Raw genomic sequence first — 128,612 nt, forward strand, 5'->3', positions numbered from 1 at the left:
TGTGTGTGAGAATTCCAGATGTGGCTTCTATTTCAGTTATTCCTTGTGTAACTGCTTCTGTTATTTTCTTCCTCCTCCTCCTTCTTTCTCCCCCTCCTTCTCCTCCCCCGTCTCCCTCCTCCCCCTCTTCCTCTCCCTTCCCCTCTTTACTCCCCTTCCTCCTCCTCCCAAGTGCTAGGATTAAAGATGTGCACTATCACCTGGCTGTGATTGTTTCTTTTTATATGATTGCTTCCTCTCCTGTTTTAAAATGTTAGGTATATTTAAAAACTTTAAAAAATGAGAGATAAATAATCAAGCAGAATGTTATTGCTATGTGATTAAAAACTTATTTGAAACAGGGTCTCTGGGCAGTGGTGGCACACACTTTTAATCCCGGCACTCTGGAGGCAGAGGCAGGCAAATCTCTGTGAGTTCAAGGCCAGCCTGGTCTACAGAGTTTGTTCCAGGACAGGCTCTAAAGCAGTACAGAGAAACTCTGTCTCATAAAACAAAACAAAAAAAGGTTTTTTTAGTTGCAATTAGTAACTATAAATGTTTGCTTATTGATTGTGAATGTGTTAAGATACATGTTCTTTGTTTTCTCATATTCTACTTTGACTGGGATCAGCTGAATATTTTATGTCTATAGGAGTTGATGATCAGTTTACTTTTGCATGAATAAAGAGCCTCCTTGTGGGGAGACAGAAGCAGGCAGATCTCTGTGAAGCTAAGGATAGCCTGGTTTACAGAGTCAAGGATGTTATACAGAGAAACAAAATATGAGAAAAGAATCTTCTTGACCTGAACAAGGAGGACACCAATGGACATGCTAATATAGAAGAGGGAAAGGCAATGAGGGTTCAACCCCCGACAAAGAACTACAGGCAAATAAAGAATACTGAATACAGCTGGCTGTGGTGATGCACACCTTTAGTCCCAGCACCCAGGAGGCAGAGGCAGGTGAATGTCTGAATTCAGAGCCAGATCAAGTTTCAGGACAGGCTCCAAAGCTACAGAGAGACAAAAACAAAAAAGAATACTGAATGCAGAGGAGTGTACCAAGTGGTTATCCAATACCAAATGGTCAGCCCTGAAAGTGTACATGCGAGTAACATTATGTGGGCTGAACATGTAGTGTTTATATTTAATATGTGTGTTATGTGTACATACACACACACGTGTAACAATTAAAAGGAAGCCATAAATTTGAGGGGAGGCAATAAATCACATGCTTTCAAAATCAATCTAAACTGTGGCAAGACTGGTAGTAAAAAGTAGCCTACCAGTTACTACCTGTTGTTGGTTACCCTGGTAGTTTCCAGAGCGTTTTTGCTTCACTTTCTATAGCTTTAGACTGGTAACTGTTTGGATTGGAAAAGGGAATCAAAGAAATTTTGTAAGATCAAAAATAGGAGTTCAGAGAGGTAGTAGTAGCTCTCCCATTGGTAAAGGGACCTATGTGCTATACAGAGAACCAACCCCCAGAAGTTGTCGTCTTAACCCCCCATGAAAGAATAAATCAATGAATGAAAACAAAAGGTAAGCCAAGTGTGCTGGTGCCTGCTTGTAGTCCCAGCACTAAAAAGGCTAAATTGAGAGAATCTGAGCTGGAGAGATGGCTCAGAGGTTAAGAGCACTGCCTGCTCTTCCAGAGGATCTGAGTTCAATTCCCAGCAATCACAAGGTAGCTCACAACCATATGTAATGAGATCTGGTGCTCTCTTCTGGCCTTTAGGCATAGATGTAGGCAGAACACTGTATACATAATAAATAAATCTTTTTTTTTTTTTAAGAGAAAAGAATTTTTTTTAATGAGAATCTGATTTTGAGGCCAGTATGGTTCAATATTCAGGCCCTTTCTCAACAGAAAAAAGAAAAGAAAAGAAAAAAACAGTGTTACTGGGATTTAGCTTGATGGTAGAAGACATGTTTAGCATGTATAAAATTTCACTTCACCTCCAGAAGTAGGTATTATATTAGCATACAATGTATGTTTTGTCAGATTGTATTTTATAAAAATGACATGTAACTAGTAGGTGTTATACATTTCTTACTGGTTTTCAATTAGGTTTACATCATTTTGATAGTTTTATTTGGTAGTTTGCACATGAGACTGTTTTTGCACTTTCTCACTGGAATGCATTTCAACTTTAATCCAGCAGTCTCACCAGAAACCCAGCATTCTACCTTCTGTGGACAATGATGAAGAAGGGGAGACTTGCACAATATGTTTGGAACAGTGGACCAGTGCTGGGGACCACCGTCTCTCAGCCTTGCGCTGTGGGCACCTCTTTGGATATAGATGCATTTCTAAGTGGCTGAAAGGACAAACACGAAAATGTCCTCAGGTAAGGACCATAAACAAGGGCTGTGTATTAAGTCAGAATCCCTAGAACAATACTGATTGTATCTCATTGGACTCTTTAGTGCAACAAGAAAGCCAAGCACAGTGACATCGTTGTCCTTTATGCCCGATCCCTCAGAGCTTTGGACACTAGTGAACAGGAACGCATAAAAAGGTAGGTAACTAGGACTGGTAAGATAGTTTAGTTGATAAAGGCACTTGCTCCCAAATTGAGTAACCAGGACCTGTATGATGGAAGGAGAGAACTGACTCCTGAATTTTGTTCCCTGACCTCCGCACACATGTATATACAACACAGTAAATAAATGTGATAAAAGGGAGAAAAAGTTTTAAATCTGCCTAGGTAGAGGGGTGGGTTTTTGTTTTTTGTTTTTTTCTTTCTGTTTCTTGGGTTTTTGTTTTGTTTTGTGTTTTTTTAATCCCCCAAGGCAGTTTCTTTGTATAGCTCTGGTTATCCTCTGTAGAGCAGACTAGGTTTGAACTCACAGAGATCCACCTGCCTCTGCCTCCTGAAGATTGGAATTAAAGGTGTGCATCACCACTGCCCCCCAGCTAGACTTCTCCAGTTTGTGGTGCCCATTTAACCCATCTGCTACCTGTACAAACCTTTGACTGCTCCCAGGACTAGGAGGATACACTTTATCCAGAGGCACTCTTAGCTTCTTTTTAAGTATATCTGATAAGGAAATTATCCATCTACTTTTGTTATGATTCTGGAGTTTTACTTAATTCTGACTTGGGATTTCTGAGGATCTTTGAAGTTATAATCTCAGGCACTGTTACTTACATAATCACATTCTGCAAGATTTGTTGTTTATACAGAATTTAAAATGTGAGGCTGGAAGCCAAATGTGGTGGTACGCGCTTTTATTCCCAGTACTCAGGAGGCAGAGGCAGGCAGATTTCTGTGAGTTTGAAGCCAGCCTGGTCTATATAGATAGAGTTCTAGGATAGTCATGGCTACATAGAAAGACCCTGTCTCCAAAACCTAAAATAAAATGTGAGGTTAGGAAGTTTAACTTGGTGGTAGAGCACTTGCTTAACATTGCAAGGCCCTGGATTTCATCTTAGCACTGGAGGCAGAGGCCGGTTGATGATGCCAGCCTGGTCTACAAAGTGAGTCTCAACCTGTCCCCCAAAAAACAAACAAACAAACTACTTTTTAAGTATTGTGGAGGAATCTATTGTTGTTTGAGATGGTCTCTATGTTGTTCAGGCTGGCCTTGAACTCTGTAGACAAACAAGCTGAGAATTTGTGAGCCTGGTGTTTCAGCCCCCTGAATAGTAATTACAGGCCTGCACCACCAGCTCAGCCTGTGAGTTTTGTTTCTATGTAGATAGATCAATCCCTTGTTTGTGCTTGTTTCCAAGATGTAGTAGCTCTAATGATCTTTGAACATTTTTTCAAATTGGCTCTTAACTCTAAATCATGGATTACCAACTGCTGTAGTATAATTTGTTAAATACTGTGTTCTTTTTGCACAAACTTCATTGCTACCTATGTCTTAAATCGAGGATGTTGTTCATCACCTGTACTTGTTTTGTTTTGAGACAAGGTGTTGTGTAGTCCAACTGCCCTTGCTCTTGGTATACAAGGATAACTTTGAACTCCCCTTCCCACCACCATTTGTCTTTTAAAGATTATTTCTTTAATGTTCATGGGATGGGTATTTGACCTGCATGAATATATTTGCACCATATGTATGCCTGGTGTTCTCGAAGAACAGAAGAGGGCATCAGATTCCCCCTGGAACTTGAGTGCCAGGCAAGTGTGAACTGTCATGTGGGTCCTAGAAACTGAACCCTGGTCCTATGCAAGAGTAGTAAATATTCAACTGCTGAGCCATCTCTCCAACCCTCTTATAGAGTGTTTTTGTTTTCTTTGTTTTCAGTTGTCTCACTCTGACTCTCAACTTTTAAGTTTATGTGATCCACCTGCCTCAGTCTCTCCTTAGTTGCTGGCATTACAGGAATGAGCTACCATATTTGGGCTAATTTGATTTTCTTTGTCTTAATGCATCAGTCTAGTTGAACTGTAATAGTTTGGGAGTCTTTAATTTCTTGTGAAATAAATAAGGGCAGCATTGTTATTCTAGTTTTCATATCTTTTTCTCTTTGCTATTTCAATTATGTGAAATTTTGATCTTGTTTTTGTGTTTCATATTTTGAAATTATGTTTAAGTACATGTAAATTTATGGTTATATATTATTTATTTGCCTATGCATATTGCCTTCATTCTAATTGGCCTTTTTTTAGAATTTGCTTAGTGTAAGCTTCCTTATCTTTTTAAGCTTTAGCCTTTTTAGTTCTGTTAGTTTATTTAGTTTACATACGTTGTGACAATCAGCAATTTATTTTCTTTTATAGCAATAGATAATCTTTTCACATTTAAGTTTATCTTTTATGAGTTGCTTTAGTTTTTTGGTTTTTTTTTTTTTTTTTTTAGCTCATTTTCCTATGCTTCTCTAGTCTTCAATAGTAGAAGTCAAATTTCTGGCTCCCATTGCTTCCGTTTGACACCAAACCCCAGTGGGCTGGCTGTTTAGTTCCACATTCTACTAGAGAGTTCATTTTGTACTTTATTATATTGTCAAGACATACTTAAAGAATGTTTATCACAATACAATGTGAACTTAACTATGCCAGCTTGTGAGTGTTATGGGGTCTACTTGGATCCAACACAATTCAAACACCAAGTCTGCAAAAAACAAAAATTGATTGTAATCAAGCCACTACTAATGAATTGGGCTACAGCACAGACTGGGGAGCTGAAGCACAACCCAAGCCCCAGAATGCTTTAAGCACAAGAACTATGAGCATTTGTGCCAAGTTACAATTACATTTTTCACCAATAAGGGTTCAGGGATTAGGGACTTTCCTAGGAACATATCTCTGTGGTACAGCTATCGTCTTCTCATTGGTTGGTTTACTTGAGTATGGCTGGGCGGCTTGCCCACCATTCATGTCTCAAACATGCCAACCAGGGTGTCAGTGCCAGTTATCTAGGGAGGTCTTGGGCATTTAAGTTCATTTGACCCTTATTTAGAATGGAAGTTCTATCCAGAATGGCTTCAGTTTGGTTCCTTCTTACACTGGGACGTCTTCTGTAGCTTTCCTAATACCCATCTTCCCCTGGCTTTTCCCTTCTAGTGACTTACTGAATGAACAAATGCTCAGGAAGCAGGCTGAGTTAGAATCTGCACAGTGCCGGCTCCAACTTCAAGTCCTCATTGATAAATGCACGAAACTCAATAGCCGTGTCCAGGTGAGCTTGTACTTATTTTTTTTTGGTAGGTTTTATTTAGTGTGCTGTCTGCATGTTTGCCTGCCAGAAGAGGACATCAGTTCTCATTATAGATGGTAGATGGTTGTGAGCCACCATGTGGTTGCTTGGAATTGAACTTAGGACCTCTGTAAGAGCAGTCAGTGTTCTTAACCTCTGAGCCATCTCTTCAGCCTTTACTCAGAAAAATTTTAGAATTAAAGAGAAAGACAATTTAAGAAGAATCTAAATATTACTTGGGTTTTTCTCACTAATTGGACATTTGCCCAGAACTCACATACTTCTATGACTAACATGAGGGCTTCAGACACAGTACAATCACTAAGGACTACCAATATTTGATAAGTCTCTGCATTCTTTATTTCAGTGACTTGGTGAAATAATCTGAAATTCAGTTCTTTAAGATTCATGGTAACATTTTCATGATTGGCAAGAAATCTTTTATCCATTCAAGAAATCTGTTACTGGGGGCTGGAGAGATGACTGAGTGTTTAAGGGCACTGGTTGGAGAGAACCTAGGTTAGATTCCTTGCACCTACATGTCAGCTCACAACTATCTGTAACTCTAGTTCCAGAGTACCTGACACCCTTATACAGGCATACATGCAGGCAAAACATCAATGCATATAAATAAAAAATTTAAAAAAGAGAAATCATTCTTCAGGGAGAAATAAAAGAAAATCTTTATTTACAGTCTTTTTCCTTATAGGACTTAGAAACCCTTATTATGCGGCATCAGAATCAAATTCTACAGAAACACAGTGGCTCCCAAGCACTCTGTGTGAACTGCTTACCCTCCAGCCAGAACCAGCATAAATACCACTTCCAAAAGACCTTCTCAATATCTCAGACAGGGAACTGCCGAATCATGGCATATTGTGATGGTTTGAGCTGCCTAGTGGTATCACAGCCTTCTCCTCAATCTTCCTTCCTCCCAGGTAACCAATTCAGAACCTCATCTTTTGTATTCATTATTAGATACTCCTTGCTTCTCTTCCCTTTTTTGAAGATTCTTGGGCTCAGTAGTGATTGAACACTGGCTATCAGCTCACTTTTTTCTGACAGTTCCCTGTTATTGAATGCAAATGCTTCTGGGGGTGCTGCAAAAGCACCTTTCATCCAGTACCTGAGAGACACAGACAAATCTCTATGAGTTCCAGACCAGGCCAGGCTGTTCTACATAGCAAGTTCCAGAAACACCAGAACTACATAAAAATAACAAACAAATAGCTGGTTCTGTTGGCATATGCACACCTATAGTCTCAGAATTCAGGGGGTTGAGGCAGAAGTTTGAGATCACTGTGGTCTATGTAGTGAGACCTTCCTTCAAACAAACAGAAAATGTCTCTTTCGTCTACAAATAGTACTTTTATCACTGCATAGGCTATTGCCTTCCTTTAAAAAAATTCTTTCATGTGTGTTGCTTTTATTTTATAAATCATTTATCAAGAATGTAGAAATAGCCAGTAATGTTACCATGAGAAAGGAGGTACATGGAAGGAAGTCTAGGTCACTGGTATAGTCCAAGGAGAATATTCCCTGTGTATGCTATTTACTATGAATACAAAACTATTCTAGCTGGGCGGTGGGGGCACATGCCTTTGATCCCAGCGCTCGGGAGGCAGAGGCAGGCAGATTTCTTTGAGTTTAAGACCAGCCTGGTCTACAAGAACTAGTTCCAGGATAGCCTATTCTAGAGACTAATTCAAATATAAATAAAATTTAATATTTTGAATTGCAAATAAGAGAATTTCAGGAATATAATAGTCATTTTATTAATATACATCAATGGGTAGCTGAACAGAGAACTCAGTGGTTAAGAGCACTTTGTGCACTTTCAGACAAGAAAGAGGTACACTTTTGGAATTCCATAGTTAAAGCTTAGCATCCATGTTAGTGGCTTACAGCCATCTATGACTCCGGTTCCAGCTCCTCTTTAATGTTCATATACCCACACAGGCAAACACACATAGATAATAAAACTGGGGCTGGAGAGATGGTTAATAGCACTAAAGTTCATTAACTTCTCTCCCAGAGGACCTGTGTTCAGTTTCCACAACCACTATAACCTGTAACTCCAGTTCCAAGGCATCTGGCACCTTTTTTCTGGCCTCTGAGCGCATCAGGCATGCATATGGTACACATCGTACATGTGGGCAAAGCATAAATATAAAATAAATATTAAAAGTAAAACCTGCCAGGACTGGAGAGATGGCTCAATTGCTAAGAATACTGGCTACTCAGTTCAGATCTTAGTACCCACATGGTGGCTCACAACCATCCCTAACTCCTGTTCTAGGGGATCCAGTGCCCTCTTCTAACCTCTGTGGGCATGTGATACACATGCATACAAGCAGGCAGGGCACCCATACTCACAGAGATCCCCCTGCCTCTCCCTCTGGAGTGCTGGGATTAAAGGTGTGTGCCACCATCTCCAAGGTGCTTTTTTTTCCTTTTTTCTTTCTTTCTTTTTTTTTTTTTCATTTATAATTTATTTTTATTTTATGTGCATTGGTGTTTTGCCTACATGTAAGTCTGTGTGAGGTTGTCAGAAGCCCTGGAACTGGAGTTACAGACAGGAGGTAGCTGCCATGTCGATGCTGGGAATTGAACCCTGTTGCTGAGCTCTCTCTCCAGCACTCCAATAGTGCTTTTTATATCTCCCACATGTTAGGATTGTAGTGATATCTTACCATGCCCAACTGTCCCAATACTTACTGAAGTATAACTTATTAAATTGTACATATTTAAAGTAGCTTTGACTAGTTTTGTAATCTTTTTTGACTAGTTTTGTAATCTTTTCCTTATCCTTAATCCCTTCTCACTCATACTGATGTGCCTTTTGTCACTGTCACTAATTATATATAAATGGCATCATATAGATGTATGCCTTTTTTTTGTTTGTTGGGTTTTTTTGTTTTGTTTGTTTGTTTTGGTTTTTCAAGACAGGGTTTCTCCGTAGCCTCGCCTGTCCTGGAATGCTAACCACTGCCCAGCTTTTTTGTTTTGTTTTTTTTAAGATCCTTATTTTTATATAAATTAATAGTTTATTTCTGGGTGGTATTTCATTGTATGTGTACATGATAGATTTATTTACTCATCCATCTATTGATGGATACTTGAAATGGATGTTGGTGCTATGCATGGTGGCACTTGAGGTCAGCATTTGAGGCAGAGACAGGCAGATCTCTGAATTCAGTGCCATCCTGGTCTACAGATCAAGTTTTAGGACAGCCAGGGTACACAGAGAAACCCTGTCTCAAATAAGTGGATAATAAACCTAGGAAATACTCATTTTCATTATTTGATTGTTTTCTAGGGACTTGGATTTCCAAGAAAGGTAGACAGGGGTGCTAATTATTTTAAAAGATAGTTCGATTCTTGCCATAATTTACCTTTATATGCCTTTTTCCAACTCTCTTCTTTGGTAGGCTTTGGTGTTAAGATGTTGAGTACTGCCAACATGAAAAGCAGTCAGTACATTCCTATGCATAGCAAGCAGATACGTGGATTAGCTTTCAGCAGTCGATCCAAAGGCTTACTGCTCTCTGCTTCCTTTGACAACACTATTAAACTGACCAGGTAAGTAAGTCAAGGGTAAGATTGGGTCTGGGCCACTGCATCAAATTAGTCTTAGTTCTCTTACTGATCTGAGGCATTGTCTCCTTTTAAAAGTATATAAGCAACAGTCACATGTCTTTTATCCCAGTACCCAAGAGGCAAAGGCAGGCAGATCTGTGTTTTAGACATAATGAGTTCCAGGACAGCAAGGGCTATATGAAGAGACTGTCTCAAAACAAATGAATAAAATAAAAGTATGTAAACTCTGTATGGTGATTGACACCTGTAATCCTAGCATTTGGGATCCTGAGAGGCATGATGATTACCATGTGTTGGAGGCCAGTCTTGGACTATATAGAAAATTCCAGGACAACTTGAACTACAGAGGTAGAACCTGTCTAAAAACAACAACAGAAAAGTAGGTATTAAATGGGGTGTGAAAGCAGATGCCACTAATCCCAGCCCCTGAAAGGTTGAGACAGGAGGATTGGTCAGCCTAAGATGAGTGAGACAGAAAAAAAAAAAAGAAAGAAAGAAAGGAAATAATAGTGACATAGAAGATCATTAAGTTAATGTGTAATCAGTTACAATGTGACTTGCATGCATCCACATTCTCACACACATATATACTATATAAAGTGTGTGGGGGGGGGTTATTTTTTTTAAATAATGAGGGTGGGAATGTGTAGTGAGATAGTTCTGTGGCGCTGACCACGCCCATTGGGGTGGAGCCATGGGCGGAGTGACCTGTGGAAGGAGGTCGGAGGGGGCCAGGAAAGGCGCTCTCTTTCTGGCGTGACTTGGACAGGAGAGGATCGGGTTGAATTTCCTGGTGTTCATCTGTCTAGGTTGTAAGTTATTTCTCCCTGAATAAACATCTATTCGGCCTATTTGTTTATCCTGATCCTTATTTACCGCGATAGGAATGGGTACTGAAGAGATGGCTCTGCGCATCAGGATAGTTCTGTTCATAGCATGCGACGTTGAATGGGTCAAAGATGGTTTCAGGGACCCAATAGGAGGACACTTGTGTGTGGATATACACAATAAAAATCTTTTGTTTTTGGATGTTTATTTCATGTACATTGGTGTTTTGCTGACATGTATGTCTGGATGAGGATGTCGGATTCTCTGGAACTGGAGTTATAGACAGTTGGTTCTGGGACTTGAACCTGGGTCCGCTGGAAGAACAGCCAGTGTTCTTAACTGCTGAACTAACTGCCTAGCCCCCAAATAAAATCTTTTAAAAATGGATGAGAGTGCGCTAGAGAGATGACTTGGTAGTTATGAGCACTACTGCCCTTTCAGAGAACCTAGTTTCAGTTCCCAGCACCCTCATGGCAGCTCATAACTGTCTTACCTCCAGTTGTAGGGAATCTGAAACCCTTTCTGGCCTCCTCAGGAAGGGTTCTCACGTAGTTCACAGACTTGCATGTGGACAAAACACCCATACATACTAAAAAATAATTTATGAGTTAAAAAACAAATAATTAAAAGGGGGACAGACATGGTGGCACACAACTTTGACCCAGGCACTTGGAGTGCAAAAATGGGATCATGGTCCAAGGCCAGTCTGGTCTACTCAGCAGTTCTAGGCCAGCCAGGGCTACATAGTGAGACCCTGTCTCCAAACATTAGTAAAGGCAGGGATAAACTGGAGATGTAGTGCAGTGATAGAATGCTTGCCTACCATGCATTAACCCCTCTGTTCATTAATCCTAGGTTTGTCTGTCAACACAGAGAGAGAGAGAGAGAGAGAGGGAGAGGGAGGGAGAGAGAGGGAGAGAGAATGTTTGTGTATTGGGGGAGGTGCTGTTACAGTGTTGTTCATGGCTACTTCTGGGTGGTTGGATTATAACTTTTGATTTTCCATGTATTTTCTACTTTGTTGTGTTGCTTACTGATTGCGTGACAGTTAGCTATAGAGAAAATAATTCAGTAGAGAAGGGAATGTATCATTTGTGTATTCCTTTAACCTTCCCTTTTACTTCATTGTAATTCAAGAATTAAGTTTGCAGACCAGAAAGCACAAGTGTTCTGGAATTGAGAACGATGCAGTTCCCAGAGAAAATATGAAATCCATGTAGTTCTGTAGTTCATGTTGCAGATATGTTCTCAATAAGTTTTTACTTAGTTAAATGTTTTATTATTAAATATTATCATGATTGTATACATGATTTACTGGTAAAACTCTCTTATAACTTCACAGCCTTGAAACAAATACTGTGGTGCAGACTTATAATACTGGACGTCCTGTTTGGAGCTGTTGCTGGTGTCTTGATGAAAACAATTACATCTATGCCGGACTGGCTAATGGTTCAGTTCTGATGTATGACCTACGAAACACAAATGCCTATATACAGGAGTTAGTGCCTCAGAAAGCCAGGTAGGAAAAACTCATTCTTATGTGTGTTGACCATAGCATTCTTTTAGATTGTTACTATATTAGTTCATTCCTCAGAGTGTCTCAACAGTTGACCAGAAATCTAAGATCTGATACTTTTATCTCTTCAGAATCAATAGATTTGAGACCTTTAGTCCCAGCACTTGGGAGGCAGGCAGATCTCTGTGATTTGGAGGCCAGCCTGATGTACAGAGCGAATTTTATTACAGTTGGGGCTACACAGAGAAACCCTGTCTTGAAATACCAAAATAAAGTGTTTAGTATGGTAACTTCTACATAATTAAATTCATAGTTACATGGCCTATAGAGTGGTGTTTGTGATAGTATCTTCGTAAACTTGCAGAAGGAAATTTAGAAAATCTAACCAAAGCCAGGCATGGGGATCAGGGGCACACCATTAATTCCACCTAGCACTTACGCAGAAGTAGGCGGATCTCTGAGTTGGAGGCTAACAAGTTCCAGAAAAAGTTCCAAGATAGCCAGAGGTATAAAAATAAACTCTTTCTCAAAAAAAAAAAAAAAAAAAAATATATATATATATATATATGTATATGTGTGTGTGTGTGTGTGTGTGTGTGTGTGTGTGTGTATATATATATATATATATATATATATATATATAGAGAGAGAGAGAGAGAGAGAGAGGGAGGGAGAGAGGTAGGTCTAACTAGTGCTGGTGGCTTATATTTACAATCCCAGAACTTGGGGGGCTGATGCAGAAGGGTTATTATGAGGTTATGGTAAGAAGGTTACACAAAAATCATCTTTTTTCTGAGTTACAATGTGGTTGCTTTAGGCTGTTTTTGTTAACAGGGCTTTCCTTTGGAGCATCTGATGTATGCTGTTGAAAGTAGATACAGAATGTCATGGTGTATTTCCTTTTTCTCCTATAGAGATAGCTAATTGTGTTTAGAGGATGCTGGAGGATATTCAGCCTTCTGTTTGACTTCTATTGAGATGGGAATATGACACGAGTCTCCTGGTCATGAGGTCTGGAGCAGCTAAAGTGTTGGATTTAGAATGTGTGTCATAGTTTTCTTTTTTGCCTTCAGATGTCCTTTGGTATCCCTGTCATACTTACCCAGAGCTGCTGTTGCTGCATTTCCTTATGGTGGGGTGCTGGCTGGAACCTTGGAGAATGCCTCCTTCTGGGAGCTAAAAACAGACTGTTCTCATAAGCCTCATGTGCTATCCTTGGAGCCAGGGGGCTTTGTAGACTTTCAGACAGAGAGCAATACCCGACACTGTCTTGTGACTTACAGGCCTGGTGAGTTCTGAAGTTCTTAGGGACCTGCTATTTTGGTGGTTGGGGGGAGATTTGTACAGAAAAGAAGACATTCCCTTTGAGTGGCTCTGATAAACCTCTCTAAGGCTGACAGGCTGGTTGTGTTGGAACTGTTAGTACTACAGTGAAGATGATGGCTCCCATTTCTTTCTGCCATGTGCTTCTGGAGTCCATTGTGTTCATCCTCCAAATCTAGGGATAGATCTCTGAACAGCTATTAAATTTGTAGGTTTGTTTTGTTCTCCTTTAAAAAAAAAAATCTGTATTCCTGATGAACCATGGTGATAGTCAGTTTGGTGAGGGTTTGCCTTTTTAACTTGGTCTTGAGGTCTCAAGAGAATGGCTATGAATTCTAGCCATCCTAATATGATTCTGGATCTTTAGTAACAGTTGATTATGGTGTACTTTTCACAAGCCATGTCTTTGTCCTGACAAGCACCTAATAATCTTTTCGTTGTTGTTGTTGTTGTTTTTGAAACAGGGTTTCTCTGTGGCTTTGGAGCCTGTCCTGGAGCTAGCTCTTGTAGACCAGGCTGGTCTCAAACTCACATAGCTCCACCTGCCTCTGCCTCCCGAGTGCTGGGATCAAAGGGATGCGCCACCACTACCCAGCAAAGCACCTAATATCTTAAATTCTGACCTGTAATTAGGTGTCTCTCTCAGGGGAAGACTGTTTATACTGGCAGACACCTTTGTCGTGATTCTTACCTGGTCTGAGGACAGTTTATTCTATTACTACCAAAATAGTTATTATCTGAAAGAGCCTCAACCAGATCAGAAGATAGGTTCAGGTGAGACACAGAGACAGCACAACAAAACTCATGAAATAACAAAAGGAAATTTACTACTTAAAGCTCCAGGGAAAAGAGACATGCTTTGTAGGGCCCTTGGGAACAAGGAATAACCATCTGAGGTATGTATATTCAGTCATTTGGAACAGAGGAAAAAACAGAGGACTGTCTCTATTAAGGCTTATGGATACTGTCCCTTAAATGTTCTGGGGAGAGGAGGGAATTGGCTAGTTTAAAGAAAACATGAATGGGAAAACTTATTTCTATGACTGATGTCAACCATTGAACTGTATTTGGAATGTGTTGTGTTTTGACTTAGTGAGATAAAGGATAAGTGGATTATATAGCAAACAAACACTCACAGAGGGCATTTTATTTCACTTCATTTATTTTATTTTTTGAGACAGTCTTGCTGCATACTTCTGTAGCAGTTCTTTAGCCTCAGCCTCTGAAGTGCTGGAATTACTGGGTGTTTAATTCATCATGCCTGGCTGACAGAGAAGCCTCTGTGTACACTGATTTTAAGTTGGGCCTAAAAATGGGTTCCAAGATAGAGTTGTTAAGTTGACCATCAAAGAGCCCATTTGTAGGTGGATCTCATCATTGAATATTTATCTGGGAAACTGTTTCAATTGCTGCTTCTGAACTTTTGGCTCTTACAAATCATGTTATAACTTGCATAGAAAGCTTGAGTCTGGAGAGATGGTCCAGTGGTTAAGAACACTGCTCTTCCAGAGGACCTGAGTTCCCAGGACCCGCATGATGGCTTACAACTGTCTGTAACTCCAGTTCTGGGGGACCCAACACCCTCCCATGGACATACATTCAGCCAAAACACCAATGAATATAAAATAAAAATAAAAAAGCAAGCTTGGGGTTTCATTTTGTTTCCTAGCCCTTGTTTACCTCTCAAAATACCTTAGCTGTAACTCTACTTGTTATAATTAATGGAGTCCTCAATGGAAAAAGGAAAATACCATTAGAATACTTGAAAAACAAATTCCCCAGGAAATCTCAGAAGATATATTGATTATACAAAACCAGTGCATTTTGAGAGTTGTTTCTCAACTAGGAAAAATCTATTCCAGATAACTTCCTTTAATCCTAGGCCAGGCTCCTGAATTTCATTGGTACTATGTTGTTGTATGTGCTTTGTAGGTCTTGTGGGTTTAATGTATTTACCTTTTCTACTCAGCTAGGTTGTAAGTATTTGAGGTTCAGGGACTCAAATTTTTTTGTATCATTTCTATGAGGTAACACCAATTTTTCTATCTCATAGATAAAAGCCATAACACCATACGAACTGTGCTGTTGGAGATGTCCTACAAACTAGATGATGCTGGAGAGCCAGTCTGTTCCTGTCTTCCTGTGCAAACATTCCTTGGGGGACCCACTTGTAAACTATTGACCAAAAATGCCATCTTCCAAAGCCCAGAGAATGATGGCAAAGTCCTAGTATGTACTGGGGATGAAGCATCAAAGTCTGCCCTGGTGAGCCTGTTTTTAATTTTATATTTAAAAATAGTTTAGGGTTTGAGGGTCTTGGAACTTGCCTAGTGTGTGTGAGGGAGTTAGTCCCAACCACCACCACACCAGTCTAAAGGTAATGGGCAATACCAGAAGAACCCTGCCTTCCATACTCTCCTGTGGTTTCCAAATGCACAAGTAGGGCCATACATATAAATATGTACACACAAAACTATCACTGGTATATAGTGATTACATCATAGGTGTTAAACAATGTGAAGTAATAGCACAATAAAGGGAAGAGAGCAGGATTGCTAAAACATCAAAGTTTACTTAAAATGTTTATTGGAAAATTGGCTCATTTGGTAAAATGTGAAGTGCTTGCCATGAAACATGACCTGAATTCAGATCCCCAACATTTATGTAAAAAGCCAAGCAGAGCAGTATTTACTGTAATCCCAGAGCTCGAGAGGTAGAGAATCCCTGAATTCAAAGCCAGCCAGGTCCACATAATGAATTTCAGGCTAGCCAGGGCTACACAGTGAGACCCCATCTCAAGATAGTCTGGTGGTGATTTACTGTACCATTTTTGTTAGTTCAGTATATGAGTGAGGGTCTCATTGTATACTCACTATATATGCTGGCCTGAAAGTCAGATCTGCTTGTCTTTGCCTTCTGAAAGCTAGAGGTAAAGGCATGCCTGGCACATTTCAACTTGTAAAACCTTTAGTATGTGATGTTGGGGGCAATGAGTGTGTGCCAGAGTACACAGGTCGAGGTCAGAGAAGGACTTTGTGGACTTGGTTCTCCTTCCGCCTTTACCTAGGAGCTGGACTTCTAACTCATTGGACTTGCATGGCAAGTGTCTTCCAATGAGCCACCTTACTGGGCCCTATTTTAGATACTTTACAAGTGTGTTGTAGTAAATATTCTAGAAAAAGAAAACACTAGAATGTGTGTTCCATGGCTGGAGAGATTGCTCAGCACCTAGGAGCATGTTAGGGTCCTCTTCCAGAGGATCCAAGTTTGGTTACCAACACCTAAATTGGAAGGCTCACGGCCAACTGTTATTCCAGCTCCAGGAGACCCACATTCTTCCACAAGTACCCCACATGGACACACATAATCACATAATTAAAATAAATAGTGGGGTTTTTTGTTTGTTTGTTTTTGTTTTTTTAATATAAGTTCTATGAGGATAGAGATAGTGGTCTTACTTCATTGACTTTTCTGTCTCTGGAACATAGATGAAAAAAATGAGTCCGTAACTTGCTTTTTAAACCAACTTAGGGTATGTTAGTTTTATACAGTGTTAAGTAAGGTTGCGACAGTTATTCCCCATCTGGGCTGACTAACTACTGACCTCTATTTCTGCTTGTTTTTTAAGTTGTGGAATGCTGGCAGTGGCTTGTTGCTGCAGGACCTGAAGACTGACCAACCTGTCTTGGACATCTGCCCATTTGAAGCAAATCAGAACAGCTATTTGGCCACCTTAACTGAGAAGGCTGTCCATTTTTATAAATGGGAGTGAGCATGGTCTTGAGGCCTTCCAGATATGCTGCTGGTTAATGTTAGATATTGTTTTTAGCACCTAGTAGCCCTGAACAAGATACCTGTTTATATGCTGTAACTAGAACTTTTGGATCATGGCTTCATTTGGACTAGTGTGATTCTAGGTCATGGAGACACTAAGATTGTGTATTCTATTTGCACCAAAAGGGGTACCTTTATGAATCTTGCCTGGAAATTCTTTATTTAAATTCTGCACTCTTATAGTCCTCTCAACTATTATTTAGGATATGAGTATGCACAGCACTTTGAGGCTGTGATACCCAACCAGCCTGAATTGTCTTGGGTAGAATTTGACTTATTTCCAAGTTTGAATGCTCATAACTTTTAGTGACTTGATCTCACCCACACCCCTGGGCTGTCTGCCCCCAGTGTCTGGTACAACATGTGGTGAGTGTTGTGGCAACAAGAGTTACATTCCAAGTATATATGGTTACTAGATTGTTGACAAGTCCAGTGATGGAGGTGGTTGATGAGCTAGCTATATGTAGAGCCATAGCTAAAGCTTATGTACATTAATGTCATTGTATTATGAGAGGTAAAGAAAAGGATCAGTTGTTTGAGCAATTGTGAAAGGCCTAGAATTTTCTAGTTAGTGTAAAATCCTCAGGGGTTTTTATTCTCTACCAAGCCAGTGCTTGAACATGTACAATTCCCAGATAAAGACTCCCTTCCCCATGTGAAATGTTTGATTCTAAAGTTTCTTTAATTTGCCTCTCAATTTTTTCTAAAAGTGTGGTTATTCTCAGGAAGGCAGTAGTGGTTAGACCTGTGGATGACAGAAAGGAAGACACTTAGAAACTTCTATTCTGGTGGTCCTGAACTGTCCAGCAGTTAGAATTATGTTCAGGTTTCATTTGTCTACTTTGCCTTAGGCTGCCCTTGTCTTAACGTATAGACAACATGATTGCCTCAAAAATTTATTGGTGAGGCACTATCCTTTTTAGTAAAAGTACTGTTCTATCTATCAAACTCCTGATCTGTTTGGGGAGTCTTTATTACCAGCAAGGAATTAAGGTTAATTTTCCCAGGGTTCTAAGTTGTAGCTGTACATGTTTAATGAAACCTATTTGAAGATACTTTTTTTGTTTGTTTGTTTGGTTGGTTGGTTTGTTTTTAAATTTAAAACTTTAAAAACATCAGGTTCCACATCTTGGAGAAAAAGCTCCCTTCCCTCCCCCACTTTTAAAAGTATCTGCCTAGGCCTGGAGCTTCAAGACAGACTAGGATTTAAATTAAATAGAATTCAAGTAACTTGAGCAGATGGCCACAGAGAGAAAGCTCTGGGTGTCAGGTTGGTCTGGGGTAGGGTTAGGATTTGATTGGCATTGAAGAATGTTTAACTAAGGCCTACTGGGGAGATTTACTCCTGAAGAAGCTAAGTTAAATAAATACCAAGCCTTGCCACTTCTTGCATTTCCACAGTAAATTTGGATTGGGATAGGAGGGTGCTCAGGACCTCACACTTGTTTTGTTGCTTGACCACTGAGCTCTATCAGAAACCCAAATCGTGTTTTGGAAGCAGATTCACATGATGAACTGATTCTCTAAAGAAAGCTTTACCCTACCCCCACCCTTACTTGCAAGAAACATCATCTCTAGACCCAGACTCTAATCTTATCACCAAGATATTTGTTTTAAAATCTTGTCATAATGCATTGGGATTTTTGAATATTTGCTGTGTTTCAGTGTTTGTTGTAATGTTAGCAAAATAAAGGGTTTGTCATGTATAACACCAACCCCAGTGTTCTCTCTGTTAGTGTCTACTAGAGGGTTCTGAGAGGATCTGGGTTCATAGTCTATAACTCCACAACTATTGGGAACTACAGTTCCAGGAATCCAATACCTTCTGATCTCCAAGTGTACCAGGCAAGCCTGCAATGCACATACATAACATTCAGGCAAAACACAAGTACAAATCTTTCTAAAATTTGAAATGTTGAAAACGTAAAAGCTCATTTTGACTCTCTAGGTTTCTATCTCCAGGACAATGTAGGTAGATAACCTTTGTGCTGAAAAATAAAACAGTTGTCTTCATTGTTGTACAGTAATGGACACTAGGCAGAAAGACTCCTAGAGGCGCATCCTGGACCACAACTAACATCTGAATTTAAAAGAAATGATGAACATAGAAGGGAAAATAGGATTTCAAGATAGTGGCCTTGTTTCCAAAAGAAAAAAAAAAAAAAAAAAATCAGTTAAAAAGACCTAGAGCTTTATCCAAGCAAAGCTCTTGAGTTGCCAACAATTGGATAAGCTTACAATTAAAGTTAAAATTAGAACCTTTGGGCATCCTGGCTACATGGATTATATAGTAAGGACTTATCTCCAAAAATGTAAAACTCTTCTTATGGACCCTGCTGTCTGACGTAAGTGCTGTTGGTAAGAAGATGGCTTCTCAGCTGTGTTGTAGAGGTGATATGATGGCATGATTCCAGTCTTTTTCTTAAATGTGCTCTAAAATTGGCTGTTCAAAACCTAGTGTGTTAAATGCCCACCTGCAATCCCAATACTTGGGAGGTAGAAGCAAGAGAATTAAGGAGTTCAGGGCCTCCTTTACTAGTGAGTTGGAGGCCAGTCTGGGCTACGTGAGACCGTGTCTCAAAAAAAAACAACACCCAACCCAAGCTCAAGAATTTGTTGTACCCAGGAACAGATGGGAAGAAATGACAATGGTCCGGAAAGAACTAGAGTCAGAATCTATACTTGGTGAAGTTCTGACTGGTGAAGACCATGACTCTATTTCCTCTCATGAAGGGGATATCCTAACTGTTAAGATAATGTGAATGTACTTAGTATCACTAGACAAACATGCCCCTTCCTCAATTTTCAGTGCCTGGGAAAACATCAGATACTAATATTTGTTTACCTGATAAGAGGAACTACAGCTAGGTGTGGTGGTGGCTCATACCTATGATTCCAACTGAAGGTGGAGGCGGAATGATCAGTTCAAAGTCATCCTTAAGAACAACCTGGGCTGCTGGTCAGTGGTGGCACACACTTAACCCCAGCATTTAGTAGGCAGAGCTCTGTAAGTTCAAGACCAGCCTGGTCTATAGAGTAAGCTTTAGGACAGCCAGGGCTATTACACAGAGACATTCTCTCGAAAAACCAAAAATAAGAAAAGAAAGCCAGCCTGGGTTGTGACCAGCTTTTAATCCTAGTACTTGGGAGTCAGGCAGGAGCATCTCTGTGAGTTTGAGAGCTACCTGATCTGTGTATTGACTTCCAGGTTGGCCAGGGCTATCCAGTGAGACACTCAAAAATAACCCCTACATAAACAACCCCCACAATAAGGCACAAGAATAACGCACACAAAAATATTTTCTAGGAAATGTTTTCTTCATGTGTGCAGAATGCAAAGTAGATGGATAACCTTCATCTCATTAAGGGCTATTTTAAGATTTATAATGGCTGATCTATTGTAGTTTTGCCCTTTAATCTAGGGCAAGGTCCTTCCTCCTAAGGTGTTTCCTACGGGCTGTGGCTTTCACTTCTAGGGTGTTGCCTTTCTGAAGCCTCAGCTGAAGTGTTGTAATGTTTACCTAAAGCTACTTGTATCTCAGCATGGTTTTAAACCCGAAAGCTTCATTCAGTTTATTTCTCTCCCAGCTATTGTTTTCTGGGGCATTTGGAGCCTTGCTATATGCCTGCCCCTCTTAAAAGTTAGCCCATGGCTTAGGAGGAATTTGTTCACAGGTTTTAAATTCTTTTTCTGTGGTTTTCCTTCACTGAGATTTATTTGGGGGAAGGGCCTGTTTTTTTTTTTTTTGGTGGTGGTTTTTTTGTTTTTTTTTTTTTTTTTTTTTTTTTTTGGTGGGGGGCAGGAGTAGAGTTACTCTAAAGAGACATACGTCTCTTCCTTAGACCATCAGATCTTTCAAACAATGAACCCTAAGAAATTGCAATTTTTCCAAGAATCTCAGGCTGGGAGAATGAAAGGGTAAAGCCTGGTGCCATCTATAGGGAGAGGGGGAATTTGGGGAGTACTTGGTAGGGAGGGCACTTTCACACAGTTCTGACAACTTATCAGACCATCTTGAGATAGTGAAGTCAAGAAAACAATGGGTAGGTGATGGCCAGGGCCACACATTAACCCCTTCACTACATTTCTTAGCTGTGCATAACTCTTATACATTATGTAAATCTAAACCTCATGTTACCCCTAAAGGAAGATGAACTTGGAGGATCACCTCATTATTCCTCTTCCCAAGGTGGCCACATTGAATACATCCCATTTTTCTTTATCACTTGTCTGTTTAATTGGTATCCTAAGGATAGGTGGCCATGCCTAGCTTGTCTTTTGTGGTTTTATTTTTTGAAATTGGGTCTTGCTAAGTAATTTAGGCTTGTGTCAGACCCATTCTCATCCTCCTGAAGGTGAGATTAGAGACAGATTACCCTGTGGCAGTTTTCAGTGAGGCTCTGGACTACTTCCTGTGTGTTTTTAGCCCAATAAAAAGACTATTCTGCCGCTGGTGTTGCCTGCCTTTAGTTCCAGCCCTTGGGAGGAAGAAGCAGGCAGATCTCTGTGAGCGCAAGGCCAGCCTGGTCTACAGAGTGAGCTCCAGGACATCAAAGGCTGCTTAGAGACTTCCTGTCTTGAAAAACAAAACAAAATACTATTTCCTATATGTACTATCTGTTGATGAGCTGTCACAATGTGGAGAATCCATTCAAAATGTACTCCCTTTTCAGTAAGATTTGTAGTCCTTCACTCCCTGACTCTGTTCATTGCTTCCAGGTCTCAGACTTTCCCATCTCTTAACTCTCATTGCAGCCACCAAAGCCTAGCATGGCCTTGAATCTGCAATCACCTGGCCTTAGCTGGGATTACAGACCTGTGTCTTCATACCTAACCCTAGTCCTTCCTTATAAATGCCATTCCAGTCTCCTCAGGGTCTTGAATTTAGGTTTGTTTGTTTGTTTTGTTTTTTGAGTTTTGTTTGTCCAGGAATTTATTCTAGAACAGCCTAGCTTCAAACTCAACAGAGATCTGCCTGCTGTTTCCTGAGTGCTGGTATTGAAACTGTGCTTCTTTCCCTCCACCCCCCCCCCACTGAGTTTGGTTCTTAACTTCTTAATTTAGAACATTTTAGACCCAGTTCTTTACCATCTTTATGGTGGGGTGGGAGGTCGCTTAGTTATCCCCCAGACAGCCTTTCCCCCATCCTCTGCCTAGTCACACTACAGTTTTTATGATTCTTCATAGCACTTGTACTATTTGAAATTCTTACATAGTTATTATTATTACTATTTTTATTTTAGGTTTTGTGACAAGATTTCTTTGTGTAGCCCTGGCTGTCCTAGAACTTTCTCTGTAGACCAGACTGGCCTTAGATTCAGAAATTTGCTTGCTTCTGACTCCTGGAGTGCTGGAATTCAAGGCTTAATGGTGTGCACCAACCACTACACTCCACTGCTTTAAACAATTTTTAGCTGCCCTATTGTTTATCCCTCACATATGATAGCTCTTTAGCAATGCCTGGCATATTTAGAAAATGTTTTCGTTAGCAGGTGTAATGGCTTAGTTTGTAATCCCAACCCTTGAGAGGCCAAGGCAAGAGTATCTAGAGGCCAAGGCCAGTTTGGGCTTCATAGTGAGACCTAGGCCAGCCTGGTCTCTGGTTCAAGGCCCTTGTTCCAAAAACCAAGACAAAGATGGTCAACAGTACCTACTGAATAAATAAATTAGTCAAACAGGTATCTTAAAACAGTATAATGAGTAAAAACTCCTAGTTCAGCTAGAGGTATTTTATTAAGTCTAGGGGCTGAAGCTAGGGCCTTCCATGCTAAGCACATGCTAAACCATTGAGCTATGTGAACAGGTGGTTGGTGTGCGTGCACGCGTGCGTGTTGACAGGAGGAACTGACAGTGTTTCTCTTGCCTTGCTCCTCCTAAGTGCTGGAATTACAGCCATCAGCTACCATGCCTGGCCTGATGTAGTGTATTTTATACTGAAAAGTTAATGAGGCCAGAAGACCTTAGTGAAAACCATCTCTCTACTGGTTGGAGTCTGTGCCTTCTGTAAGGTCTAGATTTGTGGGACACAGCCTGAGTTGGCCAGGTTCCCAGATTTCTAAGTGTCTTGTTTCTTGGTCACTGAGACTTTAAGATAAATTTATCTTCTTCCCTATCACTAGACAAAATCTGTGGCTTGGTGTATGATTTGTTAATGCAAGATGAAAGATAGGCAACTGCTGCCTTCTCTGAGAAGACTGTCAATCTCTAGCCTTAGATTGGCTTAAAATTATCTCCCACTTACTATCTGAGTTTTGCAGACCCAGAATTGAAACTTAATGGCCCTTAATGACTTCAAGGACTTCTGGTGATGTAGCTATTTGAGACATATGTCATGTGACTACTATGAATTATATTTATATTATATTTATCTAGTCCATCCTGAGCTACTTTAGTTCATGGTAAAGTTTAGGGAATCCTACAGATAAATTTGTGGTGGTAACAAGAGCAAGTGCTGTGAAAACCCACATATTTCCATTCCTAGAGATAGAGACCAGGGCCAGCCACAGTGGGCAGTTTCAAACCACTGACTTATCAGGGTTTCCTTTTCTGGTGCTTAAGCCCTTATCCAACTCTTCTGATTCTAGTCTAGACTGTCCAATTATGGTTTCAGAACAGCAGAAGCTGTAGTTTTATGTTTGTTTTGTTTTCATTTTGAGACAGGTTCTCACTATGTATCCTGGCTGTCCTGACACTTGCTGTGTATATCTGGCTGGCATCAAACTCACAGAGATCCATCTACTTCAGCCTCCTGAGTGCTGGGATTAAAGTCATGCTTCACCACATCTATTTAGTTTGTTTTTACTTAAATATTTTTGTTTTTGTTTGTTTTTCCAGACAGGGTTTCTCTGTATTGCTTTGAAGCCTGTCCTGGAACTAGCTCTATAGACCAGGCTGGCCTTGAATGGAGAGGTCTGCCTGCCTCTGCCTCCTGAGTGCTGGGATCAAAGGTGTGTGCCACCAACACCTGGATTGATTTAAATGTTTTTATTATTTATTTTTGTCTATAGGTGTTTTTGCATGCATGAGTATTTTTGTACACCATATACATGCAGTGCCCACAGAAGCCTCAAGAGGGCATTGGAGCCCCTGGGATTGAAGTTACAGATGGTTTTATAACTCTCATGTGGATGCTGGGGATCTAATTCCAGTTTTGTGGAAGAGCTGCCTATACTCAAAACCTCTTAGTTATCTTCCCAGCTCTCCACCATCTTGATAAGCTGTATTTTTAAATGTGCTGATCAGTAGAGGTTTCATGTCTCAAATTGTCTTCATTTACCACTAACATTCTGAATTGCTAGAATGGGATAAGAGTGTACCAGGGTGGTGGGAAGGCTTAGTTGGAAACGGTCTGCAGACTGGCAGAGTTCATTCTGGGCAGTTCATCTAATCTCTCTGCACAGAACCATTAATACCTTCCCTCAATACAAAGTTTTTCTTAGTTGGATTAGAACCTAACCTTTGTGATGCTGGCTTAGATGATACACTGGCTGTGGAGAGGGTTCCTGAAACGTGAAGCTCTCAACCTAAAAAGGATTGGACACTAGTGTGTAGTGAATTGATGTTGGAGATGTTTCATAGAGGTCAGCAAAAATATTTACTGACACAGGCTTAAACTGTGTCCTCAAAGGCATGTTTTTGCTAATTTTTTTTTCATCCTTTAAATATGAGTCTGGTTGGGCTTAGTAGCTTACAGAAGGCAGAGGCAGAGGAGGCAGAGGTAGGTGGATCTCTGTGAGTTGGAGACCAGCCAGGTCTACATAGTGAGTTTCAAGTCAGCCAAGGCAATGTAACAGATCTTTTCAAGAAAAAAAAAAAAAAGGGGGGGGTTGGTTCTGGTTCTTAACTAAGATTTCCAGGCAAAGTCCCTTGAAGTTTAATAATATTGACTATAGCTTTTGGAACTTCATGTTACAGGCCAAGTATTTTCCTTATCTTTTTATCTTTCATTTATTTACTTTTTTAAAAAGTCTCATACTTGGCCTCAAACTCCAGCCTTCACCTTCTGAGTGTTAGATCACAGGCATATGCCACCACACCCAGTTTATGCCTTGCAGAGGATCAAATCCATGACTGTTGTGCATGCTAGGCAAACATTCTCTACCAACTGGCCTACATTTGCAGCCTCTCCTTATTTCTATCCCTAGTGTTCACACTTTGCCTTTACATTTGCGCGATCACCTAGAAAGTCCAAGAGCAAGGACTATGATTTACGTGCACATAACCTTCATTCAATCACCGTCTGGTTCTCTAGTTAAGAAATACAAGTTAGGAAGGTCAGACACAAAATGAGGCTCTCAGATATCGTTATACATTTGGTAATTTGGAATTTTGAAGTTCATCTTTATACACACAAAGTTTTTTTTAATCCCTCATCCTCTTGAGTCTCTGAACCAGGGAAACATTCCACCAGCCATCTTGGTTGTAGCAGCCTAAATTAATTTCTTTTTTTTTCCCCATGACGACAATCAAGAGAATTAGACCATGGTGCCCAGGTTTTCTAAGCAGCCTCAGCAGGAAGGAAAGACACTTTCCCGCCAGCCGGGTCCAGGGTGTGGGCCCTTCGCAGCGCACCCTTAGCCCTCTCCGTGTCGTGGGCTCTGCCGCCCGCTGGGGAGGAGCCACGCCAGCCCACGCCCGCGGCCCCGCCCCCTCATTTAAATACACGTCGCCGGCGGGTGCGTCGAGCTCGCCGCGAACCCAAGATGGCGGTGTGTGGACGTGTACCGAGGATGTTTCGCTTGTCGGCGGCGTTGCAGCTACTGCTGCTGGCGGCAGCCGGGGCCCAGAATAGCCACGGTCAGGTCCAGGGTCTGGGGCCCAACATTGTATCTTTCCTAGGGCAAGCGGAAGGCGGCAGCCCGGCGGGGCAGCAGCTGCCTCAGTTATCGCAGCAGCAGAAGCAGCCGCCTCAGCAGCAGCAGCAGCCTCCTTTCCCGGCGGGCGGGCCCCCAGCCCGGCGGGGCGGAGCGGGGCCCGGTGGGACTGGCGGAGGCTGGAAGCTGGCAGAGGAAGAGTCCTGCCGGGAAGACGTGACCCGTGTGTGCCCCAAACACACCTGGAGCAACAACCTGGCTGTGCTCGAGTGCTTGCAGGACGTGAGGGAGGTGAGAAGGTGGGACGGGCCTGGTGTGGGCCGGAGGGTGTCGCCGGCCTGGAAGCCGCGGATGCCGGGCTGCAGCTCCCCTCGCTCTCTTCCTACAGGGCTGTGCTCGTGCCTCTCTCTTTTCTGTCCCTCACTCCCGGGTACATTCGGCCAAGTGGATCCTACCCCTGCTTTTTCCTTCCTCGATCCCTTATTTCGCTTCCTGTCGCGGTGTTCTGGGATCGAGACCTCGGCTCACGGCCTCAGTAGGCGAAGGCCTAGGAGCGTGTTTCTAGGAGCGCTCCTGTCTTTTGTGTGATGCTCTATGGCAGAGTGGCTCCTCGCCGAAAACCAGTTGAGGATTTTTACTATCAGTTTCGACCTCGACAGTTTTGTAGCAGTGCATTCCAGCGTGAAAAATGATCGGCGTATTTAAACTGTTAAAGATAAATCTGCTGTTTATTTAGCAGTAGATACTTGGTTCGCTTCTAGTGTGTATGTTCTAGTCAAGAGCCGAATTTACTGTTTTTACCACTTTCCTTTGTAATTGGTAAATCTTTATGCTTTTTTTTTTTTTTTTTTTTTTTTTTTGGTCCTTACTTCCTGTGGTCAGTTTGTAAAGGACCTCATTTTTAGGCTATCCCTTCATGTCGCTTGAAACCTTAAAGCTTGAGATAGTTGCAGGCAGCATTTGAAGCTATAATAATGGTGTTTGTGTTTGTGTTGCGAGGCCTTTTTGAAGTCTGAATGTAGTTGTTTATTTTGGGGACATCTGCTGTGTAGCCCAGGCTGGCCGGTCGCCTACTGGAGGCATCTTCCTCTGACTGGATAGCTTCACCTAGTTTGAAATAATTTTAACGGTACCTATTAGTGAACTCTAGATTTGGTATTGCTTGGTGTGGTTCAGTAAAAGACATTGATAACTTTTCTGGCTATGGTGCTGCAGACATGAGTGCATATTGGTAGAAATACTTTTTTCAAAGGTTTAGATAAATAGGATTAGTCCCAAAGGTTGGCAAGTAGAAGCTGCTGTTTGGGCATTTCCTTTGGAATAGTGTATCTTTGAGATTGTTCAAGGCCTTGAGTCGACCACTGGTTTGTAGACATTTGCTAGTGTTGCTTTATTTAGTATTATATCCCTACTTGATGGTGTACCAGTTCATTTAATCCTGGCACTTGAGAGGCAGAGGCTGACAGATCTTTCTTTGAGTTTGAGGCTAGTCTGGTGTAAGTAGAGAGTTCCAGGCCAGCCAGGGCAACATTAAGACTTTAAGTCAGAAGAGGAAAAGACATATAAAATCAAGAGCCAACGAGTTTTCAGAGCCACCAGAAATGTGGACTTGTATGTGCTTCTCATGTATAACTTGAAGACTAGAAAGAAGGTAGAGGTAGTAAAAAAAAAAAAGTTATTATTATTTTGTTGTTGTTGTTGAGACAGGGTCTCTCTGTGTAGCTTTGGCTGCCCTGGAACTCATAGAGATCTGCCTGCTGGAGTTAAAGGCCTTTGTCGCAACTGCTTGGCTATAGCCAAAATTTTTAATTCTGTCAAGCTTTTGGGAATTTCCTATTTGATTTTTGAGGATACTTACTAGATGTTCCCTTAAACTATAAACTAAGATCCTAATATCAGTCACTAGATACATTATTACTGGGTTGTTGTAGAAATAGGATATTATGAGGGGAAAGGGGCAAAAAAAAAAAAAAAGCTCAGTTTAAAGGAGTGCCTAAAGCTGTGTACATTATGGAGATCTATAAACCTCCCTTTACTGAATGGTATTCTATCATGCATGTAAAAGTATGTAGCGGTATAATCCATCTATAAAGAACAGACTTGTCTAATTCTGGAGTCTAACTTTGTGGTACTATTTTTTTTTCTTAGTTTTCATAAAGAAAGTTACACTGTTAAGACCGAATTATACTCCCTTAATATAGGTGACAATGGTGTGTCTGGGACAATATATAAGGTCACTGGCACAGGTCCAAGATCTAACTCTAATGCACAAACTGACTTAGTAGAGCCCATTCTATATGCCCAGCCTAGACACAGGGGTGTGGGGGTGAAGAGGTGCCTTTGTCCTGCCTCAGTGAGATGGTGGGACAGACTTAGTAGACTTCCTAGGGAAGGCCTTATCCTCTCTGTAGAGCAGATGGGAGGAGAGGGGTGAGGGAGTGGGAGGACTGGTTTTGGAATGTAAAAAATAAATTAATTTAAAAAAATAGAAGCCAGGTGTTGGTGGTGCATGCCTTTGATCCCAGCACTCGAGAGGCAGAGGCAGGTGGATCTCTGTGAGGCCAGCCTGGTCTACAGAGCTAGTTCCAGGACAGGCTCCAAAGCAATACAGAGAAACCTTGTCTCAAAAAACAAAGAGAAAAAGAAAGAAAGGAAGGAAGGAAGGAAAGAAAGAAAGAAAGTCACACTGGTCTGAAAATGTAGTCATTGGTCTACCATTGATTTTAAGATTCTCATTTCCCAGTAAGGATATTTCAGTAAACTCATCTTTTGTCAGGATCATATATAAACTCTGATGGTTGTTAACTACATTTCATGTTTTCTTTGTGATGTTCCAGAGAACATTCTTAAGTGCTGGAACTCAGAAAATTTGGTAGAAGATGAGTGAATTGATGGATATGATTTTATGTTCTAGAGGAAGGGAGTGTTATTTGGGAGAAAGGAGCCAATTTTTGTTTGTTTACTGACAGGGTTTCTCTGTAGCTTTGGAGCCTGTCCTGGCACTCACTCTGTATACCAGACTGGCCTTGAATCAGAGAGATTCTTCTGCCTCTGTCTCCTGAGTGCTGGGACTAAAGGTGTTCATCACCACCGCCTGGCCAAAAGCCAAATTTTTAATATGATGGGTTTCACTTCTTGAGCTGAGCACTCTACTGTTGTATGTCTACTATAATATCCCTTATCTTTCAAGGCAAGGTTTGTCTGTGTAATCGTGGCTGTCTTGGAATTCACTGTTTATAGTCCTGGATGCCCTCAAACTCAGGTATCTATCTGTCTGCCTCTGCTTCCTGAGTGCTGGGATAAAAGGCATGCCACTTGACTTTTTGTTGTTTTCGAGACAAGGTTTCTCAGTGTTGTTACCCTGCCTGTCTTGGAACTCATTCTGTAGACCAGGCTGACCTCGATCTCACAGAGATCTCGATGCCTCTGCTTCCCAAGTGTTGAGATTAAAGGTGTGCACTACTGTGCCCAGCTGGGAGACTGATATATTTTAAAGCCTATCCCAGATGTCATTTTATTTACAAGTACTTCAGTGTGTGTCTGTAATACTTAAAATATTTCTTAGTATTGTCTATAAGTATGTTAATCTGATAAAAGATGAGCCACTATCTAAACCTTTGTATAGTGTAAATACTTTGTATTCATTTAAGATGGGCTCTTTTATATAATAGACAGTAAAATCTTGGTATTACAAACTTTTTTCTTTTCGAGACAAGGTCTTGTTGTGTGGATCAGGTTAGCCTAGAACTCAGAAATCTACCTCCTGAGTGCTAGTGTAGTAAGATATTCACCCTGCCCGCACCTGTTGCACTAGCCACTCCCATTGTGGCGTGGGCACAGGTGAGGATGTGTTGGGGGAAGCTAGGTCTGGGGTTCCAGACCCCAGCTTGCTCTCTTCCTGGTCTGATTGTGGAGAGCATCCAGGTGGGATCCTTGGAGCAGGACCTGCAGTAGTCACTGTTTCAGGTGTAAGTGATTTCTCCCTGAATAAACACTCAGCCTATACTGTGCCCCAGTAAATCTTGTTTCCCACTCGACATCTGGTGTCAGGAATGGGATTAAATAGTCACCATCCCTGACTATTAAACCCACTTTCAAACTCAATAGGCAAACATTTTTGTTGTTTGTTTGTTGCAGAACTAAGGATTGAACCCAGAGCCTTTTATATGCCAGGCTCAAATACTACTGTGCTACTTTTCTGGCCCTCCTTTTACTTTCTATTTCCAGTTTTGAGACAGAGTCTCAATACATTGCCAAGGCTGTCCTAAAACTCACTTTATAGCACTAGTTGGCCCTGAATTTACTTTATAGGTCTTGAGACACCAGACCCAGCTGTTAAATTGTTCTTAATCATTCACTTGACTGTATACCTAGACTACACTATCTTTATCTGATTAATACTCTTGTGAGGTGGGTAGTGTTATTTTATTGTCTTAATTGAAAAATAGGCTGCAATAGGTAGTCTTACTGTCAGTGGTGAAGTTGATGTTTATCAAGTCCTCTGACTGAGAGACCAAATAGTATACAATTCATGTTAGTGTTTGCAGCTAGGGAAATTAGTATATAGCTGTTGAAGATGCTGCATATGTATAAGTAGAAACAAAGTAGGAAGGGTCATCTAATACAAGAATCTCTTTTCTTCGATATCAAAAACAGTTGAGTAGCAGCAGCTTCTATGCACTGAAATAGTGTTGATTTGTCAGGCAGACAAACCAGCAATATCAGATAATTCTAAGTTAGTGGTCTGGGTCTGTCATGAACAGAATTTCTTTGTAATGAATCTAAAATCCTGGCTCACCTGAACCATATTTTTATTGTTGTAGTAAAAAATTGATTATATTTCCCTGTTATTTGAATTGGCTTCATAAACAGAAAGCAAATTGGGCCTTTGATCAGTATTGCCATTAACTCAATCTGTCTGTCTGTCTGTCTGTCTATCTATCATGTTTGATGTATGTGTTTGTATTCCTGCAACATTGGGTGTCTTTTTCTAGCACTTTGCCACCTTTGTCAAAAATTTTTTTCTTTTAGACTTATTTTTATTTTATGTAGATGAGTGTTTTTCATGTATGTATGTATGTATGTATGTATACCATATTGGTGCCTGGTGCCCACAGAGTTCAGAAGAGGGAATTTGGTCCCTTGGAACTAGAGATTTGGATAATTGTTAGCCATCAAGGCCCCTCTTAAGAGCAATAAGTGATCATAGCCTCTGAAGCATCTCTCTAGCCCTATTTATTTATTTATTTATTTATTTATTTATTTATTTTAAAAAGAATTTAGCTGGGGTGAGGGTGATATATGCCTTTAATCCCAGTACTTGGGAGGCAGAGGCAGGCAGTTCTTTGTGAGTTTGAGGTCAGCCTGGTCTACAGAATGAGTTCCAGGATAGCCAGGGCTACATAGAGAAGCCCTGTTTCGAACCCCATCCCACAAAAAATAATTTTATTTTTCCTTTAATTCCAGAACTTGGGAAGTAGAGGCAGGTGGATATCTGTATGTTCAAGGCCAGACTGGTCTACATATTGAGCTCCATACCAACCAAGGTTACATAGTAAGACCCTGGCTCAAACCCCCTACACCCAAAATTTTATTTTTAATTATGTGTGTCTGTATTTGGATATTTGCTCATGAGTGTATGTCTGAGAAAATCAGAGGCATTGAATGAATCCCCAGATATGGAATTACAGACAATCTGTGAGTCACTGGAAGTGGATGCTGGGAACTGAACTGGGACCCTCTGGAAGAGCAGTAAGTACTTTTAACCACTGAGCCACTTCTCCAGCATTGCCCCTTTTTTGTTTTGTTTTGAGACAGGGTCTTATTATGAAAACTTGGCTGGCCTAGAACTTCCTAAGTAGACTAAGCTAGCCTAGAAAATGTATAGATACATCTGCCTCTGCTGGAATTAAAGGTTCACTACCATGCCTATCCTACTCCATCTCATTTTTTGAGAGAGGTCTTTTACTGAAGCTGGAGCTCATGGACTGGCTAGACTGGCTAGCCATTAAGCCACCCATCCCTAATCACCTACTCTCCATTATCTAGCTGCCACCTTAAAATTTTTCCAGGCTCCTACACTTGGCTTATTATAGGGATACTGGGAATGCAAACTCAGGTCCTGTTGGCCAATAGGAAGGCAAGATAGGCAGGACTAGAAGACTAGGAGGAGAGAGGAAGTAGTAGGGAAGAGATTCAAGATGTAAGGACCGAGAGAGAATGCCAGGCCCTCTCTCGGGTAAGATAAGACCACGTAGAAATACTTAGATTAATAGAAATGGATTCTATTTAAGACTGAGCTAGCCAATAAGAAAAGCTAGTAACAGACTAACAGCTTTATATCTAATACAGCGACTCTGTGTTATTTGGGGCTGGCGAGGCGGTGGGACCAGACAAGGTCCTAAAGTTTATGTTATCTCCCCAGTCCTGTTTCTTGTTTTTCCTTTTTATAAATAAAGATGAAATCTCACTCTATAGTCAGGCTGGGCTAGAACTCACAGTGTAACTTACAGTGACCTGAAACTCCTTGCAACCTGCCCTCAGCCTACCAAGTGCTACAGGTAGGAGTCATCATGCATCATTTGACTGTAGGCAAGACATTTATCACTTAGTTTCTTTATGTGTTAAGTAAGTAAGATTAGAAGTGGGCTTGGATCCCTAGAACTAGAGCTACAGGTGGTTGTAAGTAGTAAGTGGTGGTTCGTTTTATTTTTCAAGACAGAGTTGTTCTCTGTATTGTTTTGGAGCCTGTCCTGGAACTCGCTCTGTAGACCAGGCTGGCCTCAAACTCACAGAGATCCACCTGTCTCTGCCTCTGCCTCCCCAATGCTGAAGATTTTTCTGTTTAACTAATATAATTGTTTACCTTATTCTGGGTAGTCATGTATAGTTTCTAGAGTTTACATATGTAATTGTCTCATGATTTCTTGTTCATTCAGAGGAAAATAGTGGTATGAATAACGAAAACAGCAATCAATCCAAGCATTGTTTGACTTTAGGATGTAGTAGTTTTATTTAAGATCATGTGGAATTTTTTTCTCATAAAATTCAGTGATTGGAAGCAATTTAACCATGTAATCAAATCATTATTAACCTCCTATTATGTACCTATCATTGTGGAAAAGTATTAGAACTTTGAGATACTACCATTGCTTATAGTTAGTTTGACAAATGAGATTGTTAACAAGAAGCGGTTATATTAAGAGTGTTAACTTGATGTCATAAAGATACCAGGTTCTTTTATGGTAGTGAAATGAACACAAAACTAAGGTAAAGATTTGGATGGAACCCAGCCCTGGTATTCTTAGTTTAAAAATCCTAGTACCTAGCCAAGTGCAGTGGTTCAGGTCTTTAATTTCTATATTTAGGAGGTAGAGGCAGTTGGATCTCTGAATTCAAGGCCAGCCTGGTCTATATAGCAAGTTCCAAGGATAGCCAGGGCTAAAAAAGGGGGGGGCAAAATAAAAAAGATTACTTGCCTAGTATGGACTCAATCTCTACTAAGGGTTGTGTATTTAGCTCTGCTTTGAAGATATATGTGAATTCAAGAGTTTGTGTGCTGTCTATATTATGCTAAATAGGTACAATATAGTAAAATATACAATATTACTTTGCTATCAGAAATTGTTTATATACACCAGCAGCTTAAGGGGTTCTTCCACCACCAGCTGCATTTCTTTATGCTATGTCTGCTAACTGGTTTTCTAAATAAAGTCCAGAAATGGAATGATTTTAAGATAGTTTTTCTATATACCCAGACTAATCTAAAAAACTTGAAATCTTCTTGCCTTAGCTTCTTAAGTGTAGGCACTGAGATAAAGATACTCCTCTAGATAATTGAGAGTTACCTCTAAAACAGCATTGATATTTCAAGTACTGAAAAGTCTCTTGATGAGAGTGCTTTATAGCTTATAGTTGTTAATAATTCATTGTACTGTAGAAGGAAATAACATATTTGAATAGTTTAAAAGAAGAAATTCTACATTTATATTTTGTTCAAGACAAATGTAATTAGCAATAATAATAACAAAAAGCTTAAACTCTTAAGATTATGTTTCTTTAAAAGAAGCTATTAAAATGGCTTATAGGTAATTAATTTTTTATCTGTCAGCTAATATTTACTGAATCCTGTGTGCAAGATACTGCTCAGTGTTAGAAATATAGATATTGATAATACCACTTATTGAGTGTTTCTCTTTTTGTTTTTTTGAGACAGGATTTCTCTGTGTAGCTCTGGTTGTTCTGGAACTAGCTCTGTAGACCAGACTGGCCTCAAACTCAGATCCATCTTTCTCTGCCTCCTGAATTGTGAGATTAAAGGAATGCACCACTGGCTACCTGGTAGTGGGGGGTGGGGAGGATTGTGAATCTCATTTTGTATCATAGGCTGGCCTTGAACTCAAGGCCATGTCTCAGCCTTCTGAGTTCCTTTATGCTAGGATTATAAGGAGCTTCCATGCTCAACCTTTTTTTTTTTTTTTTTTAAGCCCAGGTTGCCCTAGAACTTTCTTTTCAGCAAGAGTATGACCTCAAATTCCCTATTTTCCTGCCATCACCCACATTTATTGGGACTAAAGCTGTGTGTCACAATGCCCAGCTTTACTATTTAAATGAAGGAAACAAGATCAGTAACTTGTCAGATAACTTACATTTCCTGTTCCTAGAGTATTTACATTCAGGACTGTATTATTTGGTATGGTAATCACAAGCCAGCTATAGCTGTTAAATGTTAAACAGTTGAACTGTATCTACTCTGAACTGAGGTAAGGCACACACTTGATGTAGAAGATACTGCAAATTTTTTTCAGTTTTTATCTTGATTATCTGTTTAGTGATAATTTGTATGTATTGAGTTAATTTAAAATCCAGGTATTGGTGGTGCAAACCTTTAATACCAGCACTCCAGAGGCAGAGGCACTGTGAGTTGAAGGCCAGCCTGGTCTACAGAGTGAGTTCCAGGGCTGACTCCATACCTACTGAAAACCCCTGTGTAGAAAACCGTATGTATGTATGTATGTATTTATGTATTATTAAAACCAGCTACTTTTTTCCAGGCGTGGTGGTGTACACCTGTAATCTGAGTACTCAGGCTGCTGAGGAGGGATTGTTGTAGGTTCTAGGCCAACCTGCACTACAGTATATCCCTGTTTCACATCCCCTCCTTCAGTGAAAGAAAGAAAATGCCTCTTAATCTTGTTAATGGAAAAATCAGATCTTCAACTTGCTTCATTCCTTGACTATAAGGGATGCTTTAACTTCATCCGGAGGAATAACACTCCAATAAAACTGAAATCAGTCTGTGACTCATCTCTATTAGGGTGAGTTAAATAAATTTGAAACTAAGAAAGACTCTCAAGCCAGCCTGGTCTACAAAGAGATTGAGTTCCAGGACAGCCAGGGCTGTTACACAGAGAAACCCTGACTCAAAAACCAAAAAAAAAAAAAAAAAGAAAAGAAAGAAAGAATCTCAAAGTAATTTCCCTCAGAGCTGGTTTAGTAATAACTTTTGTATCTGCATTAAAATAGAGTGTGGAGGAACGAGAAGTGTGGACTGGAATCTACAAACAATAAATAAAGGAAGAGTGTCAGACATCTATTTTCATTCTGCATTAATTTGCTGAAATCAAATAACATTAGATTAAGTCTAGGGATATAGCTAGTTAATAGAGTGATTGCCTAGCATCTATGAAGCCCTGGGTTTGATTCCCTAGCACCAAATAAATCCAGCATGGTAGAACAGGCTTGTGAGGTAGAAGCAAAAAGGATTGGAAATCCTATATTTTGGGGCTGGGAATATAGCTCAGCTAGTAAAGTACTTGCTTAACAAAAAGCCTTGCGTTTGACCCTATTATTACATAGTAAACTAGGCACACACTAGCTTTTGGAAGAGGGAAGCAAGAGGGTCAGAAGTTCAAGGTTAGCTGGGTCAAGTGGTACATGCCTTTAAACCAGCACTTGTAAAGCAAAGGCAGGAGGTTCTAAGGTCAAGGACAGCCACGGCTACAGAGATAGACCCTGTCTCAAAAAAATCAAAATAAAATAAAAGCCGTTTAAGGTTATCAAACCATTAGATTAAATTGTGGCATTTGCAGTGCTTGCGACATACCTGAACAAGATAGTTTGTTTTTATTTATTTATTTTTTTCGAGACAGGGTTTGTCTGTGAAACAGCTGTGCCTGTTTTGGAATTTGATTTGTAAACCAGGCTGCCCTTGAAATCACAGAGATCCACCTGCTTCTGCCTTCTGAGTGCAGAGATTAAAAGGCATGTACCACCACACCCACACCCAGCCTTGTTGTTTATTTTTATTTTATTATTATTCTTTTAAAGATAATTCTTTTTATTTTGTGTACATTGGTGTTTTGGCATCGGTGTCTGGTCTCGTGGAACTGGAATTACAGACAGTGATAAGTTGCCATGTGGGTGCTGGGAATTGAACCCAGGTCCTCTGGAAGATCAGTCAGTGCTCTTAACTACTGAGCCATCTTTCCAGACCTATTTTTTATTTTATTTTATTTCTTAAGATGGGAACTTGTAGTTTAAATTGCCTTCAATTCACGACTTTGTCGCTCAGGCTGGCCTTTGATCTCTCTGTGCTTCTCAATCTCCCAGTTGCTAGGGTTAAGGTAGAACCTGGCTTTTGAATAAACTCTTAAGATGATTTTTAAAGTCCTTTAAAAAATAATAAATTTGGAGGCTAGACATTTGCTAAGCAGTGAAGAGCATGTACTGCTCTTGCAGAGGACCTGGGTTCTGTGTTGTCTATACCAGGTTAGCTGGCCATTCTTTTGTCTCTCTCTCTCTCTCTCCCCTCTCAGACCAGACTGATAATGAATTTAGAGGTCTGCCTGCCTCTATCTCAAGTGCTGGGATTGCAGGTAGAGACTACCATGCCTGGCATTTTTGTTTTTCGAGGCAGATTATCACTGCACATAGCCCATGCTGACTTCAAAGTTCCAGTTTTTGAAGTTTTCCTGCTTTAAACTGACTATTGCTGAATTTATTGCCATGCATTACTATGTTGGTTGGGCTTCCCCACCTGTTTTTTTTTTTTTTTTTTTAAAGATTTATTTATTGATTATATATTATGTTCTACCTGCATGCCAGAAGAGGGCACCAGATTTCCTTATAGATGGTTGTGAGATAGATGTGGTTGCTCGAAATTGAACTCAGGACCTCTGGAAGAGCAAGCAGCCTGTGCTCTTAACCTCTGAGCCATCTCTCCAGCCCCCTCCCCACCTTTTTTTATAATCCTTCCAAGTATCCATCAAGAACATATAGTCCTGCACTTGGGATGGGTTTCTATGTGTATCCTTCTATATCTAGGCATAGCAAGATCTAAGATCTTGTTTTCAAGGAAAAAAATAAAGTTAGGGCTAGGGATATGCTTTAGTGGTAGTGTTTTGCTTAGCATGCTTGGAGTCTTTGGAGTCTTGAGTTTGATTCTTAGCACCATTAAAAAAGTGATGAGTGAGGTGAAAAATTTTTGTTGTTGTTTTGTTTTGTTTTTCTTTCCTTTATTCCCTGACACCCACAACTACAGGGTCTCAGCTATGTAGTACTAGCTGTTCTGGAACTCAGAGAGATCCTTATTCTTGGCTTCTGCCCTGTGCCTGAGTGCTAAAGATTAAAGTGTGTACCGCTGTGCTTGCCACCTGCCTCTATTTTCTTTTTTTCTACAGTCTTCTGGGAGCCAGACTAGGGTTTCTCTTTGTAGTCCTGGCTGTCCTGGAACTCACTCTGTAGACCAGGCTGGCCTCAAATTCAGAGATCCACCTGTCTCTGCTTCCCAAATGCTGGGATTAAAGGCATGCACCATTGACTGAACTGGAATTCTTTCTCCCTCAGTTTTCCAAGTACTGGGGTTACAAGAATATGTTACTACCATGCCAAACTTTACCACACATTTAAATTTACCACCATTAAATTCACATTTTGAGATTATGACTTCATAATTCTCTGGGTAGCAGAAAATGTTCTGCTAAATAAATGTTCTTTACTTCTTTAGGCCTAGAGACTTCTTAAATTTGGAGTAGATAGCCTTATTACAGAAAAACTCCCTTTTTTTTTTTTAATTTGTTTGTTTTTGAAGAAGGGTGGGGGTGGATCCCTCTATGTAGCCCTGGCTATCCTGGAACTCAGTCTAGACTAGGCTGCCTACAATTCAGAGATTATCTGCCTCTGCCTCCCGAGTGCTGAATTAAAGGTGTGTGCCACCACTGTCTGGCTTGAAAACTCCATTCTTCTAAGAGGGAAAAAATAGTTGTGTTCAGAGATGGCACTACTTACTCAGATCTGACCTTTGTAGAATGGAATCAGAAAGCATTGACTGTATTTTTTACTTGTATAAATCCAGATAATTATAAATGTTATTGAAGTTTTCCTGAAAGTTAGTGATTTTCAGAGGGAAAGTAATATGTAAAAACCTGGGCTCTTGTATTGCTAAGGTTGAAACATTTCTTTGGCTCACAAAATACTCAATAATTGCTGGTTCAAGTGGCTCATGCCTTTAGTAGTCCCATCAGAGGCAGGTGGGTCCTGTGAGTTTGAGGCCAGCCTGGTCTACATTGTGAGACCCTGTCTCAAAAAAACAAAAACAAAACAACCAAAACACAAAAAAGTTGAAGTACTCAATATTAAGGCTTTGATAAGGAGCTAGAGAAGTGTTCAACAATTGAGCACTGGCCTCTCTTCCAGATGGACCTTGGTTTAATTCTTAGGAACAACAAGGCAGCTCATAACTGTCTGTCCCAGTGATCTGACACTTCTGGCCTCTGTGGGTAGCAGTCATGTATGTAGTGTACTGTACAGACATGCATGCAGGCAAAACTCTAATACACGTAAAAGTTTGATGAGACTGAGGATGTACTCTACTATTGAACTGTATCATCTAGCCCTATGTAGGTTTACTTTGAAATGGGGTCTCACTTAGTTTTGGAGGCTGACCTTGAACTTGTAATCCTCTGGTCTGAACCTCCCAAATTCTAGGCCTCTAGGCCTAGCTTTGTTCTTTTTTTTTTTTTTTTTTTTTTTTTTTTTTTGGTACTAGCATTCAACTGTTGAGCAATACCATACTTAAGTAAAAAATTTTGAAAAATTGTTATTTTGTGTGGGTTTTTTGTTTTGTTTTTGAGACAGGGTCTTACTCTAGCCCAGGCTGACCTTGAACTCTGTGTGATCCTAGTACCTCATCTTTGAGTGTTGATATTGTTGGCATGAGCCATCACATCATCTTGGCTTTTTAAAATCACTAAGGAGCTGCAAGGACTTATAGTGTTTTTATTTCTTACTTGAAAGTACTCTAAAATAGAAATTAGGACAGAGAATACTGAAGTCAGAAGAAATGTTGGTGTGATTCCCTTTCTCTTAAGTGTAGGGGGGGGGCAGAATTCACATTCATTAGCCTTATTTCTCAGCCAACTTTCCTGCCTTATTGTCATTGTTCCATGCACATCTTACTATCCACATCTAAAAATACATGGAGTAATATGGATTTCTGGAGAGTACAGAACGACAATTTTGAGTTTCCAGGGTTTATATGATTTTCTGGTGCATGCTAAACAGACATCATACTGTAGTAGTTGTTGGAAAAGGTTTTGCTATTTATATACATATTTCAGGTTTTTGTTTCCTTTTCTGTGTTCTTGTTTTGTTTAAGACTCATGCAGCCCTGGAGGACTTGGTACTCTTATATAAAACAATATTCACCAAAATCCACCTGCCTCTGTTTCTCAAGTAGGGATTAAAGGTGTATACCACTGTTGTTTCAGTGTTTTTGAGATAATTTCAACATGTAGCCCAGGCTGACCTCAAATTATTCTGCCTCAACCTCCTAAGTCTGGTAAGTGCCATGTTATTGATTTATTTAAAACTTAGTATTTAACTACCTCTTCCCCAAATATTTATTTATTCTGGCCAGGCATTAATACTTAGTTTGTGAAACCTTTTTTTATCTTGTTTGTCACAGTTAATAACCACAATTGATAGATATGAGAGGTAACAGCCTTATTTAACCATTAACAAAACAAGATAGGTATGGCGTACCCCTTACACCCCAGTTATATGGGAGGATTACTTGATTCTAGGAGCTTGAGGTCAACCTGGGTAACACAGGACTACTTCATCTGAAAATAGTCAAAAGTAATAAGTCTGGCAAGCCCCTCCATCAATCCGACTGTGATTTGCCCAAGTCCCATAGTATTATGAAAGCTTAGATGGCAGCACAAAGTCAAAGAACCTGTCTTTCCATGTTACTGTGGCACTTCTCAGGCTTCACAGTTATACAAATATTGTAATGTATTTGTCTTTTGATAATCCTTTCCAATTTTTTATTTATATCAAAATATGAATATATACTGGGAGTCAATATTTTTACAGTTTTTCTGTTCCTCCATTCCTGAACTCTGGTATTAATATAAATTAGATTGAATGTTGATGTCTTATAGGTGACAGGCCCTGTCCTATTCATATATACCCCATTATGTTTTATTTTCTTGATATATTTATTTCATGGGTTATTACTGTGCTATGTTTTCAAGTTCATTGACCTTTTCTTTTATATGTTTCAGTCTACTACTAATATTACCCAATAATTTTGTTTATGTCAAGATCTTTTATAAAGCTTGGTTTGCCTTGAACTTACTATGTAGACCAGGCTGGTCTTCAACTTTCAATCTTCCTGCCTCAGCTTCCTTAGTGATGGAATTACAAGTATGTGCCACCATACCTGGTGCACTCACTGTATTATTTTATTTATTTATATTAGTTTTGTTTTGTTTGTATTTTAAAGAGAGCACCAGCTCTCATTACAGATGGTAAGCCATCATGTGGTTGTTGGGAATTGAACTCAGGACCTCTGGAAGACCATCTAGTGTTCTTAACCACTGAGCCATTTCTCTGGCCCCTTGTTTTGTTTTTTGAGACAAAGTCTCCCTATATAGGTTTGGCTGGCCTGGAACTCAATATGTAGACCAGGTTAGCTTTGAACTCAGAGATCCACAAGCCTCTGTCTCCCAAATGCTGGGATTAAAGATGGTCACCATCATGCCTTGATTATATATGTGTACTTTAGATGCTCTGTTTCTTATATAGAAGTTTCATTTGATCTCTTAAAAATTGATTTCATTTCTTTGTTATGTTTTAAAGGGTTTTTTTTTTGTATGTCCTTCAATATGCTAATAGATTTCATTTCTATCTTATGTCCTTCAGTGTGCTTAATTTTCTTCTTCCCCTCCTCCTTCTCCTTCTTCTTCTCCTCCTCCTCCTTCTTTTGGTTTTCGAGACAGGGTTTCTCTGTGACTTTGAAGGCTGGCCTGGAACTCACAGAGATCCGCCTGACTCTGACTCCTGAATGCTGGGATTAAAGGTGTGCACTGCCTGGCCTCCTCCTTTATTTTAGTTTATTATTTTATTTTCTTCTTTGAGACAGGGTCTTATCACATGGTCCTGGCTGGGGACCTTCCAGGCCCAGCTTCCTTCCATCTACTCCTATCTACTATTTTGGGGTTCTCATTTCTTTTATTTTATTTTGAAACAGAGTCTCTACATAATTTCTCTGTGTGACATCCCTGGCTGTCCTGGAGCTCACTGTGTATACCAGGCTTTCCTAAACTTAAAAACTCACAGGGTCTCACCTGCTTCTACATCCTGAGTGCTGCACCACTGTGCCCAGCTTGGGGTTCTCAGTTTCTTGGTCATTTCCTGTTGGGCTATTTTTCTTGTAGACTTGTTTCTTTCCTTAACAAGTCTGCTAAGTTTTTATTATACAAGGAAGGCCCCGTGCAAATCTATTGTGGTTTGGTTTGGTTTGGTTTGGTTTTTAACCATTTCTCTGTTCTTTCACTATTGACTACTCTTGCAAGTTCTGTCTTCTGAGTGGTGATTTCCCGTCACTACTGAGAAAGAATATAAGAATCTGCATTTCTGCCCAGGAATCAGAGTTCCAAAGATTGAACTGTATGTTTGTATTTTGTCTGATTGATAGTATGTATAAGGAGAGCAATTGCTATGGCAGCTAATCCTTGGTGAAAGTGCATTGAAAGAGCAAAAATTTAAAGTCAGCCTTGGCTACATAGCAAGTTTGAGGCCATCCTAGGCTATATGAGGTTTCATTCTGAAAATAACAACAAAGAATTATTAAATGTTCATATGTATCTTTTGACTCACTAATCCTTTTTCTGAAAATTTATTCAGATTTTGAATAACCAGCAGTGTAGTAAACATAGAGGAGATATATATAATTTTTTTTAATTTTCCCCCTCCCTCCCGAGGACTTTTTCTTTTAATAACAATTAGAAGCAACCTAAGGAAGTGATTAAGTAGTAGTGGAGAAAAGATGGATTAGTGGGTACAGGCATTTGCTGCCAAGCTGAAGACCTGAGTTTGATCTCTAGGACCCATATGATATAGAGAACCAATCTCTACAAGTTGTCTTCTTGACTTCCATATGTATGCCATGGCATGATATGTGTACTAGAGATTGAATCTAGCACCTCACATATGCTGGTTAAACACTCCTTCATTGAGTTTCTCTACCATCCCCTATTTTATTCTCCTTTATAGTATACACTCTAGTGAGCCTGTAATTTTACTTTTTTCTTTAATGATGGGTCCTACGTCTATGACATCAGAGTTCTCCCTCCCCAGAAATTGTGTAGCCTTGGCTGTCCTAAAACTAGCTCTGTAGACCTGTTGGCCGTAAACTCAGAGATTCGACTTCCTCAGCCTCCCAAGTGATAAGAATAAGGGTTTGTGCCACCACTGCCCAGCAATCTTTTTTAAAAGATATTTTTTGAGCTGAGAGTTAGTGGCCCATACCTTTAATACCAGCACTCGGGAGGCAGAGGCAGGTGGATTTCTGTGAGTTTGAGGCCAGCCTGGTCTACAGATCAAGTTCCAGGACAGGCTTCAAAGCTACAGAGAAACCTTGTCTCAAAAAAAAAAAAAAAAAAAAAAAATGCTTGAATGCTTGTAAGTGTGCTAGCATGCTCTGGAAGAAATAGCAAGACTACTAGAGGGTGCATGGGAAACTTCCCATTGTGTTCGTCTTTTTATTATTGTTACATGTGTGTGTGTATACACACACGAACACACAATACTCTTCCCCCCCCTTTTTTTTTTTTTTTTTTTTTTTTTTTTTGGCTTTTCAAGACAGGGTTTCTCTGTGTAACAGCCCAAGCTGCCCTGGAACTTCTCTTTGTAGAGCAGGCTGGCCTCAAATTTACAGAGATCCACCTTCTACCTCCTGAGCTCTGGGATTAAAGGTGTGTGCCACTGCCTTGCCTGTCTACACAATACTTTTAAGATTTATTTATTTATTATATATACAGTGTACTGCCTGCTTGTATACCTGCATGACAGAAGAGGGCACCAGATCTCATGGATGGCTGTGAGCCACCATGTAGTTGCTGGGAATTGAACTCAGGACCTCTGGGAGAGCAGGCAGTGCTCTTCTGAGCCAGAGGTCCAGCCCCACACAATACTTTGAAGGTAAACCAGGAGTGTTGACATGGCCTGTAATTCTAGCACTTGAGAAGCTGGAGTAGGAGGATCATATTTCAAGACTCAAAAAATAAATACTTCATTTTATGTACTATTTAGGGTAAAACATTGCCATGCAACACCAAAAATATCATCTGCCTAACACAGAGGACATGGGAAATGGTTAGCCACCACCCATCAATCTGGAAACTTAAAAAAAAATTGTGTGTATTTATTTATGGTTTATGTGTATGTGTGTGCACATGAGAACTTGTGGAAATCGGTTCTCTTCTATCTTGTAGGTTTGAGAGACTGCATTTATGTCAATCTTTTATCCATTGAGCTATCTGTCTTGCTGCCCCAACTTTCCCCACCCTTGTGTTTAAGACAGCTTATAAGTAGGTGATTTTTAAGTTTTTAGGCAAAAGAACTGTATCTTTAGTTGACTTCAGATTTGTTGGCAAATTTGGATTTGTTTTAATAAAATGTTTTCATTTACTGTCAAATTTTGGAAAATAATATTCATTTATTGTGTTCCAGAAACATAATGGTAGATACAGGGAATGTGGTCACTATCATCCCCCAATTAGCTGTACCCAAAGATCTGATCACTACTTTCATGGGGCATATCATCTAGTAGAGGAGATAGGAGGTAGTTAAGAAATTAAAAATAAAGGCTGATGATATTGATGATGTGCCAGAACACTTGCTTAATATATTCAAGCCCTAACAATAATTCCCAGTACCAGAAAATCAAAATAAAACAAAACAAAAATATATCTTTGGGTATGGGATATAACTCAGTGATAGTGCTCACCTTGCATGTGTGAGGCTCCGGGTTAAATCCAACACCAGACACACTCATACTCAGTCACTCACAAAATATTTGGAAAATTACAGCTTTGATTAGTGCTGTGAAAGAGAGGTATGTGGACAGGTTTTTAGCTTGTGTTGGGTTTCAGATGACAGCCAGGCACTAAAAGCAGTTTCCAGTAAGAAGATGTAAATTTAGAACAAAATGTTAACTGAATCTAAGTTTTACAGCCATTTTAGCTTTAAAAAGGTATAGTTGGAGTTTGAAAAATGTCTAAGCCCTCTTAAAGAATGTGTAAATACAGAGTAGGATTCCAGGAACTGAACCTTGGGGAATGCTTACAATTAAGGGTTGTAAGAGGCTGGTTGAGGGAATTATAGGGACTAGAACAAGTGGTAGAAAGTTAAAAGATTTGCAAGAATTTATTTGTGGAAACCAAGGAAAGTTTCAAGTTTTGAAAGTCAGGGACAGGGCAGTTTTTTGAAAAGGTAGTAGAAATCAGGAGGGTAAACATCATCATCATCATCATAATAATAATAATAAATACAACTAAGATTATTGACTGAGGAGGCTGGAGAGATGGCTCGGAGGTTAAGAGCACTGGCTGCTCTTCCAGAGGACCTGGATTCAATTCCCCAAAACCAAATGACAGTAATAAGATCTGGTGCCCTCTTCTGGCCTTCAGGAATACATGCAAGCAGAACATCATATACATAATAAATGAATCTTTAAAAAAAAAAAAAAAAAAGATTATTGTCTGGGGAAAGGGCATGTTGTAATCAAATGCTCTTAAAACTGAGCTGTACCACCCCCACCCTCCGAACATTATTTTTCTGAGATAGGGTTTCTCGGTATATAGCCTTGACTGTCCTGGAACTTATTCAATAAAACAGGCTGGCCTCAAACTCACAGAGATTCCCCCTGTCTCTGCATCCAAATGCTGGGATCAAGAGTGTGTGTAGGGTGTGTGCCACCACTGTCCAGTGTTAAAGATCTGCTTGTTTTTGTGTTCAATTCCCAGCACTACAGACACACACACACACACACACACACACACACACACACACACACACAATTAAAGTTACCTATTTTAGTTTAAGAGCAGAGAAAGGAAGAATCTTAAGAGTATCTACATCAAGGAGGGGAGGAGGTGACTTGGAGAAGTAGCTAAAGGTGTTAGGAGAATTTGTTGCTCTTTCAGAGGAGTTGGGTTATAAATGTAGTTCCAGGGAATAAATTGATGCTGCCTTGGAGGTAGAGGCAGATAGAATCTGATTTCAGACCAGCCTGGTCTATATAATGAATTCCAGGCCAGCCAAGGCTACGCACTGAAAACCTAGTCTAAAAACAACAACAAAAAGCATTCCCCAAACCAAAAAAGCTGGCACCTGTGTGCCATCATGCAAAAAGGTGTGCATCTGAAGCTAAAGTGTCAGGAAATAAAAAGGTGGTTCCCTGGAACTCATTAGCTAGCCAATCTAGTGAAATCAGTGAGCTCCAGATTCAATAATGTTACAGATATTGGAAGCTGCCATGTGAATACTGGAAATTGAACCTGGGTCTTATGGAAGAGCAACCAGTGAGCTTAAAAACCGAAACATCTCTAGCCCTGACTCTTCCAAAAAATAGAATGGAGAAACTAGAGAGATGACTCAGAGCCCCTGGTTACCCTTACAGGGAAAGTTAGTGATTCACGGCATCCCCATGGTAGCTCAAGAATCTGGCGCCTTTTTCTGGCCTCCGGGGACATCAAGTATAAATGTGGAACATAGATATACACACTATTTTAAACTGTAATTGGCACATGCCTTTAATTCTAGCCATCAGAGGCAGGCAGATTTCAGTGAATTCAAGGCCATCCTGGTCTACAAAGAGAGTTCCAGGACAGCCAGGGTACTACATAAATAGACTCTGTCTTAAAAAAAAAAAAAAAAGTATTTCAATTAATTATTTTTTTTTTTTTTTTTTTTTAGACAAGGTCTCACTGTATAGCATGGAATGGCCTCAAACCCAGAGTTCTGCTTCTGTTTCCCAAGGGCTGGGCTAAAGGCATGTATCCCACTTCTGGCAAGAGTAGTATTCTGAATCTGGTTCTTTGTCATGGGATCTTTAATACTTGATTAGTGATTTTTATGACCTAGATCTTTGTTTTGAAAATAATGGGGCTGCAGATGTCCTTTAGTTAGTAGAGTGCTTGCCTAGAATAAATGAAAACCTGAGTTTGAACCCAGCACCCCATAAACTGGATGTGACGGCACATGCTTGTATTCCAGCATTCTGGAGTTGGAGGTTAGGAGACTCATAAGTTTAATGTCATCCTAGGGTGCAGACCGTGTGTGTGTGTGTGTGTGTGTGTGTGTGCGCGCACACGCACGCGCGCGCGCATCTTGCGCGCGCATACGTGCGTGTGTTGCACACAGAGGTGCAACAGAGTAAGATATCAAAGGAAAGTCAGGAGATACTCATAGCTATACTATATACATACATACTATATTACTGGCAGGCACTTGGGTTTAGCCTCTTCCCTCTTTTTTTTTTAAGTCAAGTGATGTGTATATATAGTTTTAAAAGTCAGAGTGCTGCCAGCTTTATTTGAAAACTGCAGTTTCCCTATTTAGCTTGCTCTCCACTTTCTTTTAATTTTAGAGACAGGGTTTCTTTGTGTAGACCAGGCTGGCCTCACAGAGACCCACCTGCCTCTGCCTCTCAAGTGCTGTGGAATTAAAAGTGTGAACCTACCACTGCCCAGCTTAATTTTTTTCTTCCTCTTTCTTTCTTCTTGTTACTTTCTTTTTGTTTGGTTGGTTAGGTTTTGTCTCAGAACCTGCTATGTAGACCATGCTGCTATGTAGATCTGCTTGCTTCCGTCCCTAGCTTTGACTTTGAACTCTTAACTCTTTATTTTTATATTTACTTCATGTTTTAGTAGACTACTTAAGGTCCCTCCTCCCTTTCTCCTTTTCTGTCTTGCTGACGATAGAACCTGAGGCTTACTACATGCTAAATGAACATTCAATCATTGTACTACACACCCACCCACCCTTCCATTGATTTCTTAGAATTTACTTTATTTTCACAATACATACACATTTTCTTGGTATATTCTGAAAATAAAATCCGTAGAACAAGAAATCCTGCAAAGCTGAAGAATAAAGTGGGTAATGTATTACAAACAGTATTCAGGCTATAGAACAAGGATTATTTGGCTGAGTTCTATGGAAAGCTTTTACCTACTTTAATGAGATTGATTTTAGTCCATTTCCTTGTCTCATTCTCATTTGTCAGTCATGAGTCATCCACATACTCATACAGTAAACAGGGCTTTTTGTTTTGTTTTGTTTTTCTTAAAGGAGATCACACTCATTGTTACATTGGTCTGGTTATTAAAAAAAACAAAAAACAAAAAACAAAAAAAAAAAAAAAAAAAAAAAAAACCCTAAACCAAATGGTGCGTGTTTTAATACCAGCATTTAGGGTTATGAAAGGGGGGATATGATATCTCTGAGTTTGAGGTCAGCCTGATCTACAGGCTGATCTACAAATTCCAGGACAGCCAGAGCTATACAAAGAAACCCTGTTCCCAAAACAAGCAAACAAACACAACCCACAAACATCATCTTAACATCTTTAAAATTAGAGTGTACTTAACATTTTATGACAATTATTACTGGCAGAGGTCCCCTCCAGTGTATAAGATAATGGTACATCTTAATTCAATTAAGTGCACATGTGTACTTGGGTACACACACACACACACACACACACACACACACACAATTTGTTTTTTTGAGACAGGGTTTTTCTGTGTAACACTGGCTGTCCTGGAACTCACTCTGTAAACCAAGCTGGCCTCAGAGATCTCTGCCTGCCTGTCATGCTGGGGCTAAAGGTTTTGCCTCCACTCCTGTTTCTATAAAATATATTTGTAAAAGTATGATTTAAATAGTTATTCAGTTTAAAGTTTGTTGTGCTAGAGAGTGAGAGAGATTATGAAGCATATAAAGACCATGTTGCACATGAGAAGATCAGAGGGCAATTTTTTGGTTTTTTTGAGGCAGGGTTTCTCTGTAGCTTTGGAGCCTGTCCTGGAACTAGCTCTTGTAGACCAGGCTGGTCTCGAACTCACAGAGATCCACCTACCTCTGTCTCCTGAGTGCTGGGACTAAAGTTGTGCACCACCAACGCCCTGCCTAGAGAACAACTTTGAGAAGTCACTTTTCCTATGTATGTATGTATGTATGAATGTATGTATGTATGTATGTATGTATGTATGTATGTATTTATTTATGGTTTTTCGGGACAGGGTTTCTCTGTAGCTTTGGAGCCTGTCCTGGAACTCACTTTATAGACCAGGCTGGCCTTGAACTCACAAAGATCTGCCTGCCTCTGCCTCCTGAGTGCTGGAACTAAAGGTGTGTGCCACCACTGCCCAGCCACTTCTTTTTATTTTTATGCCTCAATCATTTGGGGCTTTTTTCACCATTTAAAGGTTTTAGGGTATGATTTAATTAAGGTTTGCATATTGTATTTACGTTTAAGCATCGTCTTTCATGTTACGAGAACATTTTAGGAAAATGTAAAATTAACCAGATGATCCCCACCTGATGTTTTATATTAATTACTATTTTACTGAATATATTGTAGAAGAACATTAACCAGGCAACCTGATTAGCTTAAGTCTGAGATTTCCTGGATGTTTGTAAGTTTTAAGTATCCTGTGAATTTAAATAATATATCACCGATTGTGAGAAACTGCGCCATAGTAGTTTTTAGACCTTTCCAAAGCTGAATCTGTGGCTCCTCTCTAGCTCATTGGTTAGTAACTTAAGAAGAGGCAAGACAAGTGAAGGGAAAGTTAAGAATTAATATAAATTTTAGCTAGATAGGCACCAGGTTTTTGTTTTTTCTTTTTGTTTTGTTAATGTACGTAGAGAGTCTTGTTTTTCCTATTTATTTTGAGACAGGGTTTCTCTGTGTAGCCCTGGCTGTCCTGGAACTCACTCTGTAGACCAGGGTGGCCTTGAACTCACAGAGATCTGCCTGCCTCTGCCTCTCGAGTACTGGGAGAGTCTTAACCTGAGTTACATCTTTACTTGTCTTGAGACAATATTATTGCACAATCCTGGGTAGACTGAAACTCAATGTATAGACCAGACTACCCTCAAACTCACAGAAATCTACTGGTTTCTGCCTCTGCCTCCCAAGTGCTGGGGTTAAAGGCCTATGCTTGGCATAGGGTGATTTTTGATTTTTTACATCAGTGCTCACATTTTCTGACAAATTAAATTGACTTATCTATTTTATAAATATTTATTATGTATATAACATTCTGCCTCCATGTATGCCTGCACACCAGAAGATAGTACCAGATTTCATTATAGATGGTTGTGAGCCACCATGTAGTTGCTGGAAATTGAACTCTGAACAGCCAGTGCTCTTAACCTCTGAGTCATCTCTCCAGCCCATAAAGGGAACATTTGATTGTGGTGGCTCACTGAGTTCACAAGTTCAGTCCGTCATGGTTGGGAGCATAGAGGTGTGCGTGCAGACATGGTACTGGGGCTGAGAGTCCTTATATCTTCATAGGCAGGTAACAGGTAGTTGACTGTCACACCGAGTAAAACTTGAGAAAAAGTCCCCCCATGGTGACACACTTCCTCCAACAAGGCCATACCTCCTAATAGTGTCATTCCCCAGTAAGAAACCCTATCCATGGGCCAACAGTTTAATAATTAATATAAGTCTTTATATGTTCATTTGGGGCTGAACCTGTGGGACTTGGCGAACAAATAACTCCAGCAACATCGAGTAATGCTTAGACAGGTAGATCTATCTGTTCATTGGCCAGCTAGTTTAGCCTGTCTAGTGATGTTCCAAGACAGAAGAGGTATTTGATCCACTGGAGACTGGAGTGACAGATTGTGAGCTGGCATGTGGGCATTGGAAATGGAACCCGAGTCCTCTGGAAGAGCAGCCAGGGCTCCTAACTGCTGAGTCATCTCTCCACCCCCCCCCAAAATGTATTAATTTCTGCTGACTTATTTCTATAGGCTTCTACCCCACCCTACCTTTCATGGGGGGTGGTGGTGAGACAGGGTTTTTCTGTGTAGCCCTGACTGTCCTGTAGATCAAGCTGGTCTCAAACTTAGATACAACAAACAAATAGAAAAACTATATAATCATGTGTCTGATAAACCCAATAACAAGTATATACGTGTGTGTGCATGCGCACGCGTGTGCACATACGCAGTGGTAATGGTAAGGGTAGCAATCAAGGCCCAGTGCATGCGCTATGCATGAGTGCTGCAGAAAGCTACCCTGTGAGACAGTTTTGAGACTGTTGCCCATTGTAGAACTTAAGACAGTTCTCCAGCCATAGCCTCCTAGAATCTGCATGACAAGCAAGTTGCATGCCCATCTTTGCTTGTTTCAGTGCTGGGGATTTAATTTAGGTCTTGCCCATGCTAGGCAAGCACCCTATTAATTGAACAATATCTTTACCAAGGTTTTCCCTATGCTGACCTCAGACTTATGATCTTCCTTTTAAGCAGGTTGCTTACTGGTTTGAGAAAGGCTTTAGGCTTAATTCCTAGTCACACAGCCCTTAAAAAGAGGGGGTGGGGGACTGATCTACTTGGATAAATTTAGCAAATTCCTTCCAGGCAAAAGTAAGTTTTTGTACTCTCCTATGCTTCTGGATAAGCAACCCCCCTTTTTGTATGAACTCCAGTTTAGTGTTATGTAACAGTATTGCTAGGTAGCTTTTCTTGTTGTGTTTTATTTTGTTTTTTTTGAAACAGGGTTTCTTTGTGCAATAGCCCTGACTGTCCTGGAACTCACTCTGTAGACCAGGCTGACCTCTGCATTCAGATATACCTGCCTCTGCCCCCAAGTACTGGATTTAAAGGTGTGTGCCACCACCTCCCAGCACAGGTAGCTTTTTTTTTTTTTTTTTTTTTTTTTTTTTTAACTTCCTTACAGTTTTAGTTATTTGTAGTTTCAGACTTGCTCCAAGTGGTAGGTCTAACCTACCACTGCCAAAAGCTGACAGCTACGTAAGTCTCTCTCTCCCCCCCCCCCCATTAATCTGACATGTGCACTAGATTTAGGATACTTATTAGTTAAACATTTTGCAAATAGAAGGTTATGTAGACGTGAAATAGGTAGGGGGTGTACAGAATGTTTATATTCTCTCATGCCTACCAGATAAAAGGTTGGTTTATATTTGTTGTTTTGTTTTTTTTCCAAGACAGAGTGGAGTTCCAGGACAGGCTCCAAAACTATACAGAGAAACCCTGTCTCAAAAAACCAAACCAAACAAACAAACAAGCAAATGAATAAAATAGTGAGAAGCTGGGCCAGGTATGGTAGGTAGTGCATGCCTTTGATCCAGCAGGAACAGGTAGATTTCTGTGGGTTCTAGGTCAGCCTGGTCTATAGATTGAATTTCAGGATAGCCAGGGCTGTTACACAGAGAAACCCTGTTTCACAAAACAAACAAACAAACAAAACCCACTGATTGCTTGACCCTAACTCTAGTTTTTTGTTCAGTAGGTATAGGGTGGGGAGTGCCAGAATTTATATTTCTGACAAGTGTTATGAATATTGATGCAGTTTGAAATCCACACAGGAGCAAGGACTGGTAAGATGGCTCAGCCCATAAAGCTGAGCCAGCCTAGCAACCTCATAACCCATGTAAAGATAAAAGGAGACAACCAACTACACACTGGCTGTGGCACCAGAGCATAGTGCATGCAAACTCACATTCAAATGAACTGAAAACCACTGCTTCTTGTGTGAATGTTTTTAAGTATTTGGCCAGGCCAAAGGCTTTTGAGATGAAAGTTATAACATTTTATGGTTTACTTTCCTTTAGGTAATTTGTGTTTGTTATTATATGGAGTGTTTAGGGGGAAAAAAATAGGAGTTTTCACTAGCTAGTTTTAAGTTCAACTTGATCTTACCTTAAAAATTCCCTGCCTTATATAAAGTAATTCATAAAACTCATATTACTAGTTCAGGGTAAAAGAAATGCTATTTTTACTGTCTATAATTAACTTAATTCAGGGAAAAAAGGAGCAAGCTTATAGGAAAGCTTATAGGGCTGGAGAGATGGCTCAGCCGTTAAAGGCTAGGCTCACAACCAAAAACATAGGAAAGCTTATAGACTCTCTGAAAGAGCAGCCAGTATTCTTAAACATTTAGCCATTTCTCCAACTCCAATTTCTTTTTAAAATAGTACTGGGAGTTCAATCTATGGCCTCACCTGTGCTAAGCAAGCACTTTAGTATTCCGAGCTCAGCATGAATTTTACAAGATTCAGTAACTTCGAACATTAGGTTAGCTTGAGAGGCTGACTGTTGTGTTTTTGTGTGGAACATGGAGGCAGATTCATCCCTTCTCAACTCTGTTGTCTTTGTTTGGCATTATTAATATGTATTGTTTCAGGCCAGGTGTGGTGGTACATACATTTAATCCTAGAGCTTGGGGTGGGGTTGGGGGAAGCTGAGGCAGGGGATCTCTGTTAGTTCAGTGCTAGCCAAGGCTACATAATGAGACCCTGTTGCAAAAAAAAAAAAAAACACACAAAAAGATTTCCCAAACTGTACATGCACCTTTATATTTATAGAGTAGCTAAAATTAGGTTTCATTTAAATCCTTAAGCATTTTTTTTTTCAGAAAATTTCCAAGCTTATCTCTTATCTCCTGACTTTGAGTCTGTCTTATTTCAAAGATCAAGAGCTGTTACTTAGTTTAGCTTTAAATGGTAAGACTGTTTTTACTGAAAAAGACCCTTTTTCATATAAAAATGCTTATATTTTAAATTTGTGTTTATCACATTTAGTGTCCCAGAATGGCACATTGAGGTTTTGGCATCTTTTATTCGGACAGTGCCAACACAAGCTGCAGCAGATGGTAGGACTGCTGTTACGAGAAGAAACCCACGCACTGTAGAGACATTGCCTGACGTGAAGCAGAGCTGTTGTTCCCATATGCTTGTCTCATTAAAGCCAGCATGTTGACCAGGATGGATGAGGAATGTATGAGGATTACCGCAGCATCATGTTAATTCAGCCTTTTAGTCCACCCAAGCTTCAACATCTGACCACATGAAAAACATCTTTATCATTCCATGGAATCTCAGACGCTTTGATTGGCTATATTGTAGGGAAGAAGATTATATATTTTTTAGAATCCATAATCCAATCAATATATTTTAGTATTCCATAAGTGCTTGCAAACTTGTGCTTTCTTGTTTCTGCAGAAGTGTGCCTAGCTACACTTATTTTTTTTTATTTAAATTTATTTATTTTGTATACAGTTTTCTAGAGGGCACCAGATCTTATTATAGATGGTTGTGAGCCACCATGTGGTTGCTGGGAATAGAACTCAGGACCTCTGGAAGAACAGCTAGTGCTCTTAACCTCTGAGCCATCTCTCCAGCCCAAACTTGTGCTTTCTTGATTTAAAAAAAAAATAAAAGGTTTCCCACCCTAACCAAATATCCAGAAGGAAGAGAGGTTGCAAACACTATACTTAGATGTTAATATAAATGTGTGGAATGAGGGGTTAGAAGAAAAAATACATGTACAAAGAGAAAAGGGAACCAAACTCCCAACCTAATCTCTTTTGAGCAAGGATGGTATTCCACCCATTTGTGAGGGCTCTGTTATACCTTCCGCTAGGCCTCACTTCCCATCATTTTTACCTTTCAAAAATAAGACTTCCAACACAAGTACTTTGAAGGACATACTCAAGCCATAGCATTTACCTTAGACTATTAAGAAGTGACTGATCAGTGAAATTTTTGAACCCCCTCCGTAGTACAATTGGGGCATATAGCTCAGTCTGACCTCTAAATCTTATAATCAATTCTTCTGCCTCAGTCTCCTGAGTCTTGTATGCTGCTTTAGGCTTTTTTTTTTTTTTTTTTTTTTTTTTTTTTGAGGTTTTTTTGGTGTGTATGTGTGTGTGGTGGTGGAGGGGTGTTGTTGCTTGCATGTGTGTATGTGCACCACTTGTATGCCTGGTGCCTGTGGAGGTCAGAAGAGAGTATTGGATCCCCTGGAACTGAGTTAGAGACAGTTGTGAGCTGCTATATGGGTGCTGGAAACTTGAGTCCTCTGGAAGAGCAGCCAGTGCTCTTAACCACTCACCCATCTCTCCAACCTCTGGCTCTTGGAATTTTTAAAGGAACATGTTTATGGAGAAAGATTTAGTTATTTATTTATTTACTTATATGTGTGGATTTATGTATCTGTCATGTGTATTTGGATATCTACAGAGGCTGGAAGAAGGCAGCTCCCCTGGAGCTGGAGTTACAGGTGGTTGGTTTTAAGCTACTAGTTTGGGTGCTAGAAACTGAACTCAGTTTCTCTATAAAAGCATCAATAGCTTAAAGTATTCGACTAGCTTTCCATCACTCTGGGTTTTTATTTCTGAATTATTTATTTTTTGTCCTGACTCTGAAAGTTTAAACCAACAACAATGCTTAAAATAAATATATCACAGGGTATGGCTTTTGACAGCAGACAATTGAAATGATCTCTGTATTACAAGTTTAGATTTTTGACTACTGTAAGATGTTTGATGTGGTAATTACTTTGTAATAGCTGTCAGATATTTTCAGAAAGATATGACTCTAATATTAATGGAAGAGAAGTTTGAAAAATGTCTTTTTTTCCCCACTACTTTAAATTGAAAGCATTTTATAGTTTAGTGTGGAATTAATGATTGCCTTCTCCCAAATCATAGCACAAATCTTTCTTTGTTATCCATGAAAAGGAAAGAATTGAATTTTGTCATGAATGTAAACTGTGGCCTTACGCTAATAAGGCCATGCAAGACCTGTGTCTGACATGTTTTGGTGGTCTATGTAAACTAGATCTTCTTAATCTTAAATTCTAAAGCAAATGGAATTAGTTACCTTTAGGGACAGACTTGTTGTTGTGTTTGGGTTTCAGAGTTCAGAGTGTATAAAGTGAGGACATGACCACTCCAAGATATGGTTGAGGGGAAAAGTTTTTATTGTAGATATGAGGGAAGGTACAGGCAGCAGCATCTGGAAGAGCAGGGAAAGTAGTAGGTTGAATATGGCCAGCAGAATGGACCAGGCCATGGGGGTGGGAGCATAAGGAGGTCCAAGAGAGGAAGACAAAAAGAGGACCAGGAAAGGAGAACAAAACAGATTGCAGAGAGTGCAGGACTAAGAGAATGGATGACCAAAATGGTAGGGTTGTATGGGAATGAGAAGCTGGGGAAGGGAAGCCCATGAGCCGGAGAAGTTTAGGGTAGGGAGCCAGCTGAGAAGAGAGCTATGGGTACTGAGTACACTTGGAGATCAGAATGTGTTTTGGTATGCCAATAGACACCACAGAAAGCCATTTGTCATTTCTGACAGTGTTGAGGAATGGTTCTTTGGTAGAAGGAAACAGGCATCAGGATTTGGGGGAGTAGAGTTTCTTTTGGACTTGACATAGTTTTTAAGAGAGAATACATAATTATGTTAAATAGGGTATTAGTAAATGAGAAAAAGATTTAAAGGGTGATCTGTATATATAGGTATTACTTTTGTTGCTTTTTTAAAATTGAGATACTATCTCCTACTCACTCTTGTGGAGGCAATATAGAGGCAAGTGTGGAGGCAAGTACAGGAAAAATATAAAAACATAACCAGGAATTCTTAATGGCCCTGAAATGAACTAAAAGGAGATTGATTTATGTTATTTTTTTTTTTTTTTTTTTTTTTTTTTTTTTTTTTTGGAGACAGGGAATCACTTGCTCCTTAGTCCCACAGAGACCAGAAGAGGACAATAGATCTCCTGGAGCTGGAGATGTAGACATTTGGAAGCCACTTTATGGGGGGTCCTGGAAACTGAACCCAGATCTACTATATAAGCAGCTAGCGATTCTTATCTGCTGAGTTGTCTCTATGGGCTTCCTCCTATACTTTTGTCTTACTTCTTATGGTGTAGACTAAAGTTTCAGAGGCCTTAAATTAAAGTCACCTGATTTAGATAGACATTGTAGTTCTCAAAACTCTTAGAAAGAATAGTAACTGTAATGATGAAAAGTTTGAGGGTGTGGTTATGATTGAATAATGTATAGTAGCTTAGCTGTGTTCCTCCTATACATTTTGTACTACCTCTCACAGGTAATTGTCAGGTAGTTGAGGTAACAAACCCAAACAGAGTTATGGCATTCAAACTAGATTATCAAAGTCATTAATCTTATTACCAGTTGGTGACAAGCAACTTTATTTTCATAAAATGAATTGTAGGTGGACTTTTCTGTGTCCCAGCAGTCTGCTCTGTCCCGCCAGCTGGCTCCCAACCATGCAGAGACTTAATATTAATTATAAATGCTCAGCCAATAGCTCAGGCTTGTTGCTAGCTAACTTACATTTTAAATTAACCAATGCTTCTTGTCTACCCTCTGCCACCTGGCAGTACCTTCTTTCTGCACCATGTTCATCTCCTGTTTCATCTGTGTCTGGCTCAAAACTCCTCAGATTCTGCCCTTCTTCTTCCCAGCATCCTCCTATTCTGGCTCTCCTGCTCAGTCTCTTCCTGCCCAGCTATAGGTCAGTCAGCCCGTTATTAACCAATGAGAGTAATACATATTTATAGTGTGCAAAGATTGTTCCATAACAATAAATACTCTTGAATTTGATGTGGTAAAATATATATAGACTGCCTATAGTGGGCTTAGAAACATTTTTCAAGTAAATTTTAGAGCAGGTCTAGTCTAGTTTTAGTATGTGGGAGGCCATAGTTCAGTTCCCCAGTAAGTCAAAAAAGATCCAAAGTCGATGTTTAATTTGTTTGGGTATTTAAAGATACCTAAATCTGAATATTTGAACTTAATATAAAGGCTTTTGAGAGCCTTAAAACATGTATGAACAAAACCAAAGTATTTAAATCTTCTAATTGATTTTTAATAAGAAACAATATCCTTAAAGAAATTAAAAATAAATAACTGAACCTAGATTTACACATGGATAGTAGATTAAGAGATTAGAGTTGAACAGACTGTAATTACACACACTATGTTTGTATAAGAAAACTTGGTTATGATTAAGATTTTTTAATGAGAATTTCATGAACTGATTTATTCTTTTTTTAAAACTGATTTATCCTAATATAACTGAACTATTTTAAGTTATAGTTATCTTTGTGTATATAGCTGAGTGTAGATGTTTTATCTACCTTACCCTCCCTCCTCTCTTCCTTTGTGGTGCTGGAATTGAGACCAGAGCCTTGTTGGGCATGGTACTAAACACCTCTAATTCCAGCACTTGAGAGGCAGAGGCAGGCTGATAAGGAGTTACATCCAGGCCAGCCAAAGTTAAATTTGTTTTTTGTGAGACTTTGTCTCAAAAACAATGCAGAAACAAGAACATCACTTGTGTTATATAAATATTCTTCTATTAAGTTCTATCTCCAGAGCTACATAGCTTAGAAACTTAATTCCTGCGTAATAAGGAAATTTATTTTAACTGGATTTTTTTTTAGAGAGAGAGTGTGTATGTATGTGTCTGTGTGTTTTGCCTGTATGTGTGTATGTCTATGTGGTTGCTTGGTACCTGTGAAGGTTAGAAGAGGGTTTCAATCAGATCCTCTGAAATCGGATTTATAGATGATTATAAACTACCATGTGGGTGCTGAGAACTCAACTCAGGGTTCTGTAAGAACAGCAAGTGCTTTAAACTGCTAAGCCATCTGTCTAGCTCCTATTTTATTCTGTTTTTTTTTTTTTTTTTTTTTTTTTTTTTATCAAAGTCTATGTAGTTCTGGCTGTCTGTTCACTTGCTTTGTAGACCAGGCTAGCCTTGAACTCACAGAGATCCTCCTGCCTCTGCCTTCTGAGTTCTAAGAATAAAGGAGTATGCCACTATGCCTGGCCTATACTTGAATTTTTGAGATTGATTCATTTTGGAGTTGGGGCATAGCAAAATTAATACTCTTCTAAAAGTGTAGAATATTACTTTTGTAACTATATATGATTTATTATTTGCTTACATCAAGGGTTATATTGTTGTCCTACATATGCCTACATGCGAATTAAATACCTCCCCCCCCCCCCGCCCAAGACAGGGTTTCTTTGCCTATCCTTGGCTGTCTTATGAACTCTCTCTGTAGACCAGGCTAGCCTCCAACTCACAGAGATCGGCCTGCCTTTGCCTCCCCCAAGTGCCTTGATTAAAGGCATGTGCCACTACCACTTGGCTGAATATTATTTTCATTTATAAGTGAGGAAATTTGGACCTACAAAAGTTACATCATTTATTCAAAATGACAGTCTTTGTTAGGTTTCTACTGTTGTGATAAAACATCACATACATCTCAATCAAAAGCAACTTGGAAAGGACATTTTGCCTTACATCCCAGTCCATCTTTGAAGGAAGTCAGGGCAGAAACTCAAGGCAATAACTGATAAAGAGGCTGTGGAGGAGTGCCACTTGCTGACTCCTCTCCATGGCTTGTTTTGTCTGCTTTCTAATTGCGCCAGGACCACCAGCACAAAGACAGCACTGCCCACAGTGAGCCGAGCCCTTAGAAGTGTCAGTAATTTGAACTAGGTTCTATAAAAAGATTGGCATATCCTAGAGCCTTGGCCTATTTGTTCTTGAATTCCTGAATCTTTTGAAAAAGGAAGGAAGGAAGGAAGGAAGGAAGGAAGGAAGGAAGGAAGGAAGGAAGGAAACATGACTGGTTCTAGATTTTGGCACCAGATGAATGAAAAAAAGGAATAAAAAGGAAAGGGACATGACTGCCTCTAAGTGTGGTGGAAGAGAAAGTTTATTATTTATGTGGGGCAGAACATACTCAGAGGCAGGGACATCTGGGAGAGTCCGGAGTGGACATGACCCTGAGCCATATGAGGAGAGGGGAACAGGAAGGAAGAGGGGAAGGAGGTGTGCAGCATCCGGGTGCAGTAGCCAGGAGTCATGAAAGAGAAGGGGTAACCAAAGTGTTTGGGTTATATAGGGAAGGGTAGTTGTGGGGAGAGCATGCCAGCCTGGAGGGCCCTGTAACAGGTAAGAACTGAGGGAGGCAGGGAGGACCTGGTAGGGTCAGCATCTGCTTTGATGTGTTGAATAGACACTTCAGCCATCAGTCCCAGATTACCTTACCTGTCTTTACTGACTGTCCCCTTCCTTTTTAAAAGTCAAACATGTTCCTATAGACATGAATAACTATAATATCCAAGTAATGGAGCTAACCCCCCAACTCTGGGCTTAGTGTAACATGCTAATTTGTACTATGGGAAAACAAAATTGGATGTACCTTGATGTTTTTAAAATCAAAACCTTATAATTATCCCACACATGTCAGAAGATATCAAATAAATAAGCTTACAAATAGCATAAGGTCCCTCACTTTCTCAGGTTATCTAGCTGCATAGAAGATGCCTTTCCAATGCACATGTATGTATGTATGTATGTATGTATGTATGTATGTATGTATGTATATATGTTTTATATTTATTTTTTAGAAAAAAAATTTAAGTTTCAATTTGCATTCCAACCTTGAACACCCACTCCCCCACCCCCCACCCCCATCCACTTCACCTCACCAGTAAGGGCTCCCATGAGGAATCAACAAAGTCTGGCACATTAAGTTGGGGTAGGACCAAGCCCCTCTCTCATGCATTAAAGCTGAGTTTGCCATCTCACCAAAGGGAATGGGCTCCAACAAGCTAGATCATGTACCATGGTTAGATCCTGGTCCTGCTGCCAGGGGCCCCTCAAGATAGTCCAAGCTTCACTACTGTCTCCCCACATATGGAGGCCTAGTTCAGTCCCATAGAGCCTCTATTGCTGTCAGTCTAGAGTGCATGAGTTTCCTCGAGCTTGGTTCAGCTGTCTCTGTAGAGGAGCTTGACTCCCTTGATCATATATTCTCTCCTCTCTCTCTTTGACTGGATTCCCAGAGCTCAGCCTGGTACTTGGTTGTGGATCTCTGCATCTGATTCCATCAATTATTGGATGAGGGCTCTATGATGATAGTTGGAGTATTCACCAATCTGATTACAGAGGTAGGTCAGTTCTGGTATCCTCTCCACTATTCTGTTGTTAGGAATCTTAGCTGGGGTCATTCTAGTGGATTCTTGGGAATTACCCTAGCACAAGGTTTCTCCCTAACCCCATAGTCTGTTAAGATATCTCTTTCATTGCCCTTCCACTCCACCCCCACAACATCCCATTCTCTCCCCCCTCCCCAACACACACTCACCAGTTTACTCAGGAGATCTCATCTAATTTCCCTTCCCAGGGCAATTCATGCATCTCTCTGAAGGTTCTCCTTGTTACCTAGCTTCTCTGGAGCTGTGAATTATAGTCTGGTTATCCTTTGCTTTACATCTAATATATACTTATGAGTGAATACATACATTTTTTGTCTTTTTGAGTCTGGGTTACCTAACTCAGAGTGGCTTTTTTTTTTTTTTTTTTGTTCCATCCTTTTGCCTGCAAATTTAATGGTGTCACTGTCGACGTATCTCCCCCCCCCCCCAGAGTAATACTTCATGTGTAAATATATCACATTTTCTTTATCCATTCTTTCAGGTTATCTAGATTGTTTCCAGGTTCTGGCTATTATGAATAGTGCTGCTATGAGAGCAGATGTTCTTATGGTATAATTGAGCATCTCTTGGGTCTATGCTCAGTTGGTATCGATTGGTCTTGAGGTAGAATGAATCCCAATTTTCTGAGAAACCGGCCATACAATTTGCTTTGAGGAGCAGGCTTTAGACTGAGCTAGTAAATGGATTGTGTCTGTGACTGGGAGTTCACTAAATAAACTCCTGGAAAAATTGTACTACCACAGAATGTACCTAATCAGGAGAAGATACCCATTTGTGCTGCCTTCCAAGGATATTTTTTATTGGTAAGCAAATCTGTTGTGAATTTAGTTCTGGATACTTAGGAAAAGTAACATTCTTTTGTATTCCTCTAATAGTTGATAAAACTTTCGAATACTTAGTGTTCTAGTCATAATCCAGTTCTCAGTTTCTATCTTACAAACTGGTATATTTTCTAGGTTATGTCTACACAAAAACCACAGCTCTCTTCTTAAAGGGATAGTTTATTCTGGAGCTATTTTGTGTGACCATAAACCCAGGAACACAGATACAAGTTATGCCAAAGTCCATGTTCCAATGTAATAGCAGTTTTGTGAAGATTTTATAGCTTTATAGAAGAGAAAAAGTCATAAATCAAGGCAAGTTTATAAAACCCTGATGGGGACATAGGCAGGTACAGTGAGATGGGTGACTTCCTATAGGCTGAAGATGCTATCTTGTGGCATTTTCAGCTTTGGGGTTTGCTAAGTCAATAGATTCTAAAAGACTTTTTATCTATTGTCACAAGATGCTAGTTCAGAAGGGGCAAGGAATGGCTGTTCTGGAGGGCCAGAACTTAGCCCAAAATAATTAGCCTCTGAACCTGCAACATTTCAATCTCTCCATAGTACTGAAATTCTAATCAGCCAGTCTCTCCTGAAAGACTCCTTTCAGATATTTTTGTTAAGGTAATTTTAGGAATCTGTTCATTTCTCTGGCAAGATTCAGGAACTCAGCCAGTTTACCTTAAGGAGCACATATTTTTGTATTGATGCTTTCTGTATAAACCATGCTTCACTGGGCGGTGGTAGTGCATACCTTTAATTTCAGTGCTCAGGAGGCAGAGGCAGGCGAATCTCTGTGAATTTCAGGACAGCCAAGACTGTTTCACAGAGAAACCCTGGCAGTGGAAAAACAAAACAAAACCAAAAAAAAATCCTTCTAAGTCAGTTTAATTGAGAACATTCATACCTTAGTAATTTGTTCTGAAACCTCTTTGTTATGACTTGGACCAGTGAGGATGATTGAAATAAATCAGTCTTGGTCGTGATAATATGCAAATTTACTGTATTAAAAGGCTTGAAATTCAACATACTTCTATATTTAAATTCCATATCACAGATTTTAAAGACCCTTAAAAGAACCTCAACTAATGCTTAATCAGTGTTTCTTTTTAAAATTATTAAATATTTACTTAATTTTCTAAAACTTAAATATATCTGTGTGTTTGCTGTGTATGTATACAAGTGCCCTAGGGAGCTAACTGGAGTTACAGGCAGCTGTGGCTGGCATGGGTGCTGGAACTCTGTGTCCTCTGAAGAGAAGAAGATTCTCTTAAGCCATCTGTCCAGCCCTAAACAACGTTTTTCATAATTTTCCTTTGCCTAATAAATCTTTAAGAAGTTTACATTGGATTTCAAGATGATCTCAGACTCCAAAAGCATATTGAATCTTTATGAATCCCAAGCCCTAGGGAAAGAAGTCTCAGTTCTAGTCTAAAACCTGCCATCAGCAGTCTAAAGTTAAGTCACATACAGTCATGAACTTCTGTGATGAGTTCTGTTGTTAGTCAGGTGCCTCTCCCTGCCCCCTCCTTCTCTTTGGTTTTTTGAGACAGGGTTTTTCTGTGTATCCTTGACTGTTCTGGAATGCACTGGGTAGAACAGGTTGGCCTCAGACTCAGATATCTGTCTGCCTCTACCTCCCAAGTGCTTAGATTAAAGGTGTGCACCACCATCACTTGGGCAGTTAGGTACCTAAGTGTTTTTCTATTACTTTCCTTATACCCAGTTCTGAAATTATGGAGCTTAGAGGAAGGGCTAGGAATTTTAAGTCTTAAAATCAACTATTTCAGTTTTGCTTTTCTTGAGGAGAGGGTAAAGTACAAGAATAGCCATAACTTCTGAGTCACTGATGTAGAAAAGCTAAGCAAGGTGAACAAAGTTCTCATAATTCAGGGCGACTCTTAGGACTAATCCAGGTCCCTAGTTTATCTAATTATGTTATCTGTCTGTGTCTGAATTTATCATGTAACTGTCAAGCCAAATCTTTTTAGATCTTTAAAGAGTCTTAGTGGGTAAAATTGCTTGTCATGCAAGTCTCACAGCTTTATATCCCTCAAACTCACTGGAAAGAGAACCAGCTCCTGAAAGTTGTCCTCTGACCTCCACACTCACACTGTGGTGTTCATGTGCCTGCACTCATGCAAAAAATATACTCACCCTCTGTGCTGGCTTGTTTTAATATCAACTTGACACACAAACTGGAGTTATCTTAAAGGAAGGAACCTCAATTCAGAAAATGCCTCCATAAGACCTGGCTGTAAGGCATTTTCTTAGTTAGTGCTTGATGGGGAAGGGCCAATCCATTGAGGGTGGTGCCATCCATGATGATGGTCCTGGGTTTTTTTTTTTTTTTTTTTTTTTTTTTTAATACAGGTGCAGTGAATTTTATTGATGGTACTCAAGAGAGCAGGGCTCCCTAAGCCCCTTCATTCTGGGGGTCTGGGATGGAAACTGTGAGGGAGATTAGTGTCGGGGGTTGTTGGACAGGGACTGCTCAGCAGCCAGGGCCTCTCTCTTGCTCATGTCCTTGCTGGGGATGGATGGTCCAGGATGGGCTCTTACTCCTTGGAGGCCATGTAGGCCACGAGGTCCACCACCCTGTTGCTGTAGCCGAATTCATTGTCATACCAGGAAATGAGCTTTACAAAGTTGTCATTGAGAGCGATGCCAGCCCCAGCATCAAAGGTGGAAGAGTGGGAGTCACTGTTGAAGTCGCAGGAGACAACCTGGTCCTCGGTGTAGCCCAGGATGCCCTTCAGTGGGCCCTTGGATGCCTGTTTCAACTCCTTCTTGATTTCGTCATACTTGGCAGCTTTCTCCAGGCGGCATGTCAGATCCACGACGGACACATTGGGGATAGGAAAGCGGAAGGCCATGCTAGTGAGCTTCCTGTTCAGCTCTGGGATGACCTTGCCCACAGCTTTGGCAGCACCAGTGGATGCAGGGATGATGTTCTGGGCAGCCCCACGTCAATCACGCCACAGCTTCCCAGAGGGACCATCCACAGTCTTCTGGGTGGAAGTGATGGCATGGACTGTGGTCATGAGTCCTTCCACAATGCCAAAGTTGTCATGGATGACCTTGGCCAAGGGGGCTAAGCAATTGGTAGTGCAGGAAGCATTGCTGACAATCTTGAGGGAGTTGTCATATTTCTCATGGTTCACACCCATCACAAACATGGGGGCATCAGCAGAAGGGGCGGAGATGATGACTCTCTTGGCCCCACCCTTCAAGTGGGCCCCAGCCTTCTCCATGGTGGTGAAGACGCCAGTAGACTCCACAACATACTCTGCACCAGCATCACCCCATTTGATGTTGGCGGGGTCTCGCTTCTGGAAGATGGTGATAGCCTTCCCATTGATGACAAGCTTCCCATTCTCAGCCTTGACTGTGCCCTTGAACTTGCGTGGGTGGAGTCATACTGGAACATATAGACCATGTAGTTGAGGTCAATGAAGGGGTCATTGATGGCAACAATGTCCACTTTGCCAGAATTGATGGCAGCCCTGGTAACCAGGCGTCCAATACGACCAAATCCGTTCACTCCGACCTTCACCATTGTGTCTCAGAAACGAGGCTGGCAATGCACGAAAAGATGTGGCTGTCTCTAGAACAGGGAGGAGCAGAGAGCCGGTCCTGGGTTCTTATAAAGAAGTCACCTGAGCAAGTCATGGGAAGCAAGCCAGTAATCAGTACCACTTTGTGGCCTCTGTATCCACCCCTGTTTCCAGATTCCTGCCCTGTTTGAGTTCCTGTCCTCACTTCCTTTGGTGATGAATAGCAATATGGAAGATGAACAGCAATATGAGATTGTTCTGTTGAGAATTCTCTATTTAGCTATGTGCCCCATTTTTAATTGTGCTGAGCTCCTGGAGTACAGTCAAAATGAGGGAGGAGCAATAAAATGAACAAAAGAGTATAGATCCTTTCCTCCCCAGCTTGCTTTTTGGTCATGGTGTTTAGTTGCAGCAATAGAAACCCTAACTGAGAAACTCCCACAATAATAATAATAGTTAAAATTTTAAAATTAAGATCCTAGAATACCAGGAGTTTGGTCCATTGGTTAGTTGTGGATTTCTGCATCTGCTTCCATCTGTTTCTGGAAGAGGGTTCTAGCTTCTCTAGGGTTGTGGATTGTAGGCTGGGTATCCTTTGCTTTATGTCTGGTATCCACTTGTGAGTGAATACATATTATATTTGTCTTTTTTGGATCTTGGTTACCTCAGTCAGAATGGTTTTTTCTAGTTCTATCCATTTGCCTGTGAATTTTAGGATGTCATTGTTTTCTTACATTGTAAATGCACTACATTTTTTTTTTTTTAATCTATTCTTCGGTTGAGGTGCACCTAGGTTGTTTCCAAGTTCTGGGTATTACGGATAATGTTGCTATGAACATATTTGAGCAGATGTCCTTTTGTGTAAGTGCCTCCTTTGGTTATATGCACAAAAATGGTATTGCAGGGTCTTAAAGTAGGTCGATTCCTAATTTTCTGAGAAACCACCATTCTGATTTCCAGAGTGGCTGTACAAGTTTTCACTCCCACCACTAATGGAGGAATGTTCCCCTTTCCCTTATCCTCTCCAGCATAAGCTGTCCTCAGTATATTTTTATCTTAGCCATTTTGATTTGTATTTCCCTGATGCCTAATGATGTTGAGCATTTACTTCAGTGTCTTCCCACAATTTGAGATTGTTCTGTTGAGATTCTCTGTTTAGCTCTGTACCCCATTTTTTAATTGGTCAGAACTCCTGGAGTACAGTTCTAAGTCGGGGAGGAACAACAATATGAACAAAGGAGTGAAGACCATGATGGGGAAACCCACAGAATCAGCTGACTCAAGCTAGTGAGAGATCACTGACTGTGGTCTGACAAATGGGGAACCTGCATGAAACCAAACTAGACTCTCTGAATACAGGTGACAACGGTGCAGCTGGTACAATATATGAGGCCTGGCAGTGGGTCCACGATCTATCTCTAATGCACAAACTGACTTAGTGGAGCCCATTCCATATGGAGAGATATCTTGCTCAGCCTAGACACAGAGTGTGGTGGTGGTGGTGGTGGTGGGGTGTGCCTTGGTCCTTCCTCAACGAAATGATAGGACAGACTACTATAGTAGACTTCCTAGGGGAGCCTTAACCTCTCTGAGGAGTAGGGAAATGGAGGAGGAGTAGGGGGAGAGGGAGACTGGGATTGGAATGTAAAAAATAAATTTAAAAAAATGTTAAAAAAAAAAAAAAAAGATCCTACAATGCGTTTGCATATATTACCTGATCACCCTACCAACTCATCTTTTGAGAAAAAGGCATCAAGCTGAAAATATATAATTAAGCCTTTCGTTACTATTTAGTTTTCATTCCTTAAAAACCTAGGTTTGCTACCTAGCAAGAGTATATTTAGTCATGTTAGTTTCTCTGTAAAAGTGGATACAGTCAGCTGGGCGTTGGTGGTATACACCTTTTATCCCAGCACTCGGGAGGCAAAGGCAGGCAGATCTCCTGGTCTACAGAGCTAGTTCCAGGACAGGCTCCAAAACAATACAGAGAAACCCTGTCTCAAAAAACAAATCAAAACAAAACAAAACAAACAAACACACACACACAAAATGGATACAGTCCCATTTATCTTGAGTCTGTTATGCTGTAAGAAATGTAGTATCAGTTGACAGTTTATGCCAGGATATGACACATGGGATGTTTGTTTTTGGAGTCAGGCAAGTACCTCCAAGTGCTCATCCCCTCCCCTCTCTTACTGCCTTTGTTCACTGCTGTTACTTATACACGCTCCAAGTTCTTTTTACATTTAATTTACCACTATATTGGGATGAGTATGTGTGCTAGGTTCTCTCTTTCCTATTATTAATAACTTCTTTTTTAAAAGACCTTTAAATTTTTAATCTTATATGTATGAATGTTTTGATCACATATGTTGGTGCCTGGTGCCCTCAGAGATAAGAAGAGGGCATTGAAACTGGAGTTACAGGTGGTTATGAGTGACCATGTGGGTCCTGGGAACTGAACCTAGGTGCTCTAGAACAGTAAGGGCTGTTAACCATTCAACTATTTCTCTAGCCCCAAGTTTCAGCTCTTAATCTTCTATTATTATCTTGTTAACATTTGAAAAATTAGGCATGTCTATATAAGTCAGGATCCCTGGAGGAACAGAACTGATAGAATGCATATATATTATATATACATATACATATCACAAAAATATGTAATGAATCATGTATATGTGGTTTATTAGAGGGGTTTACAAGCTGTGGTCCAACTAGTGTAACAATGGCTGTCTACCAGTGAAAAGTTCCAAGAATTCAGTAGTTATTCATTCCATGAAGCTGGGTGTCTCAGCTAGTCTTCAGTGTGTGCCAGAACCCTGCCTGAAGAAGTAGTTTGTAGCCAGTGAAGGAATGGACTTGCCAGTGAGAGCAAACAGGCAAAGAAAATACAAGCTTCCTTTTTCCTTGCCCTTTATTTAGGCTGTAGCCCAAAAGAAAGGTGGATCTTTTCCATTGCAAATGATTTAAGAAAAAAATCCTTCACAGGTATACCCAGTCACTTGGATTTTAGTTAATAACTCTAGATATAGTCAAGTAAAAAACCAAGCCATTGTAAATATATTTATTGATGAAATATTCCATTATTATATATATTTTAAAATACCTTAAAACATATAAGGTTGGGAAGATACTTGAGAAAGTGTTTGCCTTGCAAGCATGAGAACCTGCTCTAAAATCCACGTAAAAAGCTGTATGTGGTTGTGCATGCTTGTAATTCTACCCGTAGGAAATGGAGACATGTAGTTCTCTGGACTTTGCTGGCCAGCCAGCATAGTTTATTCAGCGAGCCTTGAGTCCCATGAGAGACCCTGTCTTAAAAAACAAGATGAGTGGACACTGAAGAATGATACCCAAGGTTGGCCTTCATATGTGTACACATGCACGCACACACACACACACACACACACACACACACAGAGTCTTTTTCATAGTTTCTCAGTTATTTTGTTGGCTTTATTCTATAGCTCAGGTTGCCCACTCCTAGGTTTCTCTGCTTCAGCCTCCCAAAGTACTCACCCCCTTTCCTTGTATAGAACTCATTCTCAGTGGTTCTCAACTTTCCTGATGCTTTGCCCCTTGAATAAGGTTTCTCATGTTGTGGTGACACACACTCATGAAGTTACTTTGTTGCTACTTCATAACTAATGTTGCTGCTGTTTCAAATTATAATGTAAATATCTGATATGCAGTGTAACCCACAAGTAATTCTTTAGACCTACTTCAATCCTACATTTGTTTGATGTAGCAGTTTTTCTATATTGCTGTATTCTGAACTACCTGAGATTAGAAACTGAAGTCTTTTAATTTGTTATGTTTTACAACAATGCGTAGCAAAATTTGGAGGCATAATTATTGAGTATATATTTGTAAATACGTTTATCTTGATCATTTCACTGCTGGCTAAAAAATGGAAGAACATTCTCAATCATAGCAATCTGGATTTGTGTCCCGTGCTGTTCTTTTGAGATTAAAGATAGTCTAGTGTGTCACATTCACAGTTTGGGGGAAAGAGGTATGCTCTATCTGATGCAATGATTTGATTGGGTTGTGGAATTAGTACTTTTGGAGAAATTAACCAGAGTCAGCATCCACATCTGTTTTTTGTTTGAAATTTCTGATTTGTAGTTCCTTATCACCTTTTTTTTTTTTTTTATAAAGACAAGAGTTTCCCTGGCTGTCTTGGAATGTACCCTGTAAAACAGACTGGCCTTGAAACCAGAGAGCTGCCTGCCTCTGCTTCCCAAATACTGGGATTAAAGGCATGAACTACCATGCCCTTTAGTTCCTTATCAAATGACTGAACCATAAACTTCCTTTTATGCTTTTTTTAATTTCCATTGGCAGTGATGTGCCTGTTTACAAAGTTGTCAAAATGCTGTTTTATACCTTGTATTTTGCCTGACACTGTTGTGTTTCCTCTTAGCTGCTCCTCTGTTCTTTGATTCTAAAGACATTTCTAAATTCCCAATATTAACCATCTATGATTATTTATAAATTTATAAATCCTTTATAGTATGATGTCCCATGAATCCTAAAAGCTTTATATCATAACCTAGAGAAACAAAATTTAGGGAGAAAAAAAAGACATGTTTTTGTTTAGTTGCAAATCAAGATAGCAGGGGATAAGGGGGTGGTGAGATGGATTAGCAGACAAGGGCACTTGCTGCCAAGCCTAAGAACCTGAATTTGATTCCCAGAATCCACAAGATAGAAAAGAGAACCAGCTCCCACAGGTTGTGCTCTAAAGTGTGTGTGTGTGTGTGTGTGTGTGTGTGTGTAAGAGTAAAAATTCAATCACACAAAGATGAAAATCAAGCACTGGCTTCTAAAGTTGCAGTTTTGTGTCTGATTATGTCATGTCTTCATGAAAATACACCAGTCTGGTTGCCAGTAGATTGGCTTGTACCAGTTAAAGGTTTAAGGATTTTGATTATCATTTCCTTGATAAGGATATTTGTTTTCTTGGGTCTGGTCATACAAACTATTAGGTTAGGCTTTGCTCTAGCCAGTAGGTAGATTCAGAGCTTCTTCTTGTGTCTTCTCCATGCTACCAGCAGCATGGACACACTTTTCCAGGGGAGACTAGAACATGATGTTAATCCCAGAGATGTGAAGAGAAAGACCACCCACCCAAATCATGGCCAAATTACTTAAAGCAGGCTTTTTATTTGTGTACCCATGCTGTCTCTCCCTAAAGGTGGGGAAGGTAAGGATTTTTGTAGTTCATGAGGAGGAGGGGGTTCTAGATTGGGGATTTGGCAGGCAAGTAGGCAGGGTTATAGAAGCAGAACATAAGCATGGCAAGTTGGTTAGAACAACCTTCTGAAACAAAGACATATTTGCAAGGTGAGCATAACAACCTCCTAAAACAAAGGCAAGAAACAGGCAATACAGAACTTTTGTAGTTAAGGTTACAGGTGGGGCATAGCCTTGAAAAACAGAGGTTTAGTCTTAAATAGAAATGAACCTAGTTTGTCTTTACTATAGGATGGTTTTTAAGCCTAAATTGGAGTTTATCAACAAGCCAAACCGTCCAAGCACATTACAGCTTTTGTTCATACTGTTGACACAGGATTTCAATATGTAATCCTGCCTGGCCTACAATTAAAATCAGACTGGCCTCAAACTCAGAAAGATCCTCTTGCCTCTGTTAAACTCAAAAGCATGTGCCACAATACTTAGTGTCTTTAATTTTTTTGAATTATGTTTTATTTTGTGAGCCTTTGGAAAGGATGAGTGGGTGTTTGCCACCTTACTCCTATGGAGGTCAGAGGGCAATTGGTAGGGAGTCTGTTCTCTCCACCATATGTCCTAGGTATCAAACCAGGGTTGTCAGACTTGACATCTTTTCCCTCTGAACCATCTTACCAGCCCCACAGATACTCTTTTAATCCAAAATTGTTTAATAGAAATGTATTTGAATGGGAAGATTGATAAACTAGATTAACTCATAATGTGGAGGCTGATTTCAGGTATTCAAAGGCATTAAAGTATTTGTTCTTATTGAAATAGTAAAGAGTTCAACAACAGTGTGTTATAATCTAAGCATTACTGAATGGCATAATTAAGTCCATTTTAAATATACTTTGTAAATAAATATGAGTGTTAATTTACAATGTCAGTCTTCTGTGTTTTAAAAATAAAGAATAATCTCAGTGTAGGGAGCCTGGAACAAAGTGAAGCATTTCAACAACAGGTCAATCGCTTTTTGCAAAAAGGGTGTACCACTATTCAAAACAGGCTAGCAAACACACAGTGGGCAGGAAGTTCACTTAGTTTCTGTTCTAATTCGGGTGGTGGTTTTATCTTCCCCACTAGCTGAGGTCCAACTTCACAGACTTTCTCTCTCTCTTTTTCCTCCCTAGGCAGGTTTTTCTGTGTAGCCCTGACTGTCCAGGCTGGCCTCAAATTTCACAGAGATCTACCTGCCTCTGCCTCTGACTCCTGAGTGCTGGGATTAAAAGCAGCTCAATTGGCTACTTTTAAAAGGAGGATACAGTCAGAGTGCTTTCTGTAAACAAGTTTTACTAGGTTGGAAAGCTTTAAAGATTTTTGTAAAAAGTTTTAAAAGGTGAGGAAATTCTCACAGGAACTAGAGATTCATTCTGCTGAGCCATCTTGCCACTGCAACATTCTGGTTTTTTTCCAGAATAGACACAGAAATTTGAAAAATAGGGGCTATAGAGGACCACCATTCAATTCCCAGCACCCACATCTGGCAGTTTACAACCACTGTTTCATTTTGTTACATACATTTATTTTTACATAATTTACAATTGTACTGTTTAACATCAAATTTTACTCCACTCTATCTAGAAATGTGCCCCTGAAGACATTAACATCAGATAAACCGACCTTCCTTTAGTGGCTCAGCTTCTAATGAGTTCTTACTCTCTTAAGACTTTCACAAGAGTTTTACTTCCCACACCCCAAGCACATATAGAGGTTAAGCTAATCCCCTGGACTTCATACCTAAAACATAAAGATGCAAATCCTAGCTCTTATCACTCTAGGCTTCCTAACCTCACCATTGCTTGTTCTCCTTCAGTTAACAAAAACCAAAACAAATAAACAACAGAAAAACCAAACCTCAGAGAGTGGTGAGACATGCCTTTAAAATCCTGTCACTCTGGAAATAGGCAGGCAGATCTGGCAGGCAGTTCCTGATTAGCCAAAGCTAAAAAGAGAGAAAAAATAGCCTTAGCATTCAAGTGGGCAGCAGTCAAATTCATGTCAACAAACACTAGCACAAATTTAGTGATTCATAATAATAAATAGCAAAAATAGAAATGAAAGTTACTTTAATTAAAAAGAAATTAGGATGGGTTGTGGTGGTGCATGCCTTTAATTCCAGCACTCTGGAGGCAGAGGCAGGTGGATCTCTGTGAGTTCAAGGCCAGCCTGGTCTACAGGAATGCCTTGCTTTCAATTCTTAGTTCCTGGGTCTTGATATTGGAAGTATACATAAGGATATTCCTCTATTTTTCCCCTTTGTCACCAGTTTTTTGGATTTTTCAAGACAGGGCTTCTCTGTGTAGCTTTGGAGCCTGTCCTGGAACTCACTCTGTAGATCAGGCTGGCCTCGAACTCAGAGATCCACCTGCCTCTGTCACCACCACTGTCTGGCTTAGTTTACTTTTTTAATGTTTTTACTTTTATATTATTGTGATTTGCCTCCATGTGTGTCTGTGTACCACATATGTACAGTACTCGTTGAATCCAAAAAAGGGCCTTAGATCCCCTGGAACTGGAGTTATAGATGGTTGTGGGCTACCATGTAAGTGCTGGAAATTGAAACTTGGTTCTTGAGAGGAGCAGCCAATACTCTTAACTACTGAGCCATCTCTCAAGCCCATCCTCCTTAGCATTCAAAACTAGAAAATGCCATTATTTAAAAAAAAAAAAAAAAAAAAAAAGAGTCCTTATGTTGCTGTTGTATTATTGCATTAGCACGCTTCCCCATTTCCACATTGTACACAGATAGAGAAGGGATTGTTTCTTGTGTACCTTTGTGGTACGTTTGTCCTCAGGAATCTGGAAGGAGTGTCAGCTCCAGTGTACTCTTTGTACTAAGTATTCAAATTCTGGTTTTGACTTTTATTTTGTGATGTTTGAGAACTTGAGGGTTGGAATTTTTGGTGTTTGTTTGTTTGTTTGTTTGTTTGTTTTAAACATCTTTCTCTCTTTTTTTTCCTTCTAGCCTGAGAATGAAATTTCTTCAGACTGCAATCATGTAAGTATGGATTTAAAAAAAAAGATTTATTTATTTATTGTGTATACAGTATTCTGCCTACATGTATGCCTGCAGGCCAGAAGAGTGCACCAGATCTCAGTATATGTGGTTGCTGAGAATTGAACTCAGGACCTCTGGAAGAACAGCCAGTGCTCTTAACCTGTGAGCCATCCCTCCAGTCCAATAAGTATGAATTTTCAGTAACTCACCATATGTGCTTTATAAATATGATGACAGATTTTGGGAAGCTTTTTCATCTTTTTCTGGAAGCTTTATATTTTATCTGATTCTGTGAATTTTAAAAGGATGTGTTAAGTCTTGTTTAAGGAGCCTTATAAATAATATCTTGTTGTAGAAACCCTAAGGTATAGTAGTAACACCTTCAAAGATGACAGATATGTCAGGGTGGTGGTTAAACTCAGCAGGCAAGACTCTTGTACACGTTAAAGAAATAAATCAAAAAGCAAAACCAAACACAACTCTGAAGTAAACCATATAACAAAGGGGCAATCAAGTGTTTTCAGGGAATAAAGATAGATATTCCTGGAAACTAGAATCTGAGCAACTCTCTTTAAGGTTGATCTGTGAAAAGCACTGTTCTGTGAATTCTCAGACAAACTCCACCACATCTGAGCATTTGAGGCAAGGCTTTTTAGAAGCAGATGTTTTCTTCAAAACTTTATGAGGGACTTTAATATTTAGGATTTTTGTTTATTGGTTGGTTGGTTTTGGTTTTTGAAACAGGGTCTCTCTATGTAGCTAGCCCTCACTGTCCTGGAACTTGCTCTGTAGAATAGGCTGTCCTTGAACTCACAGAGATCCATCTGCCTCTGCCTCCCAAGTGCTGGGACTAAAGACCTATGCTACTACTGCCAAGCTACTTTTTTTTTTTTCTTGATACCACATCATTTAGAATTTTTTAGTTAAGTGTGTCTACATGTGAGTTTGTGCAGGTGGGTACAGTGTCCATGGAGGTCAGAAAAGAATGTCTGACGTCTTGGAGCTGGAGTTATGCATAGGAGCCTCAGAACCTGGGTTCTGAGAACCAAACTCTAGTCTTCTGCATGAGCAGTACATGTTCTTAACCCTGAGCCATTTCCCTAGCCCATGTACCACATAATTTTAATTCATAGTTTTAAAAACATGTCATTTAGGAGGAAAGAAAAAAGAATATCTGGATGTGGGTGCTCATTTAATTGTATATATTTTTTGCTTTTTATCTGTGAATGTGTTACTGAAAATGTAAATGTGCTTTATATGGTTATATAACTAGTTTTTGTCATTTATAATCACTGACGACAAATTTAATGTTGTTCTAACCAGAGGGTCTTTGTTTTGTTTTCTTCTTCTCTTGAACCCAGTTGTTGTGGAATTACAAGCTGAACCTCACTACTGATCCCAAATTTGAATCCGTGGCTAGAGAGGTTTGCAAGTCAACTATATCAGAGGTAGAGTGTGAAATAATTTTGTGGATATTGTGAGAATTATAATGTAAATACCTGCTTTCAGATAGGTCTTATCTGTGAAAGGGTCTTTTGACACCCACCCCAAGGAGTCACAGCCCACAGGTTTAGGTACACTGGTAGATGAAGAGATACATAAGTCAAGGTTTAGGAGAAAAACCTCAACTCTGCCCCTTTCCTAGTGCTCTACCCTCTAGGAATTTGCATGTCTAGCTGTCTAGAAACTCTTAAACCATGTTCTTCTGATTTTTTATGGAGACTTCATTGTATATCTAATATTAAAATGGATGGGGAAATCCAGCCAGACCTGTCAGCATTCTTCTTGGCTTCTGGAGCATTCCCCTGGCATGACCCCATAGAATAAGAAGATTCTCATGACCTACTACCAGGGAAGGATAGTTCAGGAGTTCAAAGAATATAATAGCCACTTTCCAGTATTGAAAGACAGGAAGTGTTAGGGCTTCTAAGACTTGAATCAGGAAAGAGAAATCCTAGTTTCTATGGCCTTGCTTGGGCAAGGGAGTTATGAGTTATAAAAGCCAAAGTCTCTATCTTTACCTTATTATGAAATAACACTATTTCTCCTTAAAACCAATGTGTTTCTAAACATCCTCCTTTTTGTCTCCTATGTAAAGAGCTTTAAATGTCTGAACTCAGGAGGCAGAAGCAGGTTGATCTCTGAGTTGAGGCTAGCCTGCTATTCAGAGAGTTCCAGACTAGCTCGGGCTGCATAGTGAGATACATCTCCAGCAACAATATCTTGGCTTGAATGTAGTTCCTTGATTTTATATGTATAAAGTAGCTACTTTTTTCCCCCCTCAACAGATTAAAGAATGTGCTGAAGAACCAGTTGGTAAAGGTTACATGGTTTCCTGCTTAGTGGATCACCGAGGCAACATAACTGAATATCAGTGTCACCAATACATTACCAAAATGACAGCTATCATTTTCAGTGATTACCGTTTGATTTGTGGCTTCATGGATGACTGCAAAAATGACATCAACATTTTGAAATGTGGCAGTATTCGCCTTGGTGAAAAGGTATCTACTACATTTACTTCTCCAATGAATCTATGAAATTGGTAAATGAAAACTATTGTGTAACTCATATGGGAGAAACTAGGACTTGAGAGGTGGTCTTAAAGTTTAGATTAAAAGAAACTTGTACAGATACTTTCCATGATCCAAGACTGATTGAATTAGGACATTTTGTAGGTTTGTAACAAAGTATTTCAGTATTTATACTAGCTATTTCTCATGTTGCTGTAACAAAATAGCTAACAGAAGCAACTTAAGGAAGGAAAGATGGATGGATTTGTTTGGGTTCCTGAGCAAGTACAGTACAGACATGCTTCTCTCTCTCTCTCTCTCTCTCTCTCTCTCTCTCTCTCTCTCTCTCTCTCTTCCTCCCTCCCTCTCTCTCTCTCCCTCTCTCTCCCTCCCTCCCTCCCTCCCTCCCTCCACCCCCCTTTCTAGTTCAGGACTTTTGCACCCTTTTTCAAAATAGTCTTCTTTGCCTACTTTGAGTTGAGCTGATCTGGAAACACCTTCATAGACTTGCCCAAAGGTTTATCCCCTAAGTGTGTCTGAATCACATCAAGTTACCATTTAAGACTGACTCATCATCACTTATCCTGCTGTGGTGCTGTGGTAGTCAAACCTTAAATCCCAGTACTCAGGAAGCAGAGACAGGTAGATAGAACTCTCTTGAGTTCGAGACCATCCTGGTCTACAGAGTGAGTTCTAGGACAGCCAGGGCTACACAGAGAAACCCTGTCTTGAAAAAACAAAAACCCAAAGTTTCACCATCACTGTATTATTTTCTGAAGTAGAGAAATTAAAACAGAAGAAGCTACTTTTTCTTAGTTAATGAACTTTTCTTAGTTAATAAACAATTAACCAAACTGATTATAATAAAGACAGAAAAGAAGTAACTACCCAATTAGTTTCATCTTCCTTAGTACAACTGATCTTATGTTTGAAATTATTAGTCCAGTGGTTCTTAACCTTCCTAATGCTATGACCCCCACCATAAAGTTATTTTCATTGCTACTTCATAACTGTAATTTTGCTACTATTAATCATAATGGAAATGTCTGTGTTTCCATAGGTTGAAAACCACTGTATTAGTCTGTTAAACAGGATGTCACAATGGACATTTGGTTCTGGATTTGTTTGTTCAGCAGAAATGAAAGGCATTCATGAAAAATAATGCAATGGGAGAGGTACTCAAAGACATGGCATCAGGTTTTAATTGCTGCTGCTCAAAAATCTTGATTAGGACCTAAGATGGAGGAGAACCCGTTGTTTCTTTGTCCTCTCTTCGTTTATGATTTGCAGATAACTTTAACAAGTGAACCATTTGTGTTAGGACCTGTAGCTGAAATGAAGGATTTAGTGTTTAGTATTGTCTGCCTGTCAGCAAACCCCGATGTTTCTTCACATCAGCACAGGTTCCTGTCCCCTCTAGTCAATGTCTCTAAGTCAGCCTTAAAAGCTCTGTAATCTTGACAAGAAGCTTTCAGGCAACTAAGAAAAGGCTGGTTTTAGGAAAGAATGCATTTGTCTTTGTTAACTAACTAAAAATGGCACAAAAACATTTGGTCACCCTGATAAATTTAGGAAGTTCCTCTGACTTTGTTTAGGGTACTGGAGATTACATCTGATTCAAAACATGAGTCATTATAAAATCTCCAGACTAGTGTTGCTGACATACTTTTCAGGAATCTGGATGATACTTTTTAACATGTGTCCAGTGATCATACAGTATAGTTCCCTTTTGTGCTAGTTTTACCTATTGCCTGTTCGTTCAAGAGCTGATGATCTCCCTTGCCTATCTGAATTACCAGTATAAAACCTGCTTTCATGCTGGTTGTTGGTGGTGCACACCTTTAATCCTAGAAGTTAGGGGAGGCAGAGGCAGAGGCAGAGGGAATCTGTGACTTTAAGGCCAGCCTGGTTTACAGACCAAGTTCCAGAATAGCCAGAGCTACACAGAGAAACCCATGTTTTTCTAAGACTGTAGTGGCTGGAGTTGAAGGGCAAGACAAATTGTTATTCAGATCTAATAACATAACAAAGACCACTTCCTTGAACCTCCAGGTGTAGTACACTTTTATCATTTTTATCTTTTTGTCGTTATTTTTACTTGATTGTTTTGAGACAAACAAATATGTATGTATATAGCCTGGGCTAGTTTCCCAAATTCTAGGATTATAGGTGTATGACAACATACCCAATTCTTTTTCATCTTTTGATATTACTACCAGGTTAAGTGAAATTTCTGTTCATACTAGATCCATCTTCATGTGCCAGGTTTTCTTTGGCCTAAGTGCAGAGATACAGGCTCAGCCTACCTCATAGAAAAAAAACACGATCCTTCCTATGTAAATTCCTCTAGGGCCACAGGCATGTTTAATCCTCTAGGGCCAAAGTTCAAATTTGCTGCCACTGAAAGTGACCTGCATCCTTCCTCTGTATAAGTATGTAAAATAATATCATTATATTTGACTTTAGTGATTTTTTTTCCCCAAAATGAATTTTAGAACAAAGAAGATACGTTATCAAAACCTTTCATATTTTCTAAGTAAATGTCAGGATGAAAGGGCAGGTTTCCAGAAGTAGAAGTATAAATGATTCACTCACAAAGAAAAATTGGGTGGGGCTAAGGAAGCCATCGGTTGTGGACCTTTGCTTCAGTATCGCTGCTGCACTTTTGTTACTTGTTCCATTTTAGGACCTCCTGTCTTTAATCAACTACCTCGAATAGTTAAACAGTTTTCCTTCAGTTCACTAAGTTCACAGGAAACATCAGGAACTGCAAACTAGAGAATTGTTTATACAAAGGAAAAGTGTAGCTCTTCCTTACTATCTGAGGTTAGTGTTGGTGGTGGTGGTTGAAGGACAAGGAATAAGGAGAACAAAAAAATGTTCTAAATGTTTATCAAGACAGTATTTTTCAGATATGTATATATATGTATGTATATATATATATATATTATTATATATTTTATTTTTGAAAAAAATATATATAATAAAAATGTATTGGGATTTAAGAGCATTTGGTGCTCTTACAGAGAACCTGGATTTTAGCATCCATGTCAGTCAGCTCGCAACTCGTTTCTGCTCCCCTGGATTTAATGCCTCCGGCCTCTGAAAGCACTAGCACTGGCATGTATACCCCCCCCCAACACACACACATTCTCTCTCTCTCTCTCTCTCTCTCTCTCTCTCTCTCTCTCTCTCTCTCACACACACACACACACACACACACACACACACACACACACACACACAATTTAAAGTAGAAGTTCTTTTTTAAAAAATTGGGCAGATGGCGGAGGCTGGTAGAATGGCTCAGAAGGTAAATGCATTTGCACCCTAATGACCCAGAGTTCAATTTCCTAGATCCACATGGAGGAAGGAAAGAACTGACTACCATAACTTGTCCTCTGACCTTCGCATATATGTAATGGCACCTGTGCAGTCTACCCCCAAAACACACACGCACGCACGCACGCACTCACGCCTTGGCCTTGGTTTAATCTCTAGCACTGTAGCCAGGTGTGATGATGCACACTTTTGATCCCGGCACTTACTTGGGAGGCAAAGGCAGGTGGATCTCTGAGTTCTAGGTCAGCCTGGTCTACAGAGTGAGTTCCAGGACAGCCAGTGCTACACAGAGAAACCCTGTCTCGAAAAACCAAAAACAGAAAAAAGAAAGAAAAAGTGCTTGGTGTGGTGGTACATGCCTATAATTAATCTCAGTAATCCCAGTGCTTGCTTTTATATATTTGTTTGTTTGTCTCTCTCAGTCTGCTCCCACCCCCCCTTTGTGATGTCTCACGTGGAGGTCAGAGGGAAACTTGAAGTCATTTCTCTCTCACCATGTATATACCAGGGATTGAATTTAGGGCATGGGGTTTGGTGGCAAATCTTCTTTACCCATTGAGTCATCATGTCTGCCCCATGAATTTGTTCTCTTTCAAACTTGACTGACAGCACTATGACTTGGGAAAAAAATTTAACTTTTAGATGTGAGTGAATTAGATGCTTCTTCAGTGTTATTTGTGTCGACATAAATTGTTCATAACAATGGGTTAATGTCATTTCTTAAGAATTTCTGCCAATATATACACAAACTAAATAAATAATGTAATTAGAAAAATTGAAAGCCTACTGTTTTAATGGGGTGGGTCCTGACATTTAAACCATAAAAATACAAAAGTTCAAGACCTAATTTTAGTGCTAAGCTATAACAAAATTCCTAGGACTTTGGCACTGGAGAGATGATCTAGTTAAGAGTTCTTGTTGCTCTTGCAGAAAACCAGAATTCAATTCCCAACACCAGTGTTAGGCAGTTCTCAAGCATCTAGGGGATCTGGTGGCTTCCTCTGACCTCTGCAGAACCCCATACATATATGCAAATACAGATGCACACATACAAATAAATAAAACTTTTTTTTTGAAATCAAGAATTCCCAAGAATCCTGTTTTCCTCTCTCTCTCTCTCTCTCTCTCTGTGTGTGTGTGTGTGTGTGTGTGTGTGTACGTACGTGTGTACGTGTGTACACAGACCCATGGAGTCCAGGAGGCTTTGGATCTCCTTTAGCTGGAGTCTGAGTATTTGTGAATCACCAACATAAGTGGTAGGAATTGAACCCAGAACCTCTGCTAGACCAGAATGTGTTCCTTAACTGCTTAGCCATCTCTGTAACTCACACTCCTTTTTTAAAGAACAAGTATTTATTTAACCCCTATATGGTAAAAGTATTAAAATATTGCTGCTATTTTAGGATGCACATTCACAAGGTGAGGTTGTGTCATGTTTGGAAAAAGGCCTGGTGAAAGAAGCAGAAGAAAAAGAGCCTAAGATTCAAGTCTCTGAACTCTGCAAGAAAGCCATTCTCCGTGTGGCCGAGCTGTCCTCGGATGACTTTCATTTAGACCGGCATTTGTATTTTGCTTGCCGAGATGATCGGGAGCGCTTTTGTGAAAACGTGAGTCACTGTGAAGCTGTTTTTCCTTTCTTTATAAATATCCATAGTACTGTATTCCAGAATGAAATACACCACGATAAACAGGCACAAGTAGGAAAGCCACTAAAGTAGAAGATAGGATTGGTCCCAAGGTATACACAATAGTATTGCATACTCAGTCTTGAACATGTAACATCTAAGTTTCTGACAGTCTTAACACTTTCTGCTTTCTCTCATCTTGTAATTTCAGTTCTTTTGTTTTGTTTTGTTTTTTAAAGACACCTTGGCTGTCCTGGAAGTCACTGTAGCCCAGGCTTATCTCACAGATCCTTCTGCCTCAGCTTTCCAAGTGCTCGATTTAAAGGCGTGGGCTACTGTGCCACACACAATTTCAGTTCTTGAAAACCTATTTTATCTGCAGTGTGTTGGTGAACACTTTTATTCCCAGCACTCAGGAGGAAGAAGCAGTTGCATCTCTCTGATTTTGGTCTATAGAGTTGCAGGACAGCCAGGGCTATATAGAGAGACCCTACCTAAAAAAAAAGAAAGGAAGGAAAGAAGGAAGGAAGGAAGAAAGAAAAGATTCTAAGAATCTGTGCTTACCTGGAAGTCCTATTCATGTCCTATAGCTAAAGCTGTGTTACATTACTTTTTTATATGGTTTTGATTAAGATCAGTAAAATAAATGGTGGTTATGTGTGGTGGCAGAGACTAGTGGAGCTTGTGAGTTTGAGGCCAGTCTGGTCTACAGAGTTTCAGGACAGCTAGGGCTGCACAGAGAAACCCTGTCTTAAAACAAACAAACAAACAATGTTATCTTAACTTTATCCCTAGATAGAGCCTGTTGATTTGTGAGACAGCTTTTCCTTCCTGCTCCCTTCCTTCCTTTTTTTTTTTTTTTTTTTTTTTTTTTTTCATTTCCTTTGCTTCCTTTTTTTTTTTTCCCTGTGATGAGGATTGAATGCAGTACCTTATACATTCTAGACCCCTGAGCTTTGTACACACTTCACTGATCTCAACCAAGGACTGAGTGACCTGTATGTCCTCCCTTTCTGCCTGCTTTTGTCTAAGACTGGGTATATCATAGCATAACTACTTAGCTAATAGTAATAATGCGTATGTTTTATCTTACAGACACAAGCTGGTGAAGGAAGAGTATATAAATGCCTTTTTAACCATAAATTTGAAGAATCCATGAGTGAAAAGGTACCATTTTGAAGGAACTATTTATTGTTTTACTAATTTCATAAAGCTTCAACAAACTCTTTCTTGTTTCTTTTTTGACTTAGGTTTGGTTGATTGTTTCTAGAACATAGCCTTATACCCCAGACTGTCCTCAAACTCAGTATGGAGCCAAGGGTGACCTTGAAGTCCTGATCCTCTTTTACCTTCCCAAGTTCTGGGATTAGCATATGCCACCATTCCTGGCTTCCTTCATTCTCTCTTACACAGTTGTCTTGTGGACTTTCCAAAGGGTTGATTCAAAACGCCACCCACATACTCACATACCAAGTTATCAGAGGGTGGTCAGTCAAGTTTCTTATATAAAATGGTATAGTGTATGTATAACAACCCATGTACATTCTCCTGTGAATTTTAAGTGTCTAGATTGCTTAAAATAACTCACATTCCAGGTGGTTTTGGCAAATACCTTTCTTTAATCTCAGTTCTTGGGAGGCAGAGGCAAGTAAATCTCGAGTTTGAAGCCAGCCTGGTCTACAAAGTGAGTTCCAGGACAGTGGGGCTACATAGAGGGACCCTGTCACGAAAAAAAGCAAAGTGAGTGTGTATGTGTACATATATATGCATAATATACATATATACATACATACGTATGTATGTATGTATCACACAATGTGGATGAGGTGTTGTTAAAATGATAGTTGCTATGTTATATTGTTTAGGGGATAATGACTAGAAGATCATCTGTATATGGTTGGTACAAATACAATTTTATTTTTCCAAAATGATTCTAATCTGTGAATCCACAGAACTGACTTTACCAAGTTATGAATACCTGATAAAGCATATACCCTCCAGAATTGAGACACTTTTGTTTAAGAGTACATTAATGTATATTTGGTATCTGGTATGGTGGCACATGCCTGTAATACGCTCACTCAGAGGGCTAAGGCAGGAGCATCTGAAGTTAGAGGCCAGTCTGGGTAGATAGTGATACTTCATCTTAAAAAGTAAGGCCTGGCAAGATTGCTCAGAGGATAAAGGAACTTGCTGCCAAGCTAGATGGCCTGAGTTCATCCCAGAACCCACAGGATGAAGGAAAAACTCAACCTTTGCAGATTGTCCTCTGACCGCTACAGATATGTTGTAGTGCACCCACCCCCTACACATACACACACACAAAGTAAATAAATAAATTAAAAAATAAACAACAAAATATATTTGTCTTAAAGTAAGCAATGAAGCTCAAATTGTGATACTTTAAAAAAAAAAAAAACGGTGAGAAGTCATTTGAGAGTACAATTGAGGAAATTTTAAAATCAGAACCATATTAATGTCAGCTCTGCATACTCAGGTAGTGTAGGCTAACCACACTAATATCCTTCACAGGTAGCCAGTTGTTTAATTTTTCAGTATTACCTCCTTAAATGTTATTACCATTAATCCTGTCACTAAATGAATAAGAGAATCTTTTTAACACTTTGAAAAGTAACTAATTTTGTAATCCTATCTTTTGCTTTTTCATACAGCTCAAATATTTACTGTCTTCACAGTAAATAGAAAGTTCTGTTCAACAAAATATGCAAATATAATATCAGCTGTGATGTCAGTTGTTTTGAAATTTATATCAGGAGTATGATTGAAGAGGAAAGACTACTTTGTATCACATTTAGTGTATTATGACCCACCAAACAGCTATATGCTACCCTTCTAGCAACAATTAACTAAAAGGTCACTACCAGATTCCAGAGTTTCCTGTTGATTTACTCCTAATTGTTTTCATACTATTTATTTATTTTTTTATTCATCTATCTATTTATTTATTTTTGGTTTTTTGAGACAGGGTTTCTCTGTTGCTTTGGAGCCTATCTTGGAACCCACTTTGTAGACCAGGCTGGCCTTGACCTCACAGAGAGCTGCCTCCCCAGTACACTGTTATTTTTTATGTATGAATGTTTTTCCTGTGTGTATGTATGTGTACCATATGCATGCTGGCAGAAGTTAGAAGAGGGCTTCAGAATCCCTGGGACTGAACTTATGGAATGCTGTGACCTACTGTGTAGGTGCTGGGAATGGAACCTGGGTCCTCTGGAAGAGATATATGTGCTCTTAACTACTGAATCTTATCTCCAAACTCTAGAGCCAGTTTGATTTTTGTTTGTTTGTTTTGTTTTTTTTCGAGACAGGGTTTTGCAGAGTAACAGCTCTGGCTGTCCTAGAACTCACCTAGAGCCAGATTTTAAACAAACTTAAACAGATAGGCATTTTGGTAAAAAGTGCAGTTGTTGACATGCATGGTTCTAAGATTCTGCTTACTGATAAGCTGAAGCATGTTAAGTGGTCTCATTCTCCTTACACTCTTCCTCAGTGTAGAGAAGCACTAACTACACGCCAAAAGCTTATTGCTCAGGACTATAAAGTCAGTTATTCATTGGCCAAATCCTGTAAGAGTGACTTGAAGAAATACCGGTGCAATGTGGAAAACCTTCCTCGGTCCCGGGAAGCCAGGCTCTCCTACCTCCTAATGTGCCTGGAGTCAGCTGTGCACAGAGGTGATGCTTCATTTCCTTTATCCCTTTCACTTTTCCCCACTTCCCATTGTATCTGTAATTAGTAATTTCCTTCAGACCTTTTAATTTGTAGAATGACTGCTGAAGCATTCTTTAGAAGAGTGGGATAACATATTACATGACTTTTAGGTCAGAGTGATTTGACTTCAGATTATGGCTCTGTCACTAAACTAATTGGCTGGGTAACCTACATGTTTAGATTGTTGGAGGGGGGATTAGTAGGGATGGATGTTGTGGTCATGTTTGTAGTTCAAAGACATGGGGGAACTGTTGTGAATATTTGAAGGATAGTTTTATCACAGACTTTAGCTGTTTTGGGTAACAGGGATTGTTCTCTGGGTTTATTTACTGCTGTTAATAGGTTTCTTCTTGATGAGACATCTGGGGCTGTGGATATGTAGCTCAGTAGTTAAATGCTATGTAACATGAATGAGGCCATGAGTTCAACCCCCACATCAAAAAAGGAAAGGAAAAAGGACTTCTTTTGGCAAGATATTTGCATTCTTAGTTCATAAGCTCTGTAATATACAACCCTGCAGGATAAACCTGGGTCTCTGGAGACTAAGTTTGCTTTATGCTGTTGAAACTTTTGCCAAGTTCTAAGCATTTCAATGTAGATATTAATTCCATCCAGAAAAAATTATAACTTTTTTTTCCAGACAGAAAAGTGTGCTTTAATGTGTAAAGATTACTGGTCCTCAAGCTCACTTCTCATAACTGTCTGACTTCCCCTAACATAGGGCGACAAGTGAGCAGTGAATGTCAAGGGGAGATGTTAGATTACCGACGTATGCTGATGGAAGATTTCTCTCTGAGCCCTGAGATCATCCTGAGCTGCCGAGGGGAGATTGAACACCACTGTTCTGGATTACATCGCAAAGGGCGAACCCTCCACTGTCTGATGAAAGTAGTTCGGGGTGAAAAAGGGAACCTTGGAATGAACTGCCAACAGGCGGTAAGGAAAAAAAGATTTTTTGTTTGTTTTTTTGAGACAGGGTTTCTCTGTGGCTTTGGAGGCTGTCCTGGAACTAGCTCTTGCAGACCAGGCTGGTCTGGAACTCATAGAGCTCCTCCTGCCTCTGCCTCCTTAGTACTGGGACTAAAGACATGCACTACCACCACCCAGCTAGGAAAAAATTTTTACTGCCACCTTGACTATTGTTTTAGGATTACTATTGCTGTGATGAAACACCATAACCAAAAACAACCTGGGGAGAAAAGAGTTTATTTTAAATACTCTTTCACATCATAGTTCATTATTGAACAAAGTCAAAGCAGGAACTCAAACCTCAATCTGGAGGCAGGACCTGATGCAGAGGCCAATAGAGGATTGCTGCTTACTGACTCTTCTTTGTGGCTTGCTCATCCTACTTTTTTTTTTGTAGAACCAGAACCACCTTCCCAGGGATGGCACCACCCACAATGGCCTGGGTCCCCTGAAATCAATCACTAATTAAGGAAATGCCCTGCAGGCTTGCTTACAGCCTAATTTTATTGAGGCATTTCTTCAATTGAAGCTCCCTCCTCTCAAATTAGTCTAAGTGTCAAGTTAACCTAAAAGTAGCCAGAACAACTGTCACGTTTTATCAGCCAAAGACCCTTTACCTGTCAAGCAGTTTCTCTGGATTACTTCTGACATCACAATCAACATAAGGTACTAATGATAGACAAAAAACATTGTTCCTATGAGCAGGTTTTAATTGGGATATAGAAGTTGCTACACAACAAAGCTTGAATGCATAATCAATAAAAATAGCTCTGGAGTTGGGTAAAGACAATGTATTGTTTTCCTGCTTCTAAAGAAGTTGCTAAATTGGATTACTAAATGCAGGATAAAGGAAAATCAGTTTCTGCAAAATCAAGTAAGGCTGTTAGCAGAAGAGAACTTGCCTGTCTTAACAAGTTTCATTGAGTTGAAATTGAGAGTTGGCATGAATGGAAATTTTCTGGCAGTTTCTTTTTTTACTTAAATGCCAGAAGCCTGGATCATTTTCAGAATCACACCATCTTTATTAATTAAACCAGCTCCAAACTTTACAGAGAAAGGTGTAGAGGTGGTTGGGAGAAAATAAATTGACTCTCAATCCAGTCTTCATAAACAGTCCAATAACTGAAGATCAACGAAATACAGTGCCTTCGTCTCATTATCTTTGTCCATATATCTGTGTTATTTAGAATAACAAATACAACAGTAGGAACCTTTACAATGACTTTCTCTTTATAAAGCATAAAAGATAATTTGTTTTGCTTTGTTTTTGAAGACAGGGTTTCTCTGTAATAACCTTGGCTGTCCTGGAACTAACTTTGAAGACCAGGCTGGCCTAAAATCAGAGATCCATCTGCCTCTGCCTCCCTAGTGCTGGAATTACAGGCATACACCACCACTACCCTGCTCAAACATGAAAGATACTTTAGATTTATAACCTAAGTGTCACTTTAGAAAACCATAATTTGGGGCTGGAGAGATGGCTCAGGAGTTGAGAGCACTAGCTATCCTTCCAATAGACCCAAGTTCAATTCCCAGTACCCACAGGACAGCTCACTACTTCCTGTAACTCCAAGATCTGACACCCTCACACAGACATACATGCAGGCAAAATGTCAAGGTATATAAAATAAAAAAAAAATACTAAAAAAAAGAAAACCACAATTTACTTTATACTTTTTTGTATTTTTATTAAAACTAAATATTACTTGAATTTATTTTTTAGCAAATCATGTAAAAATCAGAATTTCTGTCTGTAACAAAATTTGGTATTCTGAAACACAAGCTTATATTAGTTTTGAATGTGGAGTAAAATTTCACCTTAGCTTCTGTTAACCCTGACCCAGAGTAGACAGCATTGTGCAGTAAGTTACATAATGCATCTTATGGTGGGATGAAAAGACAACTGTAGCCTCTTCTCTAAAATAGAAAAGTCAGCTAGATGGAGGGCTTCTGGAACCTACTGTGAACCGAGTTGTTGAAGATTAGTTCTCTGTAGTCCTTCTTGATGGCAATTGCCCTAGGTGCCCTCCATGCCAGTGAATATGCCTGGCTACAGTCCAGGAAGAATCAGGAGAAAGCCTCTGCTGCGTTTGTTTGCACCCTTACTTCCATCTAGAAAGACTGTGGGAGGAGGGTGGGGGAAATCCAGCTCACTCAGCCTACACCTGCTGTAGAGTGTTTGGAAAAAGAAAATAAACTGGACTCACCTTTTATTTTAAGGTACATAGTTCACTCCCCCGGGTTCTCTGAAAGTTAGCTTGTTGAAAGAACTAGTGACTCAGCTTCAAAGATAAATAAGTACCACCCACATCACCCTTGGTGCCCAGAAAAGTACTTTGCAAACCCAGAGGGTAGCCACAAAGGTGGGTTTGGCTGCAGTAAGACTAGGTTAGGGGGAAAGAAAAAAAAAAAAAAAAAAAAAAAAAACCACTTCATTTTTATTGTATGGATTTTTTTTAACCTTTTGTCTACCTTCTTTCCTTCCTTCCTTCCTTCCTTCCTTTCTTTCTTTCTTTCTTTGTAAAAACTAAAGACTCTCTCCAAAGGGAGAGTCTTCCTTAATCTTCTACACTATGCTTTAAAGCAACTTGGATGGATTTCTTTTCAGTTCGAAAGTTTTCTTCCTTGACACAGCATACTTCAATACCTGTATTTGACCATTATTTTTTTCATCTCTGCCTCAATTAATTTAGTGGCCTGCTAACAATCGTCATCATCAAGTACTGAGCTATAAAGCATATGGATAATTATTATCTTAATGAGTATATGCTCCTCCAAATTTAATGCAATCACCAACTATTAAGTTGTCTTGGATTATGACTAATAGAGTTCAACCCATGCTTTCCAACACCAGGGATGACTGCACAATCTGTTCTCCAGGCAAATTCTCTCTGCAGCTTTTCTTTAATTCTAGGAGCCAGAATATATGTGCAATCATAACATCAGCTTATTTGTTTTTGTTTTTGCTTTTTTTGAGGCAGGGTCTCTCTATATAGTGCTGGTTGTCCTAGAATTTGCTATGTAGACCAGGCTGTTCTTGAACTCACAGAGATCCACCTACCTCTGCCTCCCCAGGCCTGGGTTTAAAGGCAGTTATCATTGCATCTAGCTCAATTTGTTTTCTTTTTTCCATTTTTGTTTTGTTTTTTTGTTTGTGTTTGTCATGACAGGGTTTCTCTATGTAGCCTTGCTGTCCTGGAACTTGCTCTGTAGAACAGTCTGGCCTTGAACTCAGAGATCCACCTGCCTCTGCCTCCCTAATGCTGGAATTAAAGGTGTGCTCTACCATGGCTCAGCCAGAAACTATCCTGGTTCTTTCTGAGTGCTCTATCTGCATGTACACCTTTGTGCCAAAAGAGAGCATCAGATCCCACTATAGATGGTTATGAGCCACTATGTAGTTGTCAGGAATTGAATCAGGACCTCTAGAAAAGCAGCCAGTGCTCTTAAGACTGAACCCAAAAACAGGAGGTTTAAAAAAAAAAAAAAAAACTTAAACCAGTAAGGGTTGTAATTTCTGTCTTTCACTTGGTTAAGATCTCCACTCCACAACCCCATATGCCACCCATCTGTAGTAATAACAATCTTCTGTCTATAATGCTTTGCAGCTTACCTTACCTTTTACATGTATATTAACTTTTGTTTGTTTGTTTTGGGATAGGTCTCACTGTGTATCCCTGAATGTCTTGGAAATATAAATATATAAATGTGTGTATGTATGTATCTTGAAATTCTAAACAGGCTGGCCTTGAACTCAACACAGGTATGCCTGTCTCTGCAACTTGAGTGTTGTGGTTAAAAGATGTGCACCGCCACACCACACTTGGCCATTTCTTAAAATATGCAATTAATGCTCTCAGAGTAGTGGTGGCACACACATTTAATCCCAGCACTCAGTGGGCAGAGGATGGTAAATCTCTGAATTCAAGGCCAGCCTGGTCTACAGAGCAAGTTATAGGATGGTTTGGACTACACAGAGAAATTCCATCTCCAAAAAAAAAAAAAAAAAAAAAGAGAGAGAGAGAGAGACAAAAAAATCTTCAGTTAAAAGGTCTAAAATGTAATGGGCTGGAGAGATGGGTCTGGGATTAAGAGCATGTGTACATGGGTTGCATAGACATACATGTAAGCAAAACACTCATATTTATAAAATAAAAATACAGGAAAAAATAGAGGTGGTGTGAAAACCCAGAGTCGATGAATGTTACATGGGAACAGAACCATTACCTGAACTTGCATCTTTTGATCCAGTCTCTTCAGTGCTCCATTTTGAGGTGCCTATTTTCCTGCCTTTATTCCACAATAAACAATGAGCCCAGCAAAAGCAGATGAAGTAGAATGTATTCTCAGTTTCCGGTGCTTTACAACAAGCATTTGTGAGTCTTATGGTATAAATATAGTTGGCAAAAAGTAAGAAATTGTAGCAATTCTTTTTTTTCTTTGTTTTGTTTTTTGTTTGTCTGGTTTTCAAGATGGGTTTATCTGTGTAACTCTGGCTGTCCTGGAACTCACTCTGTAGATCAGGCTGGCCTTGAATTCAGAGATCATCCTGCTTCAACCTCCTAAGTGCTGGGATCAAAGGTGTGTGCCCAGCACTCTCTTGTTTTCTACTTCCAGCTGTGAGTTAATTGAAATCTCTCACATCTGCCTTAATAAAACACAGTATACTTGTTATGTACCAATGTCATTTTGGTGAAATTTATAGCATTGTTAGGATCAAATTGGTTTCTACTTGGAGCTGTCTTTTTTTTTGCTCTTTTCAACTCTGGCTTCCTTCTAAGCAGCAGATTGAGAAATTTGATTAGTAGGAGGCAGCCTGTATAGGCATGTTGTAAAGATGCCTCGTGAAGGTCAAACCAAGTAAATATGCAAGTGCCACAGTGACTTCAATAGATAACCTGGAGCAAGTGGAGAAATAATTGAAAAATGTTCCATCAGCGCTTTTCAGCTTGGCCAGTAACATTTGTAGAGCCTTGTGTAGATTGTGATATGATATGCTGGACTGAGCATCTGATGGTATGACATTGCTCTTCTCTGGGCCTAAATTACTTTTTCTTTTCCAACCCAGCTTCAGACATTGATTCAGGAGACTGACCCTGGTGCAGATTACCGCATTGATCGAGCTTTGAATGAAGCTTGTGAATCTGTAATACAGACAGCCTGCAAACACATACGATCCGGAGACCCAATGTAGGTTCTTTTATTTGTAGCACTATCTATATTGTATTGTATTTGACAGCACAGAGAACATTCCCTCCAATGACTTTTGCGTAGCTTAACATCTTGACTGAAATTTTGTTGAACAGTTAACACATATAATACTTTTGTTAAAACTAATATTGAAATTGAGACTTCTGATATGCCTCATCCATGATGAAGAGACATCTAAACCCAGAGCTGTGATGGTATTTGTTGACAATGTCTGGGCATATATGGACCTCTCTTAGTCACTGAGTAACTTCCTATAGTGCAAAGGCACTCAGGATAAAGTAACATTGTACACTGACACTCTATTTTTTTCATCCTTTTTTGTACATTGGCTACTTGAAAATCGTCAGAAAGCAGTTGATCATAATTGAGACCAAAGACAAGATGTGATATTTAGAAGCTATGGTCACAGGCAAACTGAATAGTGGCATTTTATCCAGGATATTGAAAACTAATTAAATGCTCAAGTTAATACATTTTATTTTCATTCCTTTTATTCCATATGATATGAAAATAGGTCCTAAAACCAGATTGCAAATAAGAACATAACTTTTTTTGTTTGCTGGTATGTTGGGATTTTTTATTTCTTTTTTAGTTTTTATAGACAATGTTTCTCTGTATAGCCTTGGCTAGCCTGGAACTTGCTTTGTAGACCAAGCTGGACCCCAACTCAGAGATTGCCTGACTGCCTGCCTCTGCTTCCCGAGTGCTGGGCTTAAAGGCATATGCCATCTCTTCTGGCTTACACAACTCTTTATAGCTTGTGTCTGGCAGTGCCTAACAATAAAGTGAGTGCAGTCAGGGTTTATCACCATTCTTCTTTGTGAAAGCTCCCATTGCTCATGTTGCAGTAGGGAATTAAAACAGAATTCTTGCTTAAAGCTTTTATGTTGGTAAAGGAAGTATAAGCACATACTAAACTAAGGGTGTTTATAGTTTAATAACTGTGTGAACCAGAAAAGGGGCAGGGGAAAAGGAGATGTGTTTTATGTGTATGGTGTTTTCCCAGCATACATGTCTGTGAACTACTGCTTGCCTGGTAATAAAAAGTATATAGAAGGGCGTGTCAGATTCCCTGGAACCAGAGCAGTTATGGGGGTGCTGAAAATTGAGCTGAGTGTTGTTGAAGAGAAATCAATGTTCTCCATTCCCAACATTTTGATTGTGTACAATGTATAACCCTTTTCCAGGTCTTGATTTGAACAAACATTTAAAAAGACATGAGATAATTGAAAATATTTGCGGGGGCAGGGGTGATAACAGGATTTTATTGTATATGAAGGATTTGCCTTTTGTTGTTGCTATGATAATGATATCATATTTAAAGAAATAGGTTGAAGTATTTACTGAAAATTGCCTTAATTATCAGCAAGAGACACTGAGTTAAAACAAATTTGGCTATAGGCTCTCAGGAGTGTAACGAGTTCGGTTTTTCCACCTGACACCACCCGGTCTTGTCCTGCCGCCTCGCCAGCCCCAAATAATACACAGAGACTCTGTATCTGATACAATACTGTTGGCCCGGTTACTTGTTTCTTATCGGCTAGCTCTGCCTTTAATTATTAACCCATTTCTGCTGATCTATGTACTTTCACATGGCCTTCTCTTACCGCGGAGGCGGCTGGCATCCAGCTCTCTCCAGACTCTCCATCTTGACTCCTCCTTACTACTTCCTATTTCCTCCTTGTCTCCTAGTCCCTCCTATCTTCCTTTCCTATTGGCCAACAGTGCTTTATTATTAACCAGTATGAGAAACATATATACATAATGGCATCTCCCATCACAGGAGCTCCAGGTAGGGAAAGTGATTGGTACACTATTTTCTACTCTTGTGTATATTGGAAAGTTTTCCATAATAAATGATTAAAAACAAAACTGCTATACAGAATTTGAAATGCAAAGTGACTTAAAGCTGGTAGAAGAAACAATTATAGTAAAGTTAATTTGTGTGATTCTCAGAAAAATAAATTATATCACCCTTGGGAAATACTGTATTGAAATGAGATTTTTGGAGCCTATCATCAGAATATTTCTTTCATTATAATTTCACCTCTGTTATGACCAGGATTCTTTCATGTCTGATGGAACATTTATATACAGAGAAAATGGTGGAAGACTGTGAACACCGACTCTTAGAACTGCAATATTTTATCTCTCGGGATTGGAAGTGAGTATTTTAAAACCAGAAGAAGGCCTTGCCTCATTCTGACTACTTGTGTGGTCAGTATCAAGTGGATGGGTGTGCATGTGGGGAAGAATTCAATAGTTTAGCTGTGTGTACCTGTGCATAATGTGTGTGAGTTTGTTGGCCACAGTCAACATGTGGGAGTCAGAGGACAACTTGATGGAGTCCTTTCCTTCCCCTCCACACTTACATAGGCTCTGAGGGTCAAACTATAGTCACCAGGCTTGCACGGTGAAGTGCTTTGACCATGGAACCATCTCACAAACCCACATTGTTTTTAAACCCATAGCTCATACTTAAAGAGTACACCTCCTCTGCTAAGCTGTGTCCCCATACCCCACTTTTCTATTTTAGATAATCAGTAACAAACTATTTTCAAATTCTGGGATAGCTAACTATCTCCAACCCCCAGAAAACCTATTCTTGCTACTTCTAGAGCAGTATCTAAATGCAAAGTCAATCCATTGCCAGTCTGTAGGGAGGCCAAGCATCCCTAATCACCACTACTTTGGAAGTTGGGCTCAAACCATTTCTGATACCACAAATATCTTTTGAGAGAGAGTGCTGGTACCTGTGCAGACACCAAGAGCATCTTCAGTTTTGACTTTAAAAAGAGAACAGTACATAAATGACAGTTTGATTTTTGTTTTTAAATCCCTCTCTCATTCTGTTATCATTTTATTTAATGAAAAGACGAACTAGGGTAGTGCTCTCTTACATACAGTCAGAATCACTACAGTTTTTGGCTGTGTTCACCTCTTCTTTCTGTGCTTTTTTATGTATACAGTGTTCTGCCTGCACACCAGAAGAGGGCACCAGATCTCACTATAGATGGTTGTGAGCCACCATGTGGTTGCTGGGAATTGAACTCAGGACCTCTGAAAGAATAGCCAGTACTCTTAACCTTTGGGTCATCTCCCAGCCCTGTGCTTAGTGTTTTCTTTTCCTTCTCCAGTGCCTGCTGACACTGGGTTCTACTGCTTCTGCCTCCAATATTCAGAAGCTTCTTGTTTAACTTGCTTAAATCACTGTATTTGGTCTTTATTCTTTCTTGATGATTAATTTATGTTTTGTTCACATGCGTCAGTGGAAGAAGGTATTTTTTAGATTGGTCTGGAAGGCCAGGCATTGTGGCATGTGGCACATGAATGCATGTGTGTATGATTAAGACTAAAACAGAAATATTGCAAGTTCAAGACTGCCCTTGACTGCATAGCAAGACTATGTTTAAAGTTAACAACTGTTTAAAGTTAACAACTGAGTATGGAAAGGATTGAAGGAGATTGGATGATAGCTTTCCCAAGCCGCCTCAAGCTATCTGAACTGAAGTAATTTGGCAAAGTTAAGACAATGACATCTCTTCAACTCTTCTGTGATCAGAAACGTGCTTCATAATCTCTTAAAAGTTTCTCACCTGCCATTAAACAGGGCCCCCTACAGTTGACAATAGAATGTGAACAATCAGGTATTCCTTGGTCTGATTGAAGAAAAGAAGCGGGTTCATACATCATCCATTGTCCTCACATGATTCAAAGTTAAATGTTTTATAATGTGATAAGCAATTTTCAAGCAAATTGAAGAAATCACTACTTTTATCTTCCATAAGAAGATGAAGAGAACATTTTTGTTGTTGAGTATTCTGTGTAGGAGACTGCTTTTCTTGCCTTTTCCTGATCTTGTTGAAACTAGTGCATCTGATAGAGTTGCACTGCATTCATCCTTGGAAAAAGTACATAATGAAAGATTGACTAGGCGAACAACAAACCTAGTTTACTCTGTTGCCTCACTTGCTGAGTCTTGTAGTAGGTACCTTACAGATCCAGAATGACATCTTTGAGGGAAACTAGACATCTCCTGTATGAAGGTTAACACATTTTTGTAAGTTGACTATTGTGTCATTATGACTGGCATTTAGAGTGGAGTGTGGTTGCTTGTGACTTAATTCTCAGGTTAGCAAGTGGAGGCAGGAGGACCAAGAGTTCATCCACAGCTACACAGCAGCTTCAAAGCCAGCCTGAGTGATATGGGACCTTATCTGAAAGAAGGAAAAACAAACAACAGCATGTATGAGAAGGACAATAGGGAAGTAGTGCTTCTCTTTTCACTCTTAACCTTCTAGGTTGGACCCTGTTTTGTACCGAAAATGCCAGGGAGATGCTTCTCGCCTTTGCCATACTCATGGTTGGAATGAGACCAGTGAACTTATGCCTCCTGGAGCTGTGTTTTCTTGCTTATATAGACATGCCTACCGTACAGAAGAACAGGGAAGAAGGGTATGCTGTCACCTGATTTCTTCCTAATGCCATTTGTTTGTTTCCTACCTATTGTTCTGATTTCTGTCGTCACAAGGAAGCCTTTCTGATATATGTGGTGGGATGGGAGGGTATTGTACTACTAGAAACATAACCATTCAGTTAGTATCCCTGCTGGTATAGTTGTCTACCAGCTTCTTTTCTGTGTGTTGGGTTTTTTGTTTGTTTGTTTGTTTGTTTTAAACAAAGTATATAGGGGAACATTTCCAGGTTTGCTCTCTAAATTTCCAAAATACAAATCACACATGGACAATTAAATTCTACTGTTCTGATTTTATTTAGCTTTAAAGATCCATTAGAAGTTTTAGCCAGTGGTTCTCTAGACTTCTTCCTTTGGCAGCCAAACACAAGTGCTTTATATTAATGAGATCTCTCTGGCAATGCACTAGTCAGAGCACAAACTTCAATACCAGCTTGTTGGCATTTCCCTGCCCCAATTTACCACCCTTTGATGAGATATTTGTGTGAGCTTAGCTGTCTTCTGGTGCCACACAGACATGCTGCTTACTGTCATTCTGAGACCCTGTTTGATGTCATTTCTGCATATGTTACAGACTAGCTATTTTATTACTTTACATACCTGAGTACGGGTACCCTCCTGAGCCTTTTTAGGAGTCAGAACCAGGAGATACAAATAAAAAGTATCACACTTTAATTGTGAAAAGCCTGACCCAGTTTTTTATTCTAGTTTTCATTCTTTCAGAAAACATAGTATTTCCCATTAGCCACAGATGTTCCCATACCCTGGTATCTGGTTAGTCCCAACAGTAGAAGGTTCTTTCTCTTGTAAATAAAGGTAGAGTAGAATCCCTTGTGCTGACTTTTTAGATTTTTTTATTCCACTTTTATTGTGTGTTCACACGCACAGACACTTGTCATGGTGTGCATGTAGAAAGAAGCCAGACAACAAATTGCAGAAGTTTGTTTCTTCTTTCACCGTGTGAGTCTCAGGGAGTATCAAGCTCAGCAGAGGTGCCTTTATCTACTAAGCCACCTCAACATACATGCCCCTTGTGTGATTTTAAAAAATACGTTTACAGAATTGAACTGAAATTCACAGGACATAAAATTAGCCCTTTAAAGGAAAAAAACAATGGTCTTTGGTACATTCACAGTATTCTACAAATATTGTCAAGATATTCTGTGACTCTGGAAGGGAAACTACTTGGGCCTGACTCAGTGGGTCAGTGTGCTTGTTGCCGAGCCTTATGTCCTGAGTTCAACCTCCAAAGCCAATGTAATAAAAGGAGAACTGACCCCTATTAAGTTGTCTTCTGATCCACACAGATGCCGTGGTACTTGCACAGCTACTGTATACATAGGAACATATAAGTAAATAAATAAATAGATGTAATTTTTAAGAAAAAAATGAAAACCCCATACCCACTGAGGAATTATGTCTGTGTCCCTGCCTTGGGTATGTGTTTTTTGTGGGCATCTAAAAGGACTGGTAATCACCTTTTTCACTCTGCTCATTCGGTATAATTTGCCTATAATATACAGCCCTGGCTGTGTAATTGATGTTGTCATTGCCTGCATGCAGTATGTATACATATATCTTGCCCGAATCATTTCTAATATCTTACCATACTCATGGAGTAGCAAGATAATGTTGCTAAACAAAACCCTACTTTGAACGGATCTAGTTCACTTTTATTTTTTTTCAGGGTACCCTCAGAAAAGGACACCATGTAGTTTAATGGAAAATGCTGATTGTATAAATGTTTGGAGAAAACTTCGACAGCTCCCTAAAGCATTTAATTCTTATCCTAGAAAATGTAATTTGGTATAAAGTTTGGGGAGTAAACTATAGGACTAGTTATTAGTTTCCTGATAAGAGATTTATTCTGTCTAGGGACTTCATGTATTTACTTTTGTTACCTTTGAAGTCTTTTGCTCATTCTTTCTGATGTAGCTTTCACGAGAATGCCGAGCTGAAGTACAAAGAATCCTACACCAGCGTGCCATGGATGTGAAGCTGGACCCTGCCCTCCAGGATAAGTGCCTGATAGACCTTGGAAAATGGTGTAGTGAGAAAACAGAGACTGGGCAGGTTGGTGACAGAGCTTCAGTTGGCTTTCTCTAATCATAATGTTAGTGACTCATTTAATGTAAAGTACCCATAAAGTCCATCTCAGTGTTTGCTGGTATGATCTATACATTTTCAATTTTCTTCCTAAGAAGAAACCCACCGGAGAGTTTTCTTTTGTTTGTTTGTTTGGTTTTTTGGTTTTTTGTTTTGTTTTTCTTTTATGTAAGAATAGTTATATTTTTTATATGCTTTAATGTTATGGTTTATTATTAGAGTTGGTTATTTTCCCTCATTATGTAGTGTTTAGAGCCAAGAGGACTGGGGAGATGGTGTAGAGGTTAAGAGCACTTGTTACTCTTGCAGAAGACTCAGGTTCAATTCTAGGACCTACATGGCAGCTCACAACTATCTGTAACTCCAGTTCCAGAGGATCCAATGCCTCCTTCTGACCTTCGCAGGACCAGGCATGCACATGTCACACATACATACATTTAGGAAAAACACTTATGTATTTGAACTAAAAGAAATCTAAAAATGTTTAGAAAGAAAGAAATCTCAGAGCCAGAATATGTCCTGCTCTGACAAGTATATAAATAAAATTTTGTGGTAGGCAATTTTTTATACTAGGCATTCTATTTTTCTTAGCATATTTCCTTTTTCTTTCATTTTAACTAATTTTATTTTTTATTTTTTTAAATTTTCTAACATAGGCTACATTAAATCCTTTTGTGATTGAAAGAGAATTTTGTGATGTATGTATGTATGTATGTATGTATGTATGTATGTATATGTATGTATGTAAATGTTCTGGAATGCACCCTAGGACAGTTCTACTAGATGCATGAAAATGTAGTAATTTTCCACTTAGTTGAAAGTCACACACAACTAGAAATAGTGACATGTGCTCTTTGAAGGTAGAAACAAGATAACAACAGCTCAAAGATAGCTTAGCTCACGCCTTTAATCCCAGCACTCTGGAGGCAAAGGCAGGTGAATATCTGTGAGTTTGAGTTTGAGGCCAGCCTGGTGTACATAGTGAGATCCTGTCTCAAAACAAAACAAAAACAAAAATGCCTAGGGGCTTACAGGTAGTTAGACACTCATAAGTTGCCCATGTTTCTGTAAATAAGTCCTTACCTAAGCCTCTATAAGCAATCATGGGGCTGGAGAGATGGCTCAAAGGTTAAGAGCACTGGCTGCTCTTTTAGAGGTCCTGAGTTCAATACCTACCAACTACATAGTGGCTCACAACCATCTATAATGAGATCTGATGCCCTCTTCTGGCATGCAGACATACATGCAGACAGAAAACTGTATACATAATTAATAAATAAATTTTAAGCAACCATAATTACTGGGTCCCGTACAGAGACACACCAAAAAATGTTGGAGTTGGACAATCTTTTTTTTTTTTTTTTTTTTTCTGTTTGTTTTTTGTTTTTCAAGGAAGGGTTTCTCTGTGTAATAGCTCTGGCAGTCCTGAACTAACTCTGTAGAGCAGGCTCACCTCAAACTCACAGAAAACTGACAGAGAACTCACAGAGATCCTCCTACCTCTGCCTCTGCCTCTGCCTCTTGAGTGCTGGGATTAAAGTTGTGCGCCCACCACTTGGCTGGAGTTGGACATTTTAAGAAACACCATAATTATTTACCAAGACTATTAGCTGCAGGAATATCATTTTCATCACTTGTTTCATGAGCCTGCTCTAATTGTTTATGATTAGGAAATGCCTATAGCTTAGCCTTCTGCTGCCTCTGTTTGATACAACAAGAACAAAAATGTGTTGATAGAGGATCCCAGAAAAGTGTTTCTTCACACTGTTCTATAAGGTGAATCTTCAGAAACCCCAACTACATTGTGGCCCATGACTGTGAAACTAAATGGTTAAGATTTTTCTTGTTATCTGTCTTACTTGCAGAAATTTGATGCATTTTCCTTTGAGTCATCCCCCTCTCCAATTCTGGCTGTTGTAATTTCTCCAGTCCTTCTGTCTTTCTTCCTATTCTAAGTCTAAAACAGATTCCTAAAGAATGATCAATATGTTGAACCTGAGCTCTTAACAGAGTGCTCTCCTGAGAAGTAGCTTTTGGTAGCCTTAGGAGAGGGACCTGGTACTGTACTTACAATTCTAAGCAACTAAAAGGAATAGTAAATAGTAAGGCTATATATATATAAGGCATTGTCAGCTCAGTGTCTAAAGCCCAGACAAAATACCCTTTAGGTAATAACAGTATGTGGTTAAAGGGTCTAGAGAACTAGATTGTCCATTAAGAGCACTGGATTGTATCCCAGAGGACATGAATTCAGTTTCAGTCATCCCTGTGGTAGCTTACAACCGTCTATTATAACTCCAGTTCCAAGGAATCTGACTCCTCTTCTAGCCTCTGCTGCCCCACACATATATGCAAGCAAAACACTTTGCCACATCAAATAACTTTTTTAAATAGCCTGCTAAAGTTTATAGGTTATGGTTTATAGTTTGATGACACCTAGGTAGTTCCTGTTGCACTTGTAAGTTTTAGCCTTCTGAATTTGCATGGCTTAGAGTACTACTTGGCTCTTTCAACTACTGTGTTACATCAAGTTAACAAGTTACATCTTAGATTTAATCAAATAAAGCTTTTGTGATGTTTAGGAAGGTGGTTTTCAAAGGGAGGCAAGTACAAAGGAGGCAGACACAGTGTCCCACCTCTCCTTATGTGCATCCATGACTGAACACCAAGGGCTTGCCTTTTTATGTTCAGGAGCTTGAGTGCCTCCAGGATCATCTTGATGACTTAGCTGTGGAATGCAGAGACATAGTGGGCAACCTCACCGAGTTAGAGTCTGAGGTAAGTAATGAGTAGCTCCCTGGGGGAGAGGTGCTGCCAGTAGCCCTTTTGTTTCCTTACTCTTGAAAATACAGATTCTTTGTATTCCCAAGTGAAAAGAACCTCATCAGTCTTTCCCTATTTACTTTGTAGAAAAGTACATTGTGCTGAGTCCTAACCTCTTCTGTCACAGCTCCAGAAAAGCTATCTATACAGTTAGCTGTTTGGCTTTTCTTGCGTTATCAGTTATTAGACCTTTTCTAACTTGAGAAAAGATGGCTTCTGCACTTCAGGTCTCTGAATCACATTTAAAAGCAGTCTAAGCAGTGATAGTCTCTTACCTCTAAAGCTCTTTTAGAGAGGTCATTTGGTACTAAATTTGTATGCTTAATAAATACAAAATGTGGGGTTAAAAAGCCTCATAAGTGTAGACAATATTGTTTAGAAATACAGAGATAATAAAAACTCCAAAGAATTTGTATGTTCTAATATTAATTGCCAAATATTTAATCTCCCCTTTCTTTTTTGTTTTGTTTTCTGAGACAGTGTTACCCTGTGTAGCCCTTAGCTATCCTGGAACTCCCTCTGTAGACCAGGCTGGCCTCAAACTCAGAGATCCCCTGCCTCTGCTTTCTGAGTGTGTTATTAAAGGCCTGTGTCATTACCACTCAGTACATCATCTCCCTTTTCTTAATTCTGCTTCTTCATTTGTTCAAGCCTATAAAAGGATCTATCTGTCAGGTGCAGTGAGTGGTATACACCTTTAATGCCAGCACTCAGAAGACAGAGGCAGGCAAATCTCTGTGAGTTCTAGCTGGTGCTACATAGTTAGACAAGGAGATGAGGGAAAATACACACACACACACACACACACACACACACACACACACACACACACACACACACACACTCCTCCACACTTGGCTTTTATAAAGCAGAGTGATTGATCTATTTAATCTTCTACAGGATATCCAAATAGAAGCTTTGCTGATGAGAGCATGTGAGCCTATAATTCAGAACTTTTGCCATGTAAGTGATGTCTGGGGGAACAGGGGTTACTAACAGAACCAAATTCAATGGGTCTTTGAGCCTCAAAGGTAGTATGGGGTTCACCTCTGTCTTCAGCATAACTACTCTTGAATGATAACCAGCTTTAGCAAATGAAAGTTGGAACTATAAACAAGATTGAGGAAAGGGCCAACAGCTTGGGGAACCCTGGTGATTATAGAGCTTGATTCCAGCAATTAGTAACACTCTGCAGATGAGCAGGTGTGTGGCCAGCAGCAGTGGGTGAAGTGACTTTATGAGAAAAGATAAAGGGGAAGCATAAGACTAGTACCTAAAACAGAGACCCCAGAGAGTCTGTGTAAGAACATGGCAAAGAGTCATCTGCGAAGAAGCAGGCTTCCACCAGACATCAAATCACCCGGTATTTGAAATAAATTGTTGTTTAACCCAAGAAAAGAAAAAAGAAAGAAAGAAAAGAAAAGATATAGGGGCTGGAGAGATAGCTCAGAGGTTAAGAGCACTGGCTGCTCTCCCAGAGGTCTTGTGTTCAATTCCCAGCAACCACGTGGTGACTCGGCCTTCTATAGTGGAATCTGATGCCCTCTTGTGGTGTAAATGTGTACATGCAGACGAGCACTCATACATAAAATAAAGAAATAAATCTTTAAAAAAATAAAACTTGTTAAAAGATGTTTTAAATACAAGAAAGAAAAGACGCAAGAGAGAAACTCCAGGGTTCAGCTGAGTTGCTTCTCAGGAATTGTTAGCAATGGTAGTTACAACTCAATGCCAAGTAACTTCTTTTACTCCCCTTTTACCCAAATTGTAGAAGTGAAGTACATTTAGTAACCCTTAAGATCTGACAGCTAGGTATTATCCCTAAAGCTGCTGCTGGCACCATAGAAGGAAACAGGTAATATTCCTCACAGTAGATGTTCTTGCTTCATGCATTTCTTGCTGAATTTTTATCTTTCCTGGTTTCTCAGGCTTATTTTTGAAGATATGTGATGTATTTATTTTGAAGGTTTCTAGAGTCACTCCTATTCACATTTTTTATGAATGGCACTATAGATTGTATTGTTAATTGTTACAAGTAAAGTGAAATGTGTACTATCTTTCCCAGGATGTGGCAGACAACCAGATAGATTCTGGGGACCTGATGGAGTGTCTGATACAGAACAAACACCAGAAGGACATGAATGAGAAGTGTGCCATTGGAGTCACTCATTTCCAGCTGGTCAGTTCATTTCCCGTCTTGGCTGCTGGGGTGATTAGTGAACATCTTGCTTTGGAACAGCCAAGCAATCCTGCTCTTCTCATTATTTCCAGTTATGTGCCCTATTTGGAACTTCTCTCAGTAACTGTGACTTTTCTTAACTGTGGCCAGGCACTTTCCTTAGCTCTTTAGCATTCAGTGACAAATGAGACAGGGTCCTAGAGAACATTCATTTTAGAGGGAATAGAGACAGGAGAGCAGGCAGCTCCTGCTCTGGTTAATGCTCACATTAAATGATACTTAATATCACTGGAGTCTGTTGTTTATATAAGTATTCAATGCCCTAGCCTAGATGTACAGCAGCACTCTGGGCCCTGAGTCCTTTCCTCTGCTCTGCTCTGCTCTGCTCTTTATTTCTTTCCCTCATTGTGTGCTGGAGCTTGAAACCAGGGCCTTACATGCAGTTTCCCACTGAACTAAATCCCTACACAGCATATCCTCTCCCTTTTTTTTCTTTTTAAATCATATAACTTAGATGTACTATTTGAATAATATGGCTAGACCATACTCTTTGTAATAACAGGAAGCTAAAGAAGTTTGATGTAGCAAGCACTTTGTCCATGGAGGATGATTGGTTAGTCAACTGAGGTTATTGACTGCTTCTCAGCATGTAGCCCATGTGCTTTCGTTCCATTATGTTAATGGACTGTCTTGCTAGAATCTAGACTCTAGTAAAAGAAAGATGCCAGAACAGATATGGTATGTATCATGGCTACAAAATCTTGGGTGGTTCAGAGAAGAAAAACAAAACCGGGGCAGGTGTTAGGGAATGAAAGGACTGCAAGAGGAGATACTAAGAAATTGAACTAAAAATAGAACAGTGAGCCCAGATGTGTGATTTGAAGGACAGGAGGGTCAGTGTGCTGTCACAGGAGAACCATGAGATCTCAGCAGATTCCAGAAGTTCTTAGAAACAGTGTGGTCTCAGACTTACTGTATGTATAGCCATGGGTGACTTTGAACCTCTAATTTTCCTGTGCTGTACCTATTTCCAAACTGCTGGTATTATGGCATGTGCCATCACACCAGGTTTTTATGTGATGCTAGGAATCAATCCTAGAGCATTATGCATGCTAGCAAAGCACTCTATGAACTGAGTTGCATCCTCAGTCAGTTTCTGGAAGTTGTATGGCTACACTGTTATCCTTTACTGTTAATCATGATTTGCCACAGAGCTAATTTTTTTCTCATATTTTAGGTACAGATGAAGGATTTTCGATTCTCTTACAAGTTCAAAATGGCTTGCAAGGAGGATGTGTTAAAACTTTGCCCCAACATAAAGAAGAAGTATGTATCTCTTAATTGATATATCCTGCCTCCAAAGTCTCCCTCAGCCAGTATGTAGGATATGAGGCAACTTCCCACTATCCTGCAGTAGTGGTCCAGAGGCCATTCTCTTTTTTAGTGCAACCAGATTCTGGCATTGTTTGCACTTTGGCCACAGCTCCCTCAGCCACATTTGGTCATAGATGTTCTCAAAGAAAAGCCCCTAATGTATGGGAATATTTTTTTGTTTTTGTTTTTTTTGGGGGGGGGGTTGGTTTGGTTTGGTTTGGTTTTTCAAGACAGGGCTTCTCTGTTTTGTTTTGGAGCCTGTCCTGGAAATAGCTCTGTAAACCAGGCTGGACTCGAACTCATAGAGATCCTCCTGCCTCTACCTACCAAGTGCTGGGACTGAAGGCCCAGCTGGAAATATTCTTTTAAAAAAAAAAAAAGCAAACCTGGGTTCAGACCATCTTTCTGATGAATCAGGTATGGGGAGTCCTGAGAGAAACAACACAGCTTTGCTGAAGTAGAGATCTCGGGGATAAGTAGACCTCATCTCCCTTGAGAATTGGGTCTTAATGAGGGAACTGATAGGCTTTGACAATACAGTTGCCCAAATCTTACAAGTTGTTCTTGCTTGGGGAGGTGTCGAGTTGTTATAGAACACATAGGTTTTTTTTTTGTTTTTTTTTTTTTTTTGTTTTGTTTTTGTTTTTTTTTTTTTTTTCCTGTGCCTTCAGGGAATGTTTCCCAGTAGTGTGTTATGCTTTTCCTTCCATGGCAGGGTGGATGTCGTGATTTGCCTGAGCACCACTGTGCGAAACGACACTCTACAAGAAGCCAAGGAACACCGGGTGTCACTGAAATGCCGCAAGCAACTCCGTGTGGAGGAGCTGGAAATGGTAATGCTTGCAGAAACCACAGGACCAGTGCTTAGCTGCAGAGAAACAGGAACAAGGAGATGGGTTTTGCTACCATTGTGAACCATGAGATGTGGTTACATTTCCATATGACATTAGTTGCTTCTTTACTGTTTTGAGTTTGGTTTTAAATGATAGAATAGTTTTTACCACACACCACTAGAAGACAAACTGGGATAGATTCCAAGCATTTATAGTCATTGGATCCATACTGTCTTCAAAGATAGAACTTTGCTGTCCATTGAGCTGTCCTCTGGCTGCAGGATGGCTTCCTGAAACAGCTGAACTGCCTCTTTTACTTTTCCTCTCCAGCAGGAAAAGAGAAATCTCCCTTCTCCTTGAAATAAAACTCCTTCCCTTAAATTCAGGTGTCAGTTTGTGGGCCCGGTTACCCCCCACAGGGTCATCTGAGACAGCTGGGGAGTGGGAGGAGAGGCGGACATCTTCAGCTACTGTTGTGAAGCATGAGATGTGGAGTCACAAATGAAATCACATGGCAATCATGTCTTCTTCACACTGCTGCCACCTATAGAAGTCATCCCTAGAAAGTATCCAGTCAACAAATAAGTCTGTAAAATTCCATCTTCAGGGGGCTAGAGGGATAATTTAGTAAGTAGCACTTGCTACTCTTCCAAAGGACCTGAGATCAGTTCTCAGTACCCACATCAGCTATCTTATGCCTGTTTGTTTGGGTTTTTTGTTTGTTTGTTTAATTTTAGTTTTTCAAGACAAGGTTTCTCAGTGTAGCTTTGGTACCTGTCCTGGAACTTGCTCTATAGAGCTGACTTTGAACTCACAGAGATCTGCCTCTCTTTGCCTCCTAAGTGCTGGGATTAAAGGTGAAGGTGTGCTCCACCAACATCCACTTTTTTTCTTCTCTTTTTTATAAAAATATAAAAATTATTTTGGTTTTTTTCATGCCTGTAATTCCAGATCCAGGGGATCTTGACACCTCTGGCCTTCTCAGGTATCTACATGCATGTGCACATGCCCACATGCAGGCACACATAAGTACATATAACTTAAAATAATAAAAGTGGATCTTCAAAAAATATATATTGACATCTGTAGCTTCCTCACCTCACTTCCCACACTGGCTTCCTCTCAATGCAGACGGAGGACATCCGTTTGGAACCAGATTTGTATGAAGCCTGCAAGAGTGACATCAAGGGCTACTGTTCCACAGTGCAATATGGAAATGCTCAGGTAACATTTCACTTTTGCTTTAAGTGTTAGAATTCAAGTTAAGATTTCTTTATAGCAGCCAGTGTCTCACAGGTAAGACAAAAACTGACCCATGCTGTCAGTTTAATTCCCCCTTTAGCTTTACCCCTCTGTGCCTTGTCTGCCCAGTAAATTCGTGGCATTTCTGTGTAGCTTCTCCAATAACTCCACCTCTGATATTCATCCAGTGTTTCACTGCTCAGTTAGTGCTTGCTTGTTTTCTTCCTTTGGTTTTTTGAGACAGGATTTCTCTCTGTAGACCAGGCTGCTCTGCCTCTCAAGTGGGATTAAAGGCTTGTACCACCACGCCCAACTTCATGGGTTTTTGTTGTTGTTTTTGTTTTGTTTTGTTTATGTCTGCTTTCTCAGCTACCTAGGACCTTGCTGTAGTTCTTTAGCCTTTGAGATGGTTTCTTTAATTTCTTGTGTCTGCAATCAACCTTTTCTGTTACAGCTTTTCATAGTTTGCCCTCTGATATGCCTTTTGTCATAGGATTGGGTCTAATTCATACTTAGCATCTAACGCTACTCTTATAAAATATAAGTTGAGTTTAATTGAGTTTCTCGACTACACCCTGCTAGTCAGGGTAGTCAAATTTGTGGTCCAAGAGGAATCCTAACAAGGGATGGCTCAAGCAGCCAGAAAACCAGAGAGCTTAAGTGGGTTTCCTTTTAGATTCCAGTATAGCATGCTGATTACCCTGAATTTTTGTCACTTGGTCCACTGTTGCCTCTAAGGTTATAAAATGATGAGTATAATTCCCCTTAATGAGAAAGTCCATACACTTATTGCCTGGAATTAGAAACTAAAGATCCTAGGGTAGAAAAACAGTGTCATTCACTGAATTGAGTGTTACAGTCAAAATAGATGAGCTTCAATCCCTGATTTGCTTTGTAACTCAACCATAACTCTTACATCATCCATACTATCAATTAATAGCATCATACATAACTATCAATTAACAGATGAACTATCAATTCCTGATGTGTACTTCCTAACTTAACCATAACTTTTACATCATAGATTATTGAATGTTTGAAAGAAAACAAGAAGCAGCTTAGTACCCGTTGCCACCAGAAAGTATTTAAGCTTCAGGAAACAGAGATGATGGACCCAGAACTAGACTATACACTTATGCGAGTCTGCAAGCAGATGATTAAGGTAAGGAACGAGTGTGACCTAAGTGATAATAACAACATGAACCCCTTTGCATTGTATCCTGTTAAACACAGCCAACATAGTGATTACCTCAGCTGTGGTCTGTAGCCCAGTAGCATTGCCTTCATCTGCCAACTTGTGGATTTTTGAGCCCCCAGAATCTCTGTGGGTGGAGCAAAGTGTCCATAAGCCCTTTAGGTAATGTGCTGCTGCTCAAGTTGGAAAAATCACAGAGCTGAGCTGATAGGTGGCCAGGAGTCATCATCAGATCATCTCCCACACCCAAGACGTTTCTTTTCCAGATTTTAAATGTTACTTTATGTGTATGTGTTACGAACGGTTTTCCTGCCAGCCTGGTCTCAGAGCCATGTCAGCCCCCAAATAATACACAGAGATACTGTATTAGATATAAAGCTGTTCGCCAGTTACTAGCGTTTATTGACTAGCTCTGTCTTAAGTATTAACCCATTTCTATTAATCTAAGTGTTTCCACGTGGTCTTATCTTACTGGAGAGAGGGTCTGGACCTCTAACCTCAAGCCTCTACATCTTGAATCTCCTCTCCTACATCTCCCAGAATCCTCCTTGTCTCCTAGTCCCACCTATCTTGCCTTCCTATTTGCCAACAGTACTTTATTCATTAACCAATAAGAGAAACATATTTACAGAATGACATTTCCCATTTTCTCCTCTTTTCTGTCTAAAATAAAAGAAGGGTTTTTAACATAGTAAAAATATATAACAAAACACTTATCAAATAAGAACTATGGTTAACAATATTTAGTTCATTAACATTTAGCAAGATTTAAACAAAATATTATCCTATCTTTGTGAGTCTAAAGTCTTATATGTAACTTATATGTAACTAACTAAATAAAACTATAACCATAACTATCTGTCTTTAACTCTATCAAAGACCACAGATGGAGAGTATATAAACTCTAGAAATAACCGAGACAACTCACTGTTGTGGTCAGTCACCCAAAGTTCTTCTGTAATGTTCCATCTTCAGCCTATAGGCCATAGTGTATCTGGCAGACTCCTCAGCAAAGCAAGAAACTTTTAAACTGTCCATCTGTATTAGCAGTTTAGGTGTCATTCTTTCAACTGCTTCCTGCTGGTAGGGGGTGCTGTCATAGGGATCCTAAGAAGCCACACAAATCCTGGCTATAGTGGTTGGTCTGTTATTATTCCACGATATGTATGAGTCTTTTGCCTGCATGTATGAATGGGCACCATATACATGCCTGGGACCCACTGAGACCAAAGAGGGCATTGAGTTTCCTAGAACTAGGGTTATAGGTGGTTGTAAGATGCCACATGGGTGCTGGGAGCCAAACCCAGATCCTCTGCAAGAACAGCAAGTGCTCTTAACCACTGAGCCATCTTTAGCCATGCAAAATATGTTTCTATTTTGCATATTCTTTTGCTTCAAATAATCCTCCAGTGAATGAATGTTCTTAACCTATCTGTATATACAAAGAAATTAAAATTAAGGAAATGCAAAGAAACGTTAATGAAACTGCATTTCAGCTTTCCTGTAATATACAATGCTGATCCTATCAATCAATGTCCATGAAAATTTAATGTTTATTTGTATGTGTGTGCATATGTGCCCATGCTAAAGAAGAGGGAGAAGGGAAGGAGGGAGAGCATGAACACTAAAACAAGCAAGGGACACTTGGCAGTGAAGTGTCCTAACCAGAGCTTAAGGCACTGTACATGGACATGTAGGGTTAACAAGTAGAGATGGAGTTCATTACCAGCCCACACCTGAGCTCTCATTTAAGGGCAGTAATGTGTGTATGGTGACTAACCTTATATGTTTGGTAGATTATAGCCCCTACACTTAAGGTAAACCACATGTATCCTTACCCCAGATCCCAGTTCACATTGGTTAATAGTTATTTCCTGAATTCTGCCATTGTGGTTGGGTAGGTAAGGCTTGAGGACTGGATGGCACCTGGTATAGTATCATACTCACATAGTAATTGCACTTGTGAGCTGGTCTGTACTGTAACATAGCCATAGTAATAGGAACAAACCTCTGCAGAATGGAACCAATGTTGGCAGGGAGAAATGTGAAAAATGTTGGCAGTTAGGAAAAGTAAACAAGGGACCTGGGTCTGGGCACCTACTGATACTTAGCTGTTCCCTGTGCATGCCAAGTGATGCCTTTGTCTTGAGCTTTCATGAGCTCCCGGGTAGATGTAAAAACAGTCACAGGTAGGTTAGCTGCTAGTTTGGAATAGCCTTTTCACATAATTTTGTTTTCTTTGCAGCGGTTCTGTCCAGAAGCAGATTCTAAAACCATGTTACAGTGTTTAAAGCAAAATAAAAACAGTGAATTGATGGATCCCAAATGCAAACAGATGATAACCAAGCGCCAAATCACCCAGAACACAGGTACCATCTTGGCTCAGGTCTCCTGCTCCCACTCATTGTAACCTAGGTAGAATTGGCTGGGCATGTGGTTACCTATAGGTGCCATATAGCTCATGAATTTGAAGAGGTGAGCCTGCATGTGAGCACCGTATCCTCTCCTCCTTTAGAGACTATCCAGAAAATTAGGTCAGGGGAAGAGAGCTGAAAATCTGGGCAGCTGCTGTTAAAACTAGGAAAGGGAGTTTTATGGATTTGCGCAGAGTTCAAGAGTATAGAAGTTGTTTTCAGAAGGGAAACTTCAGCCCTTTACTAGGAAAGCTTGTAGCTTAGTGGACAAAGTGTTAGGTATTTCTTTCATGATGCTTTCCAAAATATCTATTGTGGGCAAAGTTCTGTTTTCTGCTTTCAATATTGGACCACAAAACCCTGCAGAGCTGCTGCAGAATTGAAGGGCCCTGAGAACCAGTGATGTGCTCTTACACTGAGTGGAACAACCTTGGAAAGTAGATGTGTTAACACACATTTAATCCCAGCACTTGAGAGGTTAAGGCTGGAGGACTGTGAAATCAATGTCTATATGACTAGCAGGCCTGAAACCATGCCTTCCCTACTATGAAGGGACATATCCTTTGAACTGCAGGAAGACTTTCCTTCCTTTAAAAACAGCAGCAGCCTTAGTATGATAACTTACCTGCCATTTACTAACTTAACAAACTGGTGTTTATATTCATGACTATTGACATAATATGCCCCCTTTTGAAAAATTAATTTCCAAAATTTGTGAAAATGTATAGGTGAACCACTTTATCTTATATTGACATGTTTTTATTGTAGATTATCGCTTAAACCCTGTACTAAGGAAAGCCTGTAAAGCTGACATTCCTAAATTCTGTCATGGTATCCTGACCAAGGCAAAGGATGATTCAGAGCTAGAAGGCCAAGTCATCTCGTGCCTCAAGCTGAGATACGCTGACCAGGTACACAGTCTGGGCCCTCTGCAGCGCATTCTCATGGCCGTCACCAGCATTCTTCTGTTGTCCTAAGACCTTCTGTGCCTTCCCCAAGCTGGGTTGTGAGGGCTTATGTAAAAACTTGATGCTCTCAGGTGGTCTAATGTGTTTTCCCTTCATCATCTCTAGCGCCTGTCCTCAGACTGTGAGGACCAGATCCGCATCATCATCCAGGAGTCTGCTCTGGATTACCGCCTGGACCCTCAGCTCCAGCTGCACTGCTCAGATGAGGTAAGCTGTGGCTGCAAAGGAGAGGTGACTGCAGATAAGCTTCTCTGCTCCGCTCCTAACTGTGCTTCCTTACAGGCTGGCTCTGCCTCACACTGAGCTGGACCTGGCATTAGTTTGTTACTCTACAGCATTGCTTCCACACCTGCCTGTCAAACAAGAGTATTCCTTCATTATTACTTGTACATATAGTGTGGCTGTCCCTTAGTATTCTTGACCATTAAGAACTCTTTAAGACTTGCCAGAACAATACAAGTGCTCTCCTAATGGCTCAAAGTGCCTGTCCTTAGAAATTATTGGTCTTCCTGGCTAGAAAAGGCCACCTGAGGAGCCCTGCTCTTGTTCCCCTTAAAACTGTCCAGAGAAAGTTGTTTACTCTCTTCTCTGAAGATCATGTTTGAGAAGTCTGTGCGTGTGTCATATGCAGTGGCTGTCGAGTTGTAACTGTCAAGTTGAGCCAGGTGTTCAGTGTTTTCTTTTAGTATTTTACTTTGTTATTTAACCTTTTTCCTGTGGAATCAAAGAGTAGTCTTTTTTTTTTTTTTTTTTTTTTTTTTTTAAATGTTTTTCAAGACAGGGTTTCTCTGAGTAACAGCCCTAGCTGTCCTGGAACGCAATGGCCTTAAACTCACAGAGATCCACCTGCCTCGGCCTCTTTCAGAATTGACAGTCTTTGAACCTGAAAGGGGAACAGAGCTTGGGAGTCTGGCATCTAGTACAGCTGAAAGGAATGCTCAGGGACCCTGAGCACATGTTTGGGAGAATCAACATTGATATGTTTAGGGACCCAGGTTTCTGAAAATAAGTGGCATTGTGTCTCACCTCTCCCTGAGGAGCAGGCCCATTCAGAGTCTGCAACAGGCACCATATATTCAGGGCTGATTGGATGGGCTTGATCTTCTCTGGAAGCTAGTTGTCCCTCAGTTGGGTGGTCCTGTTCTATTGTCTCCTGAGCAGATTGCTAACCTATGTGCCGAAGAAGCCGCAGCCCAGGAGCAAACAGGCCAGGTGGAAGAATGCCTCAAGGTTAACCTGCTCAAGATCAAAACAGAGCTGTGCAAGAAGGTAGCCACTCCCACACCCTCATCCTTGTCTATCCCCTGCCTCTTTTTCCTTTGGTTCCATTCCATTATTGATTGGAAGAGAGCCATACATTAATGGTCAAGGACCATATTATGGTTTGGAAAGAAGTAACCACATAGAATGCTGGGTACGAAGGCTTGTATTTTATATTTGAATACTTTCTTCCTCTGGTTTTTCAAGACAGGGTTTCTCTTTGTAGCCCTGGCTGTTCTGGGCTCATTGTGTAGTCCAAACTGGCCTTGAACTCAGAGGTCCATCTGCCTCTGCCTCCTGAGTGCTGGCATTAAAGGCATGTGCCACCATTCCCACCTTATATTTGTATTGTGTTTTAGTGTGCACTGGTATTTTGCCTACATGTATGTCTGTGTGAGGGTGTCAGATCTTGGAGTTACATATTGACAGTTGTGTGCTGCCATGTGGGTGCTGGGAATTGAACCCAGGACTCCTGGAAGAGCAGTCAGTGTTCTTAACCGCTGAGCCATCTCTCCATCTCCTGTGTTGGGTTATTAAGGAGTTGGTATTATAGCACTAAAAGGAAGAAGAGAAGAGGAGCTGTGGGTGCATGTTTCTCCTCTGCTCAAACTGTTCAAATCCACATTTTGAGGAATGGTAAGGGCTGGTTGAAAATCAAATCCAAGCTGGTGCTGTATATCGTGAGAGAGAGAGAGAGAGAGAGAGAGAGAGAGAGAGAGAGAGAGAGAGAGATTTAAAGTGCAACTGCTTTTTTTGTTGTTGTTGTTTTTTTATGGTTTATTTATTTATTAGATATACACTGTTCTGCCTGCATGTGTCCCTACGTGCCAGAAGAGGGCACCTGATCTCATTACAGATGGTTTGAGCCACCATATGGTTGCTGGGAATTAAACTCAGGACCTCTGGAAAAGCAGCCAGTGCTCTTAACCTCTGAGCCATCTCTCCAGCCCCGTGTGTGTTATTTTTTAATGATTCACTTATGTGTGTCGTTGTTTTGCCTGCATGTATGTCTGTGTAAGTGTGTCAGATTCCCCTAGAATGGAGTTTCAAGCAGGTGTGAGTTGCCATACGGGTGCTAGGAATCCTCTGAAACAACAGTCAGTGCTCTTAACCACTGAACCGTCTCTCCAGCCAGGTACTGCACTCAGGGAGGCAGAAGCAGGTGGATCTCTTGAGTTTTAGGCCAGCCTGGTCTATAGAGTAGTTCCAGAACATCCTGGGCTGTATAGAGAGATCCTGTCTCAAAAAAGAAACAGAAAAAGAAAAAGTAAATAAAAGTAAAGAAACCTAGTCCATACATTTTTCTTGGTAACACATGATCCTGTATAAGTAGGATTTTTGTTGTTTTGTTTTTTTGTTCTTCAAGACAGGGTTTCTCTGTGTTGCATCACCACCACCTGGCTAAAGTAGAACATTTTATAATCAAAACATACTTTTATTTGGTTGATAAATTAAGATTTTTAAAAATTATGTGTTGTCTGCATGTGAATATGTACACATAAGTGCAGGAGTCCAAGAAAGTCAGAGGCATTGGACACCATGGCCACTGGGAACCAAACTCAGGGCTTCCAGAAGAGCAAGTGCTCTTAGCCACTGAGCCATCTCTCCAGTGTCTTGACTGAGAAGTGGAATTTCAAAGTTAGACTATAGGCTGTATATTAAAATTCTCAATCATCAGTCTAATTTTTTAATTTCACATTGTTCATTTTTCCTAAAGTAACAGAATAAGTATTTTATCAATAAAAATATTAATGTGTAGGTACTTTAAAATAATGTGGCATACCAGAATGCCAAGAACTCCTGCCTGGTCATGGAATCTTGTACATAGTACTCTTAGCTTCCTTAGCTCCCACTGTATAACAGAGGTGGTTAGCACATTAGATTGGGTGCCAGAAGTCTAGATGCATTCTGTGCATATATGGCCACGTTACCACCCACCTATCCCAGAGTAGTTTCTAGTTCATCTTCCCTCTTTGGCCTATTTATTTGCATGTTCTGTAGCATGTTACAACCAGCAGATCCGATACATTTCCTCCACAAAGCTCTTTCCACAATGGACTTCCCTTTCCAGGAAGTGTTAAACATGTTGAAGGAGAGCAAAGCAGATATCTTTGTGGACCCAGTTCTTCACACAGCATGCGCCTTGGACATTAAACACCACTGTGCAGCCATCACCCCTGGCCGAGGGCGTCGTAAGTAATAATTGTTTGATCTCTCCCTGTCTGATCTCCTTGGAAGGAACAAAGACTGCCTTTGAGTAACCAGTTGCAGCTATGCTGACTGTGGCTATAGACAGGCCATATATAGCCCCTCCTGGATATCTGCTTGATGGTAAAGCTAGGCCTTGGTGGCAGTGAATTTGGGATTAATTTTGCAGGTTTGAACTGTCCAGAGCCACAGATATAGTGAAAGGGAAAATTTGAGTTATTAGGGAATCAAAAACTAAGTTACAGCTAAGCATAGTGGCACACACCTTTAACCCTAGCACTCAGGAGCCAGAGACAGGCAGATCTCTGTGAGTTCAAAGCCAGGCTGGTCTATACGGAAAGTTCTTGGATGGATAGCCCAGGCTACACAGAGAGACCCTGTATCTAGAAAAGTAAACCACTAGTGTGTCCTCTTCTCCTCTTTCCTACAAATGAGCATCCTGGGTCTATAAGGAGCACTATGGCAGCTTCTTAGTGTCTGAAACCCAGGTGATAGGCAGCTTGTTTCTAAGCCAGGGACAGCCAGAGAAAGTTAAGAGATGTGAAGAGATTGTGATCAGCTGACACTGGAAGCCACACTTCCCACCAGTAGGATCTTGATCAAGGTTCCCAGAAAGAAGTTGACTTTGTTGGTCCTGAAGAGCTGAATTCTCAGATGCTTGGGAATATTCTCCCTAATGTCACAGAATTGTTCCTGTACAGTTGCAAATTTCTTATTCAATTGCCTCCACAGAGATGTCCTGCCTGATGGAGGCCTTGGAAGATAAGCGGGTGAGGTTGCAGCCGGAGTGCAAAAAGCGCCTCAATGACCGAATTGAAATGTGGAGTTATGCAGCCAAGGTAAAGAGCAAAACACTTCTGACATGGCAGTCTCTTCTGCCAGTTTTCATTTTGTGACATGTGTCACTGGTCTTATCTTTGATGGTAATTTAGTAGTGGACATATTCCAAAAACCGGGCCAGGCAGGTATCACATGCCTTTAATCCCAGCACTAGGGAGGCAGAGGCAGGTGGATTTCTGAGTTTGAGGTCTGTGGACAGCCAGGGCTACTCTGTCTAGAAAAACAAAAGAAAAACATATTAAGTCTCTAAAACCCAACTGTTTGTGAACCCAGAGATACCATCTCCCTTACAACAGACTAGGTCTACAAAGCCTTGTCAGACCAGTACTCTTCATACTCAGTTACCCAGAGTCCAACCCTGAATGGTTATCATTGTAACAGCCATCCCTTTACTCCTTCCCAAGGAGAAAAGCCACTGGTGGAACCCTGCATAGGTGAACAGCAAACACTAAGTCATCTCCCCTACTGTTTTCCTCTCCTTTGAACTGCTCAAGTTGTGGCTGAGGGACTCAGATGGACTCACTGTTTATTGTGTACTAGCCAATCTCATTCATTTTACACCTCCTGTTCTGTTCTTAAATATATGTCATCAACATAGGAGCTGCCCAGGTTTGTCTTGACCTCAGTGAGCTTCTGGGCTTCCAGGGTAATACTCCAAAGAACATTTTGTGTGCACTTAGGAACCCTTTGGAGCCTGATTTTCTGAGTCATGATTACACAGTGTTGTTGATGTAAGAGTATTTATAATGTAATAATTACACTTACAATGTGGTACATCACAAATTTGTGATGCCAGCTTGGACCTTCCTCTAGCAACACCAACATTAAAAAAGAAACACATAAAACATGGCCTTAGCTTTTCAAAGCTTTGTACCTTGTTTTTTAAAAAGGTATCACACACATTGAAGAGCATAAATGTATCTGGAAACCTGTGGCCTTGTGACTGTCGTGAGGGCCCCAGACTACAGTCTTCAGTGTAGCATAGGAATAATGAGATCTGTCTGCTGGACTGGTGTGAGCAGTGAGAGAGTTTGAAAGCATGCAAAGACCTCACACAGGCAGCCATCATGTCTGCAGCACGAGGAATTGTTAGTGCTATAGCAGCACGCGATGACACCTCTTTGTGTCTGTCTATATCTCAGTTTGGGCAGGAGACGCTTACAGTTTTATAATCCAAAAGTGTTATAGCTGTGTTGGTTTCCTTAAGTGCACAAGATGGCTCAATGGGTGAACAGGTCTGCGGTGCAAACCTAAAGACCTGAGTTCAATCCCTGGAACCTATTTAAAGGTGGCAGGAGTGAACTGACTGCACGGAGTAGTCCTCTGGGCATCCGCATTCACATCTTATACCCATGCACATGCACAAAATCAGATTCATAATAATGAAAAAAGAACAGCCAGATGTAATAGCACACACCATTAATCCCAACACTTGGGAAGCAGAGGACAGCCAGAACTATGTAGAGAGATCCTGTCTCAAAAAAGAAAAAAATGAGCCGGGCAGTGGTGGTGCATGCATTTAATCCCAGCCCTGGAGAGGCAGAGGCAGGTGAATCTCTGTGAGATTGAGGCCAGCCTGGTCTACAGAGCTACACAGAGAAACCCCGTCTCAAAAAAACAAACAAACAAAACAAAACAAAACAAGCTAACTATACACACACACACATTCATACACATTAAACTAGGAATTCAGAGAACAAGTTACGTTATCATCTGCTATCTACCCAGCTGCCCCTCAAAGGGTGGGTGACATTGCTGTCTCCTTCCAGGTGGCTCCAGCAGATGGCTTCTCTGATCTTGCCATGCAAGTGATGACATCCCCCTCAAAGAACTACATCCTATCTGTGATCAGTGGGAGCATCTGCATCTTGTTTCTAATTGGCCTGATGTGTGGACGGATCACTAAGCGTGTGACACGAGAGCTCAAGGACAGGTAGAGCTGCCTGACCACCAAAGGGACTACCTGCCCAGGCCCTGTTTGTACAGCCTTCCTGTATAGTGCACCCTCACTTCGTCCCTCTACGAAGTGGCACCGACGCCCACAGTAGAGCAGCATCAGGTGCCCACTGCATCTTCCCATCCAGACTTGGCCTCATCCACGGTGTCCTCCTCCCAGCTGCCACTGCAGCATTGACAGCTGGCTGCTTTGTTGGGGAAGGGTTTACCTGCCTGTAGACAGTTCTGTCCTACTGACAGCACTGCCAGCACTTCCAGAGCCGACCCACCTGACCTGCAACTCAGAGTCTCTTAAAACAAAACAAAAAGACAAAAAAACAAAACAAAAACTTAAAGGAAAAAGTGTATATAGTAGCCCATCTCCTTCAGTCTTGACTCCAGCAGTAGGGTTGTTTCTTTCATTTAAATGCAGCAGGTGACAGCAGGACTTGGAGGAGATGTGCATATCCGGTGCCTGATCATTGAAATGTCCGGTTCTTCTCCTAGAAGCAACTTTGGGCCACATCAAGGCAGGGGACTTCACCAAGTAGTGGGGACAATAAGCAGCCTGCCCTGGGTCCTATTTGCTTCTGCTACAGCGTGATGCCTTCCATCTCCTACCCCAGATGAGCCACTGCTGCCCACAGCCCCCATAGCAACAGGTTTGCCTGTGATCTCCCCACGTGAGTGCAGAGGCAAGAGCCTCGCAGGGTCAGTGGCAAGTGCACCAGGGAGGGAGCGGAAGTCTGAGGCAGGACTGTCTGCTGATCTGCACTGAGGCGAGCCTGGGGTTGCCCTGGAAGTTCTCTACCTCAACAGGAAATAGTTACTAGGTTGGGGTGTGGAGCTTCTAAGATGAGGATGAGGGTGGCAGTGCATGGAAGAGCAGGTGTTGGTCTCGCTTCACTTTATTTTTTGAGTTACAGTACAGGCCAGAAATGGTGGCTTCTAAAGATTTAGCATGGTCTTGGATGTGTGGCTGGCAGTGAAGCCTGACTTTCTGTACACACCAGGCAGACTTCCCAGATAAGCTCTTTTGTGCCTCATATGAAGGGATGTGGAAAGTGATTGCATTAAAAGGTGGAGGATTTTCTCCGGTTTTGTGTTTTTTTTTTTTTCTTTTTTTTTTTTTTTCTTTCTTTCTGTTTATTTGGTATGTGTACCCACTCTCATAGGCACTGGCTAAATGTTAATATTTTGGCAGTTTGTCAACTTTCCATAATCTGAGCTTTCCTGGAGCAAGGTTCTCAGCTATCTTCCCTCACTCCTCCAGTGTGAAAATGACAGGGTTTGGGCAGAAGAGGGGGGGGACCTAGGCATTGCGGTTCACCTTTGGCGAGTTTGGGCCATGTCGTCACAGTGGCTGTACAGAAGGGTGGCATGTACAGTAGGAGATATATTTATATAATATATATTTTATTAACCTGTTAGATGTCCACAAAGTATTATAAATCATGTGCCTAAAACTGTCCACATAGACCCAGACCCCTTTGCAGTACCCTCTGCTCCTGCCTCCCCTTTGCTCCTACAACAAGTGCTGCCCGCAGCTGAATGACGCAAGTCTTCCTGAGATGTGCGCAGTGATGCAGGCTGTGTCTGGTACAGATCAGTTGCTCCAAATTCCTCATCTGGCCTGGCTGACATTCATTTGAATACTGTGGTTTTCTTTTGTGCTGCCTTTTCTGATGGCAGTGAGTTCCAGGGCCAGCTGACTGTCCCTGTGTAGGGTCATAGATGTCGCCAAGGGGAGCTGCTTGCTAAGCTGCCTGGTTCCCTCAGTACTGCTTTTAAGAGTCTTCCTGATTCTCAGCAGCTATCTTGGGATTCTTGAGTTTCATGAGACTTAAATACCCTGCTCTGTAAGCAGCACCTTCACTGCTAACTGGCTAACCCAGTCTTTAAAGCCCCTCCCTCCCCAGGAGTCTGTGTCACACTGGGGCTGATACCCAGAACTGCAGACACTGTTGAAGGTAGCCCCACCCCCACACACACATCTTGGTGATTCAGGGTCAGGTTGATGTTCACCTTTAGACTAGGGTAGGATCATGGCTCTGATCCCTGTAGCCCCCACTTCTGAAGTGTGCTTCTAATGTCTTGATGTTTCTGTTTCTGTAGCGATGGAAGTCATGATTGCCTGCAGATTTGGAGGTTTGATGAGTTAGGTTGTTAAAATATTTGTCATTAGAAATGGTCAGAATAGAAAAGGTAGCTCCTGGTGTCTTGAATTACCTAGTATAAGGAAGTGTTCATCTTCCTTGAAGTAGTTCTTATGACTGGCTTAAACCTGATCTTGAGCAGGTTTTTCTAGTCTATGTCTAGGGGGTCCAGTGCTGTACATTCTGTAGCTCATTGGGCATAGTGCAGTGGGCCCTAGGGCACTCAAGCCCCTGGCCTCCTAAGTCAATCATGGGTATAAATTAGATAGTCATGAACTCCCTACGGTGGGAGCCAAAGTCTGAGCCTTGCCTTTCCCTGTTCTACTTCCATTACCTAAGAATAGAAGTAGTCAGGAGGTCTGGGCCAAGGCTTGAGCAGAGCAGCCAAGTCACTATGATCTGCCTTGCCAGCTCATGCCAATGTCTTGGGGACTGTTATTGATACACCACCTTTTGCTGCTTCAAAAAAAGCAGAGGCCTGGGCTGGGGTCTCTGGACCAGGAGTTCAGAGATCTGGATAGTGAGTTAGGAACCACACTAACCTTCTCTGATGGGGCTTTCCCAGTGAAGGAACACTCCAGAAGCAAGACATTTATTTTACCAGGCTGCATGCCTGGTCCCAGGAAACATCTGGCTACCATTTCCAGTCCTGGTTCTGTGGATCAAGTCAGCTTGCTGAACCAGTGAATCCTTAGTAGGTAGGGACACTTCAGGGCCACTGATGAAGTGGCATTTAGTGATCAGGCAGTAACAGGGCCTGTTGCAGGTACCATGCATTGCTGCCATCTTCTGCTCTTAATAGGAGCATCCAGGCCAGCATGGGGCCAGAAATGTGCGAGGAAGAGTCCATGTCCCAGATGAGTTGGTAGAAAGTTATTACCCAAATGTATGTCTTCCTGTTTCCTAAACTCAACTGATAGACGATACCCTGTTTACCAGACACACTAGGTCAGGGTCCATGGTTAGTGCTCTCGGCCTTCCTGAGAGCATCCTCCTGTATATCAGTGTGACTTCTGGACTCCCCATGCGTCTGGTCTCAAGTTCTCCTGAAAAGATACCTCCCTTCCCATTCTTTCCCCTGTCCCAAAACGAAAACAAACTGTCTCCACTTACACGAGGCTCAGTATCACAGAAGTCAGCCAGGTGGTGGCTTTTTTTAATTACATTCCTCTTGGAAGTTTGTGTTCCAGCTTGTTGAGAATTTGAAAACACGAAGCTCAGATGCCCTCTGGGCTTCTCTGCCCTACTTGATTTCGGTTCTGGCCTCCCCTTCCCTCCATGTAGCTTTGATTTGCCATCTGTCCAGCCACTTTTCCTTGACCTCTTCACTAGGGAGGCCAACTTCACCTGTTAAGGTAATCAAGTTTAAAGTCAAAATTGCCTTCTTGCTACCCAGTTCTCAGACAACTGAGAGTTATAAACAAACCAAGATTAAACCTCAAGAGTGACATATTCCCCTGAGCAGACAGTGAGACTGCTGTGGGGGGACTCAGGGGCTGCTTGTCCCCTAAAATACCAAGATAAAGTTGTCTGCACAGGCAGATAGTGAAGGGGTCCTGACAGGTTCTTCTCTACATCTCCACCCCCTACCTGGACACTGAGCATCGGGCAAGGGAGAGCTTCCTAGGTGAGGAGACCCAGACCATACCTGTAGGTCATGTTTGGTCTTTTCCCACCCAAAACTGACGTGAGAACCTCAGAGCTTGGAGTCTTTATCTGGAATAGGTCCCATCCCCGTCACTCGGCAGCAGGCAGGGCAGTCCCTGCAGGAAGACAGCGGACACAGTGAGCGCTGTGCCAGATCTCGGGCCTCTAACCTGGTTTTACTTTTCATTTTCGTGTTTTGGGTTTTTTTCTTTTTTCTTTTTATAATGGAAAGTACAATTAACAAGCCTCTTTTTTGTAAATGGATTTCCTTTCTGTGTATAAAACCCTGCAGTTCCTTGTTTTTACATGTTCATGCTGTGTCATTTCAAGATGTTACTGAGATTCTGAACATAATGTGCATTTTTCTTCTGTACAGATGAAATGGGAGAATTTAATAAAGAGTTTGCAGGTTTGTACTTGTCGAATCTTGTCTGTGGTGACCGGGAGGAATCTCCAACCCCTGCTCTGCTACTGCAGATTCCTAGAGCTGTGAGCAAACAGGCACACGGGCCCTGCTGAGGAGATGGTCCCCTGGGTCCTGACTTGTTGGGACCCAGCAAAGTGAGAGTGCAGAATTTGTGGGAAGGGAGCCTCCATCCCTTTTTTTCAGTGAGCTATGGTATGGCTGGAAATTACATCTTGGATTTTCTGACTGGGCCTGATTTGTCCTGAATTACTCCTTCTTCCCATAATGTCCTGGGGAAGGCACAGGCATGCAGCCTCTGCAGGGTATCCTGCACATGGCTTGCTTGGTCCTACAAGACATGCCTGACCTCAACCCTTGCCATTACCATCTTCATGGTTCTTTCTTCACTGCCTGCGGCCAGGGACTGTCCCTGGATGTCCTGCCGATGCACTCTCCACAAAGCATCTAGAGTGTGCCTGGTGGCAGGGAACTCTTGAAGTAATTGTGTCCGTGGTATATATAATGAGAGAAGAAACAGTAGGCGGGGCCTTGCTCCTCCCTGGACTTGCTCCCGTTCAGGCCAGCAGCTGTCACTTGGGACAAGAGACCTGAGGAGGAATGAGTGAAAGAGGAAAGACTGAGCGAGGGATTAGAGGGCCTGTGAGTACTCACTTCAGAACTCCTGTCGAGGGCCATGAGAGATACGGCAGGGTGACCGTCTCAGGATGACCATCAGGTGAGTGACCTCTGATAGGGAGCCCCACCACAAGGCCGTGGAGTCAACCACGGGCTCCTGTCTGTGATTTCCCTCATGAGGCGCTTCATCTCGTCCCTAAGAAGGGTTTGGGGGTTTCTCCACTGCTTGTGTGTTTATCTCATGAGAATTTTCCATCTGCTGGGCACACACCCCTAGAGAGACAGGAAAAGGCTATGGATCACTTAACCAGCCCAAGAAAGGATTTCCTTCTCACTGGGGCTTCACCTAGAACAAGCCTCGGATTTCACACTACATAGCCATAGTTTTTCCCTTTGATCTGCCACCTTAGATGTTTTCTCTAGTGCTGAGAGGTCCCCTTTAATCGGCTAATGGAGGTGCTAGCTTCTTTCCACAGTTTACACCGGTTGCCATGACTGCCCTGACTTTCCAGAGCCAGATCCAGTGGAGTGAGTACTACACTTTGTCCGTCCCCTTCCACATCTATTGATCACCCTACCACACTCAGAAATGCAGTTTAGCATAAAAAAAAAAAAACAAAAGAAAAGAAAAAACTTTTCCTCTTCTTAGAATTCTATACTGACGTAAAGCCCCCTCTTAATTGACCCTCTCAGTGTCTGCCAGGGAGTCTCACTCCCCCACCCCCTCTGAGACATAAAGTAAGATAGCAGGTGCCCACTTTGTTAGTCCTTATCTGTCTTCTTGGCCCTGAGAAATGCTTGTCTGTAATCTTGATATGGCCAGAGACTTGCTAATTGCTAATTGTGTGGGTATATAAACTGGGATTAGAGAGACTCTTTTAGAAGAATGGCAACATTGATGAGAAGATGTATATGAGCTGATTCATTTCCTTCACCCTTCACTAAATCCTGTGCTTGCTGTAGCTTTCCTTCTGGATCCTGGGAGGTTAGGGGGCCTGGTATCCCAATAAAACTTGATACACTCCTTGGTCCAGAGCCTCAGGAGTCATCAGCCCTGTGTGTGTGTCTACAGCATTGCTTTAGCCTGGATTTGTAGATGGGGTCCAAATTGTGGCTGGGTATACATCATAAGGAAGATGTGTATCACTTGCCCTGGCCTTCTCTGCCTTACAGAGAATACTAGAGCCCCAGGCTCTGTCTGGCCTGTAAGGAGCATGTTGCCTAGATGCTGCCTTAGCAGCCTCTCTCGAGCTTCATGAGTAAGAATTTTTCTGGTAGAATATAGGCCAGCTTCAATCCTCAGGCATTTGGCATTTGTTCTCCAGAGTCTGAGATTTAAAGGGCACAAGACAAAGACAAAAAAAAAAAAAAAAAAAAAAAAGAGAGAGAGAGAGAGAGAGAGAGAGAGAGAGATTATAATGGAATCTAAAATCAATAAAGTCATCTTATAACTTGAACAACCTGCAGGACTGCTTAGTGGTTAGGAACACTGGGTGTTCTTTTCTAGATCTGTGTTTGATTCCCAGCACCACCATACGGCAGCTCACAACTATCTGTCTGTAACTCTAGCCCAGGGGATCTAGCCCCATCTCTGACCTCCAAGGGTACCAGGTACCCACGTAGTACATAGACATACATACAAGCAAAACACCCACACACACAAATAGAAACTTTAAAAGGACAGCTGAGACGACCCCAGGTATGAGTACTTGCACAAGCATGAGGACCTGAGTTCAGATTCCTAGCACCCAGGTAAAAGCCAAATGTGGCCACATGTGCCTGTAACCCCAGCACTGGAGTGAGGAGGACAGGATGGGAGATGAAAGGATTTCTGGGACTTAATGGCCAGCCAGCCTGATGGGGGACACAGGCTCTCTGGCATCCACACGTGCACACATACATACACATAGTAGTGGTGCATGCCTTTAATCAGAGCACTTGGGATGCAGAGGCAGATAGTGGTCTTTGAGTTCAAGGCCAGCCTGGTCTACTTAGTGGGTCCCAGAACAGCCAGAGCTGCGCAGTCTGACAGTGAAAGAATGTGTCACCAGCAGACTTGCATGAAATGAATCCTAATGCAGGATCTTCAGATAAGCTAAATGACCTCCATGGATGGAAGAAATGGGAAAACTAAAAAGCCCAGGAGGGTGGCAGAGGCAGGCAGGTCTCAAAGGCTAGCCTTTTCTACATAGTTCCAGAACAGGCACAGCTACATAGACCATCTCAAAAAAGACAAGAAAAAAATCTAAATACTCCATGCAACAACAGTAGAATTCGGTTTCTTTGCATGGAACACTTGTCAACTTAGACCATACCTCAAGTTACACATTAGAAAGGCCTCATATCCCCAAATAAGTTATTTAACCACAAGGAAATTGTGAGGTCCTCAATGGAAAGATACATAGAAATATTTAGGAAAAAAAGACATTCTCGTAAGTAAGCCATGATTCAGTAAGAAATAATGAAAATTATCCTAGAAGATAGAAAATGTGTTGAGAGGCAGCTAAAGAAGTAATAGGGGACTTGAGAGGACCTAGGTTCAATCCCCAGCACCCACATGGCAGCTCACAACCATCTGTAACTCAGTTCCAGAGGATCCAACACCTTCTGACCTCCTTGGGCATCAGGCACATACATGGTACACATACATACATACATGCAGGTAAAACACTTGTAAAAAAATTAATTTAAAAAAGGTATGGGCTGGCAAGATGGCTGAGTAATATGGCCTACTTCCAATCATCAATAGAGTTCAGTCCCTGGGATCCACACAATAGGAGAAGATGGACTCTTGGAATTTGTCCTCTGAACTCTACATGTGCACACATACACAATTTTACTACAATTTTTAATATTTGGGACTAGAGAAATGGCTCATTAGTTAAGAGCAAAGGACCCAGGCTCAATTCCCAGTACCCTCACGGCAGCTTATAACCAGCTACAACTCCAGTCCAAGGGGATCCACACTCTCACTTTTTGTGGGCATCAGGTACATACATACACACAGACAAAAGATAGCTACTTCTATGTAGCTGTGGAGACTGTCTTGGAACTTGCTCTGTAGAATAGGCTGGCCTCGAACTCAGAGATCCACCTGCCTCTGCCTCCTGAATGTTTACAGCACCACACCCTGGCTCAAACAAAATACTTATAAAATAAGGATAATTTTTAAATGTAGTATTTTTATGTGTGACTGCTTTGCCTGTGTGTATGCTTGTGCACACATACATGCAGTGCCCATCAAGGCCAGAAAAGGATGTCACATTCCCTAAAACCAGAGTTATATATGGTTGTTGGAAGCCATGTGGATGGAAGGAATCAAACGTATTTTGGGAAGAGCAATAAGTGCCCTTAATCACTGTGCTATCTCTCCAGCCCTAAAAATGTTTTATTTTGTTTTAAGTAATAGAAATGAGGTGGTCCAAACTCCTCCAGAGGCCAAGGGAGGAGGTTAGCTTGAGCCTGTTTGTTTAAGACCAACATGGACAATATTATACCATAAAAGGATATGTACAAATATTACCAGGCTGGTAAAATGTTCTAAAACTAGATTACTGTGCTTTAAATGGTTGGAGTCCTGGATCTGGTTCCCAGCAGTGCATACAGCGAACATAGTGTCACACACTTGTAATCCCAGCTCTCAGAAAACACAGGCAGCAGGAGTCAAAGCTCTGGACCAGGGGTTCTCAACTTGTGGTCAAGGCCCCTTTAGTGAAGCCCTACCTCCAAAAGTATTTACATTACAATTCATATCAGTAGCAAAATCAGCTATGAAGTAGCAACAAAAATAACTTTATAGCTGGGGGTCACCACTAGAATTGTGTTAAAGGGTCACAGCAGTAGAAGGGTAAGAACCACGACTTTAGGTCAGCCTTGGCTATCTTAGTATTCAGGCATCTGTACCGGCCTGCCCTCTGCGTTCGGACACGGTATGCCCTCAGCTGCAGCCACTGAGAACCACCTGTGCACAGTCATCATGTTCCCTTTTAAAAGGGCCCTGCCCACCTCCCATCCTCCACTCTCTCTCCCTCTGTTCCTTTCCTCCTTTCCCCTCTCGCTCCTCTCTTCCCATTTCCTCTCTCCTGGTGTTCCTGTCTCCCGAGTCTGGTCTTCCCTCTTCCCTTTCCTCTTTTTATGACCCCTTTCCCTAATTAAAAAACAAAACAAAACAAAAAACCTTTGCTTGAACCCTGATGCGTGGCATCTTCCTCTCAGGCGCTGCTTTTCTTATAACACTGGTTTCCTGGCCGGGAAGGCTCTCCTGCTATCTCCTCCTGCCCACGGGCAGTTTGAGGCACTCCAGGCCCCTGGAACCTGGTTTATACTACAGTCAGCCTCGCTTCTCCGGATCGCTGGGTCCTTCCATCCAACATCGCCGTGATTGGTGAGCCACCCCATCTTCCCCCACCTTAGGCTATTTCCACGAGTGAAGATTCCTTGTCTCTCCAGCGTGGCTTCTCACCTTTTGGCCTCATTAAGTCCTGGCTACTACGGCTCTCTCTGGCTCTGAGCCCTTGACCCCCAACCCTTTGCATGACGACACACTGGCCCCAAAGGGTGGCATCTGCCAGTCTCAAACCCTCTGGTCCTTCGGCCCTGACCCTTTATTGAAGAATCACCGAGGCAGCTTGTGCCTTTCTCACCACGGGATCTTGTCCTACCTCACTCATGGGTAATAAGCCCACGAAAACTCAGCTTCCCAGCACTTTGTAATCACTTTATGCTGGGACCCTACCCCCTGCTTCACCTTCAGTAAATCTGCTCTCTTCCACCTGCAACAAATCTGCTTTTTCATTCGCTGGTGGCTTTGCCCTCAATTCAGTACCAACAACGGTCTCTGGCGGGGTTATCCACCTCTGACCATTCCCCTCGATGTGAAGCCTCGTTTCTTGAGCACAGTCCTTTTCTTGCCTTTTGGCTTTTCTGGAAGTTTGGTACCAGGAGACTGTCTCTCAGGTTAAGAGCTCTTGGCCCCCACCCTTTGTGTGATGACTCACTGGGTGGCCTGTGCCTGTCTCAGAAGCGACCCTCTCTGAATTCCTGGGATGCAAGGAACTGCAGACCCTTGGATCTTCTCGTCATGGGAGCTGTATCATCATCTATACCTCCTTGCTCCCATTGGGTGGGTTTTTTGTTTGTTTTGTTTTGTTTTGATTTGATTTTTGGAGACCCACTGACCATTCCTAATCTGATATTGCTGCAAGACCACCAGCTGTTGGCCATAGAGCTGGAGGCGCAAGGCTATCAAACATGTCCCGGTGCTGTGGTGATAGGAAAGGATCAGGTGCTTTAAGCCCTGGCATTTTGCCAGGCCCAGGAGGCAAAATGGTTCAGAAGAGCCTGGACAGTGAAGTGAGACAGCCAGCTACTCCTAAGATGTGGCTAGCACCCATCTTTCCCAGGTCCCTCAAAGATGAGCAACTCCCCCCTGCCCCCGGTCAGCAGGAAGTAGTCTTGAGAACAGGGCATTCTCGTCCTGACTCAGGCATCTGTATTGGGGTTCTGACAGGACACACACCCTCAGCTGCAGCCACTGACACCGCCACCTGTGCACATTCACTATGTTCCCTTTTAAAAGGGCCTATCCTTCCCCCCCTCCCTCTCCCCCCTCTTTCCTCTCTCTTGCTGCTCCTGTCCCCAGAGGCTGGTTGGTCTTCTCCCTTCCCTTTCCCTAGTTTAAAAGAAAACAACAACAAAAACACTATGATTGAACCCTGTGGCATGGCATCTTTCTTTCTTGAACCACTTTTTAAAATTACAACAAAATCCAAGGAGGTAGAGGCCAGCCTAAGATGTGTGAGACCTTTTTTTGTTTTTGTTTATTTTTATTTTTCAAGACAGGGTTTCTCTGTAAGTCTTGGCTGTCCCAGAACTCAATCTGTAGACCGGGCTGGCCTCAAACTCACAGATCTGCCATCTGCCTGCCTCTGCCATCGTCCAAGTGCTGACATTAAAGGTGTGTCTCACCACCTCCAGGTGAGACCCTGTCTTTAAGAGGAAAAAGGGCCTAGTTCCAGGACAGCCAGAGCTGTTACACAGAGAAGCCCTGTCTCCAGAAAAAGAGGAAGAAGAAGAAGAAGGAGGAGGAGGAGGAGGAGGAGGAGGAGGAGGAGGAGGAGGAGAAGGAGGAGAAGGAGGAGAAGGAGGAGAAGGAGGAGAAGAAGGAGAAGAAGAAGAAGAAGAAGAAAAAAAAAAAGCCAGGGTGGGAGAGGTAAGGGAATAAATCGAAGCAGGTGTAGGACACCAGATTCATGTAAAAATAAATAAGGGAACAAAGGTGTGGGTGATGGGCCCACTACACAACTTGTAGGCACCTGGGCAGATTGGGGTGCCATGTCTTTTCCAGGTGGCTCAGCTGCCTTACTGATACCATATCCTTGGGGAGGAGGTCTGGTCAGTTTCAAGGTCTAGGGGTTTCTGAATTGTTTAATTCCTGAGTGTTACTGAGCCTCCCTTTAGAACCTCCTGAGTCTTGAGCTTCCCTCCTTGACAGATGTTTCTCCCCTTTTGGAACATGCTGACTTAAAGAAACCTCTGAGCCTTGAAGAAAATGCTATACAATATATTTCACCCCAACCTATGCAACTCACATAGCTACTTTGGGTCTGTTGCTGTTTTCTGACTTCCATATGCCACAGCATTCAAATGCCCACATTCACACAGAACCACACACAGAAATGTATGTATGTGTACCCTGTGTGTGTCTGGTGTCTGTAGAGGTCAGATGTTACTGTTACTGGATTTCGTGGAACTGGATTTACAGAGGGTTATAAGAGGTCACGTAGGTGCTGGGACCTGAACCCACAAGAGTCTTCCCCAAGAGTAGAAAGTGTGGGCTGGAATGGTAACTCATTAGCTGAGAGCACTGGCTGCTCTTCCAGAGGACCTGGGCTCAGTTCCCAGCATTCACATAGCAGCTCACAACTGTCTGTAACTGCAGTCCCAGGGGATCCAATGCCCTCATTCTGGCCTCTTTGGACACCAGGCACACACATGATGCACATGATACATGCAGGCAAAACATCCAATCCAGATTATATGAAAAAAAAAAAACCTTTTATTTTATGGGCATTGATGTGAGGGTGCCAGATCCTTCAGAACTGGAGTCATAGACAGTTGTGAGCTGCTATGTGGGTGCTGGGAACTGAACCCAGGTCCTCTGGAAGAGCAGCCAGTGCTGTTAACCACTGAGTGATCTCTCCAGCCCCATAAATATATATTTAACCTCAGAGCCATTTCTCCAAACCTCGAGTGTACCCTAATGTTCACTATTGGTTTTCAAAAGCCACTGAGGACAAATCTTGGCATTGGTCATGCAGTTTTTGGAACTTATAAAGGCGAATCAGTCAATAGTGATAAGTGGGAGGGAACCAGCCAGTGATGTGTCTACCTCCTGCCCCACCCAACCTCTGGTGTCGCTTCAGTCACCTACTCTCCTGTAGAGAAATTTAGCAAGCCTGGAAACATGAAGCAGATGGCTCATGAAAATTTGATGTTTTCTCTCCAACTTACCCATCTGGGCATCACAAAAGACATGCCTAATAGTGATTATTTTGGAGGGGGTGGGAAACAAGCCCTTGAAAAAAATCTTAGCTAAAATGGGAAAACATTCATCTACCAGATGGCCAAAGCCCTGTGGGGTGACTATTAAATGTTCATGTAATGTTCATATAAGAAAGTATGCAAGTATCCACTCTATTCCCTCTTATTTCCTTAAAGAATGGAGAATCAAGCAGAAACTGATGAGATTGGTTACCTTTGTAGGACAGGTGTGCCAAATTGGGGATAGCAGTTTTGACACTTAATTTTACTTTGTGTAGTGTTTTTCTTTGTTGTGCCAGATATGAAACTCAAGAGCCTTGAGAATGGTGGGCAAGTCCCTCTACCACAGAAGTTTGTCTCCAGTTCCAGTTTGTGAGATTAAAACAAGCCGACACATGTTCCCTAGGTAAGTAACAAACATTGTGACCACCAAGAGGTGAT

General features: G+C 40.8%; 2 protein-coding genes and 1 pseudogene across 2 annotated transcripts in view; 2 read left to right on the forward strand and 1 right to left on the reverse strand.

Annotated features, from left to right (window-relative positions):
• Rfwd3 (ring finger and WD repeat domain 3) overlaps positions 1 to 18,447 on the forward strand; it is a 27,152-nt gene extending 8,705 nt beyond the window's left edge. The window contains exons 5-13 of the mRNA XM_051201757.1: positions 2,142 to 2,330; positions 2,410 to 2,501; positions 5,499 to 5,613; positions 6,341 to 6,569; positions 9,063 to 9,213; positions 11,402 to 11,578; positions 12,649 to 12,863; positions 14,952 to 15,163; positions 16,527 to 18,447. Coding sequence (XP_051057714.1) covers positions 2,142 to 2,330; positions 2,410 to 2,501; positions 5,499 to 5,613; positions 6,341 to 6,569; positions 9,063 to 9,213; positions 11,402 to 11,578; positions 12,649 to 12,863; positions 14,952 to 15,163; positions 16,527 to 16,670 — 1,524 coding nt within the window. The 3' untranslated portion in view covers positions 16,671 to 18,447. The remainder of the gene's footprint in view (positions 1 to 2,141; positions 2,331 to 2,409; positions 2,502 to 5,498; positions 5,614 to 6,340; positions 6,570 to 9,062; positions 9,214 to 11,401; positions 11,579 to 12,648; positions 12,864 to 14,951; positions 15,164 to 16,526) is intronic.
• A 6,958-nt stretch (positions 18,448 to 25,405) lies between these two features.
• Positions 25,406 to 120,003, forward strand: Glg1 (golgi glycoprotein 1). The gene is made up of 26 exons (XM_051201743.1): positions 25,406 to 25,837; positions 72,509 to 72,541; positions 73,903 to 73,989; positions 74,830 to 75,045; positions 79,800 to 80,003; positions 81,117 to 81,188; positions 83,533 to 83,716; positions 84,475 to 84,689; positions 89,791 to 89,912; positions 91,996 to 92,097; positions 94,235 to 94,388; positions 96,343 to 96,480; positions 99,205 to 99,291; positions 100,237 to 100,299; positions 101,402 to 101,515; positions 102,753 to 102,841; positions 103,605 to 103,722; positions 104,854 to 104,946; positions 105,989 to 106,126; positions 108,405 to 108,528; positions 109,342 to 109,484; positions 109,647 to 109,748; positions 110,703 to 110,810; positions 112,873 to 112,993; positions 113,742 to 113,848; positions 115,619 to 120,003. The coding sequence occupies exons 1-26, from the start codon at positions 25,436 to 25,438 to the stop codon at positions 115,784 to 115,786; spliced, it is 3,504 nt and encodes a 1,167-aa protein (XP_051057700.1). The 5' UTR covers positions 25,406 to 25,435; the 3' UTR covers positions 115,787 to 120,003.
• On the reverse strand, positions 63,129 to 64,366 carry LOC127234678 (glyceraldehyde-3-phosphate dehydrogenase-like; annotated as a pseudogene).
• Positions 120,004 to 128,612: the final 8,609 nt, after the last annotated feature.

Source organism: Phodopus roborovskii, unplaced genomic scaffold, assembly GCF_943737965.1.
Source record: "Phodopus roborovskii unplaced genomic scaffold, PHOROB, whole genome shotgun sequence".
In the NCBI taxonomy this organism is placed as follows: domain Eukaryota; kingdom Metazoa; phylum Chordata; class Mammalia; order Rodentia; family Cricetidae; genus Phodopus; species Phodopus roborovskii.

Excerpts from the sequence above, each read along its gene's own strand:
- Glg1 (XM_051201743.1), top strand. The coding sequence starts at position 25,436 with ATGGCGGTGTGTGGACGTGTACCGAGGATGTTTCGCTTGTCGGCGGCG. Across the intron at positions 92,098-94,234 it reads TTTATCTCTCGGGATTGGAA|GTTGGACCCTGTTTTGTACC; the intron begins GTGAGTATTTTA and ends TTAACCTTCTAG. Across the intron at positions 108,529-109,341 it reads CCAAATCACCCAGAACACAG|ATTATCGCTTAAACCCTGTA; the intron begins GTACCATCTTGG and ends TTTTTATTGTAG.